Source organism: Aotus nancymaae, unplaced genomic scaffold, assembly GCF_030222135.1.
Source record: "Aotus nancymaae isolate 86718 unplaced genomic scaffold, 86718_ANA_hifiasm-v0.15.2.pri h1tg000028l, whole genome shotgun sequence".
In the NCBI taxonomy this organism is placed as follows: domain Eukaryota; kingdom Metazoa; phylum Chordata; class Mammalia; order Primates; family Aotidae; genus Aotus; species Aotus nancymaae.
Window position 1 is genome coordinate 2,230,457 of NW_026988441.1, and position 143,764 is coordinate 2,374,220.

At 46.0% G+C, this 143,764-nt stretch overlaps 4 protein-coding genes and 1 pseudogene across 6 annotated transcripts; 2 read left to right on the forward strand and 3 right to left on the reverse strand.

Annotated features, from left to right (window-relative positions):
• Window positions 1-13,198: 13,198 nt before the first annotated feature.
• LOC105734241 (cationic amino acid transporter 3-like) lies at window positions 13,199-34,630 on the forward strand. Its single transcript, XM_021669821.2, has 12 exons — window positions 13,199-13,574; window positions 15,311-15,466; window positions 17,240-17,417; window positions 18,615-18,727; window positions 18,895-19,117; window positions 19,274-19,413; window positions 21,570-21,672; window positions 22,501-22,703; window positions 23,585-23,751; window positions 24,388-24,496; window positions 25,097-25,748; window positions 34,567-34,630. Exons 1-11 carry the CDS (start codon window positions 13,199-13,201, stop codon window positions 25,210-25,212), a joined length of 1,884 nt encoding a protein of 627 aa, XP_021525496.2. The 3' UTR covers window positions 25,213-25,748; window positions 34,567-34,630.
• A 2,473-nt stretch (window positions 34,631-37,103) lies between these two features.
• On the reverse strand, window positions 37,104-99,980 carry ZNF331 (zinc finger protein 331). 3 transcript variants are annotated; one of them, XM_064380891.1, is made up of 9 exons: window positions 99,779-99,980; window positions 98,937-99,162; window positions 98,642-98,710; window positions 74,273-74,339; window positions 59,762-59,958; window positions 59,026-59,092; window positions 48,231-48,314; window positions 46,399-46,525; window positions 37,104-40,661 (listed from the first exon to the last, which is right to left on the reverse strand). In XM_064380891.1, exons 7-9 carry the CDS (start codon window positions 48,237-48,239, stop codon window positions 39,406-39,408), a joined length of 1,392 nt encoding a protein of 463 aa, XP_064236961.1. In that variant the 5' UTR covers window positions 48,240-48,314; window positions 59,026-59,092; window positions 59,762-59,958; window positions 74,273-74,339; window positions 98,642-98,710; window positions 98,937-99,162; window positions 99,779-99,980; the 3' UTR covers window positions 37,104-39,405. The 3 variants fall into 3 exon arrangements, with proteins under 3 accessions (XP_064236961.1, XP_064236960.1, XP_012332446.2); XM_064380890.1 differs by having other exon boundaries at window positions 59,026-59,309; XM_012477023.3 differs by lacking the exons at window positions 59,762-59,958; window positions 74,273-74,339; window positions 98,642-98,710; window positions 98,937-99,162; window positions 99,779-99,980 and adding an exon at window positions 59,171-59,493.
• Window positions 91,892-92,359, forward strand: LOC110568055 (large ribosomal subunit protein uL23-like; annotated as a pseudogene).
• Window positions 99,981-127,397: 27,417 nt separating the features above from the next.
• LOC110568683 (RNA-binding protein 38-like) lies at window positions 127,398-128,429 on the reverse strand. The gene is made up of 2 exons (XM_064380760.1): window positions 127,902-128,429; window positions 127,398-127,574 (listed from the first exon to the last, which is right to left on the reverse strand). The coding sequence occupies exons 1-2, from the start codon at window positions 128,379-128,381 to the stop codon at window positions 127,398-127,400; spliced, it is 657 nt and encodes a 218-aa protein (XP_064236830.1). The 5' UTR covers window positions 128,382-128,429.
• A 5,189-nt stretch (window positions 128,430-133,618) lies between these two features.
• Window positions 133,619-134,410, reverse strand: LOC105734239 (RNA-binding protein 38-like). The gene has a single exon (XM_064380666.1). It carries the CDS (start codon window positions 134,408-134,410, stop codon window positions 133,619-133,621), a length of 792 nt encoding a protein of 263 aa, XP_064236736.1.
• Window positions 134,411-143,764: the final 9,354 nt, after the last annotated feature.

The following is a 143,764-nucleotide window of genomic DNA, read 5'->3' on the forward strand; positions in this document are numbered from 1 at the left end:
ATCCACCTACCTCAGCCTCCCAAAGAGCTGGGATTACGGGCGTGAGCTGCTGAGCCTGACTTCTTGTAGAGGGCTTTTACCTCATTGGTAAAATTAGCTGTGCGTGGTGTGGGGCGCCTGTAATCCCAGCTACTTGGAGGCTGAGACAGGAGAATTGCTTGAACCCCAGAGGAGGAGATTGCAGTGAGCCGAGATTTTGCCACTGCACTCCATCCTGGGCGACAGAGCAAGACTACGTTTCAAAAAAAAAAAAGTAGGGGGCTGGGCGCGGTGGCTCACACCTGTAATCCCAGCACTTTAGGAGGCTGAGGCGGGTGGATCATGAGGTCAGGAGATCAAGACCATCTGATCAACATAGTGAAACACCATCTTTATTAAAAATACAAAAAAATTAGCCGGACGTGGTGGCGCACGCCTGTAGTCCCAGCTACTCCGGAGGCTGAGGCGGGAGAATTGCTTGAACACAAGAGGTGGAGATTGCAGTGAGCCAAGATCATGCCACTGCACTCCAGTCTGGGTGACAGAGCGAGACACCATTTCCTAACAAAGTACCGAGATTCTTCACGAAATAGAAAAAAAAAAAACTTAAAATTCATTTGGAAACAAAAAAGAGCCCAAATAGCCAAAGCAATCCTGAGCAAAGAGAATACAGCTGGAGACATCACGTTACCTGATTTCAAAACATATTAGAAGGCTATGGGAACCGCCGGGCGTGGTGGCTCACACCTGTAACCCCAGCACTTTGGGAGGCCGAGGTGGGCAGATCACCTGAGGTCGGGAGTTTGAGACCAGCTTGGCCAACATGGAGAAACCCCATCTCTACTAAAAATACAAAATTAGCTGGGCATGCTAGTGCATGCCTGTAGTCCCAGCTACTCGGGAGACTAAATGAGGCAGGAGTATCGCTTGAACCCAAGAGGCAGCGGTTGAGGTGAGCCAAGATCATGCCATTGCACTCCAGCCTGGGCAACAAGAGCAAAACTCTGTCTCAAAAAAAAGAAAAAAAAGGCCGGGCGCGGTGGCTCAAGTCTGTAATCCCAGCACTTTGGGAGGCCGAGGTGGGTGGATCACGAGGTCAAGAGATCGAGACCATCCCGGTCAACATGGTGAAACCCCGTCTCTACTAAAAATACAAAAAATTAGCTGGGCATGGTGGCGCGTGCCTGTAGTCCCAGCTACTCAGGAGGCTGAGGCAGGAGAATTGCCTGAACCCAGGAGGCAGAGGTTGCGGTGAGCCGAGATTGCGCCATTGCACTCCAGCCTGGGTAACAAGAGCGAAACTCCGTCTCTAAAAAAAAAAAAGGCTATAGTAACCAAAACAATATAGTATTGGTACAAAAACAGACATGACTGGCATGGCAGCTCACGCCTGTAATCCCAGCACTTTGGGAGGCCGAGGTGGACGGATTACAAAGTCAGGAGATGGAGACACCTATCAAAACCACATTAAGGTTTGAGGTGGAGTCCCAGCTTGTCCAACCCGAGGCTCACGGGCTACATGAAGCTCAGGATGCTTTTGTGTTTTTAGTAAAGACGGGGTTTCACCATGTTGGCCAGGATGGTCTCGATCTCTTGACCTCGTGATCCACCCGCCTCAGCCTCCCAAAGAGCTGGAATTACAGGCATTAACCACTACGCCCAGCTTCTTGTAGAGGTCTTTTACCTCCATGGTTACATTTTATTTCTAGGTATTTTATTGTTTGTAGTTCTGGTGGACGGGACTGCCTTTTTGACTTCTTTCTCCGTTAGCTCACTATTGCTGTATACAACGGCTACTACTTTTTACACATTGATTTTTGCATTCTCCAGCTTTGCTGAATTCATTCATCAGATCAAAGAGTTTCTTGGTAGTCTTTAGGTTTTTCTAGATGTAAAAGCCCCAGCAATCACCTGCAAAGAAGGAGAATTTGACTTTCTCTTTTCCACGTTGGATACCCTTTTCCTTCTCTGTCACGGCAGGTTGCTGTCTGGCTAGGACTTCCACTACTACGTTGTATAGGAGGGATAAAAGTAAGCATTTTTTTTCACAGGGTCTGGCTCTGTGGGCCAGGCTGGAGTGCAGTGGCGCAATCATGGCTCATTGCAGCCTGGACCACCTGAGGCCCAGGGGAACCTCCTGCCTCAGCTTACGAGTAGCTGGGACTACAGGTGTGCACCACCACACCTGGCTAATTTTTGTTTTTGTTTTTGTTTTTGAGGCAGAGTTTCACCTGTTGCCCAGGCTGGAATGCAGTGGCGCTATCTCGGCTCACTGCAGCCTCCAATTCAGGCTCAAGTGATTCTCCTGCCTTAAGAAAGTTTTAAGTTCTCCTTAGCCTCCTGAGTAGCTGGGACCACAGGTGTGAGCCACTACACCTGGCTAATTTTTTTTTTTTTTTTTTTGAGACGGAGTTTCGCTCTTTTTACCCAGGCTGGAGTGCAATGGCGCGATCTCGGCTCACCACAACCTCCGCCTCCTGGGTTCAAGCAATTCTCCTGCCTCAGCCTCCCGAGTAGCTGGGACTACAGGCACGTGCCACCATGCCCAGCTAATTTTTTTAGATTTTTAGTGGAGACGGGTTTCTACCTTGTTGACCAGGGTGGTCTTGATCTCTTGACATGGTGATCCACCTGCCTCGGCCTCCCAAAGTGCTGGGATTATAGGCATGAGCCACCACGCCCGGCCCAATTTTTTTTTTTTTGAGACAGAGCCTTGCTCTGTTGCCCAGGCTGGACTACAGTGGCACCATCTTGGCTCACCACAACCTCCACCTCCCAGGTTCAAGTGATTCTCCTGCCTCAGCCTCTAATTTTTGTGTTTTTAGTAGAGACAGGGTTTCACTATGTTGGCTAGGCTAGTCTTGAACTCCTGACCTCAGGTGATCTGCCCACCTCAGCCTCCCAAAGTGCTGGGATTACAGGGATGAGCCACTGCAACCAGCCCATCTGGCTAATTTTTGTATGTTTAGTAGAGATGGGGTTTCACCATGTTGGCCAGACTGGTCTTGAACTCCTGACCTCAGGTGATCTTCCTACCTCAGCCTCTCAAAGTGTTGGAATTACAGGCATAGGCCACAGTGCCTGGCCTTCTTATTTTTGTATTTTTTGTAGAGATGAGCTTCTCAGGAGGCTGAGGCAAGGGAATTGCTTGAATTTGGGAGATGGAGGTTGCAGTGAGCCGAGATGGTGCCACTGCACTCCAGCCTGGGCAACAAGAGTGAGACTCTGTCTCAAAAAAAAAAAAAAAAAGAGAAAGCGAGAGAGATTATTTCTATAAATTAACTAAATGTTACACAGAAATGTATCAGTTTTGTTGGCCAGGTGCTATGGCTCACGCCAGTAGTCCTACCACTTTGGGAGTCCAGGGTGGGCGGATCACCTGAGGACAGGAGTTCCAGACCGGCCTGGCCAACATGGTGAAACTCTGTTTCTACTAAACATACAAAAATTAGCCAGGCATGTAAAAAAATAGCACATGCCTGTAGTCCCAGCTACTCAGGTGGCTGAGGCAGGAGAATTGCTTGAACCTGGGAGGTGGAGGCTGCACTTTAGCTTGGGTGACAGTCTCAAAAACAAAAAAGTTTCTCTTTGTTGGGAACAGGGAAGTGAAGAAAATTGCCCATGGGTAAAAGAATGATATACATACACTGTATATATTGTTGGCATGTAGCATGTACTTTGTCATGACAACACCTAGAGACCATATACCTACAACTCCTGGAGGGTAGACTGCGTCGCCTGTGCAACTCCTGGAGGGTAGACTGTGTTGCCTGTGTAATTCCTGGGTTCTTTTTTCTTTTTTTCTGAGACAGAACCTCGCCCTGTTGCCCAGGCTGGAGTGCAGTGGCACGACCTCGGCTCAGTGCAACTTCCACCTCCCAGCAATTCTCCTGTCTCAGCCTCCTGAGTAGCTGGGATTACAGGTGCCAGCCACCACACCAGGCTAGTTTTTGTAGTTTTAGTACAGACAGGATTTCACCATGTTGGTCAGGCTGGTCTTGAACTGCTGACCTTGTGATCCGCCTGCCTCAGCCTCCCAAAGTGCTGGGATTACAGGCATGAGCCACCGCGCCTGGCCCTCGGTTCTTTGTTCTGTTTGGGAATCAGGTTCTCCTTCCTATTTCCATGCCTTGGCTTCTATCAACAGTAGTGCTTCTTACCTCATGTTGCGTCTCTCTGCCGGCATGCTTAGGTCTCCTGGCAAGCAGAGCTCCTTGTAGGATGGGACCGAGTTTCACTCACGTTTACCTTCCTTAGGTCCTTATGCACAGAGCTGCATGTGCCTAGGATGCTTATTAAATGTTTCTTTTTTTTTTTTTTTTCACCTTTGAGACGGAGTATTGCTCTGTTGCCCAGGCTGGAATGCAATGGTGAGATCTTGATTCATTGCAACCTCCGCCTCCCAGGTTCAAGCAATTCTCCTGCCTCAGTCAACAGCTGTGATTACAGGTGCCTGCCATCATGCCTGGCTAATTTTTTTTTTTAATAGAGACAGGGTTTCACCCTTCTGGCCAGGCTTGTCTCCAACGTCTGACCTCAACTGATCCCCCACCTCGGCTTCCCAAAGCGCTGGGATTATAGGCATAAGATGCCACGCCCGGCCTCTTAAATGTTTTTGTGTGAATTTACAAATAACAGCAATCTTTAGCTCCCCCTTTTTGAGTTTGTGACTAGCTTGGGTTGGGGGGTTGGGTTGTGACGCTTGAGTGTCTGGGTGGACTGTGGAAAGCTGCTGTGGGTAAGACTAAGAGGGAGTAGGCTTGTGAGTGGGATCCCTACTTCACAGGGTCCTTAGTGATCAATGGATTCAAACACTTAAAAAAGCTTAGAACTGGATGACACAGCAAAGCCACTTCTGGGTGTATACCTCCACCAATTGAAAGCAGGATATTAGGGCTGAGTGTGGTGGCTCATGCCTGTTATCCCAGCACTTTGGGAGGCCAAGGCGGGCAGATCACAAGGTCAGGAGTTCAAGACTAGCCTGGCCAACATGGTGAAACCCCGTCTCTACTAAAAATACAAAAATTAGCCTGGTGTGGTGGCAGGCACCTGTAGTCCCAGTTACTCGGGAGGCTGAGGCAGGAGAATCGCTTGAACCCGGGAGGCGGAGGTTGCAGTGAGCCGAGATCATGCCACTGCACTCCAGTCTGGGCGACAAGAGCAAAACTCCATCTCAAAAAAAAAAAAAAAAACTAAAGAAAGAAAGATACTTGGATACCCATGTTGATAGCAGCATTATTTAATAGCCCCAAAGTGAAGGCAACCCAGATATCCATCCATCTGATAAGGAAAATGTGGCATATACAGACAATGGAATAGAATTCAACCTTAAAAGGGAAGACATGGCCGGGCGCGGTGGCTCACGTCTATGATCCCAGCACTTTGGGAGGCCGAGGCAGGTGGATCACGAGGTCAAGAGATCGAGACCATCCTGGTCAACAAGGTGAAACCCCGTCTCTACTAAAAATACAAAAATTAGCCTGGTGTGGTGGTGGGCACCTGTGGTCCCAGCTACTCGGGAGGCTGAGGCAGGAGAATTGCTTGAACCCAGGAGGCGGAAGTTGTGGTGAGCCGAGATCGTGCCATTGCACTCCAGTCTGGGTAACAACAGCAAAACTCAGTCTCAAAAAGAAAAAAGAAAAAAAAAAGGGAAGACAATTCTGGCCCAGCGAGGTGCCTCATGCCTGTAATCCCAGTACTTTGGAAAGCCAAGGCAGGTGGATCAGTTGAGGTCAGGAGTTCAAGACCAGCCTGGTCAACATGGTGAAACCTTGTCTCTACTAAAAATACAAAAATTAGCCAGGCATGGGGCGCCTGTAATCCCAGCTACTGGGGAGGCTGAGGCAGGAAAATCACTTGACTCCGGGAGGTGGTAGTTGTAGTGAGCCAAGTTCATGCTACTGCGGTCCAGCCTGAGAGACAGAATGAGACCATTTCTCAGAAAACAAAAAAAGGGAAGGCAATTCTGACACATGCTATCACATGGACGAACTCTGAGGGAATCATGCTAAGTGAAATAAGCCAGTCACAAAGAGACAAATATCATATGACTCTACTTATATGAAGAACCTGGAGCTGTCAAGTTCATACGGACGGAAACTTGAATGGTGGTTGCCAGGGCTGCAGGGAGAGGATGAAGGGAGTCAGTGAGCAGAGTTTCAGTCTTGCAAGTCGAAACCAGCTTGGGAGGTGGCTGGTGGTGATGCTTGTACAACAATGTGAATGTACTTAATGTCACCAAATAGCGCAGTTAGAAATGGTTAAAATGGCCGGGCATGGTGGCTCACGCCTCTAATCCCAGCACTTTGGGAGGCTGAGGTGGGCAGATCACCTGAGGGGAGGAGTTTGAGACCAGCCTGATCAACATGGAGAAACCTCATCTCTACTAAAAATACAAAAATTAGCTGGGTGTAGTGGCGGGTACCTGTAATCCCAGCTACTCAGGAGGCTGAGGCAGGAGAACTGCTTGAGCCTGGGAAGCGGAGGTTGCAGTGAGCCAAGATCCAGCCACTGTACTCCAGCCTGGGCGACAGAACGAGACTCCATCTCAAAAAAAAAAAAAAAAGTTAAAATGGCTGGCACGGTGGCTCAAGCTTGTAATCCCAGCACTTGGGGAGGCCAAGGTGGGAGGGTCATTTGAGCCCAGGAGGTTGAGGCTACAGTGAGCTATGATCATGCTGCTGCCCTCCAGCCTGGGCAACGGAGTAAGATTCTGTCTCAAAACAACCACAATGACGCACGCATAACATAAAATTTACTCTCTTAACCTCTTCCTTTCTGGCCTGCTTTTTATTTTTATTTATTATTATTATTTGGATTTTTTTTCTTTTTTTTTAAGACGGGGTTTCACCCTGTTGGCCAGGATGGTCTCGATATCCTGACCTCACGATCCACCCACCTCGGCCTCCCAAAGTGCTGGGATTACAGGCGTGAGCCACCGCGCCTGGCCTATTATTATTAATTTTTGAGATGGAGTCTTGCTCTGTCACCCAGGGTGGAATGCAGTGGCATGATCTCCGTTCACTGCAACCTCTGCCTCCTGGGTTCAAACTGTTCTCCTGCCTCAGCTTCCTGAGCAACTGGGACTTCGAGTGCCTGCCACCACACCAGGCTAATTTTTGTATTTTTAGTAGAGACGGGGTTTCACTACCTTGGCCAGGATGGTCTCAATCTCTTGACCTTGTGATCTGCCTGCCTCAACTTCCCAAAGTGCTGGGATTACAGGGGTGAGCCACCGCACACGGCCTGTTTTTATATTTTTTAAAACATGATCTCTCTCTGTTGCCAAGGCTGGAGTGCAGTGGTGTAGACACGGTTCATTGCAGCCTCCGCCTTCTGGGCTCAAGTGATCCTCCCACCTCAGCGTCTGGAGTAGCTGGGACCACAGATGCACCACCACGTACAGCTAATTTTTTGACCTTTTGCAGAGATGGGGTCTTGATATGTTGCCCAGGCTGTTCTCAGACTTTCTGGCCACCAGCAACCCTCCCACCTCGGCCTTTGAAAATGCCAAGATTATAGGTGGGAGCCACTGTGCCCAGCTGACTTTGATATTTCTGTAGTTCCAGCATTTTGGGAGGCCAAGGTGGGAGGGTCATTTGAGCCCAGGAGGTTGAGGCTACAGTGAGCTATGATCATGCTGCTGCCCTCCAGCCTGGGCAACAGAGTAAGATTCTGTCTCAAAACAACCACAATGACACACGCATAACACAAAATTTACTCTCTTAACCTCTTCCTTTCTGGCCTGCTTTTTATTTTTAAATATTTTTTAATACGGTCTCTCTGCCACTGAGGCTGGGAGTGCAGTGGTGTAGACACGGTTCATTGCAGCCTCCACCTTTTGAGCTCAAGCAATCTTCCCACCTCAGCTTCTGGAGTAGCTGGGACCACAGGTGCACCACCATGCACAGCTAATTTTTTGACTTTTTGTAGAGATGGGGTCTTGATATGTTGCCCAGACTGGTCTCAAACTTTCTGGTCACCAGCAATCCTCCAGCCTCGGCCTCCCCAAATGCTGGCATTACGGGCATGAGCCACCGTGCCCAGCTGACTTTGATATGTCTGTAGTTCCTGGCAAGGGGTGATTCTAAGATTTATTATTTATTTATTTATTTTTGAGATGGAGTTTCGCTCTTGTTACCCAGGCTGGAGTGCAATGGCGTGATCTCGGCTCACCACAACCTCCGCCTCCTGGGTTCAGGCAATTCTCCTGCCTCAGCCTCCTGAGTAGCTGGGATTACAGGCACACGCCATCATGCCCAGCTAATTTTTTGTATTTTTAGTAGAGACGGGGTTTCACCATGTTGACCAGGATGGTCTCGATCTCTTGACCTCGTGATCCACCTGCCTTGGCCTCCCAAAGTGCTGGGATTATAGGCGTGAGCCACCGCGCCTGGCCTAAGATATATATTTTTTTTGAGACTGAGTCTCGCTCTGTCGTCCAGGCTAAGTGCAGTGGTGTGGTGCGATCTTCACTCACTCCAACTTCTGCTTCCTGGGTTCAGGCGACTCTTCTGCCTCAGCCTCCCAAGTAGGTGGGACTACAGGTGCGCGCCACCACCCCTGGCTAATGTTTTTTGTGTTTTTTAGTAGAGAGGGGGTTTCACCACCCTGGCCAGGCTGGTCTCAAACTCCTGACCTTGAGATCCGCCCTCCTCAGCCTCCCAAAGTGCTGGGATTACGGGTGTGAGCCACCACGCCCTTTAAGATTTTTTTTTTTTAATCTTTATGGCAGCGCCTTATCTACTGGTAAAGATGTTTTTAAAATTGTGATTAAAATACACATAACAGGCGTGGCGCTGTGGCTCAGCCTATAATCCGAGCACTTTGGGAGGCAGAGGCGGGAGGATTGCTGGTGGCCAGAAAGTTTGAGACCAGCCTGGGCAACATATCAAGACCCCCATCTCTACAAAAAGTAAGAAAATGAGCTGTGCCATGTGGTCCCAGCTACTCTAGAGGCTGAGGTGGGAGGATCTCTTGAGCCCAGAAGGTGGAGGCTGCAATGAACCGTATTTGCACTACTGCACCCCAGCCTGAGCAACGGGGAGAGACCCTACCTCCCCCACACCCAAAAAAGAAGGTCAACGCCTGATCGCATCACTGCAGATACGCCCACCAGGCAGGTCTAATCTGTCCCACCCTACAGGCGCGGGAGTCAATAGGGTCTCCGCGGTTCCTGCTGGTTTTTTAAAGATCCTGCAGCTCCAGCTCAGGTCGGTTTGCAGTGAGCTTCGCTGCCTGGGATCTTGGACTCCTCGGTCGTCGCAAGTCGTCTGGTAAAAGTCTTGGGTGCCCCCTCTTCTGTCGACGGCGGGGCGCACGGTTCGGGTCCCGGAAGGAGACCTCTGCATGTGCGCGCGCTGTTGCATCAGCCGGGCCCCCTGGGCTGGCTGCGGAGAGACCCGTTTTCGAATAAGGGTCCAAGGAGCTTGGAGCCGTGGACGTGGGCAGGGATTGCGGTGGGATTGGATGCGTGTCCAGAGAATCTGAGACTCATTCCCTGTGTTCAGCCTTACGCAGGGGCACCGCTTGATGCTGATTGCAGTCTTCCATCGGTGGTGATTTCTCTCTTCTCCCTCCCTCCCCTTTCTTCCTTTCCTTCTCTCTTTTTTCGTTCTTTTTCTTTCTCTCCTTCCTTCCTTTCCTCCCTTCCTCCCTCCTTTTTCTTTCCTTTTTTCTTTTTTCATTTTTTATCTTTCTTTCCTTCCTTCCTCTTTCTCCTTCCCTCCTTTTTTCTTTTTTATTCTTTTTTCTTTTCTTCCTTTCTCTCTTTCTCCTTTCCTCCCTCCCTCCTTTCCTCTCTTTCTCCCCTCCCTCCCTCCCTTCCTTTCTTCCGTCCTTCTCCTTTCCTTTCCTTTTCTTTCTTTTTGAACAGAGTCCCACTCTGTCACCCAGGCTGGAGTGCAGTGGTGCAATCTCGGCTCACTGCAACCTCTGCCTCCCAGGTTCAAGTGATTCTCCTGCCTCAGCCTCCTGAGCAGCTGAGATTATAGGTACCTGCACCATGCCCAGCTAATTTTTGTATTTTTAGTAGAGATGGGGTTTCACCATGTTGGCCAGGCTGGTCTCGAACTCCTGACCTCAGGTGATCTGCCCGCCTCGGCCTTCGGTGGTGACTTCTCTACTACCACTCAGAAATTCTATGAGGCTAGTTTTATTATTATTGAGAGCATTTAAAAAACTGTGGTAGAAAACATGTAATATAAAAATTCCTGGGAGGCTGAGAATTGCTTGAACCCAGGAGGCAGAGGTTGCAGTGAGGGAAGATTGTGTCACTGCACTCTCACTCTGGCCTGGGTGACAGAAGAGACTCTGTCTTAAAAAAAAATACCACCTTATCTTTTTTTTTTTTTTAAGAGAAGGTGTTGCCATGTTGCCTAAGCTGACCACAAACTCCCGGGCCGTATCCATCCTCCCGCCTCAGGCTCCTGAATGGCTGGGAGTGCAGGGGCATCACTGTGCCTGGGTTAGCCGTTTTGACTTTATATTTTATTTATTTATTTTTTGAGAGAAGGCCTTGCCCTGTTGCCTATGCTGGAGCGCAGTGGTGCTAACACTACTCAGTGCAGCCTCCACCTCCTGGGTTTGAGCAATCCTCTTGCCTCAGCCTCCCAAGTCGCTGGAACTACAGGCATGCACCGCCACACCTGGATCATTTTAAAAACATTTTTGTGTAGAGACAGGGTCCCACTACGTTGCTCAGGTTGGTATCAAACTCCTGATCTCAAGTGATCCACCCACCACAGCCTCTCAAAATGGTGGGTTTAGTGGCGTGAATCACTGCACCCCGCCTGCGACCACTGTTTTCAGAGCAGTTTTAAGTTTGCAGCAAAATCCAGAACTTTTTCATGTGGCAAAACTGAAAACTATGTCCATTAAACAATTATCTGTTCCATCTCTCTCCCCCAGCCCCTGACAGCCAGCTTCACTCCTCTACATACCTCATGAAAGAAGAATCAGTAATTTTTTTGTGTGACTTGTTTTTCTTCTTTTCCTTTCTCTTTCTCTCCTTTTTTTTTCTTTCTTTTTTTAAGACGGGGTTTCACCATGTTGGTCAGGCTGGTCTTGAACTCCCAACCTCAGGTGATCCGCCCGCCTTGGCCTCCTGAAGTGCTAGGATTACAGGTGTGAGCCACCACGCCCGGCCTTCTCTTTTCTCTTTCTTTCTTTCTTCTTTCTCTCTCTCTCTCCCTCCCCCTCTCTCCCTTTCTCTTTTTTCTTCCTTCCTTTCTTTCTTTTTTTTTTTAAAGATGGGGTTTCACCATCATGGCCAGGCTGGTCTTGAACTCCTGACCTCAGGTGATCCACCCACCTCGGTCTCCTGAAGTGCTAGGATTACAGGCGTGAACCACCACACCCGGCCTTTTTTTTTTTTTAAGACAGGGTTTCACCATGTTGGTCAGGCTGGTCTTGAACCCCCGACCTCAGGTGATCCGCCCGCCTTGGCCTCCAAAGTGCTTGGATTGCAGGCGTGAGCCACCGCGCCCGACCTCTCTTTTTTCTTTCTTTCCTTCCCTCCCTCCTTTTCTCTCTCTTCTTTTTCTTTCTCTCCTTCCTTTTTCTCCTTCCTTCCTTTCTCTTTCTCTTTCTTTCTTTTCTTTTCTTTTTTTTCCCCTTCCCCTTCCCTTCTCTTGACAGAGACTAGCTCTGCTGCCCAGGCTGGAGTGCACTGGTGAGATCAGAGCTCACTGTAGCCTTCAACTCTAGGGCTTAAGCGATCCTTCTACCTCAGCCTCCCCAGTAGTTAAGACTACAGGCATGCACTATAACCCTTGGCTAATTAAAAACATTTTTTTTGGCTGGGTGCAGTGGCTCATGCCTACAATCCCAGCAATTTGGGAGGCTGAGGTGGGAGGCTCAATTAAGGCTACAAGTTAGAGACCAGCCTGCGCAACATAGTGAGACCCCGTCTCTACAAAAAATTATAAAAGATAAGCCAGGTGTGGTGACACGCACCTGTAGTCCCACCTGCTTGGGTGGCTAAAGCGGGGAGATTGCTTGAGCCTGGGAGGTCGAGGTTGCAGTGAGCTATGATCACATCACTGCGCTCCAGCTTGGGCAACAGAGTAAGATCCTCTCTCTCAAAAAAAAAAAAAAAAAAGCATTCTAACTACTCAAATTATATCATTAACTCAAATTATTATTATTATTATTATTTTGAGACAGAGTTTCACTCTTGTTGTCCAGGCTGGAGTGCAATGGCGTGATCTCAGCTCACTGCAACCTCTGCCTCCCAGGTTCAGGCAATTCTGCTGCCTCAGCCTCCCAAGTAGCTGGGATTACAGGCGTGAGCCTCCACACCAAACAACAAATTTTGTATTTTTAGTAGAGACAGGGTTTCACCATGTTGGTCAGGCTGGTCTCAATCTCCTGACCTCAAGTGATCCATCCGCCTCGGCCTCCCAAAATGCTGGGATTACAGGTATTAGCCACAGCGCCCGGCCAATTAACTCCAATTACAGCAATTACACAGCCCCTATGTCCTACGTGCTGACACCGTACTGGAAGCTTTTGTTTGCATCTCTTTTTTTGAGATGGAATTTCTCTCTTGTTGCCCAGGCTGGAGTGCAATGGCGCGATTTTGGCTCACCACAACCACCTCCCAGGTTCAAGTGATTCTCCTGCCTCAGCCTCCTGAATAGCTGGGATTACAGGCATGCGCCACCACACCCGGCTAATTTTTGTATTCTTAGTAGAGACGGGGTTTCTCCATGTTGGTTAGGCTGGTCTCAAACTCCCAACCTCAGGTGATCCACCTGCCTCTGCCTCCCAAAGTGCTGGGATTATAGGCGTGAGCCACAGCTCCTGGCTGCATCTCTTTAAATAAGAAATCCTTCCAGTAACTTTTACTTCTTTTCCCCTTGAGGTGGGGGGTCTCACTGTGTTGCCCAGGCTGGTGTGTAACTCCTGAGCTCAAGCAATCCTCCCACCTCCCAAAATGCTGGGACTACAGGCATGATCCACCCCGCCTAGCCATGTAACTTTGGAAAGTATTAAAGTTCCCATTTACATTTGGAGGGCCCATGGCTGGGAGATGGATGATCTACCCAAAATGTTCTATCACTGCCTGCTTTTCCCAGAGAGCACTCTTCAGAGGAACTGGTTCTAAACCTGACTCCCAGGGCTGAGGCAGGACAAACAGTCTTCGTGGCTTTCTGTCTTAGGGGCCTTCTGTCTTGTTTCCTCGGCAGATCTTAGCACCTCCTCAACTCCATCTAAGATGCTCTGGCAGAATGTTCACCAATTTGGTCAGAAGCTGATGCGCAGGCGGCCCCTGCAGCTGGACCAGGGGGGCTCTGGGCATCGCTTGTCTCGCTGTCTGAACACCCTGGATCTGGTGGCCTTGGGTGTGGGCAGCACCCTGGGGGCGGGCGTGTACGTCCTGGCCGGAGAAGTGGCCAGGGAGGACGCTGGACCGGCCATCGTCATCTGCTTCTTGGTGGCTGCCCTGACTTCTATGTTGGCTGGACTCTGCTATGCAGAGTTCGGGGCCCGGGTGCCATGCTCTGGTTCTGCCTACCTCTACGCTTACGTGACGGTGGGTCAACTGCTGGCTTTCATCACGGGCTGGAACCTCTTACTCTCCTACGTCATAGGTGAGACGACGGGGCCTGGAGGGAGGTGTGGGAGAAACAAAGGAATTAGGGATTGGGGAGCTGGGGGAACCACAGTGGCCTTCAGACTCACTTTATTATCTACCTTGTGGGAGGGAGAGTGGGTGAGGGTGGCAGGAAAAGGCCCAGATGCCCTTTACTCAGATGCTTTCTGATTCCCTGCCAGGACTAAACAACAAGAAGAAATGGGAACTGTGGGATGTGTGGGGCAGAGTTCTTTTTTTTTTTAGACAGAATCTGACTCTGTTGTCCAGGCTGCAGTGCAGTGGCGCATTCTCAGCTCACTGCAACCTCTGCCTCCTAGGTTCAGGTTCAAGCAATTCTCTGCTACAGCCTCCCAAGTAACTGGGATTATAGGCGGTCACCACCATGCCCAGCTACGTTTTGTATTTTTAGTAGAGACGGGGTTTCACCATCTTGGCCAGACTGGTCTTGAACTCCTGACCTCATGATCCACCTGCCTTGGCCTCCCAAAGTGCTGGCATTACAGGCGTGAGCCATCGTGCCCAGCAGGGCAGAGTTCTTATAGATTTGGCGGAGATGTGTGCCACAAACTCATTCTCCCACCGTGATTTTGTTTTGTTTTGTTTTGTTTTTTTGAGATGGAGCCTTGCTCTGCCACCCAGGCTGGAGTGCAGTGGAGTGATCTCAGCTCACTGCAACCTCCACCTCCTAGGGTCAAGCAATTCTCGTGCCTCAGCTTCCCGAGTAGCTGGGATTACAGGCGCCTGACACCACATTCGGCTAAATTTTGTATTTTCAGTAGAGACAGGGTTTCGCCATGTTGGCCAGGCTGGTCTCCAACTCCTGACCTCAGGTGATCGCCTGCCTCAGCCTCCCAAAGTGCTGGGATTACAGGTGTGAGCCACCGCGTCTGGCTTATTTTATTATTCTTTTTCTTTTTCTACTGCTCCTCCCCATCCCATCAAAAGACATTTTTTGAGATTAGATATTTTTCTTTTCCCTTTTTCTTTTAGAAATGATTTGTGTGTTTTTTTTTTTTTTTTTTAGATGGAATTTCGCTCTTGTTACCCAGGCTGGAGTGCAATGGCGCAATCTTGGCTCACCGCAACCTCCGTCTCCTGGGTTAAGGCAATTCTCCTGCCTCAGCCTCCTGAGTAGCTGGGATTACAGGCATGCGCCACCATGCCCAGCTAATTGTTTGTATTTTTAGTAGAGACGGGGTTTCACCATGTTGACCAGGATGGTCTCGATCTCTTGACCTCGTGATCCACCCACCTCGGCCTCCCAAAGTGCTGGGATTACAGGCATGAGCCACCGCGCCCGGCCCTTAATTTTTTTTTTTAATAAAGAAGGGGTTTCACCATGTTGGTCAGGCTGGGCTTGAACTCCCGACCTCAGGTGATCCTCCCACCTTGGCCTCCAAAGTGCTTGGATTACCGGCGTGAGCCACCACGCCGGGCCTAGAAATGATTTCTCCCCAGCCAGGTGCAGTAGCTCACGCCTGTATTCCCAGCACTTTGGGAGGCCGAGGTGGGTGGATCACTTGAGGACAGGAGTTCAAGACCAGACTGGCCAACATGATGAAACTCCATCTCTACTAAAAATACAAAAATTACCTGGGCATGGAGGCTGGCACCTGTCATTCCAGCTGCTCAGGAGGCTGAGGCAGGAGGATTACTTGAAGCTGGAGGGTGGAGTTTGTGGTGAGCGGAGATCGCACATGCACGTGGTCACGGTTTCTCCTTCTGCTGCAGGTGCCGCCAGCGTGGCCAGGGCCTGGAGCTTTACGTTTGACAGCCTGATCGGGAACAGAATCTCCCATGCCCTGCAGGGCATTGCTCTGCATGTGCCTCAAGTCCTAGCCACGTATCCAGACTTTTTTGCGCTGGGCCTGGTGTTGGTCCTCACTGGTAAGGCGGGGGTCAGAGGTAAGATGGGGTGATTAGGGCACGGAGGAGGAAGTTGGGTGGGAAAGGCTTGGAGGAGGAGGTATTCTAATACCAACAGTACAGGTATTAGAAAATCAGAAGGGTGTGCCGGGCACGGTGGCTCATGCCTGCAATTCCAGCACTTTGGGAGGCTGAGGCAGGTGGATCACCTGAGGTCAGGAGTCCGAGACCAGCCTGGCCAACATGGTGAAACCCCATCTCTACTAAAAATACAAAAATTAGCCTGGTGTGGTAGTGCACACCTGTAATCCCAGCTACTGGGGAGGCTGAGGCAGGAGAATCGCTTGAACCCAGGAGGCCTGGTGATAGAGCGGGACTCTGTCTCAAAAAAAAAAAAAAAGAAAACTAGAAGGAAGGACTGATGATGGGAATCACAGGAGGGTAAGACTTGGAGCCCTGTTTCCACACTGTGACATTATAAACATCCTCAGGTGATTCTTTGTCCTGGGGGTCGCTCTGTACATTATAGGGCATTGAGCAGCACCCCTGGCCTCTACCCACTACATGCCAGTGGTCCTCACCCCCAAATTAGGATAATCAGAAGCTGAGAACCACTGACTTAGACAAGTTTCTTCCTTTCTACTTAGACCAGTTTTGTTTTTGTTTTTGTTAAGGCAGGGTCTCTCTCATTCTCAGGCTGGAGTACAGTGAAAATCATGGCTTAATGCAGCCTCAAACTCCTGGGATGAAGTGAGCTCAAGCAATCCTCCCACCTCAGCCTCCCAGGTAGCTAGGTCTTCACATAAATCAATCGTTCTTTTTTAAATTTTTTTTATTTGTCTGCACTCCCCCAAATCAATCATTTTCTTTCTTTCTTTCTTTCTTTTTTTTGAGACAGATTCTCACTATGTTGCCCAGGCTGGAGTGCTACGGCGTGATCGTGGCTCACTGCAGCCTATGCCTCCTGGGTTCAAGCGATTCTCCTGCCTCAGCCTCCTAAGTAGCTGGGACTACAGGCGCGCACCACCATGCCCGGCTAATTTTTGTATTTTTAGTAGAGATGGGGTTTCACCATGTTGGCCAGGATGGTCTCAGACTCCTGACCTCAAGTGATCCGCCCTCCTCAGCCTCTCATAGTGCTGGGATTATAGGCTTGAGCCACCGTGCCTGGCCTATTTCATTTTTTATTTTCAGTTATTTTGAGACAGGGTCTTGCTCTTTCACTTAGGCTGGAGTAGTGGCATGATCACAGCTGACTGCAGTCCTGACCACCTGGGCTGAAGCTATCCTCCTAACTCAGCCTCCCGAGTAGCTGGAAGACAGGCACACAACACCACTTCCAGCTGATTTTTGTATTTTTAGTAGAGACAGGGTTTCACCATGTTGGCTATGCTGGTCTCGAACTGCTGACCTCAAGTGATCCACCCACCTTGGCCTCCCAGAGTGCTGAGATTACAGGCGTGAGCCACCGTGCCCGGCCGAATTCCTGGTTTCTAGTGATCTTAGTGATTCTCCCATCGTGGCTTTCCAGAGCGCTTGGGATTGCAGCGTGGGGCCCCGCGCCCGGCCTGAAAAGAACCATTTTAAAGCACGCGGTTCAGTGGCATTTAGTACCTTCACAGTGTTGTGCAGCTGCCACCTCCATCTAGTTGGGAAATGTTTTCATCATCACCCCACGGGAGACCCTGCATCCTTCAGGCAGTGGTTCCCCATTGCCTTTGGCCCCTGGCAGCCACGGATCTGCCTTCTGTCTTTATGGGTTTATTTATTCTGGATATTCCGTGTTTCTCACAGGACTGCTGGCTCTGGGAGCTCGGGAGTCAGCCTGGGTTACCAAAGTCTTCACAGGTGTGAACCTTCTGGTTCTGAGCTGCGTCATTGTCTCTGGCTTCATCAAGGGAGATCTGCATAACTGGCAGCTCACAGATGCCGACTACAAACAGGCTGAGCTGGGCTCCAATGGCACCCACAGGTGACGGCACACCGGGTTTTTTTAAAATGTTTAAAAACGATTTATTTAGAGACAGAGTCTTGCTCTGTCATCCAGTGGCACAATCACGGCCCACCACAACCTCTGCCTCCTGGGTTCAAGCGATTCTCCTACCTCAGCCTTCTGAGTAGCTGGGATTACAGGTGCCCACCACCATGCCCAACTAATTTTTGTATTTTTAGTAGAGATGGGGATTCACCATGTTGGTCAGTCTGGTCTCGAACTTCTCACCTGATGATCTGCCCACCTCGGCCTACCAAAGTGCTGGGATTACAGGCGTGAGCCACCATGCCCGGCCTTATTTTATTTATTTGTTTTTTAAGATGGAGTCTAGCTCTGTCGCTCAGGCTGGAGTGCAGTAGCACCATCTCAGCTCACTGCGACCTCTGCCTCCCAGGTTCAAGTGATTCTCCTGCCTCAGCCTCCCAAGTAGCTGAGATTATAGGTACCTGCACCATGCCCAGCTAATTTCTGTATTTTTAGTAGAGTCAGGGTTTCACCATGTTGGCCAGGTTGGTCTCGAACTCCTGATCTCGGGTGATCTGCCCTCCTCAGCCTCCCAAAGTGCTGGGATTACAGGCATGAGCCACTGTTCCTGGCCTATTTATTTTTTGAGACGACTCTCGCTCTTGTCACCCAGGCTGAAGTGCAATAGTGCCATCTTGGCTCACTGCAAACTCCGCCTCCCAGGTTCAAGCAATTTCCCTGCCTTGGCCCCCGAGTAGCTGGGATTACAGGCATGTGCCACCACACCCAGCTAATTTTTTTTTTTCAGTAGAGACGGGGTTTCACCATTTTGGTCAGGCTGGTCTCGAACTCCTGACCTCAGGTGATCCACCTGCCTTGGCTTCCTAAAGTGGTGGGATTACAGGAGTGAGCCACCGCGCCTGTCCTCTAACTCTTGACCTCAAGTGAGCTGCCTGCCTCGGCCTCTCAAAGTGCTATGATTATAGGCATGAGCCATTGCAACTGGCCAGAGGTGCCCTCTTGGACACAGGTGTGGAGGCTGGGGTGCAGACCTGGGACTATTTCGGGAATAGGGGGAATCTGGGCTAATGGTGCCAGATCGTAGGGAGTGGGGATGGCAAAGGCAGCCCAGACCTTGCAGAATTAACTGTGTAATCCCAGAAAGATGGCTGCACAGCTTACCCATGTTTCTTGTTCCTTCTCCCCCTGTAGCTTGGGCTCCCTGGGCTCTGGAGGGTTTATGCCTTTCAGCTCTGAAGGGATCCTCCGTGGAGCCGCCACGTGTTTCTTTGCGTTTGTGGGTTTTGATGGCATCGCCACCACAGGTAACATGGTCATTCCGGCTAATGGAGGGTTTGGGCACAGTTGGGGCTGCTGCTGGGCACAGGTTTCGTTAAAGGCTACCCTGCTGTTAGATGGGTCAGAGGGCAGAGGGTTTTGCGCCCTTGCTTCTGTGCGTTTTCGTGACCCAGTGCACACACCCGTCCTGCAGGAGAAGAGGCTCTCCACCCCCAGCGCTCCATCCCCTGGGGCATCATGACCTCCATCTTCATCTGCTTCTTGGCCTATTTTGGTGTCTCGGCGGCACTCACCCTCATGGTGCCCTACTACCTGATACGTTCCGAGAACCCCTTGCCTGAGGCTTTTGTCCACATCGGATGGCCCGCCATCAGATACGCTGTGGCCGTCGGCACCCTTTGTGCCCTGTCCTCCAGGTCAGTGCTGGACACTCTCTCCCTGTCTGCTGTCGGGTTCTCGGGTGTCCTGGACCTTGGGTAAAGGGAGGAGATGCCGGAGGCGATGGAGCAGAGGCCCCGGTCCCTCCTGCTTCCTGAGTCCCCAGGCATGTTCCCGTTTTCTCCTGTATGCAGCCTCCTGGGTGCCATGTTCCCCATGCCTCGCGTGCTGTACTCCATGGCTGAGGATGGGCTCCTTTTCCGAGGACTTGCCCGGATCCACGCCCGCACCAGCACCCCCGTGGTGGCCACCGTCATTGCTGGGACTGTTGCAGGTGAAGGCCCAGAATCCAGGATGTCTTTCCTCCATTTTCTGCTAGTTACTTCCTCATCCTCCCACACTGCCCATCCATTGTTTTTAGGCTTTTATTATTATTCATTATTTTTATTTTTTGACATGGAGTCTCCCTCTGTAGCCCAGGCTGGAGTGCAGTGGCGCAATCTGGGCTCACTGCAACCTCCAATTCCTGGGTTCAAGCAATTCTCCTGCCTCAGCCTCCCGAGTAGCTGAGATTACAGGCGCCTGCCCCCATGGCTGGCTAATTTTTGTATTTTCAGTAGAGATGGGGTTTCACCATATTGTCCTGGATGGTTTTGTACTCCTGACCTTGTGATCCACCCGCCTTGGCCTCCCAAAGTGCTGGGATTATGGGCGTGAGCTACCACGCCCAGCCTATTCATTCATTAAAAAAAAAATGTGGCCAGGCATGGTGGATCAGGAGATCAAGACCATCCTGGCTAACAGAGTGAAACCCCATCTCTACTAAAAAAAAAATTAGCCAGGCCTGGTGGCACGAGCCTGTAGTCCCAGCTACTTGGGAGGCTGAGGCAGAAGAATCACTTTAACTCAGGAGGTGGAGGTTGCAGTGAGCCACGATCGTGCCACTGCACTCCAGCCTGGGTGTGACAGTGAGACTCTGTCTCAAAAACATAAAAAAAAAAATAAATAATTTAAAAAAAAGTTTGGCTATTACAAAAGTTGATTTAATAAAAATTTTAACAGGAAAATGGGACTGGGCTCAGCGGCTCATGCTTATAATCCCAGCACTTTGTGGGGCTGAGGTGGGAGGATCGCTTGAGCCCAGGAGTTTAAAACCTGGGCCACATAGGGAGACTTTCATCTCAACAACAAAAAATTAGCCGGGCATGCTGGCACGTGCCTGTAGTCCCAGCTACTGCAGAGGCTGGGGTGCAAGGAAGGCTTCAGCCCAGCAGGTTGAGGTTACAGTGAGCAGCAGTCCTGCCACTGCACTCCAGCCTGGGTCACAGAGCAAGACCCTGTCTCAAAATAAATTAAAATAAAAAATAAAAAATGGGGCAGGTGCAGTGGCTCATGCCTGTAATGCCTGCACTTTGGGAGGCCAAGGCAGGAGGATCGCTTGAGCCCAGAAGTTTGAGATCAGCCTGGGCAACATAGCCAGACTCTGAGACTATTTTTTTCCTCTGCAAAGAAATTTTAAATAATCAACTGGGTGTGGTGGTACACCTGTAATCCCAGCTACTTGGGAGCCGAGGTGGGAGGACAGCTGGAGCACAGCAGTTAGGGCTACAGTGAGGTATGATGATTCCCGTTTCTAAAAAAAAAAAATTTTAAGGAAAATGTATATAATCTGACTTTTGTTGTTGAGACAGGATCTCCCGGTCACCCATGCCAGATCACAGTGGCATCACACCCAGCTAATATTTAAATTTTGTAGAGGTGGGGTTCTTACTATGTTGCCCAGGCTGACATGGAACACATGGGCTCAAGAAATCTACCCGCCTCGGCCTCCCTAAGTGCTGAGATTACAGGCGTGAGCCCCCACACCTGGCTACATTCCTATTATTAAATTGTCCCACTAATTGTACATATTCATGGGGTACAGTGTGAGATTTCCATACGTGTATACGAGATGTAATGATCAAATCAAGGTAATACCATAACCACTTCAAACATTGGTCATTTCCTTGCATTGGGAACACTGAAAGCCTATTTATCCAGTTCTTTTTTTTTTTTACTTTTTGGAGACAGACTCATGCTCTGTGGCCCCTGCTGGAATGCAATGGCATGATCTCGGCTCACTGCAACCTCCATCTCCCAGATTCACGTGATTCTCCTGCCTAAGCCTCCCGAGTAGCTGGGACTACAGGCATGCACCACCATGCCCAGCAAATTTTTGTATTTTTCGTAGAAACAGGGGCTGGTCTCGAACTCCTGGCCTCAGGTGATCCGCCACCCCTCACCCCGGCCTTCCAAAGTGCTTTTCCAGGTCTTGTATTAGAAAATATACCACTGGGTGGGCACAGTGGCTCATGCCTGTAATCCCAGCACTCCATCTCAAAACAAAAGGAAAAAAAAAATCTAACATCAGTTGCTGATGACAGGCCCCCTCTAGTGCTGTGGAACCCCAGAACATGCTGGAACTTACCCTGTTTTGTTTCCTGACTGTAGCAATCATGGCTTTCCTGTTTGAACTCAGCGACCTCGTGAACCTCTCGTCCATCGGGACCCTGCTTGCTTACTCCTTGGTGGCCTTTTCTGTTCTTGTCCTCAGGTGAGACTGGGGTCCTGGGTGCATAAGGATTGATGGGGTTCCCAGCCCTCTTCTGCCTGCCTCCTGGCCCCTTGGTGCACTGCTACACATACAGGGGTGTGGGGAGTCTAGCCAGCAACCCCTGCTTATCCACGGGGGGCACGTTCCAAGACCCCCAGCACATGACCAAAACCGCGGATAGTACCAGTCCCTATGTATGATGATTTCCCCATCCAAAACTCAGATGCCTAAAGTGACTTAACGTGGCCGGTAGCATGCACAACATGGAGATACTGGACAAAGGGATGATTCACATCCTGGGGGTGGGGAGTGTGGAATACTGCTACTTGAAGCCGCACACAATTGAAAACTTATTAATTACGGCCGGGCACAGTGGCTCACACCTGTAATCCAGCGATCTGGGAGGCTGAGGAGCGTGGATCACTTCAGGTCAGGAGTTGGAGACCATCCTGGCCAACATGTGGTGAAAGCGTGTCTCTACTAAAAATACAAAAATTAGCTGGGCGTGGTGGCGTACGCCTGTAATCCCAGCTACTCGGGAGGCTGAGGCAGGAGATCGCTCCAACCTGGGAGGCGGAGATTTTGGTGAGCCAAGACTGTGCAACCGTACTCAGGCCTGGGTGACAAGAGAGACTCTGTCTCAAAAAAAAAAAAAAGAAAAGACAACTTATGAATTACTGCTGGGTACTGCTGGAGTTTTCCACTTACTGTTTTTGGAGTGTGGTTGACATGGGTAGATGAAACCTTGAATAAGTAGGAGCTACCGTGGGAGTATTAGGCTGATGGATGAACAGGGACCTGGGTTCATCTTTCCCTGCTCTAATTCAGGTACCAGCCAGACCAGGATTTCAGCAACAACGAGAAACCGAAGGTGGAATTAGTTGAGATTAGTCATGCACCCAAAGCAAAATCCCCAGAATGTATTTCTGAAGCAGGCATGCCCAGCACTCCGGCGAGTCTCTGGAGCCCTGCCAGCACCATCCCCACCCCAAGATCTGGCCGCATTGTCTATGGATGTGCCTTTCTGCTTGGTAAGCACTGGGGTTTCTCTGCAGGGTGTTCTGAACCCAAGAGCACGCGGCAGGGGGTCTGTGGCTTTAGTACTTGAGAGGAGTCTTGAGGATATAGTGGCCTTTCTTTGTAGAGGCAGTTTTGTGGCAGGGTGCAGTGGCTTATGCCTATAATCCCAGCACTTTGGTAGGCCAGGGTGGGAGGATCACGGGGTCAGGAGTTTGAGACCAGCCTGGCCAACATGGTGAAAGCTCGTCTCTACTAAAAAAAAAAAAAATTAGGCCAGGCATGGTGGTACATACCTGTAATCCCAGCACTTTGGGAAGCTGGTGGGGGGTGGGGGGGTCATGAGGTCAGGAGTTCGAAACCAGCCTGGCCAACATGGTGAAACCCTGTCTCTACTAAGAAAAAATTAGCCAGGCATGGTGACAGGCACCCCTAATCCCAGCTACTTGGGAGGCTGAGCCAGGAGAATGGCTTGAACCCAGGAGACGGAGTTTGCAGTGAGCTGAGATTGCACCACTGCATTTCAGCCTGGACAACAGAGCAAGACCATCTTGGGAGAAAAAATATATATATACAAAAAATTGCCAGGCGTGGTGGTGGCTGCCTGTAATCCCACCTACTCAGAAGGCTGAGGCAGGAGAATCTCTTGAACCCAGGAGGCGGAGGTTGCCGTGAGCCAAGATTGTGCCACTGCATTCCAGCCTGGGCAACAAAAGTTAAACTCTGTCTCAAAAAAAAAAATTATCTGGGTGTGCTGGCACATGCCTGTGGTCCCACCTAATGAGGAGGCTTGGACGTGTGTGTGTGTGGTTTTGGTGGTGGGCAATGGCCTGAGATCTTAACGTATTTAGCTTCTGGAGTTGAACCTGTTCTCCCCAACCTTGACCCTTTCCAGTCACCGTGCTGTCCATGCTGTGCCTGGTACTGGCCCAGTGGCCCAAACGCCTGTTCTCTGGGGAGCCGATCTACATCACGGCGGTGGTGCTGCTGCTGGTGCTCACTGTGGGACTCACTTTCACCATCTGGAGACAGCCCCAGAGCAACGCTCCTCTTTACTTCAAAGTAGGTGACCCTATGTCCCCATACCACCCACCTGAGTCAGTGGACTCTGCATGCCTCAAGCTCTAAACACTATGGGACCAGGGGAGAAAAGGGCAGTTGCTAAAACCAGTGGATTATTCATGGACACCCCCTTCCAACCCTCACATCTCAGTACTTCCCCAAACCTGTCTCTGTGGAACACCCAATGGGACACCCACTCAGAACAGGCATTGAACCAGGTGAGGTGGCTCACAGCTGTAATCCCAGCACTTTGGGAGGCTAAGTCGGGTAGATCACTTGAGGTCAGGAATTCAAGACCAGCCTGACCAACATGGTGAAACCTCTACTGAAAATACAAAAATTAGTCAGGTGTGGTGGTGCGTGCCTGTAATCCCAGCTACTCAGGAGGCTGAGGCAAGAGAATCGCTTGAACACAGGAAGGCGGAGGTTGTAGTGAGCTGAGGTTGTGGCACTCCAGCCTGGGTGACAGACGAAGACTCCATCTCAAAACAAAAAAAAAAATAGAAGGAACAACAGAATAGGCGTTGAACATGATTTGAACATGATGCAACTGGAACAGAGCTGTGGTGTTCCCACCCCTTGGGATAAGGGTCCCTTGCAGACGTTTGTGGTGTGTTGTGTTAACTCTGCCTGCAGGTCCCTCTGGTGCCTGTCCTCCCGCTGCTCAGCATCTCCGTGAATGTTTACCTCATGATGCAGCTGACCACTGAGACCTGGGCCCGATTTGGAGTCTGGATGTTGATTGGTGAGTGGCTTCCTGGAAAAAAAAGAGGCCTCTTGGTTGCCTGAGCCCAACACTTCCTGCCACCTTTCCCTACAACTATCTCAGGCTGGTGGTGTGGGGTGTGCCTGTAGTCCCAGCTACTTGGGAGATGAAGGCAGAAGCATCGCTTGAGACCAGGAGCTCCAGACCAGCCTGGCCAACATGGCAAGACTCCGTCTCTACCAAATGGCCGGGCACGGTGGCTCATGCCTGTAATCCCAGCACTTTGGGAGGCCAAGGCAGGTGGATCACCTGAGGTCAGGAGTTCAAGAACAGCCTGGCCAACATGGTGAAACCCTATCTCTACTAAAAACGCAAAAAAGTAGCTAGGTGTGGTGGCAGGCACCTGTAATCCCACCTACCCAGGAGGCTGAGGCATGAGAATCACCTGAACCTGGGAGGCATAGGTTGCAGTGAGCTGAGATTACACCACTGCACTCCAGCCTGGGCAATGGAGTGAAGCTCCATCTCTAAATAAAAGAAACAAGAAAACCTTCAAATAAACCACAGCAGAATCTCTAGTGGGCATTTATGACGGAAAGGGTGACTACATTTCCTCTCATTGTCTCATTTCCCTACTAGGATTTGCTATATACTTTGGTTATGGGATCCGACACAGCTTGGAGAATGATCAACAGCCACCAGCATCAAGCTCCCAAACTCCTCATGAAAATGTTCCTAGTCCCTGCCTGAATTAGTTTTACCACGGGAAACAGATGGTCCAGTCCACTGGAGGTGTCCTCTGGATGAAGGGAAAGTTTGAAGCTCTGTGGAGCGTGAAGGTGGGAGGCACTTAGAGCCCCATGTGCATTGCCAGCGAGCAAATGCTTTTCAAAAAATTTTATTTTGTTTTTTGTTTTTAGAGATGGGGACTTGCTCTGTTGCCCAGGTGGGACTTGAACTCCTGGGATCAAGTGGTCCTCCTGCCTCAGTCTTCCAAGGATCTGGGACTACAGGCACCCCATCATGCCCAGCTTAACAAAATAACTTTTTTTTTAATTTAAATTTTAATTTTTTGGTATGGAGTCTCGCTCTGTTGCCCAGGCTGGAGTGCAATGGTGTGATCTCAGATCACTGCAAACTCCGCCTCCCGGGTTCAAGCGATTCTCCTGCCTCAGCCTCCAGAGTAGCTGAGACTACAGACATATGCCACTGTGCCTGGTTAATTTTTGCTTATTAGTAGAGATGGGGTTTCACCATGTTGGCCAGGCTGGTCTTGAATGCCTGACCTCAAGTGATCCACCCGCCCTTGCCTCCCAAAGTGCTGGGATTCTAGGCGTGAGCCAGCACGCCTGGCCATCATGTTTACTTGAAACAGATTTTCTCTGGCATCTTCTTTGACACTGTATCTAATCTTTACTGTAAAGTCACATTCTCAGCAAGACTTAACCTGACACCCTGAGTAACGTCGCAGATTCCACAGATGGCCTCAGTCTTTCTTGTCCTCCGTTCCTCGTCTGTTTCCCGGCATTGCTTCAAGCACGAGGACGTTCCACCTCTTTACTCGGTGTGCGCCCTGTCATTAAAGGCCCTGCCTGCAGGGCAGTTGGCTTGATTTTTTTCCTGAGACTTTAGTCAAAATACTTACTCTCTCATTTTGTTTCCTTATTTAAAGTTTCAGTTGTCAGAGGTTCCCTCTCTCAGCTTTGGAGCCCCCCTCCCTTTATCTCTGTACAGAGGAGTTTCTTTTTTTCTTCCCCATTTTCGCCTATTAAACTCCCTGCTCCTTAAAAAAAAAAAGTTTCGGTTGGCTAGTTCACTCGCTACATTATAGCTGAATGACTATGAGTCGGAGTCCAGTCTGGCAAAAGAGAGAAGGTAGACTGTTCCTTCAATATCTTCATGAGTTTTGCCACATACTTACGCAGAAAGTCAGTGATCAATGTAATTTTTCCTAAGGAGATCCTGAGGATATAATGGAAAGTTCCTTGGGTAAATAACAATGTCCATGTATCTGTGTCATGGGAAAAAGTTCAATTAATGCTGTAAATAGGGTGTAATAAGTGGAAATGATGACTCAAAGGAATATGCATTAAGAGATTTTTGGCCTGGCAGGGTGGCTCACACCTGTAATCCCAATACTTTGGGAGGCTGAGGTCAGGAGTTTGAGACCAGCCTGGCCAACATGGCGAAATCTGCCTCTACTGAAAACACGAGAATTAATTGGGCGTGGTGGCATACTTCTATAATCCCAGCTACTCAGGAGGCTGAGGCAGGAGAATCGCTTGAACCCGGGAAGCAGAGGTTGCAGTGAGCCAAGACTGCACCACTGTACTCTAGCCTGGGTGACAGAGTGAGACTCTATCTCAAAAATAAAATATTTTGAAAAATGCTGCAACATTTTTGTCTAGAACTGATGTCCAGACAAATAAGATGAGAGCCAAGTATGTAATTTCTTTTTTTTTTTTTTTTTACTTTTTTGAGACAGTCTTGCTCTCACCCCAGCTGGAATGCAGTGGCACCATCTTGGCTCACTGCAACCTCTACCTCTCAGGCTCAAGTCTCCTGCCTTAGCCTCCTGAACAGCTGGAATTACAGGCTTGCACCACCACGCCCGGGTAATTTTTGTAATTTTTAGCAGAGACGTGGGTTTCACCATGATGGCCAGGCTGGTCTCAAACTCCTGACCTCAGGTGATCTGCCTGCCTCAGCCTCCCAAAGTGCTGGTGAGGAAGGAGACCCTTAATCTCCCTTAAGCATCTAAGATGACCTCCTCCTTGACTTCTACACTGCATTTCAACATAAGTAAAGGCTGGCAGACTGGGCGCCACCTTAATCGCCCTCCTATAGATCGCAGGCATGGTGCGGGAGAACCTTTCCAGAAGGCATTGGTTTTACTTAAACGAGTTCAAACCCCCACCTAAGCCACACACCCCATACCTACTCCATGGACCAAGACCCTTTCATATGTAATTTCCAGAGTTGTAAGCCTTTAAAAGGGCACGGATTTTCTTTGTTCAAGGCTCAGCTATTTGGGGCATCCAGAGCCTCCGCAGCTCCCAGCCGAATAAATCGCTTCCTTCCCAGTGCGGTGTTCAAGAGGTTTGTTTTTCAGCCTTTCTTGCTTTACTGGGATTACAGGCATGAGCCACTGAGCCCGGCCAAGTATGTAATTTCAGTATCTCTCGTAGCCACATTAAAGAAGCAAAAATAACATGAAATTCTAACCCAGGCCGGGCGCGGTGGCTCACGCCTGTAATCCCAGCACTTTGGGAGGCCAAGGTGGGTGAATCACGAGGTCAAGAGATCGAGACCATCCTGGCCAACATGGTGAAACCCCGTCTCTACTAAAAATACAAAAAAATTAGCTGAGCGTGGTGGCGCGTGCCTGTAATCCCAGCTACTCAGGAGGCTGAGGCAGGAGAATTGCTTGAACCCGGGAGGCGGAGGTTGCAGTGAGCCGAGGTTGCAGTGAGCCGAGGTTGCGCCACTGCACTCCAGCCTGACGCCTGGTGACGGAGTGAGACTCTATCTAAAAAAAAAAAAAAAAAAATTCTAACCCAAAACGCCCAAATTCTAATACCCAAAATATTAACATTAATCAGTATAAAACATTAACATATAATCAATATTTTAAAAAGTATTAATATAAAAACATACAAATTTGAAATAAAAGTATGATGTTTCACTACTAAAAGGTGTGATTGTGGGTTGCAGTTCACGATGGCTGACAGAAGCAGCTAGTGTGTGCTGCTGTCATGGAGAGGAAACAGTGTAACTGCTGGCTCTTCCACGGCATGCACTAGGATGCCATGCTGGGATTCACCAGGGCTGTGGTGGGACTTGGAGAATGGGAACAGCAAAGCTGTGGAGCTGCCCTCCTGGGATTGGAGTGGATCTGGGGGAAGCTCCCTGATGCAGAGAAAGGGTGAGTGAGATCCCCTTGGAGGGGTGGGTCCCACACTTCTTTTTTTTTTTTTCTTTTTTGAGACGGAGTCTCCCTCTTGTTGCAAGGCTGGAGTGCAGTGGTATGAACTCAGCTCACTGCAACCTCCCAGGTTCAAGCAACTCTCCTGCCTCAGCCTCTCAAGTAGCTGGGATTGCAGGTGCCTGCCACCATGCCTGGCTAATTTTTTTGTATTTTTAGTAGAGACAGGGTTTCGCCATGTTTGCCAGGCTGGTCTTGAACTCCTGACCTCAGGTGATCCACCCATCTTGGCCTCCCAAAGTGCTGGGATTACAGGTGTGAGCCACTGCACCCAGCCAGGGACCCACACTTCCGACACAATCCTGGGAAGGGAAGCCCCCCTGACCCCCTGAGCTTCCAAAGCGACATGGAGGCAGCCTGGAGTCTGCACCAGAGCACCCCTTAAGCCCATGTGAAGCCACACAGGCCTTGGATCCCTGGACACCCCATGAGTACCCTGGTATTAGCTACCACAGCCCCAGCAAGGAAGGCCAGGCTCTTTGTCCCACCCATAGTGAAGCTGCCTTTGCAAAAGATCTGTTGGTGAGAAAATTCGAACAGTAAGCTAAGATAACCCACCCTCCATCCTGCCTTCCCCTAATTAATCCTGAGTTGTTGAATTTAAAGTATGAAAATATTTTACTATTAAAAAAATGTGGCCAGGAAAGGTGGCTCACGTCTGTATCTCAACACTTTGGGAGGCTGAGGCGGGCGGATCACCAGAGGTTGGGTGTTTGAGACCAGCCTGACTAACATGGAGAAACCCCATCTCCACTAAAAATACAAAATTAGCCAGGTGTGGTGGTGCACACCTGTAATCCCACCTACACAGGAGGCTGAGGCAGGAGAATCGCTTGAACATGGAGGCGGAGGTTGCGGTGAGCCAGGATTGTGCCACTGCACTCCAGCCTGGGCAAGGAAGAGCAAAACTCCATCTCAAAAAAAGAAAAAAGTATGACTGTACATTGCAGTTCATGATGGCTGATAGAAGCAGCTAGTGTGTGCTGCTCTCATGGAAACAGGGTAACTGCCGGCTCTTCAAGGGTATCCACCAGGACACCATGCTGGGATTCACCAGGGCCAGAGTGCTCTGCCTGCCCCCGCTGGAGAGCCAAGCTCATTTTGGAAGACATTTAGGCTACGGTTTAAATGATAATAGGCCTTACCGCAAACTCAACTGCTTTTGTAAAGCTAACAGGAGGGAGGGAACCCGAATCCTGCTAAGGCGCTGACATTCTGGATGCTGTAAGATAAACAGCCTCCCCATTTGGCCTTTTGAGATCCCCTTCCAGGTATTTGCATGTCTGACACCCCTGGCTGGAGCTGGACCAACAACCTGGCTCCTGTGTCCCCACTGAGAAAAGATTCGGCTCCCAGGAGGCCTACGATTTCATCTCTGCCCCAACCAATCAGCAGCAAGCATCTGTAACCTGGGGACCCCCACCCCCTCCCCCAAGTTGCTTTGATTTTACTTCCTCCAAACTGCCTTTAAAAACTTGTGAGCCTTGGATGGTCCGAGTATGACCTCCATCTCCCACGTGGCATGGCCGGCTTCGTGTCTATCAAACTCTTTCTCTCCTGCCATGCCCTGGTCTGCCTTTATGCAGAGGGTGAGAAAAACCCCTGGCAAAGCAATACTAGAATCATGCTGAAGAGGGGATGGATGGCTGCAGGCCCTGCTTGCGCTCCTCCTGGCCAGGCCAGGCTGACCAGCGTGGGCCCCCAACACAGCTGTCCCACCCCGGCCTGAGCACCCTGGTCGGTGGCCTCTCCGAATTCCTCTGGCAGGGAACTCCCAGAGGTAAGTGACAGGACTTCCATGATGGCTGCCACTGGGGTCCTTCCCCTGCTGCCCTCAGGCTGGGGAGGGAACAAAGAACCCGAACTCTCCTGTGGCTCCAGACTGTCCACCATAGCCTCCCTGCCCAAAGCGGCTTGCCACTTTGTGGTCCTGGGAAAGAATACAGTGTGTTGGCCAGGAGCAGTGGCTCATGCCTGTAATCCCACGACTTTGGGAGGCTAAGGCGGGTGAATCACACTTGAGGTCAGGAGTTCGAGACCAGCTTTGCCAACATGTTGAAAACCCATCTCTACAAAAATACAAAAATTAGCCAGGTGTAGTGGCAGGCATCTGTAATTCCAGCTACTTGGGAAGCTAAGACAGGAGAATCACCGGGAGGGGGAGGTTGCAGTGAGCCAAGATCATGCCATTGCAGTCCAGCTTGGGTGACAGAGCCAGACTCCATCTCAAAAAAAAAAAAAAAAAAAGGCCATATTAGGATAAATGCTTGAGGTGATGAGTATTCCATTACCCTGATGTGATTATTATACATTGTGTGCCTGTTTCAAAATATTGCATGTGGCCAGGCACAGTAGCTCATGCCTGTAATCCCAGCAGTTTGGGAGGCCGGGGCGGGTATAGCACCTGAGGTCAGGAGTTCCAGACCAGCCTGACCAACATGGTGAAACTCTGTCTCTACTAAATGCAAAAAATTAGCTGGGCGTGGTAGTACATGCGTAATCCCAGCTACTTGGGAGGCCGAGGCAGGAGAATCGCTTGAAGTCGGAGGTTGTGGTCAGTGGAGATGACGCCATCATACTCCAGCCTGGGTAACAGGAGCAAAACTCTGTCTCAAAAAACAAACAAACAAACAAAATATATATATAGCATGTAACCCATAAATACATACACCTACTATGTACCCCCAATTTTAATAATTAAAATATATAGTTTTCTTTTTTTGGTAATAAAATAATTTTAAAATGGCCATATTACCTCAAAGCAATCTGGAATCATCAAACTACCAATATTATTTTCCAAAGAATTATAAAAAAACTATTGTAGACCAGGTGCGGTGGCTCAAGCCTGTAATTAGAGCACTTTGAGAGGCCGAAGCGGGCGGATGACTTGAGGTCAGGAGTTTGAGACCAGCCTGGCCAACGTGGTGAAACCCCATCTCTGCTAAAAGTACAAAATTAGCCAGGTGTGGCAGTGCATGCTTGTAATTCCAGCCATTCAGGACCCTGAGGCAGGAGACTTGCCTGAACTCGGGAGGCGGAGGGTGCCGTGAGCTGAGATTGCACCATTGCACTCCAGCCTGGGTGACAGAGTGAGACTCTGTCTCAAAAAAAAAAACTTATAAAATTCATACAGAGCCTCAAATAAGCCCAATAGCCAAAGCAATCTTTTTTTTCTTTTTTTTTTTTTGAGACAAAGTCTTGCTCTGTCGCCAGTTCGGAGTGCAGTGGCACAATCTCAGCTCACTGCAATCTCCGTCTGCTGGGTTCAAGCGATTCCCCTGCCTCAGCCTCCCAAGTAGCTGGGACTACAGGTGCCCTCCACCACGACCGGCTTTTTGTATTTTAGTAGAGATGGGGTTTCAACTATAGCCAGGATGGTCTCGATCTCCTGACCTCACGATCCAACCACCTCAGCCTCTCAAAGTGCTGATTACAGGCATAAGCCACCAGGCCTGGCAGCCAAAGCAATCTTAATTAAAAAGAACAAAGCTGGAGGCATGACATTCCAGACTGTACAAGGCTACAGTAACTGGGAGCTTCCTGACAGCTGAAGATTTGGAGGCTCCTGGAGGGAGGTGTGCTGAGGGAGGGCGTGGAAGCTCCTCACCCCTTCTCCCACACCTCGTCCTATGCATCTCTTTATTTGTGTCCTTTGTAATGTCCTTTATAATAAGCCAGTAAATGTAAAAGAAACAAAAAAAGTATATAGTAACCAAAACAGCATGTTATTGGTACAAAAAAAGACACATAGGCCAGGCGCAGTGGTTCATGCCTGTAGTCCCAGCACTTGGGGAGGCCGAGGCGGGCAGATCATTTGAGGTCAGGAGTTTGAGACCAGCCTGGCCAACATTGTGAAAACCCATCTCTACTAAAGGTACAAAAATTAGCCTGGCGTGGTGGTGGGTGCCTGTAATTCCAGTTACTCGGCAGGCTGAGGCAGAAGCATCACTTGAACTCGGAGGCAGAGGTTACAGTAAGCTGAGATTTCGCCACTGCACTCTTAGCCTGGGTGACAGAGCAAAATTCCATCTCAAAAAAAAAAAAAAAAAAAAAGAGACACAAAGAGTAATGGAACAGAATAGAGAACCCAGAAATAAAGCCACATACATATAAGCTTCTGATGATCAACAAAGCTGACAAACACGAGCAATGGGGAAAGGACCTCCAATTCAGTAAATGGTGCTGGAATAACTGGCTAGCCATATGCAGAAGACTGACACGGGGCAGGGTGTAGTGTGGCTCATGTCTGTAATCCCAGCACTTTGGGAGGGCAAGATGAGATAGCTTTGAGTCCAAGAGTTCAAAACCAACCTAGGCAACAACATGGCCAGACCCTGTCTCTGCAAAAATTAAAGGAAAATTAACTGAGAGTGGTGGTGTGTGTCTGCAGTCCCAGGTACTCGTGAGGCTGAGGTGGGAGGACCACTTGAGTCTGGAGGCAGAGGCTGCAGTGAGCCAGCATCAAGCCACTGCACTCCAGCCTGGATGACAGCATGAGACTGTCAGCACTCATAGTGCATATGAGTACACGCGTCTTTTTGGTAGAATAATTAATGAAATTTTCTTTTTTTTTTTTTTTTGAGACATGGTCTTGCTCTGTCACCAAGGTTGGAGTGCAGTGGCACAATCTCAGCTCACTGCAGCCTCTGCCTCCTAAATTCAAGCGAATCTCCTGCCTCAGCCTCCTGAGTAGCTGGGATTACAGGTGCCTGCCACCACAACTGGCTCTTCTTTTTTTTTTTTGAGACGGAGTTTCGCTCTTGTTACCCAGGCTGAAGTGCAATGGCGCGATCTCGGCTCACCGCAACCTCCGCCTCCTGGGTTCAGGCAATTCTCCTGCCTCAGCCTCCTGAGTAGCCGGGATTACAGGCACACGCCACCGTGCCCAGCTAATTTTTTGTATTTTTAGTAGAGATGGGGTTTCACCGTGTTGACCAGGATGGTCTCGATCTCTTGACCTCATGATCCACCCGCATCGGCCTCCCAAAGTGCTAGGATTACAGGCGTGAGCCACCGCACCCGGCCCTTTTTTTTTTTTTTTTTGAGACAGAGTTTTACTCCTGTCACCTAGACTGGAATACAATGGTGCAATTTTGGCTCACTGCAACCTCTGCTTCCCAGGTTCAAGCGATTCACCTGCCTCAGCCTCCCGAGTAGCTGTGATTACAGGCACCTGCCACCACACCCAGCTAATTTTTGTTTGTTTGTTTGTATTTTTAGTTGAGATGGGGTTTCACCAAGTTGCCAGGCTGGTCTTGAACTCCTGATCTCAGGTGATCCACCCACCGCGACCTCCAAAGTGCTGGGATTACAGGCATGAGCCACTGCACCTGGCCTGGGATTTTCTTAAAAAAAAAAAAAAAAAAGAATAAAACTGGGCTCCTACCTTAAAAATTAACTCAAGACAAATTAAAGATTTAAATATGAGCTGAGTGCAGTAGCTCACGCCTGTAATCCCAGCACTTTGGGAGGCTGAGGCAGGTGCATCACCTGAGGTCAGGAGTTCGAAATCAGCCTGGCTAACATGGTGAAACCCCATTTCTACTAAAAATACAAAAAATTAGACGGGCATGGTGGCGCACTTTTGTAGTCCCAACTACTCGGGAGGCTGAGGCAGAAGAATCGCTTGAACCTGGGAGGCAGAGGTTGCAGTGAGCCAAGATCACACCATTGCACTCCAGCTTGGGCAACAAGAGTGCAGCTTGAGCAACAAGAGTGTAAATCTGTCTCAAAAAAAAAAAAAAAGACTTGAATATGAGACATCAAACCATAAAAATCCTGGAGGGGGCTGGGCCTGGTGGCTCACGCCTGTAATCCAAGGGCTTTTGGAGGCTGAGGCAGGCAGGTCACCTGAGGTCAGGAAGCCAATGTGGGAGAATGCTTGAGCCCAAGAATCCAAGATCAGCCTGGGCAACATAGCAAGAACCCATCTTTTTTTTTTTTTTCCTTTTTATCTTGGTTCACTGCAACCTCCGCCTCTCAGGTTCAAAATATTTTCCTGCCTCAGCCTCCTGAGTAGCTGGGATTACAGGTGCCCACCACCACGATGGACTAATTTTTGTATTTTTAGTAGAGATGGGGTTTTGCCAGGTTGGTCAGGCTGGTCTCAAATTCCTGATCTCAGGTAATCCACCTGCCTAGGCCTCCCAAAGTGTTGGGATTACAGGCGTGAGCCACCGCGCCCAGCCCGGAGTCTTGCTATGTTGCCCAGGCTGGTCTCAAACTCCTGTCCTCTAGTGATTCTACTGCCTTGCCTTCTAAAGTGCTGGGTGTACAATTGTGCACCACTGTTCCAGGACCTCTTTTTGTACATTCTAGGGGTTAAGAGTGGTTTTCACATTTTTCTTTTTCTTTCTTTTTTTTTTTTTTTTGAGACAAGGTCTTGCTCTAACACCCAGGCTGGAATGCAGTTCTGCAGTCATGGCTTACTGCAGCCTTGACCTCTGAGGCTCAAGGGATGCTCCTACCTCAGCCTCTTGAGTAGCTGGGACTACAGGCGAGTACCACCATGCCCTTCTGAGTTTTTTATTTTTTGTAGAGACGAGGTCTCTTGATGCTGCCCAGGATAGTCTCTTGAGCTCAAGAGATTCTCCTGCCTTGGCCTCCCAAAATGCTGGGATTAAAAGTGTGAGTCACCAAGGCCTGCCTGCCAGTTTTCACATTTTTTAAAGCTTGTAAAAATTAAGAGGAGTACGTGACAAGAGAACAGATGTGCCCTGAAAAATATGTGTCTAGTAAAATACTGACTAACTGGCCTTTAACAGAGAGCTTGCTGAACCTTGGTGTGAAAACTTGTGAAATAAATGACTCCAGGTTTAGTAGAAACTCAGGTAAGGATGCCCCATACATTTTTCCAAAGACAGAGCAAGTGAAATGTGCTCAGTTATTCTGTTGGTCTTGCTGTGTGCATGCGTTCAGATGGGGTTTTGGTGATGAGTTTCACTCAGCCACAGGTGCCTAAAAGACCTTCTCCATTGCTCTTCGGCTTCTATAACTTTGTGTAATTACTGTCTCTCTAGACAATGATGTCTGCTCTGCAGTAAATAATTTCTCATGAATTCTTTTTCTTTTTTTTTTTGAGATGGAGTCTCACTGTTGTTGCCCTGGACTGGAGTGCGGTGGCATGATCGCAGCTCACTGCAACCTTCACCTCCCAGGTTCCAGCAATTCTCCTGCCTTGGCCTCCCGAGTAGCTGAGATTACAGGTGCCTGCCACCACGCCCAGCCAAGGTTGCAGCGAGCTGAGATTGTGCCATTGCACCACTCTCCCCCGTGCCTAAGGTTCTCCCGCGGGCTGTAGCGTCTGCCCTGGATCTCCATGGCTGCTCTCACGAGCACTCCAGTCCTCTCCCAGCCCTAAGCCCTCTCTCCTGAACTCTATCCCTTCTCTTCCAGAATTCACTCCTGAATTCTAGTTATCCTTTCCCATGAGCTAGGACCTCCCATGCCCATCAGTCACTCATCTGCCCCCTCAAACTCACTCCCATGCGGTCTAGAGTCCTCTCCCAACTATATTCTCCAGTTCCTACTGTGGGCTCTGGTCTTTTCCCTGAGATAATCCTATCCTCAGGCCAGAACCATCTTAAGACAACTCCGAGGTCTCTCCCCTGAGTCTGTGTCCTCAACTCCCCCAGAACTGTCAGAGGTGCTGGAACCAAAGCAACTCCATTTTGAGTGCAGCCTAGGAAAATGAGGCTGAGACTTGCTGGGCTGCATTCTGAGAAATTCAGGCATTCCTAGCCTCTGATGTTTACAGTTTCGGGAACAAGTTAATAATGGTTACTGAGAGCAGACCCAGACTTGGGAGTGTCCACATATCCTGATACCTGGAGAGCAAAGGCATTCCTAATTTTGCTTTAAAGATAGTATCAATTCTTGCAAAAACAGTAATTAAGAAAAGTAACCCTTTATCATAAACCCTTGTGGCAGAGCACATCTCCCCATACATATGCGGGTAGAGGTATTCCTCCTTGTACTTTCGGAAGCATCTTACTCTGTCTAGGGAGCAGCTGCCCTTTCACCACTTTTTCTGTTTTTGAGACGGAGTCTCCCTCTGTCGCTCAGGCTGGAGTGCAGCGGCTCCATCTCTGCTCACTGCAACTCTGCCTCCCGGGTTCAAGTGATTCTCCTGCCTCAGCCTCTGGACTAGCTGGGATTACAAGCATGTGCCACCATGCCTGGCTAATTTTGTTTTTATAGTAGAGATGGGGTTTTACCATGTTGGCCAGGCTAGTCTTGAACTGACCTCAGGTGACCCACCTGCCTCGGCCTCCCAAAGTGCTGGGATTACCAGTATGAGCCGCCGCACCCGGACCCACCAGTTTACTTTTTTTTTTTTTTTTAATGTATTTTTTAATTTTTTCCTGTAGTGATTTGTGAGACATTTTACTTTCTTAATAACCTTGTTTTCGCTTTGCACAGAGGACTTGTCCTAAAATCTTACCTGTGCGAGATCCAAGAACCCTCTCTTGGGGTCTGGATCGGCAACCCTTTCCTGTAACAACTCTCCTCCGGGTGCTGACCCCTTCCCCAGGACCAGTCCACTGCCTCCCTCCCGTCCTGTCCCTGCTCTGGGGCACCGCCAGGATTTGGCAGAGGTCCAGTCTGCTGGCGCTGTTCCTTGAAAAGGTTGTGTCTGACCATCCAACAAAGAGACCTGCGCATCTTTGATTTTATTTATTAATATTTTTGATTGACAAATAATTGGATTACACTGATTGAGTAGAACGTCATGTTCTGATGCATGTACACAATGTGGAATGATTAAATCAAGCTGATTAACACGTCCATCACCCTGCTTCCTTCTCCTTTTTCTCTGTAGGGAGACATCTGAAATTTACTTTGTTACTGTGACTAATTGAATCATTCTGGTCTCTGCCTAGAGGGTCAGCACGTTGTGGCTGTACTCTACATTTCCTTGAGGAGCAATGACATTGAAGACTTTTTCACTTGTTGACTGGCCATTTGCTGATCTTCTCTTGTGATGTGCTTAAGTTTTCTCCCCTTTAAATTGATTTGTTTTTTAAACGTGAGGGATTCTTTATATTTTCCACGGTTCCTTTGTCTGGTGTAGTAGATTAAACATCTTCTTCCAGTCCTGTTTCTTGTCTTTTCTCTATCTTAACCACATCATTTGATGAACAGAATTTTGTACTTTTGCTGATGAAGTCTAACAACTTTTTACGTCTGCTGTGTTTTGCCTACTAAGAAATCATTGCATAACTCAAGGTTGTGACAATAATCTCTTAATGGTTTCTTCTAGAAGATCAACAGTCTTTTCCAGACTCCCTGCACCCACACGGCATTTTCTTGAAAAAATAACTAATGGCAATACTAATGGTAGTAATGATCATAAAAACAACAATAGTTATTTATTGAACTTACAAAATATTCCAGTTACACTTTCAAAGACTTTACATGTACCAAACATTTAATTTCCAGTTTCCACAACAGCAGTCTCGGGTAGATGTGATTATCCTTATATACAAATAATGCACATGGTGTTCACATGGCAGACAATTCACAGGGGTAGAGAGCCTTTAGCCCATGTCTCACAGGGAAGAGGGTGGGGGATGTTGGGGATAACTGATAGAGTGGGTGCCATGACTAAAGGCTTTCTCACGTGTTACATTAGCAGAGTTATTCCACAGATGCCATGGAATAAAGACAGGATGGTATTGGTAGTCTTTATGTATTCATTAAACTAACCTACACAATAAAAACGTTTACACCAAGAACACAATCATTAAGAATTAAGAAAAAGTGATTTTTCCACTCTTCAAATTCGCCTCTAGAATGACTTCTGATATGCTGTAAGCACAAGAGTGAGCAGTGGGCTTGGCACGGTGGCTCAGGCCTGTAATCCCAGCACTTTGGGAGGCCAAGGCGGGAGGATCACCTGAGGTCAGGAGTTTGAGACCAGCCTGGGCAACATGGTGAAACATGTCTCTACTAAAAATAAAAAATTTGCCAGGCATGGTGGTGCCTGTAATTCCAGCTACTGGGGAGGCTGAAACAGGAGAACTGCTTGAACCTGGGAGGCAGAGGTTGCAGTGAGCCAAGATCGCACCACTGCACTCCAGTCTGGGCAAGAATGAGACTCTGTGTCAAAAAAAAAAAAAGATCAGTGAAGGCTTTCCTATGTTTGACAGTATCATGAATTTTTCTCATGTTGAGGAAGGCATGAATGTAGTCTAGAGGCCTTCATACGTTCTTTGTACAGAAGCCTCCTCTCACCTGAGGGGGCTACGTTCCAAGACACCCAGTGGGTACCTGAAACCATAGATAGTACTGACTGTGTTTCTTTCCTGTACATATATACAATACTATATACTACATTTTTTCCTGTACAAACATATCTAAAGTTTAATTTATAAATTAGGCACAGTAAGAGATTACCAACAATAACTAATAAAATAGAACAATTGTAACAATATGCTGTAATAAAATTATGTGAACATATCTCTCTCTCCCAAAATATCTTATTGTCATGTAGCTCTTAGCAACCTCGGTATACATTTTTTTCCCTTTTCCTTATTGAGAACTTTTACCTTTTCATTTAAAAGGAAGCACTTTGTGGCTTCTCTTTGGCATGTCCGAATAACCAGCATCACTACCCTTGCTCTTTGGGGCCACTGTTAAGTGAAGTAAAGATTACTTGAGCACAAGCACTGTGATGCCATGATAGTCGATCTGATCACCAAGGCGGCTACTAAGTGACTAGCAGGGTGGCAGCATATACAGCGCAGATGTGCTGGACCAAGGGGCGAGTCACATCCCTGGCTGCTTGCAGCAGGACAGCAAGAGATATCATCACGCTACTCAGAAGGGCACACCATTTGAGCCTTACAATTTATTTCTGGAATTTTCCATCTAGTATTTTTGAACTGCAGTTGACTGCGGGTAACAAAACGTGGAGAGCGAAACCAAGGATAACAGCGGGCGGCTGTGTTAAAAGGGCAATTCAACTGTTGTGGATCCTCTGATGTTCTCGGAGGAGGTTTAGCTGGTGACACGCCTTCCCACATTCCTTACATTCGTAGGATTTTGGCCCACTGTGTGTTTTCTGGTGCTGTGTAAGCTGATGGCCATGACTAAAGCTCTTCCCACATTCGGAACACCCGTAGGGCTTCACCCCGGTATGAATTCGCTCGTGTTTCACAAGGCTCGAGCCGTAAATGAAAGCCTTCCCACACTCCTTACATTTATATGGGGTTTCGCCCGTGTGGATTCTCTCGTGCTGAGTGAGATGATAGCCACAATTGAAGGCCTTCCCACATTCTGTGCATTTGTACGGCTTCTCGCCCGTGTGTATCCTCTCATGCTTCACAAGGCTGGAACCCCAGCGAAAGGCCTTCCCGCACTCCTTACACTCGTGGGGCTTCTCACCGGTATGGATCTTCTGATGCTGAGTAAGGTAATTTACTCGAGTGAAGGCCTTCCCACATTCTTGACATTCATAGGGTTTCTCACCTGTGTGAATTCTTTTATGCTGAATGAGGCTTGAGCCACAAATAAAGGCCTTCCCACAGTCTTTACATTCGTAAGGCTTCTCCCCACTGTGAATTCTCTTGTGCTGAATGAGTTTGTAGACGCGGCTAAAAGTCTTCCCACAGTCTTTGCACTCGTAGTCTTTCTCCCCAGTGTGGAACCTCTGGTGCTGGGTGAGCTCGTCGCCACGCCGGAAGGCCTTGCCACAGTCTTTGCATTCGTAGGGTTTCTCCCCAGTATGAATTCTTTTATGAATAACGAGGCTTGAGCCCCATCGAAAAGCCTTCCCACAGTCTTTACATTCGTACGGCTTCTCCCCGGTATGGATTTTCTGATGTTGGGTAAGCTGATTGCCCCATCGGAAGGCCTTCTTACATTCTTTACATTCATAAGGTTTCTCACCAGTATGGATTTTCTGATGTTGACTAAGTTGATAGCCACGGCTAAAGGCCTTCCCGCAATCCTTACATTCAAAGGAATTCTCCTTATGATGTCTCTGATGGGATCTGGGAGGGGTGCCTTCTCTAGTAGTGGGCCTTTTCACACAATTGATGACCATTCGATTGACATACCTGCCTCTTGAGCGCTGTGGTCTTTCAGGCGTACCTTCATATATCCAGCTATGGCCAAGGGACTTACTTCTTCTATCTGAATTCCTTCTGGAAACGCATATTTCATGAAGGCTTTTTTCTGTAGGTAAATTCTTAGTCTCATAGGCTGACTCCAAATCTGGAAAAAAAGAATATTTTGTTTCCTTTAGAGGGACACAAGCACAAATAAACCTAATCACAAGCCAAAAACTCTTCTAATAGAAAGAAAATTATCCAGTAGAATAAATGTGAATCACCCAGGGCTCTTATTCAATGTAGATTCTACTTCTGGCACCATGATACTTAATAAGAATTAATCAGAGACATTTGTTCTAAAGTGAAACATGAAAAAGGTCCCCCCGGGCGCGGTGGCTCACACCTGTAATCCTAGCACTTTCGGAGGCCGAGGTGGGTGGATCACCTGAGGTCAGGAGTTCAAGACCAGCCCAGCCATCACAATGAAACCCCATCTTAAAAAAAAGAAAAAAGAAAAAAGAAAAAGATCCCGACAGTCCCATGATTTCCTATATCTATTATTTCCTATTTTGATGATGAAAACATGTATTTGTAGATGATGTGATGATGTACTTGGAAAACAAAAGAAAACCAAACATAGAAGTAGTGTAACAAAACAATGTGCAGTTGGATAGCTGTGTGTAAAGCATTCTGAAACTGATACACACATATGTTGGCAATATTATTAAAAGTAACTGGGTAAAGGGCCGGGAGTGGTGGCTCATGCCTGTAATCCCAGCATTTTGGGAGGTCAAGGTGGGCAGATCACTTGAGGTCAGGAGTTTGAGACCAGCCTGGCCAACATGGCAAAACCTTGTGTCTACTAAAAGTACAAAAATTAGCCAGGCGTGGTGGTGTGTGCCTGTAATCCCAGCTATTCAGGAGTCTGAGGCAGGAAAATCGCTTGAACCAGGGAGGCGGAGTTTATGGTGAGCCGAAATTGTGCCACTGCACTCCAGCCTGGGTGATAGAATGAGACTCTGTCTCAAAAAAAAAGGTAACTGGGTAAAAGGATACAACATTCAAAAGCAAGAAAAAATATAATTTACAAGACTAAAAAAAAAATGTAAAAAAAAAATGATATGGAAAACTTTGGAATTTGAGCATCAATAAGGAAGCTAACAGCAAAGGACTGAGAAACATCTAACATTTAAATCTACGAGTTCATAATGATACTACAAAATGTTCAATGGCCAGCTTTGGAGCATGCTAGGAAACCAGTCCTTTATAATAAAAACTGACAACTGGCTAAGTGCAATGGCTCACACCAGTAATCCCAGCACTTTGGGAGACTGAGGTGGGTGGATTACTTGAGCTCAGGAGTTCAAAACCAGCCTGGGAAACAGTGAAACCCTATCTCTATTAAAAAAACACAAAAATTAGCCAGGCATTGCACCTATTGTCTCAGCTACTCAGGAAGCTGAGGTGGGAGGATGGCTTGAGTCCAGGAAGTCAAGGCTGCATGAAGCCCAGACTGCATTACTGCACTCCAGCCTTGGTGGCAGAGTGAGACCCTGTTTCAAAAATAAATAAATAAATAAAAAGAGAGAGAGAAAGAATACAGTATAAAAACTGACAAAGAAAAAGAACAAAGTTTTATCCTTCTTATCCAATATGAGCAGTGCCACTGCAGAAGCAATTAGCAGATGGAACAAACTTTCTCTTTAAATTATGACAGCTAATAAATGAAGGAGCAGTGATAAGCGAGCAGCAATTGAACCCACAGTGTAATGAATTGTAAGCACTGTCAATGACTAACTGCCAACAGCAAAGAGCTATAATCAGGTATTAGGTGCTTTATGGTGGAGGAACATTAACAGCACCCAGAAAGCAGGACTGCCAACACCTACATATAAGAAAAGGCAAACAGGCACTTAAAGCGAGGCTAACCAACTTTCAGGAATGATAAAGAACAGAGGATGGCCGGGCGCAGTGACTCATGCCTGTAATTTCAGCACTTTGGGAGGCTGAGGTGGGTGGATCACGAGGTCAGGAGTTCGAGACCAGCCTGGCCAACATGGTGAAATTCCGTCTCTACTAAAAATACAAAAATTAGCTGGGCACGGTAGCACGTGCCTGTAATCCCAGCTACTCAGGAGGCTGAGGCAGGAGAATCACTTGAACCCGGAAAGCGGAGGTTGCAGTGAGCCAAGAATGCGCCATTACACTGTAGCCTGGGTGACAGAGTAAGACTCTGTCTCAAAAAAAAAAAAATGAACAAAGAATGATGTCATCTATACCCTTGCTACTAAAGGTGTGGCCCACAGACCAGCAGCACCAGCAACACATGAGATGGGGTTAAATAAGAAAGGAAAAACAAGGTGACAGGGACACGGGGTGAAGATCTTTCTTTCCCAGTGGCTTTGGGCTTAAACCTTTGTAGAGAGCTTCTCCGACACCTCAGGGTACCCCTGCTCCCTGCCCAGCGGGGACGCTCTTTGTAAGGATGGCTGACGGGCTCTCACTTTCCTTTGTATGGTGGTCTTGTCTTTTCCCTCACAACATCAAGTTTCATTCCCTTAATTCTATAAGACGGTGCAGCTGGCTTAGAAATGATATGCTCTGCTTTAAAAAAGACAAAAAAATGCCAGAGGATGTAGACCTTAAGGAAGAATTTCAAGCTCAAAAATTAAAAGAAGAAATTATTTTTATTTTCTTGATACAGTGTCTTGCTCTGTCGCCCACGCTGGAGTGCAGAGGCACAATGTCAGCTCACTGCAGTCTCTGCCTCCTGGGTTCCAGTGATTCTCCTGCCTCAGCCTCCTAAGTAGCTGGGATAACAGACACAAGCCACTGTGCCTGGCTTAATTTTTTCTATTTTTCTGTAGAGACAGGGTTTCATCACGCTGCCCAGGCTGATATTGAACTCCTGACTTCAGGTGATCTGCCCACCTCAGCCTCCCAAAGTGCTGGGATTACAGGCGTGAGCCACTGCGCCTGGCCTCAAAATCTTTTGATTGAGCATTAATCAAATTTATTAACAACCAGAAATCAAAATGCTATTGAACTGGGTGTGGTGGCTCACGCCTATAATCTAAGCTCCTTGGTAGGCCGAGGTGGGTGGATTGCTTGAGCCCAGGAGTTGGCAACGTGGTGAAACCCCATCTCTACCAAAAAAAAAAAACCCCAAAAATTAGCTGGGTTTGTAGTGTGCGCCTGTGGTCCCGGCTACTCAGGGAGGATTGCTTGAGCCCAGGAGGTTGAGGCTAGAGTGAGCCATGATCACACCAATGCACTCCAGCCCGTGTGACAGAGTGAAAAACAAAAACTTATTAAAAAAAAAAAAAGAAATGTTATTGATAAAGGTTTCATAAAGAGAAAGGAATAAAAAACAGGAAACCAGAGAGGTAGGGAAAAGATCTTATTTTTTTATGTATGAATGTATCTTTTTTATTTTATTTTATTTATTTATGTATTTTATTTTATTTTTTTTGAGATGGAGTCTCGCTCTTGTTACCCAGGCTGGAGTGCAATGGCGTGATCTTGGCTCACCGCAACCTCTGTCTCCTGGGTTCAAGCAATTCTCCTGCCTCAGCTTTCCGAGTAGCTGGGACTACAGGTGTGTGCCACCATGCCCAGCTAATTTTTGTATTTTTAGTAGAGACGGGGGTTTCACCATGTTGACCAGGATGGTCTCGATGTCTTGACCTCGTGATCCACCCGTCTTGGTCTCCCAAAGTGCTGGGATTATAGGCGTGAGCCCCCATGCCTGGCCTTTTTTATTTTATTTTATATATATTTTTTGGTTATCATAGACATCTGAGCTCCAATCACAATGAATGTATGTATGTATATATGTATGTATTTATTTTTCTGAGATGGAGTCTTGCTCTGTTGCCCAGGCTGGAATGCAATGCCACCATCTGAGCTCACCGCAACCTCTACCTCCTGGGTTCAAGCAATTCTCCTGCCTCAGCCTCCCAAGTAGCTGGAATTACAAGCGTGCACCACCATACCTGGCAAATTTTTGTATTTTCAGTAGAGACAAGGTTTCACCATGTTGGCCAGGCTGGTCTTAAACTCCTGACCTCATGATCTGCCCATCTTGGCCTCCTAAAGCATTGGGATTACAGGCGTGAGCCACTGTACCGGCTTTATTTTTTATTATTTTTGAGACAGAGTCTTGCTCTGTCACCTAGGTTGGAGTGCACTGGCATGATCTCGGCTCACTGCAATCTCCGCTTCCCGGGTCCAAACAATTCTCCTGTGCCAGCCTCCAAAGTAGCTGGGATCACAGGCGGGCACCACCATGGCTGGCTAATTTTTAATTTTTTAATTTTTTTTTTTTTGTAGAGATGGGGTTTCTCCATGTTGGTCAGGCTGGTCTTGAACTCCTGACCTCAGGTGATCTGCCTGCCTCAGCCTCCCAAAGTGCTGAGATTATAGGCATGAGCCACTGCACCCGGTCCCAGCTAATTTTTTATATTTTTAGTAGAGATAGGGACGAGCCACTGCACCCGGCCGAGAAAAGGTCCTATTTTAAGTTTCTGTAGGCATTATGCCTGCAGGCAAGTGGAATATGACAGCTGGCAGCATGGAATCTGGGGCCCAGAACTGTTAGATTCAATTCTAGCTTCTGCTCCGTCTGACCACCCCACTTTGTGCCTCAGTATCCTCATCTCCAAAATAGACAACGATTGCGCCGATGTCATCTGCTTGTGAGAATGAACTGGTATGCACTCACACACACAGTGCTTAGAACACTGCATGGCACAGAGCAAGCAATACATATATATAGCTTACATGTATTTATATATATATTTCTTACGTGTGTGTTTAAATAAATATATATATATACATATATTTAGTGATGGGGGTCTTGATCTGTTGCCCAGCCTGGAGTACAGTGCGATCATAGTGAACTGCAGCCTTAAACTCCTAGACTGAAGTGATCCTCCTGCCTCAGTCTTCCGAGTAGCTGGGATTACAGGCAGTGTCACCATAGATGGTTTAGCTATTAATATCGTTGTTATTTTGCTAGAAGAAAAATAAGTTTCCAGAGATGTTTACAAGATACTGTCATTCAATGTTTAACTCAAAGTTCAGGGACTGTAACTTTCAACCTCACTTCAGGTATGACATATAAGAAATGAAATATGGCTGGGCACGGTGGCTCACGCCTGTGATCCCAGCACTTTGGGAGGCCGAGGTGGCTGGATCACAGGGTCAGTAGTTCGAGACCAGCCTGGCCAACACAGTGAAACCCCGTCTCTACTGAAAATACAAAAACATGGCAGGCACCTGTAATCCCAGCTACTCGAGAGACTGAGACAGGAGAATCACTTGAACCCGTGAGGTGAAGGTTGCAGAGAGCCAAGACCGCCTCACTGCACTCCAACCTGGGCAACAGAGTGAGACTCTGCCTCAGAAAAAAAACAAAAAAGAAATGAAATATGCTCACTCTGGTTTTACACAAATTCTGTTTGTCTAATCTACTCTATTTCAAGCACATAGGCTGGCTCACTGGAACAAGTCGGGGCACTGTGTCCACATGTTTTCCCTAGAGGTAGGTCCCTAGAGTACCACAGATCACCAACCGTAATTTGGGTATAAACATAATATTATAGGACAAACTGGTTCCTTTGAAGATGGTCATGAAATAAATATCCCAGAATTCCAACTCACTCCATGGACATTAGGAAGAGAGCTGATTACAGGGGAGCCCGACAAAGGTGGGAAGATAACTGATGGATGTGAGAGGAAGGTGTGTGATGCTCATGGCCACACCAGTAAGACTCAACACACTCCTTGGGAACAGGAAGAAGAAATTCAACTAGTTTCTTGAGAGATGGTCCTGACATTCACAGTGGAGAGCTGATATTCCAGGAAGCAGTCTAGGTTATATGGGGTGTGCAACTCACCCAGTGAGACCACGTTACTGTAGTTCTCCAGCATCACATCCCAGTACAGGTCCCTCTGAGCAGAGTTCAGACAGGCCCACTCCTCCTGAGAAAAGTCTATGGCTACGTCGGCGAATGTCACCAAACCCTGAAACAGAAACCCACATATGCGGGATGACGTGAAAGGAAACAGCTTCCAGCTGAAGGAGACGAGAGGCCACCCTTATGCTAAATATCCTGCTAGTAAAAAAGAAAAAAAAAAAAAGAGGCCACTCTCTGGGTAGGCTGAGCACCGTGAGTAGACTGAACGCTTGTGGCACAGGCAGGGGGTGGTGAGGACATCAGCGTAACTGTGATGGAAGCAGAATACCTGCATGTCGCTCAAAAGCCCTGCCACTGCAGAGAAAATGACGTGTACTATGCATAATCCTCCGTTAGTCAAACCAAACCTGCCAGGAAGTGGATCAAACAATCAAGTTTTCTTCCTGTTTACAAGCAGTGTCGGCCGTGCATGGTGGCTCACGCCTGTAATCCTAGCACTTTGGGAGGCCGAGGTGGGCGGATCACCTGAGGTCAGGAGTTCAAAACCAGCCTGGCCAACATGGAGAAACCCCATCTCTATTTATTTTTAAAAATAAAAAAAATAAAAAATAAATAAAAAAACAAGCAGTGTCTGCTACGTGCCTGTCATAAAGTTCTCAACAAGTGTGGGTTCCTACAGCATCTTTTTTTTTTAAGGGGGGAAAAATCAAGATTTTTTAGTTCAGAAATGCATGTTTAAATGTTTTCAAGCCTCAAGTTCATCATGCCAAACTACATTTTAAGCAGCCTTCCTTTTAAGCATTAAAAAAATTCCCACACAGGTAAGCCAGACTGTTTATTATAGTTATCCACTTAAATTGACCAAAATACCTAAGGCTTTCTCCAATTCTGGAGTATGTGATCATCTCCTACTTCCATACTAGAAGATCTTCACATTTGTTACCATCTACCAACCCCGATTTTTTTCTTTTTTTGACAAAGAGTCTTGCTCTATTGCCCAGACTTGGCTCACTGCAACGTCCATCTCCTGGGTTCAAGTAATTCTGCCTCAGCATCCCAAGTAGCTGGAATTACAGACACATGCCACCATACCCTGCTAATTTTGGTATTTTTAGTACAGATGAGGTTTTACCAGGTTGGCCAGGCTGGTCTGGAACACTTGACCACAAGCAGTCTGCCCACCTGGGGATCCCAAAGTGCTGGGATTACAGGTGTGAGCGACCGTACCTGGCCCTGTGTTCCTGATTTAGAGGATAAGAACGTCAGATTATTTGGAATCATCTTGCAGTCTGACAGGTCCATTCAATAATAAAATTTATCTTCCAGTTACCCCGGCAAGAACATGAGCTCTGTTCAAAGGTCCTAATCATAGCCCTATCTACTTCCAAAAGTCCCATGAAGCTTGGGATCTCAACACACACTAAGACTGACGCCAGCGAAGGAGCATCCCCTCCTATCTACGCAGAAAACAGATCAGTGGAGGATTTGTTTCTCATGTGGTCAAATGGGACCAACATATCTAACTAATCAAGCCATGGACTTCAGTATTTTCCTCAAAGGACTTTGTTACTTCACTGCTCTGACATTACTCTTGCTAAAAAAGTGAGTAATAGGACATACTAAGGTGCTCACTCATTTCCCAAAAAGGCAGATACGGAGCTACATGGCATTATCATTCACTAGAATAGAAAGAATCAGGAAATAGGTAATTATCAAGAGTTTGACCAGATAAAAGGCTTCAGATAAATCACAAGCATATGCACAAAACCCAAATATCATAGTTTAAGAAGGAAACAGAAATACACACTTACCTGGGCCATTGTTTTAGAATTGAACAACTGATCAGTCTTCTTGGGGTTTCCTCTGCAGAAGACACAAATTCCGAGAGGCTAGAGCTAGGGTGGAAAAAGAGACATTAAAACTAGGGACAGCCAGGCATGGTGGCTCACGCCTGTAATCCCAGCACTCTGGGAGGCCAAAGTGGGCGGATTACCTAAGGTCAAGAGTTCAAGACCAGCCTGATCAGCATGGAGAAACCCTGTCTCTACTAAAAATACAAAATTAGCCGGGCGTAGTGGCACATGCCTGTAATCCCAGCTACTTTGGAGGCTGAGGCAGAAGAATCACTTGAACTTGAACAAGAATCACTTGAACTGAGATCGCACCACTGCACTCCAGCCTGGGCAACAAGAGTGAAACTCCATCTCAAAACAAAAACAAAAACAGGTGCACCCTGGGTCCCCAAAGTGATATAATACGACCTTTTGGCTCCTCTGTCTTGGCTTCCCAAAACAAACGCATAACTGTGACATATCTGGGAAAAATTAAAGAGTATTATGGATCAAACCTAAATCAAGCTCTCAATGAAGCCTCAGGAAACCTAGCTGCACAAAGCAGAGGATGCTTTACTTTTTTTTTTTTTTTTTTTGTCTCAAAGACAGGCCCAGACAATTTAACAGAAGGATTTCGTTTCTGGCCAGCCCCCTATCGGGGACTGACAGGTGGGATGTAATAATGTATGTGGTCTTGCCCAAAAAGAAGTCTGGCCTTTGCCCTCTGCTTCTGAAAGGTAATCTGTATTATATCTACTAGAAATGTCTTTGTTTCTGATGGGGGCATCCATTTATCCCAACAAAGAGTCAGTATATTCAGAATTATCTGGTCATGAACCTGACATTAGTAGCTGTCCTCAGGATGATGTTCCATTCCTGGCACCTTTCTGAGTGTGTGACCTGGAATTCTCCACAGGCCTTGACCACAGGCTGCCTTGCACTTCTTCTGTTTAGTTTCCCTTGGTGGATTATAGACACTGTACAGGCAGCAGCTGAGTCCACTGAATCAGAATCTCATTCCAAGTACTAATAGCCACAGCATCTGGCATATTGTAGGCACTGAACAAATGTCTAATTTTGACTCAAAATTCCACATTCTGGAATTTATGACAAGGAAATAGCTACAGTAGTCTACAAATGCATGCCTAAGAATGTTAAAAAAAAAAAAAATAGGGCCGGGCGTGGTGGCTCACGCCTATAATTCCAGCACTTTGGGATTATAGGCACAAAGAGGGCAGATCATAAGGTCAGGAGTTCGAGACCAGCCTGGCCAATAGGGGAAACCCCATCTCTACTAAAAATACAAAAAAATTAGCCAGGTGTGGTGGTACATGCCTGTAATCCCAGCTACTTGGGAGGCTGAAGCAGGAGAACTGCTTGAACCCAGGAGGCAGAGGTTGCAGTGAGCTGAGATTGAGTCCTTACACTCCAGCCTGGGCAACACAGCAAGACTCCTTCTAGGGGTGGTAAAGAAAAAAAAAATGCCGGGTGCGGTGGCTCACGCCTGTAATCCCAGCACTTTGGGAGGCCAAGGCGGGTGGATCACAAGGTCAAGAGATCGAGACCATCCTGGTCAACATGGTGAAACCCCGTCTCTACTAAAAAATACAAAAAATTAGCTGGGCATGATAGCACGTGCCTGCAATCCCAGCTACTCAGGAGGCTGAGGCAGGAGAATTGCCTGAACCCAGGAGGCGGAGGTTGCGGTGAGCCGAGATCGCGCCATTGCACTCCAGCCTGGGTAATAAGAGCGAAACTCCGTCTCAAAAAAAAAAAAAAAAGCAACAATGAAAAAAATCCACCTTACAGAACCTATTCTGAGAAGATGCCAACTTGAAAACATTAGTAAGAGGGTGAATCTTTTTTTTTTTTTTGAGACAGTTTTGCTCTGTTGCCCAGGCTGGAGTGCAGTGGTGCAATCTTGGCTCACTGCAGCCTCTGTGATTCTCCTGCCTCAGCTTCCTGAGCAGCTGAGACTATAGGTGTACACCACCACACCCAACTAATTTTTGTATTTTTAGTAGAGATGGAGTTTCACCATGTTGGCCAAGATGGTCTCGATCTCCTGACCTCAATCAAGATCTGCCTGCCTTGGCATCCCAAAGTGCTGGGATTGCAGGCATGAGCCACCGTGCTTGGCGTGAATCTTGTGTTCTATGTGAAATGAAAGATACATGTGAACATTTTTAACTATGGTCATCTTATTCATTTATCTTGCAAATGTTACTTATACAGTCCATATTTGTTACTTGTATCTGTAACCTTGCTAATGCTATCCGGAAAGCCCATATTTGTAAGACAACCAATGATTAATTCGCTTTTACCAGTGATTACTGTGATGTTCTGGGAAAGAAACATGAAAATTCTAGAATCTCAAGTTTTTTGGTTTTTTATTATTTTTATTTATTTATTTATTTTATAGCTGCCCATCACTGATTTTTTTTTTTTTTTTTTTGAGATGGTCTCACTCTTTTTTTTTTTTTTTTTTTTGAGACAGAGTTTTCACTCATTACCCAGGCTGGAGTGCAATGGCGCGATCTCGGCTCACCGCAACCTCCGCCTCCTGGGTTCAGGCAATTCTCCTGCCTCAGCCTCCTGAGTAGCTGGGATTACAGGTACGCACCACCGTGCCCAGCTAATTTTTTGTATTTTTAGTAGAGACAGGGTTTCACCATGTTGACCAGGATGGTCTCGATCTCTTGACCTCGTGATCCGCCCACCTCGGCCTCCCAAAGTCCTGGGATTACAGGCGTGAGCCACAGCGCCCGGCCCAAGAAGGTCTCACTCTTTTACCCAGGCTGGATGGCAGTAAGTAGCCTTAACTCACTGCAGCTTTAACCTCCTGGACTGTAAAGAATCCTCCCACTTCAGCTTCCTAAGTAGCTGGGACCATAGGCACACACCATTCACACCTGGCTAATTTTTAAATTTTTTGGAGAGATGGGGGTCTCACTATATTGCTCAGGCTGGTCTCAAACTCCTGGCCTCAAGCAATCCTTCCACCTTAGAATCTCTAATTTTAAAGGCTGTCTTTCTTGATAATTTGCTGCCATGGATTAGATTCAAAACTAGATTTAAAGATCTCTGGTGTATTTACATGATTAATTAGCAAGATTCCATGCTCCAGAAAGAAAATACATACATGGGTAAAGGCAAAAAGGAGGACTAGAAACATTAATTACAAAAACAAGGACGAGAAACAGTAATTACCTCTGGATTGTAATTATGGGTAATTTAGAGACTTTTCTCTAAGAGCTCCTTAGGGACTAATTTTTTTCCCCCAAGCAGGCCTGCATTAATTCCATTATAAGAAATTTAACAAGATAGTCTCAAATTAAAAAAAAAAAAAGCAAACGCAAACCTAAGTATAGGGGAGAAGGCACACTGTAGTCGTTAAGGAAACTCTGCACAGATAGGCCTGCCTCTCAAATGTGTGTATGTGTGTGGTGTGTGTACATATATTTTGAGACAGGGTCTCACTCTGTCGCCACTGGAGTGCAATGGCATGAACATAGGTTAGAGCAGCTTCAATCTCCTTGGTTCAAGTGATCCTCCCACCTCAGCCTCCCTAGTAGCTGGGACCACAGGTGCACATGCCTGGCTAACTTCTGTATTTTTGTAGAGATGGAATCTTGTCATTTTGCCCACCTCTCAATATGTCTCTTTGGTAATTCCAGTACTTTCAAATGTGTTACCTTGCATGGCAAAGGAAAATTAAGGTTGCAGATGGACTTAAAATTGCTAATCAGCTGACTCTTAAGATAGGGAAGATTATCTTTATTTTTTTACTTTTTATTTTATTTTTATAATAGAGACAAGGTTTCTCCATGTTGATCAGGCTGGTCTCAAACTCCCGACCTCAGGTGATTCAAGTTGGTCTTGAACTCCGGACCTCAGGTGATCCACCCACCTCAGCCTCCCAAAGTGATGGGATTACAGGTGTGAGCCACCACGCCCAGCCGGGAAGATTATTATTATTATTATTTATTTATTTATTTATTTTGAGACAGAGTCTCACTCTGTCACCCAGGCTGGAGTGCAATGGCACGATCTCGGTTCACCGCAAACTCCGCCTCCTGGTTTCAGGCAATTCTCCTGCCTCAGCCTCCTGAGTAGCTGGGATTACAGGCACGCACCACTGTGCCCAGCTAATTTTTTGTATTTTTAGTAGAGACGGGGTTTCACCATGTTGACCAGGATGGTCTCAATCTCTTGAACTCATGATCCACCCGCCTCAGCCTCCCAAAGTGCTGGGATTACAGGTGTGAGCCACCGCGCCCGGCCCCGAAGATTATCTTAAAGTTATCCCAGAAGGCACAATGTAATGACCAGAGTCCTTAAAATTAGAAGAGGAGGTGGGCCAGGCACAGTGGCTCATGCCTGTAATCACAGCACTGAGGTTGGGAGTTTGAGACCAGCCTGTCCAACATGGAGAAATCCTGTCTACTAAAAATACAAAATTAGCCAGGCGTGGTGGCGCATGTCTGCAATCCTGGCTACTCAGGAGACTGAGACAGGAGAATTGCTTGAACCTGGGAGGCGGAGGCTGCAGCGAGCCAAGATCGCGCCATTGCACTCTAGCCTGGGCTTTTTGCTCTTTTTGAGCAAAACTCCAACTTAAAAAAAAAAAGAAAGAAAAGAAAAGCCAGGTATGGTGGCTCATGCCTGTAATTCCAGCACTTTAGGAGGCTGAGGTGGGCAGATCATGAGGTCAGGAGTTCAAGACCAGCCTGGCCAATATCATGAAATACCACCTCTACTAAAAATACAAAAATTAGCTGGGCGTGGTGGTGGGCACCTGTAGTCCCAGCTACTTGGGAGACTGAGGCAGAAGAACTGCTTGAACCCAGGAGGCGGAGGTTACCATGAGCCAAGATCGTACCATTGCACTCCAGCCTGGGCCACAGAGTGAGACTCTTTCTCAAAAGAGGGGTAAAAAAAAGAAGAGGAGGGTCAGGGGAAGAGATGTGAAGATGCAAGTAGGGTCAGAGTGATGTGATGGAAAAAGGACCAGGCTTTGGTGATGGAAGAAGGGGTCATGAATTAAGGAGCATGGGCAAAATCTAGAAGCCAGCAAAAGCAAGGACGCAGAATACCTCCTGGAGCCTCCAAGCACAAGCACCTCCTAGAGCCTTGCCAACACCCTGGTTTTAGCCTAGTGAGTCTCACTTCAGACTTCTGACCTCCATGATAGTAAGATAATATATCTGTGTTGTATTAAGCTAATAATCTATAGTAATTTGTTAAAGCAGCAAAAATAAACTGATGTAAGGCCTAATATTGAAAAAAATAGTGTCGGCTGGGTGTGGTGGCTCATGCCTATAATCCTAGTACTTTGGGAGACTGAGGTGGGTGGATCACCTGAGGTCAGGAGTTCAAGACCAACTTGGTCAACATGATGAAACCCCATCTCTACTAAAAATACTAAAGATTAGCTGGGCATGGTGCTGGGCACCTGTACTCCCAGCTACTCAAGAGGCCTCAGGCAGGAGAATCACCTGAAACTAGGAGACAGAGGTTGTAGTGAGTTGAGATTGCACCACTGTACTCTAGCCTGGCCAAGAAGAGCAAAACTCTGTCTCACAAAAAGAAAACACAGTATCTCTGAAACAGGCATAATCTTCCTGTTCTGGAACCTCCTTTCACTGTGTCTTGGTAATACAATCAGATCCTGTGATATAATTGTGTGTATGTATATGTGTGTATATATGTGGGTGTGTATATATGTGTGTATCTATATGGTGTATGTATATATGTGTGTGTATGGTGTATATGTGTATATATGTGTAGATGTGTATATATATGTAGGTGTGTATATACATGTAGGTGTATATATAGTGTATGCATATATGTGGTGTGTGTGTATGCGCATGTATATGTGTGTGAATATGCATGTATATATGTGCGTATATATGTAGGTGTGTATATATGGGGTGTATGTGTATGGCATGTATATATGTGTGTATATGTAGGTGTGTATATTGAGATGTGTGTACATGTGCATATAGTGTGTATATATGTCTGTGTATATGTGTGTATATATGGGGTATGTGTGTGTATATATGGGGTGTATGTGTCTGGCATGTATATGTGTGTGTATATGTAGGCATGTATATTATGAGGTGTGTGTATATGTGCATATGGTGTGTATATATGTGTGTATATGTATGCATATATGGGGTGTGTGTGTGTATATATGTAGGTGTGTGTATATGGGGTATGTGTGTATATATGGTGTGTGTATATGTCTGTGTATATATGTAGGTGTGTATACGTGTGTATATATGGGTGTATGTGTGTGTGTACATGTGTGTATATGTATATACGGGGTTTGTGTTTGTGTGTGTATGTTCTCGTCCATGGTTCCTGGCTCATAATTTCACATCCCTTGTTACAATCTTAATGTTAGGGCACTTTCGGCCTCAGAAGCAGGCCTCAGGAATGGAATCTGTCTCTCTGATCTTCTCTTGCCCTCCTTTCACCTGCCCAAAACATGACTCTAATATGACTGTGGGTCATAAGACCCTCACTCTAGAGAGGGTCCTGCCCCATACCTGTAGGAAGGAACACTGTACTGAGAAGCCAAAAAGAATCTAAACAGACGGGCCTTGCTGAGTTTCCCCACTCAGTCTATTAGCATTAGATCAACTCTATTTGTCCAAACACATTCTGACACAGTCATGCATGCTTCAGTCACACCTATCCAATGAAGTCTCCATAAAAGGCCTAACAAGACAGGGTGAGGAGAGCTTCTGGACAGTTGAACAAGAGGCAGCTGATAGGAAGGTACACAAGAACTCATCTATGTGCTGAAAAGGTGGCGCACCCTAGTCCCACGGGGACAGAAGCTCCTGTGCTTGGGACCCTTCCAACCCTAGCCTTACGTATCTCTTCATCAGGCTGTTGTCCATCAGTATCCTTTAAAATATCCTGTGTAATAAATGGCATACGTGTTTCCCTGAACTGAGTCAATCAAATAAATTAATAGAAGCCAAAAAGAATGTTATAAGAACCCAACCTGCAGATGGTAAACAAAATGTTCCAGAGGCCTGGTCTTGTGGCTGGTGGGGCGGAGTGGGGTAGTCTTGCCCACAACCTGTGGAATCTGATGCTATCTCCAGGTAGTCGGTGTCAGAACTGAACTGCAGGACACCCAGCTGGTGTCCACTACAGCTTACTTCTCCCACACATTTAGTCACAAAGCTTTTTTTTTTGAGACAGAGTCTTGCTCTATTGCCCAGGTTGGAGCGCAGTGGCATGACCTCGGCTCATCGCAACCTCCACCTCCCAGGTTCAAGTGATTCTCCTGCCTCAACCTCCTGAGTAGCTGGGATTACAGGTGTATGCCACCACACACAGCTAATTTTTGTATTTTCAGTAGAGACAGGGTTATCCCATATTGGCCAGGCTGGTTTCAAACTCCTGGCCTCAAGTGATCTACCCACCTCGACCTTCCAAAGTGCTGGGATTACAGGTGTGAAACACCATACCTGGCCAAGTCTCAAAGTTTTCTGTGTTGACTACCGTTGTGGTGTGAGAGAAGAAAAATGAGTTGGTTTCGTACACACTGACCCTGAGCACAATACCATGCCTAAATAGCCTCTGAAGACACTCAATAAACTAAGTATTTTATTCCTAAGTTCCTATATTGAAATTCTGTTCCCTAGTGTGATGGCATTAGGATATGGGCCTTTGGAAGGTGATTAGGATATGAGGGTGGAGTGCTCGGGAATAGGATTAGTGCCTTATAAAAAGGATCCCAGAGAGCAATCAGCTCCCTTTCTACCACATATGGACATGGCATGAGGGCGGCTGCCTGCAGCCTGGAAGAGGGCCTCACCAGAGCCTTCTTGTACTGGCACCCTGCTCTCAGACTTCCAGCCTCCAGAACTGTGAGAAATAAATGCTTGCTGTGGCCAGACACAGTGGCTCACGCCTGTAATCCCAGCACTCTGGGAGGCAGAAGTGGGAGGACTGCCTGAGCTCAGGAGTTTGAGACCAGCCTGGGCAACATGGCAAGACCTTGTCTCTACAAAATATTTAAAAATTGGCTGGGTGTGACACCTCACACCTATAAGCAGATTGCTTCAACTCAGGAGTTCAAGACCAGTCTGGGCAAATGGTGAAATACCGTCTCTACCAAAAAAAAAAAAAAAAAAAGAGCCAGGTGTGGTGGCTCACACCTGTAGGTAGTCCCAGCTACTCAGAAGTCTGAGGTGGGAGGAGGGAGGATGGCTTGAGCCCAGAAGGCAGAGGTTGAAGTGAGCTGAGATCATGTTACCTGCACTCCAACCTGGATGAGGAAGCCAGACTCCATCTCAAAATAAAAATAAAAACACACAGCCACCTGTGGTGGCACATATCAGTAGCCCCAGCTACTTGGGAGGCTGAGGTTGGAAGAATGCTTGAGCCCAGAAGGCTGAGGTTGCAGTCAGCTATGATCACGCCACCGCACTCCAGCCTGGATGACAGAGTGAGACCTTATCTCAAAAACAAAACAAAAACAACAAAAAAGGCCCAATGCAGTGGCTTACAGGCCAAGGTGGCAGGATAGCTTGAGCTCATGAGATCAAGACCAGCCTGGGCAATGCAGGGAGACCCTGTCTCTTAAAAATAAATAAATAAATAAATAAATAAAGCTTGCCCTTTTACCCACACAGTCTATGGTATTTTGTTATAACAGACTGAATCAACTAACACAAGAATTAAGAAGAGTGTAAAATAGAAGACAGGCTGGATGCAGTGGCTCACGCTTATAATCCCAGCACTTTGGGAGGCTGAGGCGGGTGAATCATCTGAGGTAAGGAGTTTGAGACCAGCTGGGGCAACATGGTGAAACCCAGCCTCTACTAAAAATATGAAAATTAGCCGGATGTGGTGGTACATGTCTGTAATCTCAGCTACTGGGAGTCTGAGGCAGGAGAATTGCTTGAACCCGGGAGGCAGAGGTTGCAGTGAACTGACACCACACCACTGCACGCCAGCATGGGCAACAGAGTGAGATTCCGTCTCAAAAAAACAAAAAACAAAGAGAGAAGACAGTTTAGTACAGGAAATGTGCTTAATAAATGTGACCAGGCTGGGGCAGCAGCAGAGATGCTAGGGCTACAGGTTGCGCCGTCACACACACCTCTCTTCCTTCACTGAATACAACTGTCATGTTTGATAGGATAGTTACAAAATGTCTTATTCAATAGAATTTCTAGGTACTTTTGACACGTTCTGTTGTTTATAACTATTAGCAGTGCTTAATATTATGCCATATGCATTTTTCTTTCTTACGGCTATCTCTAAATTTACTTCTTGGTAGCTGCAGTGTATTCTATGAAATAAATATGGTATAATTACTTAACCATTTCAATCATCCTGAACAGTAATTGTGGTCAAGGTAACACAGTCCTTGATTCTCTATCAATGGTCTAAATGTCGTTGAGAAAGGTAAAAATTCTAAATGTCTTTCACGGCCTTCTTAATGCCATGGAATTACAGAATATCTCCTCGGGGAAAAAAAAGACACTGATAAACATACACGGTAAGTGTACATACAGTGATCCTTGGAAAGTTATAAATGGAGTTAAAAATCAGCTGGACCTGCCCAGGCATGGTGGCTCACACCTGTAATCCAGCACTTCGGGAGGCTCAGGTGGGTGGATCAACTGAGGCCAGGAGTTTGAGACCAGCCTGGCCAACATAGAGAAACCATGTGTCTACTAAAAACACAAAAATTAGCTGGGCGTGGTGGTAGAGGCCTTTAATTCCAGCTACTTGGGAGGCTGAGAGGGGAGAATCGCTTGAACCCAGGAGGCAGAGGTTGCAGTGAGAACAGACTGTGCCACTGCACTGTCTGGGCAAGAAGAACGAAATGTTGTCTCAAAAAAAAAAAAAAATCAGCTGGACCTGTAAGCACATGTCTATAGTCGCAGCTACTCAGGTGGGAAAGGAGAAAAAAATCCCTTGAGCCCAGGGGTTCAAGGTTACAGTGAGCTGTGATCACACCACTGTACTCCAGCCTGGGGAACAAAGGGAGACCTCATCTCTTTTCTTAAAAAAAAAACACAGAACAGCTTGTGCATGGTGGCTGATGCCTGTAATCCCAGAACTTTGGGAAGCTGCAGCGGGCAGATTGCTTGAGCTCAGGAGTTCGAGATGAGCCTTGGCAACATAGTGAAACCTGTCTCTACAAAAAACACAAAAATTGGTCCCAGCTACTCGGGAAGCTAAGGTAGGAGGATCACTTGAGGCCAGGAGGTTAAGACTGCAGTGAACTGTGATTGCACCACTGCACTCCAGCCTGGGAGACAGAGTGAGACCCTGTCTCAAACAAACAATCCCACAAAACAAAATGAAAACAAACAACACAAAAAATAGGACTTCAGGTTAAGGATTCCAGTTCTAGATCATTTAAAGCTGTGGTTCATTCTGTGGAAGGCCCTCAGGTTAAAGATAACAGTTTTAGACCATTTGAGGCTGTGGTTCATTTTGTGAACTTGTGAACACCCATCCCAGTTACCTTCCTATGTACGTTGCTCCTGATGTACAGACATCCAGACTTAGCACATAACAGCAGCACTCACTGCACACTTACACTCCGGGGTGCTGGTCTGTGGGTTTTATGCACGTCCATGCATTTCACCCTCCTCATAAGCCTATCTTCAGAAGGCTCAAAAAGCTAAGAGGCAGAAACAGGACTCAAATCTTGGTCACCTACATTTAATGTTTGGTCTTGTCTAATAAACACATATCATTTAATTTAAAAAAAAGAAAGGAAACTCACCTGAAAATTTAAGATGTTTAACGATTCGTCTTCCTCTTTGGGGATGCTTTTTCTGAAGGATGCTGGCCTAGGGGAAACAAAACCAGAAGGGTAAGTCATTACATCTTTCGGAAGGACAAGCAACATTAGAAAACACCTGGCATACCTAATGAAACCAATGAGAAATACGAGGCCCCGAGATGGGGTTTCTGAGATTCCTGAAGAGCACGCTGAGGTTACAGAGATGATGAAGCGCGGAACCGCCTCTCTTCTCTCCCCGTCTCCCACACCAGGGACCTGTCCGTCTACAAGAGAAACAATACTCCTGAGGCCACCATCTCCTGTCACTCAGGCGGCCTGCATGGAGAGCACGTCTGGCTCTGAAAGTGTCATCTCATGGCTGTTTCTCCCTTCTTGTTGGTGAATTTCCCGGCGGGGCTCAGGTGCTCTCCTCTCTCTGCAGCCCTTTTTCTCAGGCAGGTAGCGCTTGGTTAGAGGGTAGGCAGGGGCTGCAACAGCAACGCTGGAGCAACAGGTCGCGCTGTCACACACTCCTGCGCCACCCAGAAGGCCTGATCGCCCTTACCCAGTACAAGCCTGCACGGCTCAGCCTCACCACAGCACACGCTGTCCCGAGACACATGTGCGTCCCTCACGCCCACTAACGCCCAGCACGGCCATGCTGCCGGCCCCGCCACCCGACACCGTGCAAAGGCGCATCGGTGGGCCACTGCCCCCACAGAGCCTCCAAACTTACCTGGCAGAGCAGAGTCCCGGGGACGCACCAACGAGGTTCACAGGCGCGCCCTAAAGCCTCTGGAGCACCCCCGGGCGCCAGTTATGGGGAGAATCCGGCTGCGTTATCCCCAAACTCTCTCCAGCAAGTGCGTCACCGTCAGAAGCCAGGTGCCCGTCTCTCCTGGGAGCCACGCGCGCCAATCTCACCTGTGCGGACTGGCGGAGAGGCAGCAGCTGCGTCACCAGTGCAGACGCGCACCCGGCACGGCCCCCACGGCCCCCAATGACGCTCACGCGCACCCGTGTCACAGTTACGCGGACAGAGCCACCGCGTCAGCCTCGCACTCCCACGCAAGTGCGTCACACACTAGGTCCCACCACCTCTGGAGGCCAGTGCGCATGCGCATGCGCACCCCGGACCCGGGAAGAGCCTCGCGCACCCAGCGGTCAGAGCGCGCAGGCAGCAGCAGAGCCCGACACGCATGTGCACACAGATCCTGACACACATGGACACAGACTCCGACACGCATGTATGCATGCAATCGTGTGCGGTCACTTAGACCTTGACATGCATGTGCGGCCACACAGACCCCTACACGCATGTGCGCGTGCACCTTTCCTACCCCTTCCTTCCTTGGCCTCTCCCGAAGCCACAGGCACACACTGCGGTCCCCCAACCCTCATGCTCACGGCACCCCTGGATTCCTCCTGGGAAGGGAATGCCCCACTCAGGCCGAACCACACCGGGGCCTCCGGAAGGGGTAAGAGGCTTGAGGAGGACTCCGGACCGCGTCCAGGGAAACCAGAACCCCAAACCCCGTGTCCCAGCATGCAGCGCCTTAAACTCCTGGGAGAGGTGGGGCGGCCTCTGGGAAACGAAGTCCGGCATGGTCCCAGGCAGGGGTGGAGAGTGGCCGTGTCACCTCAGCTGGTACGTGTCTGGTGTCTGAGGGGGGCGATGCCGGGGAGCCATGGCTGTCCTCAGAAGGGTATCCTCTCCTAGCCCCTCTGGGGCATCACCTGGATTTCTCTGCAGGCCGCCAGCACAGGTTGCCCTGAGCTGCTATTCAGTGTCCCTTGCTTATTGGACTGTAAACAATATGCAGGCAGCAGTTATGCCTGGTTAGTCACACTCTCGGTCTAAATACTGTCACAGGGTCTACAAAATGTTGTGGGTACTTAACGAGTCTCATTTTGACTCAAAATTCCACTTTTTGGAATTTATGCCATGAAAATAGCTATAGTAGTACACAAATGTATGCTCAATTCGTTCAGAGATTATCTTGTGTGTGTGTGAAAGCTTTTTTCTTTTTTTTAAATTGATACAACTGTAGGTTCTTAGATAGTTGTACATGTAAAACTGAGAGAGCCTATGTATCTTTCACCTGGTTACCCCAGCTGGTGATTGTAGTGTGCAGTATAATATCACTGCCAGGACATCATCCATTGATGTTATCCAAATTTCAAGACAGTATTTTTATTTATTTATTTTTTTTTTTGAGATGGAGTTTTGCTCTTGTTGCCCGGACTGGAGTGCAATGGCATGATCTCAGCTCATGGCAACCTCCACCTCCCAGGTTCAAGCGATTTTCCTGCCTCAGATTCCTGAATAGGTGGGATTACAGGCATGTGCCACCATGCCCGGCTAATTTTGTATTTTTAGTAGAGATGGTGTTTCTCCATGTTGGGTCAGGCTGGTCTCGAACTCCTAACCTCAAGTGATCTGTCCGTCTCAACCTCCCAAAGTGCTGGGATTACAGGCGTGAGCCACCGTGCTTGGCCAAGACAGTAATTTTTAAAAGTTTGTAATCTTGCAGAAGATAGAGGAAAATGTCACAGTAGAGGACAGAATAAATTACAGTCTGCTACATAATGGCATAAAATACATTTACTAATAGTGATACTGATTCACGTAAATTGAAACAGTGTATCATGAACAACTAAGACAGGAAGGTAGGTTTGCAAAGGTATGTATAATTTGGGAGGAGATATTTTGATGAGATTAAGAACACAGGCTCTGAGCTCTAACAGTTATTAACTGCTGGTTTCCTCACTAGTAAAACCAGAATAATACTATAAGGTATGACTGTCTCAACTATTTAGTATCAGAGTATCTAATACATACAGTAATATGTAAAGATTTTTTGTTTGTGGTTACTGTTGAAGATCAGTAACATTACATTATCCTGAATCCAGTTTTAAAAAATAAACTCATCTGCTGTTTTTAATTTTTTTGAAACAGGGTCTTGCTTTGTCATCCAGGCTGGAGAGCAGTGGTGTGACCTCAACCTCTGTCTCCTAGGCTCAAGTCATCTTCCCACCTTAGTCTCTCAAGAGCTGGAATTGCAGGTGCACACCACCACGTCTGACTAGTTTCTGTATTTTAAAATTTTTATTTTATAGAGACGGGGTCTTGATACATTGCCCAGGCTGGCCTTGAACTCCTGAGCACAAGCAATCTGCCTCCTTGGCCTCCCAAAGTGCTGGCATTACAGGTGAGGGGCACTGCACCCAGCCTGTTGTTTTTTTCTTATGCTAAAATATGTACTTGTCAAACCAGCTGTCTATATAGTGTATGCTAACTAAAAAGAACTTTCAGAGCCTGATGTTAATAATGAAATTTGTTTTGGTTAAGTATGCTAGGTAAAAAGATTCTAAGACACATAAAGAGGAAATGTTCCCTCTCACAAGCAAGTAGGGGAAAAGAGAGATGATTCTGCATCAAAAACTGTGCTCAAATAATATAATCTTAGAAGATGTCAAACTGAGAACATTAGAAAGAGGATGAATCATGTGTTCTATGTGTTCTAGGACATTTATGCAAACCATTTCAATTGCCACTGTACTCAATTTCACTTATCTTGGATTTGTTATTTGTACAGTGGTTGTTTTTTATTTGTACATGTAATCATAGAAATGTTACTTGTACAAGCATATCTGTGAGGCAACAGGTGTCAGTGATTACCGTCATGGTCTTTGAAAGGACCATTAAAATCACAGAAAATCTAATTCTGAAAGGCTGTAGAGCCATCCCTCAGTATCCAGATTTGTTGCAGAACCCGCCTGGATATCAAAATCCTTGAATGCTTAAGACTCTTATACAAAGTGGTGTAGTATTGGCTCATAACCTATGCACATCCTCCTGTACACTTTAGATCATCTGTAGATTCTTCAGAAATATTTAATATATGTGCTATGATAATAATTTTCATACTGTATTGTTTAGAATAATGAGAAGAAAAAAAGTCTACATATGTTCAGTACAGATGCAAACATCCTATTTTTTTCCTAAAAATATTTCTGATCTGTGGTTGAATCCACAGATGCAGAACTAATTCCAAGGGTGCACTCTATTTTTTTTATAATTTATTGCCATAGGATTAGTTTCAGATGATGTGTCTCTAATCCTATAAGGTGTAAATATATGAGAGGTTTCCCAAAACAAGACAAAAATCACTGGCCCACCCCTCCCATCCCCATATGCTCACAGGTAAAATATGATCCGTGGCTGGGCTGGATGCCTTTTACAGATGACCATTTGGAAAGTCTTTGGTTCATTTACTTTATCAATTACAAGGATGTACTGCTCCAGAAACAAAAACACATACATGTTTAGAGGGGAAGTGGAGGACTATAAACATATACATCAAAATATTATTAACAGTAATTATCTCTAGATGGGATTATGGGTAATTAATTTTAAGATTCTTCTTCATGAACTCCTTAGAGGACTGCATTTTTTTGCAGTTGGCCTGCATTAATCCCATTATAAGAAATTTAAGTGGGGGCTGGGCGCAGTGGCTCACGCCTATAATCCCAGCACTTTGGGAGGCCAAGGCGGGGTGTTCACGAGGTCAAGAGATCGAGACCATCCTGGTCAACATGGTGAAACCCCGTCTCTACTAAAAAATACAAAAATTAGCTGGGCATGGTGGCACACGCCTGTAGTCCCAGCTACTCGGGAGGCTGAGGCAGGAGAATTGCTTGAACCCAGGAGGCTGCGGTGAGCCGAGATCGTGCCATTGCACTCCAGCCTGGGTAACAAGAGCGAAACTCCGTCTCAAAAAAAAAAAAAAAAAAAAACAAGCAATCTGAAAGGAGAGCTAGATTTTAATACAATGATAAGAGGAATTCAAATCCTACTTTTAACAAAGGAAAAATGAACAAGGAAACATTGGACTTGAATTACAGTTTAGACCAAATGAACCTCATGGGTGTATTCTGCACCATCTGTCTAATAGCAGCAGCCTGTACATTCTTCTCAAGTACACATGAGACATTCTCCAGGACAGATCATGCTAGGTCATGATAAAAATCTTAAGAAATTTATGATGACTGAAATCATATGAACCATCTTTTCCAACCACAAGGACATGAAGCTAAAATCAGTAATAGGAGAAATGTAGGTATATTTAAAAATATGTGGCTATTAAGCAACATGATACTAAACAACCAATGGGCCAGGGAAGAAACTGTAAAACTATTTTGAGACACAACATCTCAGATCTTAAAGGATGCAAGAGAGGCAGTTCTAAGCCGGAAGTTTATAGCAATAAAAAGCTATATCAAGAAAGAAGGAACATCTCAAGCAAACTAACATTTCACCTCAAGGAGCCAGAAAACAAACAAATGGAGTCCAAAGATAAGAAGAAAGGAAATAATAAAGATTACAGCAAAAAATAAGTAAAATACATGCTAGAAAACAATATGAAAAATATTTTTTAAAGGGTGTTTTTTTTTTTTTTTTTTTGAGACAGAGTCCCCACTGTTCCCATAGATAGGATTTCTGAGGTTAGAATCATGAGACTTTTAAGAATTACATAAGATATTTCTCAGGTCCCAAATTCCAGTGAAACAGATGACGCCAAGCAGTGTGAAGATATCCACAGAGGGACGGAATCAGCATGAGAACAGTTTCTTCATCTTCCTGTCCCATGACTCTACCCTGCACTCTTCAACCAGGGATTTCCACACTGTGGCCTACTCCAAAACCCTTAGCAACCCTAGCTCCAAACTCCTTAGGAAGACAGATTTGATTTTCATCCCATCTCTTTGTCCTGCAGCCTTACAGTAAAGCTGCTTTCTTTGCTGCAACCTGTTGTGTACTGTTGTGCAGTGCTCAAGGGGCAATGGACTATTAGGGATATAATACTGGCATGAAAACATACACAATGGAAGAATAGAGCCCAGAATCAAACCTAAATTCATGGTCAACTGATCTTTGACAAAGGTGCCAAAATCACACAATGGGGAAAGGGTGATCTCTTCAATAAATGGTGTTGGGAAAACTGGATATTTGCATGCAGAAGAATGCAATTGGACCCTTATTTTACTCCATATAGAAAATGAGGCCAGGCATGGTAGCTCACACCTATATCCCAGCACTTTGGGAGGCCAAGGTGGGTGGATCACTTGAGGTCAGGAGTTCAAGACCCGCCTGGCCAACATGGTGAAACTCTATCTCTACTAAAAATACAAAAATTAACTGGGCGTGGTGCCAGGAGCCTGTAATCCCAGCTACTCAGGAGGCTGAGGCAGCTGAGGCAGGAAAATCACTTGAACCTGGAAGGTGGAGGTTGCAGTGAGCAGGGATCATGCCACTGCACTCTAGCCTGGGTGACAGAGTGAGACTCAGTCTCAAAAAAAAAAAAGAAGTCAAAATGGATTAAAGACATAAAATTAAGACCAGAAACTGTAAAATTACTAGGAGAATACAAAGGGAAAATTTTCCTTCACATCGCCCTTGGCAATGAGTTTTTGGCTATCACTCTAGATCATCCTACAAAAGCAAAAATAAGTAAATGGGACTATGTCAAACTAAAAATCTTCCGCACAGCAAAGTGAAAAGGTAGCCTACAGACTGGGAGAGAATATCTGCCAACTATATATCTGATAAGGGGTTAATATCCAAAATAGGGCCAGGCATGGGGGTCATGCCTGTAATCCCAGAACTTTGGAAGGCTGAGGTGGGAGGATAGCTTGAGCCCAAGAGTTTAAGACCAGCCTGGGCAATATGGTGAGACTCCCATCTCTACAAAAAACTGAAAAATTAGCCAGGCATGATGGCATGTGCCTGTAGCCCCAGCTACTGGGGAGGCTGAGAGAGGCAGGAGGATTGCCTGGGTCCAGGAGGTGAAGGCTTCAGTGAGCTATGATTGCTCCATGGCACCCTAGCCTGGATGACAGAGCAAGACCCTGTCTAAATAACAAAAATAAACAAAAACAACAAAATACATAAGGAACTCAAACAACTCAACAGCAAAAAACAAATAACCCTGATGATAAATGGGCAGACAACTTGAATAGCCATTTCTTGACAGAACACATACAAATTGCCACAGGCTTGTGAAAAATTGCTCAAGATCACTGGTATTATTCAGGGAAACACAAAGTTAAACCACAATGAGATACCACCTCATCCATGTAAGAATGGCTTTTACTATAAAATAATAATAATAAAAAAAAGATAACATGTTGGCAAGGATGTGGGGAAAAGAGGACCCTTGTACACTGCTGGTCAGAATGTAAATTAGTACAGCCATTATGGAAAACACTATGGAGATTCCTCAAAAAACCAAAAACTATCATATGACTCAGCAATCCCACTCTGGGTATATATCTGAAGAAAATGTAATTAGTATGTCAGAGCGACACCTGTGCTCCCATGTCCACTGAGCAGCATTATTCACAGTAGCCAAGATAAGGAATCAAGCTACATACTCATCAGGAATGGATAAAGCAAGTGTATAGATACACAATGCACAATGCAATGCCATTTAGCCTTTAAAAAGAAGGAAATCCTGTTATGGTAACAACATAAACTAGACACAGACAAATCCTGCATGATGTCATTTACATGTGGAGTGTAAAAAAAATCAAACTCGCAGAAAAAGAGAGGAGGTTTCCAGGGGCTGGGAGGGTGATGGGGAATGAGAAGATTAAAAGAGATCAAATGGGAATGATTTCTGGAGATTTATTGTCTAGCATGGTGACTAAATATAACGAATAATATTGTAGACTTTAAATATGCCAAGAGAGTAGATTTAAATGTTCTCATTGCAAATATGATTATCAGTGAGTTGAGGGATATGTTAGTCAGCTTGATTTGTCATTCCATAGTGCATACACAGATCAAAACCTCTGTACACCATACACATATATAAATTGTCACTTAAATCAAAATGAAAAATTAACATTACATATATAATAATCTAAAATAAGTAAAAGGAAAAAAATTGTATATGGAACCATAAGTGGCCTACAGAGCATCAAATCTTCACTACCTAATTTTTTACAGAAGACATCTGCCAACCTCTGCCCTAGATCTGTAACTCATACTCAACATTAAACCATATGGTTTCTCACAGTTCACACAAAGGGAGAACTGAAGAAAATCAGAAGCTGTCAGCTCAAAGAAGTCCAAGTTAACAGAATAAATTTTGATTTACTGCATACTGAAAAACATCCCTGCCTTTGATGACACAGAAATTTGTTCAAACTCCACTCTTTTTTTTTTTTTTTAAGAGATGGGGTTTCACCATGTTGGCCAGGCTGGTCTCGAACTCCTGACCTCAGGTGATCTACCCACCTCGGCCTACCAAAGTGCTGGGATTACAGGTGTGAGCCATGGCATCCAGCCCAAACTCCACTCTTAAAAGCCTCACAAAGCTGACAATTTTGCCAGGTGCTGACTAACAAGCTAATTTTCTCTTTTCTTGTGCTCTAAACATCAGTCCCATGGAAAATACTAAAGACATCTGTGTTTGACTCCACCTAAAAACGAATCCCTTTCTTACAAATGCACACTGTAAAATAAAGCGCTAACATCAACCTCTAGGAGGTATTTTTCTATACCATCAGATCTTAGAAAACCACAGCACACAGCAGGACGTCAACAATCTGACAAATGGGTTTGTGAATACTCAGAGGAGAGTGCTGGTCATCCAGGGGTACAGAGAGGAATATACTTGCATGGCCCTTGCCACACCCGCTGGGGAGGAATTACTGGGAGATTGCTATTAGTGGGTATATTTGGGGCCATAAAGAGTAAACAGTCCTAAGTCATATAAACACAAATCACTTAATGAACAAAAAAGGTAACTCATGTGGAGAGTGGACTTTAGGACACATACTATTAAGTCAGTGCAAAAGCAATTGCCATTAAAGGTAATGGCAAAAACCGCAATTACTTAATTATTTAGGTTGGTGCAAAAGTAATTATGATTTTTGCCATTACCTTTAATGACAATTACTTTTGCACCAACCTAAATAATTCTTTTTCCCTTTCAGGATGCTTTTTCTGAAGGATGCTACCCTAAGGGAAAAGGAAGAATGAGACCCTAGGGTCTTTCTGGAGCACAGGCTGTATTAGCAAATACCCTCCAGGGCATACCTGCCTCCAGGGCATACCTGCCCCCAGGCCATAGCCAAAACCAATCCGAATTAAGAGGACACTGGCATTTGTGAGTTTCAGAGTTCTTGGGGACTATCCTGTATTTACTGGGGTTCTAGAACACATGGTGCCCTGACACCCACCTACCAAGTTAGTCATCTCTCCCCTCCATGAGGACTTGCACTCCAGAGGCTTTCTGTCACTGCCACACAGGAGCCTGTATGGAAAACACTTCTGGCTTGAACACTGTTACCTATGGCTACGGCTGTGCCTTTTTTGTAGGTTAAGTTAATGACCGGGTCCTGGCTCTCACATCCCCCACTAGGAGCCCCTGCTTTCAGGCAGGTACCACATGGTTGGAAGGTGAAGGCAGAGGAAGCAGCAGAGACGATGGAAATACAGATGGCAGACTGTGGATCAGTGACTGGTCTAGGACTGTGTGTGGGTGACTGGGGGCGTGGCCTACTGAGTGTCCATGGGGGGATGTTAGAGGGGCCATGTCACCCCAGCTGGGACGCTGTCTGGCCTTTGAGTGGGGTGATGCCGGGTGAGCCATAGCTGTCCCCTCCTAGCCCCTCTGGCCATCACCTGGAATTCTCTGCAGGCCACCAGCACAGGCTGCCCCAAGCTGCTATTCGATATTCCTTCCTGGCTGGGCTGTAAACAATGTGCAGGCAGCAGTTGTGCCCCGTTCATCACACTCTCATTCCCAGTACAAATGTCACAGGGTGTGGCAAAGTGCAGGCTCTTAACGAACGTCTAATTTTTTTTTCCTTTCTATTTTTCAGAATGAGGATCACAGGAAAACAAACATCTAATTTTGACGCAAAATTCCACATTTGGAATTTATTCCAAGAAAACAGAGTACACAAATGTATGTGAAAGGGTGATCAAGGAAAATTTCTTTACTAGGAAAGTAATTTCTTTTTCTAAAAAACTGAGATAACTGTAGGTTTACATGCAGTTGTAAATAATAATACAGAGAGATCTGGTGTACCCTTAACCTGACTTACACCAGTAGTGATACCTTATAAAACTACAGTACAGTATATCAGAGCCAGGACACTGACATAGACTCCATCCCTGATCTTATCTACAATTTCCAGATAATTAATACTGTTTTAACAATGAAAAAATAGAATGTCTCACAGGAGATGATAGATTAAATAAATTATGGTCTGCTATATGATGGCATGGAACACTAATAATATTCTTACTGAGAATTGAGAAAATCTTCTTACTGAGAAAATTTTTATGATGAATTACCAAGTGAAGAATGTAAATTAAAAAGGTGTATATAATTTGGGCAGAGATGTTTTGATGAAATTAAGAACACAGGCCATGTGCTCTGACTTTCAAGATGTGAATCTGCACTCTGGGAGTTAACCTCATAGTGCCTGTTTCATCACTGATAAAATGGAATAAAAATACTACAGGGCAAGATTGTTACAACTGGGAAGTAAGACAATCTATGTAAAACACTCGATAGTAGTTTATTATGATAATAAACATATTAATATGGTAGTATGGTATTACCATTAATATGGTAATATGGTACTGACCATGGGGTACCTGCCTGAGAGCAGCGGCCCCTAGTGGGACGTGAGAGCCAGGACCCTGTCATTAACTTAACCAACGAAAAGGGTACAGCCATGGCCATAGATAACAGTGTTCAATACCATGGTAATATGGTATCACAATTAATATGGCATTACCATTAATATGGCAATATGTATTAATAAATATATTAATATAGTAATATGGTTATTACTGAAGATCAACTCATGTCAGCCAATCTTCCTTTTCTTCTTTTTAAAAAATTTTTCTGTTATTTTTAATTTAAAAAATTCATAATAAAGGCCAGGCGCCGTGGCTCACACCTGTAACCCCAGCACTTTGGGAGGCCAAGGCGGGCAGATCATGAGGTCAGGAGTTCAAGATCAGCCTGGCCAACATGATGACACCCCATCTCTACTAAAGATATAAAAAATTAGCTGGGCATGGGGGTGCATGCCTGTAGTCCCAGCTACTTGGGAGGCTGAGGTAGGAGAATCACTTGAACCCAGGAGGTAGAGGTTGCAGTGAGCCGAGATCGAACCATCGCACTCCAGCCTGGGTGACAGGACGAGACTAGAGACAAGGTCTCACCACATTGCCCAGGCTGATCTTGAACTTCTGGGCTCAAGCGATCCTCCTGCCTCACAGCCTCCCACAGTGCTTTGGATTACAGGTGTGAGTTACTGCACACGGCCCCTCCTTTTTTTTCCTAATGGTAAAATGTGCCTTCCTTGAACCCGCTGTTCATGTAATCAATATTAGCCAAAAATAGCATTCGGAGTCTGATGTTAAGAATGAAATAATTTTGTTTAGCAAAATGAATACATTAGCAAAAGAGGTTCTAAGAAATATAGAGGAAATGTTCTGTTCCATCAGCAACTAGGGGGACAGAGACATTGTTCTGCATAAGAAAATCGAATTTAACGACTCTAATCTGAGAAGATGACAATTTTGAGAACATTAGCAAGAGGCTGAATCTTGTGTTCCATGGGATAAGGGAGATACACAGGAGATACGGTCATCTAATTCTTTTTCTATCTTGGAAATGTTACTAATACAGTCCGTATTTGTTACTTGCACAAATAATCTTGCTAATGTTACATGGAAAGTCTGTATCTGCAAGGCACCCAGTGATTAATGTTCATCAGTCATTACTGTGATGTCCTGGGAAAGAAACATTACAATTCTATAACCTAGTTTTAAAGGGCTATCTTTCTTGAAAATTGGTTGCCATAGGTTAGATTCAGATGATGTATTTCTAATCCTATAAGGTAGAAATATGTGAGGAATATTTCAAAGCAAGGCAAAGATCACTGGCATAACCCTTTGCTTCCCAACCCTAACCCTCATTACACAGGTGTAATGAGACTCATGGCTGGGTTAGATTCCTTTTATAAATTAACATTTGGAGTCTTTGGCTCATTTACGATTAATTAGCAAGATTCAATACTCCAAAAACAAAACATGCACATGCTTAAAGGCAAAGAAGAAGACTGGAAACATAAATACCATTTCAAATTTTTTTTTTTTTTTTTTTAGACACTGTCTCCCTTTGTTACCCAGGCTTACAGTGCAGTGGTGTAATCATGGCTCACTGTACCCTGGAACTCCTAAACTCAAGTGATCAGACCACCTCAGCCTTTTGAGTAGTTGAAACTCTAAATATGCACCACCATGCCTGGCTAATTTTTTTTTTTTTTTTGAGACAGCCTCCCTTTGTGGCCAGGCTGGAGTGCAGTGGCTTGATCTCAGCTCACTGTAACCTCCGCCTCCCGGGTTCAAGCGATTCTTCTGCCTCAGCCTCCTGAGTAGCTGGGACTACAGGAATGTGCCACCATGCCCAGCTAAATTTTGCATTTTTAATAGAGATGGAGTTTCACCATGTTGGTCAGGATGGTCTTGATCTCTTGACCTCATGTACCGCCTGCCTCAGCTTCCCAAAGTGCTGGGACAACAGGCGTGAGCCCTTCAATTTTTTATTTTTGTAGAGACAGAGTCTCACTGTTGCCCAGGCTGGTCTCAAAACACCTGGCCTCAAGTGATCCTCCCACTCTGGCCTCCCAAAGTGCCACCCGTTTAAAATGTTAATCAGTGATTATCTCTGGATGGTACAATTATGGGTAAATTGGAGAGTCTTCTTTAAGGCCTTCTTAGGAACTGTGTTTTTTCCCCCTCATCAGGCCTGCATTAATCCTATTCAAAGAAATGTAACAAGATAGGAGCAGGGTACAGTGGCTTGTGCCTGTAATCCCAGGAAGTACTTGAGAGGCTGAGGTGGGAAGATCACTTTAGCCCAGGAGATTGAAACTGCAGTGAATTATTATCAAGCCACTGCACTCAAGCATGAGCAACAGAACACAACCTTGTCTGTAAGAAAAAAAATCACGTAAAAAAAGAAACATGACTGTATAACATTAAAAAAAAAAAAAAAAAAAGGACCATAGGCCGGGTGCGGTGGCTCACGCCTGTAATCCCAGTACTTTGGGAGGCTGAGGTGGGCAGATCATGAGGTCAAGAGATCGAGACCATCCTGGCCAACATGGTGAAACCCTGTCTCTACTAAAAATACAAAAATTAACCAGGCGTGGTGGCACGCGCCTGTGGTCCCAGCTACTTGGGAGTCTGAGGCAGAAGAATCCCTTGAACCCAGGAGACAGAGCTTGCAGTGAGGATAGAGTGCGCCACTGCACTCCAGCCTGGCGACAGAGCAAGACTCCATTTCAGAAACAAACAAACAAACAAACAAAATAAAACCATAGTTATGGGGGAGCTAGTACATTGTTATCATGAAGGAAACTCTGAATGGATTGGCCTGGCCTTTGTGAGGCCAAATCATTACCTCTGAAATATCTCAGTATGGTAATGCTGGCACCTAACATGGCCAAGGGGAATGAAGGTTGCAGAAGGACTAAAATTGCTAATCGGCTGACACTGAGATAGGGGAGATTATCCTGAGTTACCTCAGTGGGCCTTCAAAATTAGAAGATGAACAGAAACGTGAAGAGAAAAGTAGGGTCAGAGTGATGTGATGGAAAAAGGACTTGACCTGTCTTTGTAGGCTTTGATGATGGAAGAAGGGGTCATAAACCAAGGAATGTGGGCAGCATCTAGCAGTCAGCAAAAGCAAGGACACAGAATACCTCCCACAGGATGGGCGCAGTAGCTCACACCTATAATCCCAGCACTTTGGAAGGCCGAAGCCAGCTAATTAATCACCTGAGGTCAGGAGTTTGAGACCAGCCTGGACAACATGGCAAAACTCCGTCTCTGTTAAAAATATAAAAATTAGCCAGGCGTAGTGGTGCACATCTGTAATCCCAGCTATTCAGGAGGCTGAGGCAGGAGAATCGCATGAACCCCGGAGGCGGAGGTTGCAGTGAGCTGAGATCACGCCATTGCACTCCAGCCTGAGCAAACCTCTGTCCAAAAAAAAAAGGACCTGAGAGAGCTCTCACTTTCTTTCCTCCATGGGAGGACACAGCAAGATGATAGTCTCCAATCTGGCAGAGGGCCCGCATCAGAACTTTACTATGCTGGCACCCTCTTCTTGGACTTCCAGAACTGTGAGCAATAAATGTTTGTTGTTTCAGCCACCAGTCTACAGTTCTTCATTACAGTAGACAGAACAGACTAAGGTAAGAATAAATGAAGGAGTCTGTGCAAAACAGAAGAAAGTAGGTACAAAATGTGCTCAATAAATGTGGCCAGGCTACTCTCTTCCAAAGGATTCATGAATAATCCTAAATAATAAATTAAAATGTCATGTTGGATATGGCATTTACAAAAGTCTTATTCAGTGGAATTTCTAGGCAATTTAAGCATTTCCTTCATTTACAGTTGTTAATAACTATTAGCAGAATTTAATATCATGTCAGGTGCACTTTTCTTTCTTGTGGCTATCATTAAACTTACTTCTTTGCAGCTGCAGAGTGCTCCATGAAATGAATGTGGCATAATTACTTAATCATTTTCATCATCCTGAACAGTAATTGTGGTCAAGGTAACACAGTTTTTGATTCTAGACCAATGGGTCCAAATGGTTTTGGGGCATGTACACCCTTCTTAGTGCCATGAAATTATACAGTACCTCCTTAGGGTGGTGGTGGTGAACCAATACACTAACACTGATGATATACAGAATGTCCCTTGGAAAGTTTTAAGCGGAGTAAAGGAAGGCCCTCAGGTTAAGGATAACAGTTCTAGACCATTTAAGGCTGTGGTTCATTCTGTGGAAGGCCCTCAGGTTAAAGATAACAGTTTTAGACCATTTGAGGCTGTGGTTCATTTTGTGAACTTGTGAACACCCATCCCAGTTACCTTCCTATGTACGTTGCTCCTGATGTACAGACATCCAGACTTAGCACATAACAGCAGCACTCACTGCACACTTACACTCCGGGGTGCTGGTCTGTGGGTTTTATGCACGTCCATGCATTTCACCCTCCTCATAAGCCTATCTTCAGAAGGCTCAAAAAGCTAAGAGGCAGAAACAGGACTCAAATCTTGGTCACCTACATTTAATGTTTGGTCTTGTCTAATAAACACATATCATTTAATTTAAAAAAAAGAAAGGAAACTCACCTGAAAATTTAAGATGTTTAACGATTCGTCTTCCTCTTTGGGGATGCTTTTTCTGAAGGATGCTGGCCTAGGGGAAACAAAACCAGAAGGGTAAGTCATTACATCTTTCGGAAGGACAAGCAACATTAGAAAACACCTGGCATACCTAATGAAACCAATGAGAAATACGAGGCCCCGAGATGGGGTTTCTGAGATTCCTGAAGAGCACGCTGAGGTTACAGAGATGATGACGCGCGGAACCGCCTCTCTTCTCTCCCCGTCTCCCACACCAGGGACCTGTCCGTCTACAAGAGAAACAATACTCCTGAGGCCACCATCTCCTGTCACTCAGGCGGCCTGCATGGAGAGCACGTCTGGCTCTGAAAGTGTCATCTCATGGCTGTTTCTCCCTTCTTGTTGGTGAATTTCCCAGCGGGGCTCAGGTGCTCTCCTCTCTCTGCAGCTCTTGTTCTCAGGCAGGTAGCGCTTGGTTAGAGGGTGAAGGCAGGGGCTGCAACAGCAACGCTGGAGCAACAGGTCGCGCTGTCACACACTCCTGCGCCACCCAGAAGGCCTGATCGCCCTTACCCAGTACAAGCCTGCACGGCTCAGCCTCACCACAGCACACGCTGTCCCGAGACACATCTGTGTTCGTCACACCCACCAACGCCCAGCACGGCCATGCTGCCGGCCCCGCCACCCGACACCATGCAAAGGCACATCCGTGGGCCACGGAGACCCGTTCCGGCTACCGCCCTCACAGAGCACCCAGAGTTCACCTCGCAGAGTCCGGGGGACACGCCAACGAGGTTTGCGTTGTCCCAAGGCCTCTGAAGCACCCCCAGGCCCCAGTTATGGGAAGAACCTGGCTGTGTTACCCCAAACTCTCTCTCCAGCAAGTGCGTCACCGTAAGAAGCCAGGTGCCGGTCTCCCTTGCAGCCACGCGCGCCAATCTCACCTGCGCAGGCTGGCGAAGAGGCAACGGCTGCGTCACCAGTGCAGACGCGCACCCAGCACGGCCCCCATGACTCCCAATGACGCTCGCGCGCACCCGTGTCACAGTTAAGGGGACAGAGCCGCCGCGTCAGCCTCGCACTCCCACGCAAGTACGTCACACACTTGGTCCTGCCACCAACCCCCACCGGAGGCCAGTGCGCATGCGCATCCCGGACCCGGGCGGGGCCTCGCGCACCCGGGTGCCTGAGCGCACAGGCAGCAGCAGAGCCCGGCACGCATGTGCAGAGCCCGGCACGTATGTGCACGTACAGAGACCCCGACACATAGCGTGCTGAGACGCTGACGTACATGTGTGGGCACACAGACCCTGACAGGCGTGTGCGTACGCACAGACACCGACACGCATGTGTGCATGGGGCCCGACACGCATAGGCAGGCACAACAGAGCCCGACACGCATGTGCGCATGCACAGATGCTGACACACTGACACGTGTGCGTGTACCCCACCCACTTCTTTCCCTCCTCCGCCGCTCCTGAAGCCGCAGACGCACCCGGTGGTCCCCCGATGGTATCCCTGGGTTCCTCCTGGGAAGCGAATGCCCGGCTCAGGCCCGACCAAGCCGGGGCCTCGGGAGAGGGTGAGAAGCTTGAGGACGCAGGACTATGTCCGGGGAAAACAGAGCCCCAAGCCCCATGTCCCAGCATGCAGCGCGGCGTACTCCTGAATGGTCTCTGGGAAACGTAGTCCAGTTTGTTCCCAGGCAGGGGCCTCAGGGTTGTTCCCAGACCAATGCCGGCACAGGCGGCCCCATGCTAAGGCCTTCCTGCCGTCGACAGACGTCCCTTCCTGGCCCCTGCAAACGCACCTTCCTGGGTGAAGAGGGGCTGTGTCACCCCAGCTGGGACCTCCTCTGGTCTCTGAGCGGCGTGATGCCAGGCAAGCCATGGCTGTTCTCAGAAGGGTGTCCTCTCCTAGCCCCTCTGGGGTGTCACCTGGATTTCTCTGCAGGCCGCTGGCTGCCCCGAGCTGCTATTCGGTGTCCCTTGCTAGACTGTAAACAATGTGCAGGCAGCAGTTATGCCCCGTTAGTCACTCTCTCATTCCAAGTACGAATGTCACAGGGTCTATAGGATGTTGCAGGTACTTGACCACAGTCTCAGTTCGACTCAAAATTCCATGTTTTGGTATTTATGCCAAGGAAGTAGCTATAGATGTACACAAATGTATGTTGAAGTATGTTCACGAAATACTTTTTTCCTGTAAATGTTTTTCTCTTTTAATTAGACTGTAGATTCATATGTATTTACAAGAAATAAAATGGAGAGATCTTGTGTACATTTCACCTGGTTACCCCAGCTGGTGACTGTAGTATATAATACCACAACCGGAACATTAACACTGATGTAATCCACTGACATTACCCAGAATTTCCAGAGAATAATTTTTACAAGTGAAAATCTTGCAGTGGGAGATAAAGGAAAATCAGATTAAATCATAGTGTGTGATACAATGACATAGAGTACATTTGCTACTAATACTGACTCATTGAGAAAGAAATTCTGATGAAACGGTAAGTGAAAAAGATACATATAATTTCAGCAGAGATGTTTTAGTGAAATTAACACAAGCTCTGTGGTCTGATTTGAGACTGTTAATCTGAGTTCTGATAGTTATTAACTTCACAGTGTGGTAAAATTTCCTCACTGGTAAAACTGCAAGAAAAACAGAACAATGTATGACTATCTCAACAGGATCATCTACATGAAACACACAGTAATATAATAATTAAGATAAACTAGCTGTTATTATTAAAAATCAGTAACATCTCAATCCATTTTCATAAAAGTAACAAGTTTGCTATTTCCTTTTAACTAGGGAGACAGAGACATGATAGTTCCTAAAAAATTTAGTTTAAAGAATCTTATCAGCCTGGCACAGTGGCTCACGCCTGTAATTCCAGCACTTTGGGAGGCCGAGGTGGGCAGATCACTTGAGGTCGGGAGTTCAGACCAGCCTGGCCTACATGGCGAAACCCTGTCTCTACTAAAGATACAAAAATAAGCTGGGCATAGCGGTGGGCAGCTAGAATCCCAGCTACTCAGGAGGCTGAGTCAGGAGAATCGCTTGAACCTGGGAGGCAGAGGCTGCAGTGGGCCAAGACTGCACCACTGCACTCCAGCCTGGGTGACAGAGTAAAACTCCGTCTCAAAAAAAAACAAAAAAAAAAACAAGTGAACATTTTAAACTAGTGCTATCTCATTCTATTTCATATACCTTTGGAATGTTATGGTCAATATTTGCTACTTTCACATACAACCTTGGGGATGTTTCCAAAGTCCATATTTGTAGGTTACCCAGTGACTATTTTCAATATTCATCAATGATTAATTTTCTAAGCAAGGAAACATGACTGGCATCCCTCCTCTCCCCACATGAACACAGATATGTGACCCATGGTTGGGCTGGATTCCTTTTACAAACTATGATTTGGAGACTTTTTGCCTCATTTACATGATTAATAGGATCCAGTGATCGAGAAACACATACATGCTTAGAGGTGGAGAGGAAGACAGTAAACATACATACTAAATGTTAACAGTAATTATCTTTGGATGGTATAAATATGGGTAATTATGGCCGGTTGCAGGGGCTCATGCCTGTAATCCCAGCACTTTGAGAGGCAGAGGTGGTCAGATGATCACTTGAGGCCAGGAGTTCAAGACCAGCCTTGGCCAACATGGCAAAACCCCAACTCTACTAAAAAGACAAAAATTAGCTGAGTGTGGTAGTGGGCACCTGTAATCTCAACTACTCAGGAGGCTGAGGCAGGAGATCGCTTGTAGCTGGGAGGTGGAGGTTGGAGTGAGCTGAGATTGCGCCACTGCACCCCAGCTTGGGCGACAAGAGCAGGACTCTGTCTAAATAAATAAATAAGGGTAATTTTTAGTTTCTTCTTTGTGTGCTGCTTTTTTTTTTTTTTTTTTTTAGAGACGGGGTTTCACCATGTTGATCAGGCTGGTCTTGAACTCCTAATCTTGTGATCTGCCCACCTCAGCCTCCCGAAGTGTTGGGATTACAGGCATGAGCCACCGTGCCCGGCCTCGTTGTGTGCTTCTTTTAGGGGATAAATTTTCTTTTTTTGGTCACAGGCCTTCAATAATCCTATTATAAAATATATAATCTTAGGGAGTTCCAAAGAAGAGAAGGATGTGATGACAGAAACAGGTACGGAATGAGGTGATACAAGAACAATTTGACTTGTCTTTTCTGGGTTTAAAGATGTAGGATATGGCTGGGCACAGTGGCTCATGCCTGTAATCCCAGCATTTTGGGAGGCTGAGGCAGGCAGATCACTTGACATCAAGAGTTAGAGACCACCCTGGCCAACGTGGTGAAACCCCATCTCTTCTAAAAATACAAAAATTGGCCAGGCATGGTAGCAAGTGCCTGTAATCGTAGCTACTCTGAAGGCTGAGGCAGGAGAATCTCTTGAACCTAGGAGACAGAGGTTGCAGTGAGCCAAGATGGCGCCATTGCGGTACAACCTGGAGGACAGAGTGAGACTTCATCTCAAAAAAAAAAAAAAAAAAGTAGATGAGGGAGTTCTGAAGAGAAAGCTGTGATGACAGAAACAGGTATGGAATGAGGTGATACAGGAACAACTTGATTTGTCTTTTCCGGGTATAAAGATGTAGGATGGGGCCGAATACAGTGGGTCATGCCTGTAATCCCAACATTTTAGGAGGCTGAGGCAGGAGGATCACTTGAAGTCAAGAGTTCAAGACCAGCCTGGCCAACATGGTGAAACCCCATCCCTACTAAAAAAATATAAAAATTAGCCAAGCATGGTGGCCCATGCCTGTAATCCCAGCTACTCAGGATGCTGAGGCAGGAGAATCACTTGAATCTGGGAGGTGGAGGTTGCAGTGAGCTGAGATGGTGTCAATGCACTGCAGCCCGGGTGACAGAATGAGAATCCATGTCAAAACAAAAAAGATGTAGGATGGGGTCATGAGCTAAGGAGTCTGGGCAGCCTCTAGAAGTTGGGAAAGGCCATGAAAGAGAATGCCTCCTAGAGCCTCCAAAAAGCAACACAGTCTTTAATATATTGGTTTTAGCCCAGTGAGACCCACTTCACACTTCTGACTTTTAGGACTTAAGATGTCACCCCCAATCTCAAATCACCTTTCACTGCGTCTCAGCAATACAGTCAGATCATGAGCTCAATAATGCAGCTAAGTTACCTGTGTAGACTGAATCACGAGTGTGTAATGCAGACAGAAGAATGTTTGACATATTGTATATGTTATTTATCAAGTGTCTAATTAAAGATAATTTTTAGATAATTTAAAATTTCCATGTATATTTTTGTTTATTAACAATTAGTATTACTTAATATAATGCCATATGCATTTCTCCTGTCTAAAGACTATCTTAATGTATTTCTTGACTACTAAACAGTTGTCTTAGTCCATTTGGGCTGCTACAACAAAATATCTTAGACTGAGTAATTTGTACACAATAGAAATTTATTGCTCACTGTTTTAGAGGCTGAGAAGTTCAAGGTGCCTGCAGATTTGGTGTCTGATGAGGGCCTGTCCTCCTAATGGAGCCTTCTTCCTGTGTCCTGACATGGTGGAAGGGATGGAAACTGTGCCCTCAAATGGCAGAATGGGCAAAAATGTACCCCCTTCAGACTTTTTTTTTTTTTTTTGAGATGGAGTTTCACTCTTGGTGCCCAAGCTGGAGTGCAATGGCATGGTCTCGGCTCGCTGCAACCTCCCTCTCCCAGGTTTAAGCAATTCTCCTGCCTCAGCCTCCCGAGTAGCTGGGATTACAGGTGTACCACCATGCCTGGTGACTTTTTGTATTTTTTTTTTTTTTTTTGAGGCGGAGTGTTGCTCGTTACCCAGGCTGGAGTGCAATGGCGCGATCTCAGCTCACCGCAACCTCCGCCTCCTGGGTTCAAGCAATTCTCCTGCCTCAGCCTCCCAAGTAGCTGGGACTACAGGCATGCGCCACCATGCCCAGCTAATTTTTGTATTTTTTAGTAGAGACGGGGTTTCACCTTGTTGACCAGGATGGTCTTGATCTCTTGACCTCGTGATCCACCCTCCTCGGCCTCCCAAAGTGCTGGGATTATAGGCGTGAGCCACCACGCCTGGCCCTACTTTTTGTATTTTTAGTAGAGACGGGGTTTCACCATGTTGGTCAGGCTAGTCTTGAACTCCTGACCTCAAGTGATCCACCTGCCTTGGCCTCTGAAAGTACTGGGATTACAGACATGAGTCACCACCATTCCTGGCCAACAGGTTTCATGCTTATTACAACCCTAACTTCATAAAGCTCTAAGACCCAGGAAGAGGCAAAGGCAGAAATGAAACCCTGATACTCTACATCAGGCTCAGGAAACTACAGCCCATAGGACAAACCCGGCCCACACCCTATTCTGTATCAAAGAGCTAAGAATGGTTTCCACATTTTAAAGAGTGGTAAAAACAACAGAGAAGGAAGAGGCAGCATAACTTCCCACTCCTTAACTATAAGGTACATGTAGTGATGTCCTTCCTAAGTGTACAATATGGAGGGGAGAAGAAAATAACTTTACAATGTAGAAAACTGGAAACACCAAGGGTGGTGGGGAGGGCACAAAACAACAACAGAAAACTGAGAAACACCATCTCAGCTGGGTGATCGAGGTCAACTTCAACAGTCACTGGTTATGTTGATAGGATGCACTCTTCCTATGACGTGAAAAAGTAGCATTTACCTCTGTGGTCATCCTTTCCTGACTTCTCCTGACTCCGTAACTCCAGTCTAATCAAGACAAGAAACACCAGAGCAGCTGGGCACAGTGGCTCACACCTGTAATCCCAGCACTTTGGGAGCCTAAGGCAGGCGGAGCATGAGGTCAGGAGTTCGAGACCAGCCTGGTCAACATAGGGAAATCCCGTCTCTACTAAAAATACAAAAATTAGCCAGGTGTGGTGGCACACGCCTGTAGTCCCAGCTACTTGGGAGACTGAGGCAGGAGAATCACTTGAACCCAGAGGCGGAAGTTGCAGAGAGCCGAGATCGCGCCATTGCATTCCAGTCTGGGTGACAGAGTGAGACTCTGTCTCAAAAAAAAAGAAAGAAACATCAGAGTAATTCCAACACAGGGGCATCCTATGAAACATATGTAACCTCTCAAAATTGTCAATGTCATGAAATACAAGGAAAGCTTGAGAAACTGTTATAGCCGAGAGGAGTCACAATCTCGGGTCACTGCAACCTCTTCCTCCTGGGTTCAAGTGATTCTCCTGCCTCAGCCTCCTGAGTAGCTGGGATTACAGGTGCATGCCTTAGTAGAGATGGGGTTTCACCATGTTGATCAGGCTGGTCTCGAACTCCTGACCTCGTGATCTGCCCACCTCAGCCTCCCAAAGTGCTGGGATTGCAAGTGTGAGCCACCACGCCTGGCCTTTGAATACTTTAAGTTCTGAGATAAATGTGCAGAATGTGCCGGCTTGTTACATAGGTATACACATGCCGTGGTGGTCTGCTGCACCCATCAACCCGTCACTCTGACATTAGGTATTTCTCTTAACGGTATCCTTCCCTTAACCCCCCACTCTCCAACAGGCCCCCGTGTGTGATGTTCCCCTCCCTGTCCATGTGTTCTCATTGTTCAACTCCCATGATGAGTCAGAACATGTGGCGTTTGGTTTTCTGTCGCTGTGTTAGTTTACTGACAATGATGGTTTCCAGCTTCATCCATGTCCCTGCAAAGGACATGAACTCATCCCTTTTTAGGCTGCCAGACAAGTGTTTCGTGGGAGCCTAGGAATTTAGTTAAGAGTTTGTGAAACTATGGTGGAACCTAAGACCTGGGAAGGTTGTTTTGAGAGGGCTGATCCGCACTCAGATGGCAGAACTAAGGATCACTGTCTCAGCTGCAGACCCAGAAACAGCCCCATTACCCTGTGGACTCACAACAGCACAGTTTGGCCTTGTTCCTTCTTGAAAGCCACCTGCAAAGAACTCAGAAAAAGTCACACAATCTAGCATTTCAGTCTCTATTACGGACCTTGAAATTACTCAGTAACTCAGAACCACCTGCCTCAACTTTGGTCCCAGACCAGCTCTGCCTGCAAGAGTACCCAAAGGGAGGTATGCCTGACCAAGTCCCAGAAGTAGGCTCCCTCCACAGCCTCAGTCCCACAACAAAGCCTGAAGTTGTCCTGTATCTAGGACCAAGCCCTCCTATGGTTGCTCTCCTGGGGCAGCTTTGCCCGCCATGGGACCTTCAGGGAGAAGGCCCATCTGAGTAACCATGACAGGCTTGCCAAAGTCAATATCCTTGCAGATCCTAAAATTTCCTTGAAGCAAAAACAAAACAAAACAAAACAAAACAAATTTCCTTGAAGCTGTGTCCCAGTCCCAATCAGTTGCAGTCTGGGAGCAATTCTGTCTGTACAGAGAACTAGACAATAGTAAGCCTGTTAGTTCCCTGTAGGCTGACCTGCTGAACCTGGTCCCACTGTGGTACTTGAATCAGCAATGGAAATCGGCTCTGGCCATTCTCAACTGTGCTGTGAAAGTAGGGTTTCCAGCCCAGGAATCCATCAAGAGACATACATGCCTATCTGTTCCCCAGGGACAAGCTTGAATACTTTGGTCTCTGCTGTGGACCATGAAGCAGCCATATAACTTGGTTCCAGTCTGTTTCAGCTGCAGAGTGTGGCAGTACTGCTTGTCCAGTGATCCAATGGGAGCCCACTTAGAGATACAAAGAAGCCATGCCATTCTGCATATCTGGTAACAGATGCCACTTATGCACCCTGAAGTGGACCTTCATCCCAGCACCAGTCCTAGGACCAAGTTTATGAACCCTCTGGAGTCAACTCATAAATGATAGAAGATTCATATTCTGGAGAGTCCTGGTAGCAAGGCTGTCAACCATGAAACCCACTGTGGACCCAATAGCAGCCATGTGACCCAGCTCCAATCTGACTCAGTTGCAATCTGGGAGGCAACCCCATCAGCCTGGGTACCTAAAGGGAGTAGGCATTAACATGCTGATGTAGTCTGTAAGGACTGGAAGAGAAGTTTGCTACATCAAATGCACAGACACCAAATGCAAGGCTACACAGGTAACAAAGAATGAGGCAAACATGACACCACTGCAACTGCTCTCAAGCAAATGGGCATCTATGAAATAATAATAGAAACCGTAAAGAAGAGGCAAACGGAAATCCTAGAGCTGATGAATACAATGACAAACTCAAAAATTCAAAAGAGCATTAATAGCAGAGTCAATCACACAAAAGAAACAATTAGTGAACTCGAAGACAGGTCATATGAAATTAGCCAATTAGAAGAACAAAAAGAAAAAAGGTCAAAAAGAGTGAAGAAATCATAGGGGACCTATGGAATACTATCAAATGTATGAATATATGAATTATGGGAGTGAAAGAGTGAGAAGAGAGAGACAGAAAGATGCAGAAAGATAAAGAAACACTGGGTAAAAAATTGCCAAATCGGGCCGGGCGCAGTGGCTCACGCCTGTAATCCCAGCGCTTTGGGAGGCCGAGGCGGGTGGATCACAAGGTCAAGAGATCGAGACCATCCTGGTCAACATGGTGAAACCCTGTCTCTACTAAAAATACAAAAAATTAGCTGGGCATGGTGGCACATGCCTGTAATCCCAGCTACTCAGGAGGCTGAGGCAGGAGAATTGCCTGAACCCAGGAGGCGGAGATTGCGGTGAGCCGAGATCGCGCCATTGCACTCCAGCCTGGGTAACAAGAGCAAAACTCCGTCTCAAAAAAAAAAAAAATTTGCCAAATCTTGGCAGAGATTTGGACATCCAGTCCACGAAACTGAAAGGACTTCAAGGAAGATCAAATAAGGAAAGAATATTCTGAGACACATTATCAGAAGTTGTCAAAGAGAGAATCTTGAAGGCAGCAATAGTAAGAGACTTGTTACATATAAGAAAATTTCCATAAGGCTCTCAGACTTCTCAACAGAAACCTTTTTAGCCAAGAGGGAGTGGCATAATATATTCAAAATGGTGAAAAAAGGCCAGGCATGGTGGCTTATGCCTGTAATTCCAGCACTTTGGGAGGCTGAGGTGGGTGGATCAGCTGAGGTCAGGAGTTTGAGACCAGCCTGGTCAACATGGTGAAACCCCACCTCTGCTAAAAATACAAAAATTAGCTGGGCGTTGTGGTGCGCACCTGTAATCCTCAGTCTACTTGGGAGACTGAGGCAGGAGGATCACTTGAACCCAGGAGGCGGAGGTTGCAGTGAGCAGAGACCATGCCATTGCACTGCAGCCTGGATGACAGAGCGAGACTCCAACTCAAAAAAAAAAAAAAAAAAAGAAGAAGAAGAAGAAATGAAGGAGAGAGAGATATTCCAAGACAAAGTTGAGAGAGTTCATTACCACATGATCCACATTACCAAAAATACTAAAGTTCTTCAAGTTGAAAGGAAAAAGCATCAAATAACATAAAATTGTAGGAGTCTAAAACTCATCAGGAAAGGTAAATACACCGTCATATTCACAACACTCTAATAAGGAAATGGTGGTATGTTAATCACCTTAAACTCTAGTAAGAAAGTTAAATGGCAAAGTTTTCAAAGTCAAAATCAGTCTAAATTAGATAAGATGTTTTATATAGGTTCCATAACAGTTATAAAGAAAAACATCTAGTAGATACATAAAAAATAAAGGCTCAAAACATACCACTACAAAAATTCAATAGATCATAGGGTATATCAACAAGAATTGGAAGAAAGGATTAAGAGACATATAAAACAGTAAGTAAGGAATGAACAAAATGGCCAAAGTCAATCCTAATCTACCAATAATTAATTATTTTAAATGTAAATGGTAAAACCTCCAATCAAAAGACCAATAACCTCCAATAATCAAAACCTCCAATAACCTCCAATTATTCAGTAGCTGAATAAATAAAAACACAAGATCCAACAGTATGACACCTACAAGAGACCCACTTTGGCCTTAAGAATGCATGTAGACGAATGGGAGTGGTGGCTCACACCTATAATTCCAGCACTTTGGGAAGCCAAATTGGGAGGATCACTTGAGCCCAGATGTTTGAGACTAGCCTGGGCAACACAGGGAGACCCAGTCTCTAGAAAAAATAAAAAGAAAATTAGCTGGGTGTGGTGACAAATGCCTGTGGTCTCAGCTACTCAGGAGGCTGAGGTGGGAGGATCACTTGAGTCCAGGAGGTCAAGAGGCTACAGTGGGCTCTGATCGTGCCACTGCACTCCAGCCTTGGCTACAGAGTGAGACCCTGTCTCAAAATACAAAACAAAAAAGAAAAACACACACATACACACAGACATAGACAAAAATAAGGGAATGGAAGAAGATATTCCCCACAAATGGAAACAAAAGAGAGCAGGGGTAACTATATAGTCAACCACTGATCAACATGGGTTTGAACCAAGTACATGGGTCCATCTAGAAATATCAAAAAGTTAGGTTATGTCATGAACACACAATGTTAGATACAAGTCTATTTTTTCATCTGCTACCATAAAATATACACAAATTATACTTAAAATTTATCAAAACATAGGCACGCAAACTGTACATGACACTATTCATAGTAGACAGAAATGTAAACAAATGAAAGACGCAATATTAAATTGTAACTGCATAAAACTCACTATAATAATTTCATAGTCACCTCGTGTTGCTATTGCAGTGAGCTCAAGTAGTGTGAATATGTGCTTAAAACGCTGTGAGCAGTTCATCTTCCCAGTAAATTGTGTATTGCAGGAAAAAGTGATCTCTCATAGTTCTTGTGTTATTTATTTATTTACTTTTGTGAGACAGTCTTGCTCTGTCGCCCAGGCTGGAGTGCAGTGGTGTGATCTCAGCCCACTGCAACCTCTGCCTCCCAGGTTGAAGCAATTCTCCTGCCTCAGCCACCGGGATAATTGGGATTACAGGTGCGTGCCACCACAGTCAGCTAATTTTTGTATTTTTAAGTAGAGACAGGGTTTCACCAGGTTAGCCAGGCTGGTCTCGAACTCCTGACCTTGTAATCCGCCCACCTCAGCCTCCCAAAGTGCTGGAATTACAGGCGTGAGCCACTGTGCCAGGCCTCTTGCGTATTGTGATTGCAATACTGTAAACCTTGAATAACACCATGGGACCCGTATGAAGTGCCACTAGTGATGCTGGAAGTGCTCCAAAGAAGCAAAAAATAGTTATGACATTACAAGATAAAGTTGAATCGCTTGATATGTGCTGTAGATTGACTGCAGCTGTGGTTGTGTGTCATTTTAGACAGACAATTCATGTTGCAAACGGACTATGTAAATGCATGGTATTGATAAATACAGTACTGTAACTGTATTTTCTTTCTTTCTTTTTTTTTTTGAGATGGAGTCTCACTCTGTCACCCTGGGTAGAGTGCAGTGGTGCAATCTTGGCTCACTGCAACCTCCACCTACTGGATTCAAGCAATTCTCCTGCTTCAGCCTCCCGAGCAGCTGGGATTACAGGTGCCTGCCACAATGCCCACCTGATTTTTGAATTTTTAGTGGAGACAGTGTTTTACCATGTTGGCTAGGCTGGTCTCAAACTCCTGACCTCAAGTGATCCACCCACCTCAGCCTCCCAAAGTGCTGAGACTACAGGCATAAGCCTCCATGATCGGTGTATTCTCCTTACGATTTTCTTAGTAACATCATTTTCTTTTCTCTAGTTTACTTTATTGTAGGAGTATTGCATATAACACATATACCATTCAATATATGTGTTAATTGACCTTATGTAATTAATAAGGCTTCCATTCAACAATAGTCTATTAAATTTTTAGGGAGTCAAAAGTCATATGGTGGAGTTTTGACTACACGGTGAGTTGTCACCCCAGCCCCCATGTTGTTCAAGGGTCAATTGTACTTTTATCAGACAAAACAGAATCTAGGTCAAAAAGTATAAGAGCCAAAAGAAGTCATTACAGAATTATAAAGGGATCAATTTATGAAGGAGATGTATCAGTTGTAAATATGTATGTACCCAACATTGGATCATATAAATATATAAAGCACGCATTAAGAGATCTGAAGGGTCAAACAGACTGCAATACAATAATAGAAGGGAACTTCAAATCCTACTTTCAACAAAGGAAAGCTTATTCAGCAGAAAATCAATAAGAAAACACTAGACAGAGCATCCCATCCAACAATGGCAGAATACATATTCTTCTCAAGCATATATAAAACATTCCCCAGGACAGATAAACATATTAGGCCAAAGAACAAGTCTTAAGAAATGTAAGGCAACTGAAATCCTATCAAGCACCTTTTTCAACCACAGTGGTATTAAGCTAGAAATCAACAACAAGAGGAAGTTAGGTAAATTCACAAATATATGAAAATTAAACAACATGAAACTAAGTAACCAATAGGTCAAGGAAGAAATTAGAAGTTTAATTAAAAAATATTTTGAAATAAATGTAAAAGGAAACAATATACCAAACCTTAAGGAATGCAGGGAAAGCAGTTCCAGGAGGGAAGTTTCTAGGAATAAATGTTTTCATTAAGAAAGGAGAAAGAGCTCAAACAAACATTACTTCTCAAGGATCTCGAAAAAGAACAAATGAACCTCAGTTAACGAAAGGAAATAATAAAGATCAGAGTAAAAATAGAGAGCAGAGAAACAATATGGGAAGATTAACAAAACTAAGAGTTGATTTTTTGAAAAGATAAACAAGACTGAAAAACCATGAGACTGACAAAGACAGGGGAAGGGACGGCTGAAAAAAAAAAAAAGAACAAAAGACAAAAAGAGGAAAGACTCAAAAATCAATGAAGTCAGAAATGAAAATGGAGACCTTACAACTCATGCCACAGAAATACAAAGGATCACGAGATACTACAATGAACAATTAGATTCCAAAAAAATTAGATAGCCCAAAAGATTAATTCCTAGAAACACACAACCTACCAAGACCGAATCATGAAGAAACAGAAAAATCCAAACACATCAGTAATGAGTAAAAAGACAGAATAAAGAATACAAAAACTCTGATCAAAGAACAGCCCAGGACTTGATGACAGCTTCATTGCTGTATTCTACCAAATATTCACAAAATACCATTTCTGAAACTCTTCCAAAAAGTTATAGAGGAAGGAATACTTCCAAGTTACTGCAGTATCACTCACAATACCCAAGTGTTAACCAGCAGAGGAATGGATAAAGAAAATGTGGTATGTATCACAATGAAATACTACTCAGCCTTAAAAAAGAAAATCCAGTCATTTGTGATAACATGGGTGAACCTAGAGGATAATAAGTGAAATAAGCCAGGCATAGAAAGGCGAACTTGCATTATCTCAACTATTTGTGGAGTGTCAAAAAGCTGAAGTAATAGAAGCAAAGAGTGTAATGCTGGTTACCAGAGGCTGGGACAGGAGTGGGAACAGGGACATGAACGGCTATAAAGGTTTAGTTGGAATGGAGGAATAAATTCTCTTCTCTATATCTGTTTTACAACCTGGTGACTATAATGAATAACAATGTATATTTGAAAATTGCTAAGAGAGTATATGTTAAATGTTCTGATCACAAAAATAATAGCTAGTAAGGTGAAGGATATATTATTTACTTTGATTTCATCACTCCACAAGGCATACATGAATCAAAACATAACGTGGTACATGATAAGCACATAATTTGTTATCTGTCAAATAAAAATAAAAAATAAAGGATGTCATTTTAATAAATAAAACCAACAATCCAAATAAATAAATTAATAAAAAGAAGAAAAATACCGAACTATATGTAGCCTATAAAGCACAATATTTACAGAACCTTTTACGGAAAAAATTTGCCAACCTCTGTCCTAGATCCAGAACTTCATTCAAAATCAAACCACATTGCTTCTCACAGAGCACACAAAGCAAGTGGAAAAACAAACCCTAAAGCTGTCAGCTTCAAAGAAAACATAGCAAACAGAACAGATTTCAATTTATTGATTACTTGGAAAACATTTACACTTTTGATGACACAGAAGTTTGCTCAAACTCCACTCCTGAAAGCCTCACAAAGCTGACAACCTTGTCACGTCGTCAAGCCATATACTTTCTTGCTGTGATATGAAAATCAGGCCTAGGGAAAAGACTAAAGACCGGTGGTGTTGGGTTCCACTTAAAAACAAATCCTTTCCTCACCAAACCACACTCTAATATAAAGCACTAATGTGAAGCCCCAGGAGGTATTTTTCTTTTTTGAGATGGAGTTTCACTCTTGTTGCCCAGGCTGGAGTGCAATGGTGCGATCTTGGTTCACCGCAACCTCTGCCTCCTGGTTTCAAGTGATTCTCCTGCCTCAGCCTCCTGAGTAGCTGGGATTACAGTCGTGCACCACCGCACCTGGCTAATTTTGTATTTTTAGTAGAGATAGGGTTTCTCCATGTTGGTCAGGCTGGTCTTGAACTCCTGACCTCAGGTGATCCGTCTACCTCGGCCTCCCAAAGTGCTGGGATTACAGGTGTGAGCTACCATGCCTGGCCTCCAGGAGGTATTTTTCTATACCATCAGATTCTTAGAAGAGCAGAGCACACAGAAAGAGCTACACAATTTGCCAAACAGGTACATGAATAACATTCAGAAGAGAAGACTTGGGAAATGGGGAGTACACTGAGGGATATACCTGTATGCACCCTCTCGTACCTCCTTGGAAAGAATGACTGGGATAAGTTGTTATAGTGAGAATATTTTGGAGCAAGGAAAGTAAACTGTCCTGTCTTATAAATGCTAATCATTTAATGAATAAAAGGTAACTCACTTGAACCTTAATTTTAAGATGGGTAAATGATTCTTCCTCTCAAGGGATGCGTTTTCAGAAGGATGTTGGTTTAGGGGAAAAAGGAGGATAAGAATGAGAAGCTAGGGTCTTTCCAGGTGCACAGCCTACATTAGAAAATACCTCATAAGGCACATCTGCCCTCAGGCCATTTCTATAACAATCAGAAATAAGAGGGCACTGGGATCAGAGTGTTTCAGAAATTCCTGGGGTCTACAGTGTATTAACTGGGGTTGTAGACTGCGTAGGTGTCCTCCCTCTATATGGATGGTCACCCTGCATGGGCCCCATTGCCCCCAGGATAATTACACACCTGTCACAATTATGGGGACAGAGCCAGCACATGAACCCCACGCAAATGCGTCCTCTATTCACACGCGAGGCCCCGGTTACCCCTGCTGATTCCAATGTACACGCACACACAGACACGTATTTCCAAGTGTGTCAGAGCACCGACTGGCAAAAATGACTGAAACGCCAAGCGAGGCCCTGTAAATACTAAGAGTTGTCTTGAGGCTGCTTCCTTTTATGCCTTGACAGGATTGTGAATTTTACTTCTGATCTTGTCCTTCAAGCCATGATGGCCCAGCAAGCAAGTGTTAATTCACCTTACCCTGCTGGTCTTTCCTTTGCATCAAACATTATTAGAAAAATAGAAGTTATAAAACAAATTCCATTTGTCTACACGTGGAGCCTGTGAATTCAGAATTCTTTGGTATAACTCAGTGTTAATAGGAGATATGGCTTGGATATTTGACCCATCTAAATCTCAAGTTGAATTGTCCTCCCTAGTACTGGAGGTGAGGCCTAGTGGGAAGTGTTTGGGTCACGGAGGCGGATCCCTCATGGCTTGGTGCTGTCTTGGCCATGGTAAGTGAATTCTTGCAGAATCTGGTCGTTTGAAAGTACATGGCATTCCCCCAACCACCACTGTGTCCCAACCTTACCCCTCCTTCTGCCATGTGGTGCCTTCTCCCCCTTCACCTTCCAAGTAAAGTGGAGTAAAAGCTCGAGGCCTCCCTAGAAGCCAAGTGGATGTCAGATGTCGATGCCATGCTTCCTTCTCAGCCTTCAGAACCACGAGCCAATAAACAAACACCTTTATAAATGACCCAGTCTCAGGTATTTCTTTATAACAATGCAAGAATGACCTAACACAGTGGGTGCTGTCAGAATGATGTTCCTTCCTAACACCTCTTAGGGGACATCACCTGGAATTCTCGACAGTCCTTAATCACAGGCTACCCTGAGCTGCTTCTATTCAGTTTGCTCTCCTTGTCGGGTTATAAACAATGTATAGGTAGCAGCTGTGTCCTTTTAGTTATTATCTCATTCTTAGTGCTAACATCACAGAGTTTGGTGTACTGCAGACACTTAAGTCTGATTTTGACTCAAAATTCTGGTTTTCAAAATTTATCCAAAGTACACAGCTATAGTCATACACAAATGTTCGTGCAAGAATATTCAGGGAATTTTTTTCTCTGCGAATTTTCTTTAGAATGGAGATAAAGATTCATATGCAGCTGTAAGAAACAATACAGTGAGAGAGATCCTGTTTACCTTTTACCTAATTTACACCAATGATGGTTGAACCACAGTGTAATATCACAACTAGAACACTGTCGTCAATGCAATCAATTGATATTATTCTACTTCTCCAGAGAATACTTTTTAAAAAATCAAAAAGAGGCCAGGCGCAGTGGTTCACACCTGTAATCCCAGCACTTTGGGAGGCCGAGGCAGGCGGATCTCGAGGTCAAGAGATTGAGACCATCCTGGCCAACATGGTGAAACCCTGTCTCTACTAAAAAATACAAAAATTAGACCCTTTTCACAAGATGGCGCCGTAAGTGAAGAAGGAAGCTCCTGCCCCTCCTAAAGCCGAAGCCAAAGCGAAGGCTTTAAAGGCCAAGAAGGCAGTGTTGAAAGGTGTCCACAGCCACAAAAAAAAGAAGATCCGCACGTCACCCACCTTCCGGCGGCCCAAGACACTGCAACTCCGGAGGCAGCCCAAATATCCTTGGAAGAGCGCCCCCAGGAGAAACAAACTTGACCACTGTGCTATCATCAAGTTTCTGCTGACCACTGAGTCTGCCATGAAGAAGACAGAAGACAACAACACACTTGTGTTCACTGTGGATGTTAAAGCCAACAAGCACCAGATCAAACAGGCTGTGAAGAAGCTCTATGACATTGATGTGGCCAAGGTCAACACCCTGATTCGGCCTGATGGAGAGAAGGCATATGTTCGACTGGCTCCTGATTACGATGCTTTGGATATTGCCAACAAAATTGGGATCATCTAAACTGAGTCCAGCTGGCTAATTCTAAATATATGTATATCTTTTCACCATAAAAAAAAAAATACAAAAATTAGCTAGGGGTGGTGGCGTGCGCCTGTAGTCCCAGCTACTTGGGAGGCTGAGGCAGGAGCATTGCTTGAACCCAGGAGGCAGAGGTTGCAGTGAGCCAAGCTCGCGCCATTGCACTCCAGCCTGGCACCTGGCAACAGAGTGACACTGTCTCAAAAAAAAAAAAAGAAAAATCAGACCGGGCGCGGTGGCTCACGTCTGTAATCCAAGCACTTTGGAGGCCAAGGCAGGTGGATCACCTGAGGTCGGGAGTTCAAGACCACCCTGACCAACATGGTGAAACCCTGTCTTTATAAAAAAAATAAAAATAAAAATAAAAAAAATAAAAAATAAATAAATCAATCAAAAAGATAGGCTGGGCATGGTGGGTCATGCCTGTAATCCCAGCATTTTGGGAGGCCAAGGCAGGCAGATCACCTGAGGTCAGGAGTTTGAGACCAGCCTGGCCAACATGGTGAAACTCCGTCTCTACTAAAAATACAAAAAAATCATCCAGGCGTGGTGGCAGGCGCCTGTAGTCCCAGCTACTTGGGAGGCTAAGGCAGGAGAATCACTCAAACCCAGGAGACAGAGGCTGCAGTGGGCCGAGATTGTGCCACTGCATTCCAGCCTGGGCGACAGAGCAAGACTCTGTCTCAAAAAAAAAAAAACCCTCACAGTAGAGGACAGATTAAATAAATAAATAATGATGTGCTATATCATGACATAAAATACATTTACTAATGATACTGATCCATATAATTCAGAAAGCATTTATGATGAATTACCAAGTGAAGAAGGTAGGTTTAAAAAGGTACGTATGGCCGGGTACGGTGGCTCACGCCTATAATCCCAGCTCTTTGGGAGGCCGAGGCGGGTGGATCATGAGGCCAAGAGATTGAGACCATCCTGGTTAACATGGTGAAACCCCGTCTCTACTAAAAATACAAAAAAAAAAAAAATTAGCTGGGCATGGTGGTGTGCGCCTGTAGTCCCAGCTACTCGGGAGGCTGAGGCAAGAGAATTGCTTGAACCCAGGAGGCCGAGGTTGCGGTGAGCCGAGATCATGCCATTGCACTCCAGCCTGGGTAACAAGAGCGAAACTCCGACTCAAAAATATGAAAAACAAAAATAAATAAAAAGGTATGTATAATTTGGGCAGAGGTACTTTGGTGAAATTAAGAACACAGACTCTGTGGTACAACTTTCAGGGTGTGAATCTAAACTCTGACAGTTACTAACCTGACAGTGGAATTCAGATTCCACTGGTGAAACCGGAATACAAATACTACAAGAAGCAGCTATCTCAATTATCAAGTAAGATAATCTACATAAAAGATAATGATACATAGCAATTGCTTTATCTGCTAGCTGTTATTATTAAAGATCAATGACATTACATGCCGATTAATCCATTTTTAGAAAAGAAACACAAGGCTGTTGTTTTTTTCTTATGCTAAAATATGTGCTTCTCAGTCAGCTATCAATATCATGAATGCCAACTAAACATAGCTTTCCAACCCTGATGTTAAGCATGAATTTATTTTAATCAGCAAAATTACCAAAAACGATTCTAAGACACATAAGAAAATGTTCCCTCTCTACCAGCAACCAGGGAAATAGAGGCATGATTCTGCATCAGAAATCAAGTTTAAAGACTAATCTAAAAAGAGATACCAAACTGAGAATATTAGCAAGAGAATGAATCATGTGTTCTATGTGATACGGGAGATTTATGTAATTATTTCAAATTATTGCCATGTTAGTCATTTCATATATTTGGATTTCATATCTTGGATTTGTTACTTATACATGTAATCATGGAAATGTTACTTGTATAGTATATATTTGTAAGGCATCAGACATCACTGATTATCATTTTCTGTCAAAGAAACATTAAGATCATAGAAAATCTAATTCTGAAAGCCTCTCTTTCTTGATCATTTGCAGTCATTAGTTTGAAATGGCATATCTCTAATCCTATAAGATGTAAACACATGAGGTTTTTCAAAGCAGGAGAAAGATAACTGGCATGCCTCTCTCCCCTCCACATGTGCACAAATGTAATGTGACCCATGGCTAGGTTGGATTTCTTTTACAAACTATGACTCAAAGAGTCTTTAACTCTTACTTGGTATATTCTCAGGAGTTTTGGGTAAAATAAAAAAAATAAATAAATAAAAATAAAGAGTCTTTAACTCATTTACATGGTCAATTACCAGGATTTAATGCTCCAGAAACAAACACACACACATGTTTAGTCAGGAGTGGGAGACAGGACACATAGATAGAAAATGTTAACAGTAAGTATCTCTGGATGGTACAATTGGGAGTAATTTTGAGTTTCTTCTTTATGAGCTCTTATGGGAACTAATTTTTTTTATAGCAGGCCTGCATAAATTGCATTATAAGAAATATAAAAAACAGGGATCTGGGGAAAAAAAAAAAAGAAAAACAAACAAACAAACAAATAAATAAATAAAAGAAATATAACTTAAGGAAGTCCTAAATGTAAAAAAATGATTACTTGGGCTGGGTACAGTGGCTTATGCCTGTAATCCCAGCACTTTGGGAGGCCAAGGTGAATGGATCGCCTGAGGTCAGGAGATTGAGACCAGCCTGACCTATATGGTGAAAATCCATCTCTACTAAAAATACAAAAATTAGCCGGCCACAGTGGCATGCACCTGAAGTTCCAGCTACTCGGGAGGCTGAGGCAGGAAATGACTTGAACCTAGGAGGCGGAGGTTGCAGTGAGCCAAGATGGTGCCACTGCACTGCAGTCTGGGCAACAGTGACACTTCAGCTCCAAAAAAATAAAAATAAAAATAAATTTAAAAACAATTACTCAAGGTAAAAGAAATCAGAGTTATGAAGGTGCTGGTACCCTGTAGTTATTAACAAATGTTTGAATGGATAGGCTTGTGGAAAGCAAAATAAGTGTATCTCAAAAATGTCCATACCCTAATGCATGAATGCAGGCATATGTGGTGTTGCATGGCAAGGGAAGTTTCAGTTGTAGATGGACTTAAGCTGCTAATCAGCTACCCTTAAGATGGGGAGATTATCCTGAATTGTGCCAGTGTGCACACTGTAATCACAGAGTCATTAGAAGTAGATGAGGGGGGTCAGAAGAAGAGAAATAGGTAATGACAAGGGCAGAGATGAAGAAAGGTGATGTGAGAATGACTTGTCTGTGCTGGCTTTGATGACACAGAGTTGGGGGACCCAAGGAATGCCAGCCTCTAGAAGCCAGTAAAGGAAGGAAACAGAAAGGCTCCTAAAGTCTGCAGAAAGGAACAGACTCTTTACATCTCAGTTTTAGCCCTATGAGACCTACTTGACTTCTGATGGCTTAAGATAAATTTTGTTGTTTTAAACTACTAAATCTGATGGTTTGTTACAGCGCAGAAAGAAACTGACACTAAGCCTAATATTGGAAAAACAGAGCGACTGAAGCAAATGTCACCTCCCTAATTGTGAAGATCCTTTCACTATGTCTTGGCAATACTTATGAACTGCAAAAGCAGTTCTAATAGGGAAGTTTAAAGCAGTAAACATCTACCTTAAAAAAGAAAGCCCTCAAACAACCTAACATCACACCAAAAGGAACTAACAAAAGAATAAACTAAGCCTAAAGTAGTAGAACGAAGTTAATAATTAAGGTAAAAGCAGAAATAAATAAAAGAGAACAACAATAGGAAAACATCAAAGCAACTAGGAGTTTGTTTTTTTTAAATATAAACAATTCACAAATGTTTAACTAGACTAACAATGAAAGAATGAGAGAATATTCAAACTAAAAAATCGGAAATAAGAGACATTACAATTCATACTACAGTAAAACAGAGGACCACAAGTGACTACTATGAAAACTTATATACCAAAAAAATTGAATAAGGTAGAAGAATTGAACAAATTCCTAGTAATATACAATCTACCAAGACTGAATCACGATGAAATACAAAATCTGAACACACCCACAACAGGTAAGGAGGTTGAACAAGCAAATCTCTCCCATGAAAGACCAGGACCTGATGCCCTCACTGCTGAATTCTACCAAACATTCAAAAACCTAATACAACGCTTCTCAAACGCTTCCAGAAAATTCAAGATAAGGGACTATCTCCAACCTCATTTTATAAGACCAGCATGACCAAACCCAACAAGGACACTGGAAGACAAGAAAAATTAGCGGCCAATACCTTTGATGGACATAAAAGCAACAATCCTCCTCAGCAAAACACTAGCAAAATGAACTCGGCAGCATATAAAAAGGATCATTCACCATGATCAAGTGAGATTTATCCCAGGAATGCGAGTATAGTTCAACATATACAAATCTATAAATGTGATATAGCACATTAACAGAATGAATAGTAAAATCCACATGATCATCACAAAAGATGCAGAAAAAGCATCTGATAAACTCCAAAAGTATTTCCTAATATAAACTCTCAACAGATTAGGTATAGAGAAATGTACCTCAATATAATAAAGGTGATATAACACAAGCACTTAACTAACATCATAATCAATGGTGGAAAGTTGAAAGATCAGGAACAAGACCAGGATTCCCACTCTTACCACATCTAATCAATATAGTACTAGAAGCCTTAGGCAGAGCAATTAGGCAAGAAAAGAAATAAAATCAGCTGGGTGCAGTGACTCACGCCTGTAATCCCAGCACTTTGGGAGGCTGAGACAGGTGGATTACTTAAGGTTTGAGACCAGCCTGGCCAACATGGCGAAACCCCATCTCTACTAAAAATACAAAAATTAGCTGGGTATAGCAGTGTGTGCCATAATCCCAGCTACTTCGGAGGCTGAGGCAGAAGAATTGCTTGAACCCAGGAGGCGGAGGTTGCAGTAAGCTGAGATTGCACCCCACTGCACTCCAGCCTGGGTGACAGAGCAAGACTCCGTCTCAAAAAAAATAATAATAAGAAGAAAACAAATAAAAGCCAATCAAATAGGAAGGGAAGAAGTTAAACTGTTCCTGTTTGCAGATGACATGATCTTATACATATAGAACCTTAAAAACTCCATCAAAAAATGATTAGAAATAATAAAGGAATTCAGTAAAGTTATAGTAGCAACATCAACATTAAAAAATCAATAGTATCCCTATACACTAACAATTATTTGAAAAAGATATCAAGGCTGGGCATGGTGGCTAATAGGCAAATGAACTGCATCCAATTAAAAAACTTCTGCACAGCAGAACAATCAGCAGAGTGAAGAGAGAACCTATGTATTTGAAGGAAATATGTGCAAATCATACATCTGATAAGCAGTTAATATTCACAATATATAAGAAACTCACACAACTCGAGTGTGAAAAAAATGATTAAAAATTAGGCCAAAGGCAGGGCACGGTGGCTCACATTTGTAATACTAGCACTTTGGGAGGCCAAGGTGAGCAGATCACTTGAGGTCAGGAGTTCGAGACCAGCCTGGTCAACATGGTGAAACCCCATCTCTACTAAAAATACAAATATTAGTCAGGCACGGTGGTATGCACCTGTAATCCCAGCTACTCAGGAGGCTGAGGCAGAAGAATCACTGGAACCCAGGGGGCGGAGGTTACAGTGAGCCAAGATTGTGCCATTGCGCTTCAGCCTGGGTAAACAAGAGTAAAACTCCGTCTCAAAATAATAATAATAAATAATAATAATATGTATATGTAGTATATTTGAAAATTGCTAAGAGAGTATCATTTAAATGTTCTCATGACAAAATAATTAATGAGGTGGTGGATATGTTCATCAGCTTGATTTAATCATCTTATAATGTATACATATATCTAAACACATACACAATAAATCAATTTGTCATTTGCCAATTATTTAAAAATTTTTTAAAATTAACCATGTTAAAAAAGTAAATAACGACTACCATAATAAAAAAAAAACAAAAGACCAAAGATATCTGGTGTTTCCTTCCACCCAAAACCAAATCCCTTCCTTACCAAGCCACACTGTAATATAAAGTGCTAGAATTAATCTCTTCTATACCATTAGACTTGTAGACACGAGTACATAGGACTTGAACCATTTGACAAACAGGTAGGTGACTACTTAGAGAAGAGCGTGGGTCAATGGAGACTACGGGGCCCTGTCATATCCAGGGAAGAATTAGGATAAATGCCTATTTGGAAGGATATGTGCCACAGGAAAGTAAATAGTCCTAAGTTGTATAAACACAAATCACTAAATGAACAAAAAGGTAACTCACTGCAACTTGGCTTTAGGACGTATAACAGTTCTTCCTCCTCTGGGATGCTTTTCTCGATGACCAGATGGCCTGGGGAGGGAAAGGAAGATCAGAATGAGGCACCAGGACCTTTCTGGATCACAAGTTATGTTAGAAAATAGTGCACACCCACCCCCAGGTCACAGTTAAAATCCATCAGAAATAAGAGGGCACAGGGATCTGAGTTTTTGAGAGAAATGCTGGGAGACTGGGCCTTTCTAGGAACCACGGTTCTGAAACATGGAGCTGCCCCTCTCACCACCTCCCATGCAGGTACCTCTTTCTTCCCCAAAACGAATTCTATTCCTGAGGTTACTTCCTCCTGTTTCTGCATGGAGAGCTCTTCTGGCTCCAAAATTGCCATCTCGTGGCTACTTGTGAACTCTTCTTCCTTCCTGGTCATTTTCACAACAGCGTCGGGGCTCTCACGTCACTTTGGGACCACTGCTCTCTAGCAAGCACCACACGGTTGGAAGGCGAAGGCACAGCAAGCAGCGGAGACACTAGAAATACAGATGACACAGTCGCACACACCGGTGCCCACTCAAAGTCCAAGCACACAGGCCCGATCCCGACCTGTCACAGCCGCACACCCGCTGGCCCTTTCACACCCACAAACGCCCATGCCAGACAGACACTGCCTGTCCCTGTTAACCCCACAGAAGTGCAGAAGCACATTTCAGAGACACGGAGGCCCGTCGTGGCCATGCCACCCTCGCAGAGCCCACCGGCATTGACCTCACACGGACTGGAGGTGCAGAGAGACCCAGTCTGGCTGCGTCACCCCTACGGGTGCCCTTACAGCCCGGCCCTAAGGCCCTCATAGACGTCCAGACACATTGTGTCACAGTTTATGGGTACAGAGCCCGGCCGTGTTAACCCGGCATGCATCACAGCGATGGGAACGGGGGCTTGTTCACATTACCCCAGAGACGCTCACATTCACTTAAGTCAGTCACTGGGCCACGGAGGGGGGAACCACCAGGCAACACACACACGCACACACACACACACACACACACATACACACAGTCTCGCACTTCCCTGCCCGCCCCTTCCGAAGCCTCAGGCCGAAGCTTCTTCATTTTAGGGCCTCGTCGTCCCAAGTGGCTCCCTCACCGCCATTCCCCGCGGACCCGCCCTGGCTTTCTCCTGAGAGGCAAATAGCTCCCGGCTCGGGGCCTAACCACACCCAGGACACGAGGAGATGAAACAGGGCCTCAGGCGCAGTCGTGACAAGGTTCGGGGGCAACCATTTTTAAAAATTCCGCGAGGATGAAGCACGCCCCTCAGCCGGCGATCTGGCTTGCTCTTCATTGGACTGTGCCCCAAAGGCCTCTGGGAAATGAAGTCCGTAACCCGGGAATCCACAGAGTTGGAAGCGGCCGTCAGGGTTTCCCAGCATGCAACTCAACACGGTCTTAATGACGCCATGCCTTGAGGGCTTCTGGGAAATGTAGTCCATAACCCGGGAAACGACGTAGCGAGAAGGGCGCCCATCAGTGTTTCGCAGCATCTAAGTGGACAGGGCCCTAATGGAGCCGTGCCCCAGAGACCTCTGGGAAATGCTCACTGCGCGGGAATCCTCAGCGTTAGAAGCGCGGCTCTCAGAAAGCTCTTCGTCGGTGTCTCTTCCCACTGTTAGAGCAGCTGCGCCTCATAGACTTCAGGGGAAGCGTATTTCAGATTGGGAGAATCCTCAAATGCTGGAATCCCTCGGCTTTCTCCCGTCCTGAAACTTCTACTCCTAAAGAGCAGCACAAAAAACTCCTGGGAAAAGTGGTTAAGGCCTGGGAGACTACAGTTTTAATTGCTCCCAACTTGCATTTGGGATCCGTCTGTAGGGGAGGCATGACCCGGCGGCCTTCCGGGAAATGTAGTCTGCAACGCCCAGAAATCACACCTGTAATCCCAGCACTTTGGGAGACCAAGGCGGGTGTATCACCAGAGGTCAGGAGTTCGAGACCCTGCTGGCCAACATGGTGAAATCCCCGTCGCTACTAAAAATGCAAAAATTAGCCGGGCGTGGTGGCAGGCGCCTGTAATCCCAGCTACTTGGGAGACTGAGGGAGAGAATCGCTTGAACCTGGGAGGCAGAGGTTGCAGTCAGCCGAAATTGCGCCACTGCACTCCAGCCTGGGCAACAAGAGCGAAACTCCACCTGAATAATAATAATAATACGCCCAGAAAGCTTAGAAGTTCTGATTTGGGAAAAGTTCAAAAATTTCCCAGCAGCTGTGCCTCCTCCAGACAGTTCTTGGAAATACAGCCTCGAGCTGGAAATGCCTCTAGAAAGTGTTAGGTAGGATGTTCACACGTGAGATTTTGGGGGCATTTCAGTACTGCCCGTTCCCCCACCCCTACAGTAGATTGGGGGGGTGTCCAGACATGTGTGTACGGATCTTGAGTAGGTTCCATGGGAGTGACCCGGTCCTGACATCGTCTGTGCCAAGGCTCTCTGTACGGGTGGGACTTTGTGTTTTGTTCCCTGATGCTGTCCCTGTCTTGAGAGCACTGCCTGACTCTTCGAATGTCTCTGTGAGTGTTATCTTGAGACTGCCCCTGTGATCGTAACCTGGCCTTTGGTCGTTTCTGTTGGTGATGTGTTTCCTGGGTGTTAGGTTTTCAAGGAAAAGCAAGGGTTAAAGACACACACACACACACACACACACACACACACACACAAACACACACACACGCAATGGCTGGACAGCAACACAGGCATATTGCAGACACTTCAGAAGTGGGGGACCAGCCTGATACCAGAGTCTGCTCTGGCTTACAGGCTAGTGTAGGTATGGGCAGGAGGGGCCTGAGCAGTATGGCTTGCTGCTGGGCAGGATATTGACAAGATGTTTTTATGATCAGGCGGTGTGGCCCTTTTTCCGCTGGGATGTCATCAGGGTGTTCCTTGAACCTTTGTCCAGCAAGATATTATAGGGATTTTTTTTTTTTAAGTTGGGCTTTGCCTGGTAGGGTATGATGAGAATGTTTCTTTTATTGGGTCGTTTTCTGCCTTGTGGTCAGCTGGTGGGGCAGGATGTTTCTCACGGCCCCAACCCCCATGGAATGTTTCACTTTGACCAAGTCTGCAAAATCACAGGGGGCTTACAAAAGGGTGCAATTTAGACTAGCACTGGGGTGTGAGATGCTTTGTCCCAAAAAATATATGCAGTTGTTGGAATAGAACCCACTGGTGGCTGTGACTGATTTGGATTGTGTGGGCTTATCAGGGAGCCTCCTGGAGTTGAGGCAAGGGAGGGTGCCTGTGAGGTTTTTGGTCTTGATTATGCCATGGATGAGATTGTATGTTTTTATGAACATGTGGCTAAGACTACTGTATAAAGCACCCTTGACATACATAACTCCACCTTAGAAAAAAACTCTGTCTTGCATTCCACAGGACACTTTCCAACAGGGACAAGATGTTTTGCTTAATAAACAAATAATAAAGACTGCATCCAACCAGACAAGGACATAAACAAGCACATTCTTCTACTATCAGTCCCTCCCAGAGGACTCTTCCCATAAAAACAGCAGGGCTTCAGCAGCTCGAAATGACCATCTTCACTGAGAACTGTCCCGCTGTCATTGGCGATAAGAACTTGGCATCTGCTGCTAAAGCCTCTGCCCACATCAAAGACTTCTCTTTGCGAGACCGAGACCGGATAGGCCTGCCCAGCCCTGACCAGGAGATTCTTTTTTTCTTTGTTGCTCTCCCTAGATTGAGTTATTAACCCTTTCTCCTATGTCTTTTCTCTTGATGTTAAACATTACTTTGTTTATTATGAAATGTTTAATCTATAACATTTATATATATTGATTAAGTACACTACTATGTGTGGTTTGCAATTTTTTTTTTTTTCGAAGACGGGGTTTCACCATGTTGGTCAGGCTGGTCTTGAACTCCCGACCTCAGGTGATCCGCCCGCCTTGGCCTCCAAAGTGCTTGGATTACAGGCGTGAGCCACAATGCCCGGCCGGGTTTGCAGTATTGACTGACCTGTGAAGTGGCTTGAGCCTGTGTGCCTGTGGTCTCACTATGAAGTGAAAGGGCAGTACTGAAGAGAATTGCCTTATAGGAGTCAGCGTTCTCCAGAGGGACAGAACTAATAGGATATATGTACATATATAAAAGGGAGTTTGTTGGGGAGAGTTGGCTTACACGGTCACAAGGCGAAGTCCCATGCTAGGCCATCTGCAAGCTGAGGAAGAAAGAAGCCGCTAGTGGCTACGTCCAATTCCAAAACCTCAGAAGCAGGGAAGCCAGGCATGCAGCGTTCGGCCTGTGGCCAAAGGCCCGAGAGCTCCCAGCAAACCAGCAGTGTAAAGTCTGAGTCCAAAGGCCTAAGAACCTGGAATCTGATGTCCAAGGGCAGGAGGAGCCTAAGGAAGCATCCAGCACAGGAGAAAGATGAAAGCCAGAACACTCAGCAAGCAAACGTATCCCACCTTCTTCTGCCTACTGTGTTCTAGCTGAGCTGGTGGCCAGTTGGATAATGTCCACCAGCACTGAGTATGGGTCTTCCTCTCTCCATCCACTGACTCAAATGTCAGTCTCCTCTGGCGACACCCTCATAGATGCCCCAGAAACGATCTTTTGCCAGCTACCTAGGCTTCCTTCAATCCAATCAAGTTGATACCTAATGTTAACCATCACATGCCTCTTTGAGAACTCCATGCAGCTCATGGCTTTTGTGATTGAAACAGCATCAATAAAAGCCTGCCATTGTGGAAAGATACAAAGTATGTGGACCTAGTTATCTCTGACTTTAAGCCACTCTTGGGAATGGTGTGATCAGCAGATTTGAAACTGCATGGGGAGAGTGATGAAGACATAAAGAGTCTCCTGGTCCGGGCAAGTCTGTTGGTCCTGCAAGAAAGAATCTTTGATGTGGGTAGAAACTTTGGCAGCAGATGTCACAAGTGCTTATCACAAATGACAGCGGGATGATGGTCAGTTAAGACAGTCATTTAGAGCTGCTGAAGCCCTGGTCGTTTTATGGCCAGAGTCCTCTGGGGAGGACTGATAGTGGAAGAATGTGCTTGTTTATGTCCTTATCTGGTGGGATGCAGTCTTTATTAGTTATTTACCAAGCGAAACATCTTGTCTCTGTTGCCAAAGTGCCCTATGAAATGTAAGATGGAGTCTTTTTCTAAGAGTTACATATGTCAAGGGTGCTCTGTACAACCACTAACAACTATACAACTACTATACAATTCTATACAACGGCTGTTTTCATTTTTTTGGTTGTGCAGTTGTGTGCATTTCCTAGTGGGTATACAAGCTCTGTTGGGGGATTTGTCAAATGGCGTCGCAAATCCCTACTGTCTGTAGCTGGGGATGAGTGGTTGTGATGACCTTAACCTACTCTACCAGGTGTGTCTGTCAAATTATGTCTCTGTGAGTGTGTATCGTGAACATGAGCCCAGCCTCATCTGAAACAAAGGGAATGATGCTGTTTCTTTTGAGAACATTAAACTTGTTAAAAGTATAGACATGAAATTCTCAATTTATCTGGCCCTAATGTAGACATTTTATATTGAATCAATATATTTTATGGAGATTAGTGTTGTAAGCCAATGCAACCTGTTTTTTAATTTTTAAACAAGAAAGAATAAAAAATGATGACAGTTTAATCAATCCAAAGTAAGCAATGAAACAGCAGCAGCTGCTCTGTCCCCTTTACAAGCCGTGAAGAGTTCGCTTCCGTTTTCTTGTGCTGTTTCGGGGCCTGGGTAACTATGTTTAAAAACCTCTGGACTACAGATGTAACTTTCCACTTGGACATAGGTTTAGAGCCGAGAGTCAGGAAGTCAGGGACCCTCCTGGATGTTGGGTGAGGCATCTTTAGCTTTTAATTCTCTGAACAAGAAAGTCGACTCAGAAAACACAAGTACTCTGTTTAAGTAAGAGTCTCCAGTTTATCCTTCAGGAACTATTTGCATTTTTTAAAACCATAGGCAATAAATACTATTTTTTTTTTTCGAGATGGAGTCTCCCTCTGTCACCCAAGCTGGGGTGCAATGGTGCAATCTCAGCTCACTGCAACCTCTGCCTCCTGGGTTCAAGCCTCCCAAGTAGCTGGGATCACAGGCACCTGCCACCATGCCCAGCTAATTTTTGTATTTTTAGTAGAGACAGGGTTTCACCATGTTAGGCAGGCTGGTCTCGAACTCCTGACCTCAGGTGATCCACCCTCCTCAGACTCCTGAAATGCTGGGTGTGAGCCACCACGCCCGGCCATAAATACATAATTTTATGAGCAGTCTAAAATGCAAAACTAGCCTGCCACATCTTAGTAAGGACCTGGTTTCCATGTTGCAATTTGTTCCCTTTGAATATTCAAATACTGTCTGTTTAATCTAACAGAATTTCTTTTTACTCTAGGATCTGGTAGTTAGCCAATGATGAGCAGTAGGTGGATGTGGGAGTTAAGAATTTCTTTTCTACCTTAGTTCTAAGAAATATATCAAATGTCCATAAGGAGGATTTTTTTCTAATGATTGTTTTGTTCTTTTTTTCTGTAAGATGCCCTCTCTGATGCCACTATAAGTGTTTTCTGTTTGTTTTTTCTTTTTGAGGTGGTCTCACTCTGTCACCCAGGCTGCAGGCTGAAGTGCAATGGCGCGATCTCAGCTCACTGCAACCTCTACCTTCTGGGTTCAAGTGATTCTCCTGCCTCAGCCTCGCAAGTAGCTGGAATTATAGGCACCTGCCACCACATTTAGCTAATTTTTGTATTTTTAGTTAGAGACAGGATTTCACTACATCACCCAGACTGGTCTCGAACTCCTGACCTCAGGTGATCTGCACGCCTTGGCCTCCCAAAGTGCTGGGATTACAGGCGTGAGCCACCTCGCCCGGCCTAAGTGGCTTCTTTATAGCTAATGCTACTCAAAACTTCTCATTGGTCATCATCATATTCAATAACATTGCTTTTATCAATATCACGGAAACCATTATTCTCACTGGGAATAGTCTGTGGTCAACCCTCATAAATGCACCTGGAAGCCCTCAGGCTGGACTTGGCCTTACTCTAGAATCACCTGGGGACAAGGTAGTTAATTGAAACTGCATCGATGTCCGCTCCCCCGCCAGACCAATAGAGAGAATCTATGGGGAGGGCACAGGTGATGGTAATAATTGAACACAACCATTTGCTCTTAATTGGAAGCCTGGGCCGAGAGTCCTTTAGCTAAGCACTCACTCTCAAGCTTTAAGGTGAATATAAGTCATCTGGCATTCCACAGCCCACTGTAATAACGTTTGATTCTGCAGGTTTGAGGTAGCGTTTCGTTTATAAACTGGCATCTTTAACAAGTTCCCTGTTAATGCTAATGTTGCTCCCCTCGGGGCCCATTGTCAGTAGCACTGAGCTACCGAAGGCATCCCCAGAATGCCAGAGCTCCTTACACCCAAATATCTGATCTCAGCACAGACGCTGTTGGTTCCCAGGGGAGACCATAAACCACAGTCTTGAAAATTCACATTCTTTGCTGGCCCTTTAATGATTACAGAAGGTTCAAAAACGCAGTAAGAGGCCGGGCGTGGTGGCTCACGCCTGTAATCCAAGCACTTTGGAGGCCAAGGCAGGCGGATCACCTGAGGTCGGGAGTTCAAGACCAGCCTGATCAACATGGTGAAATCCCGTCTTAAAAAAAAAAAATTAAAAAAAAAACCAAAAAACGCAATAAGTTTGTATTTTTAAAATAACATGTATAGCTGTGTGCAGTGGCTCTGTAATCCCAGCACTTTGGGTGGCCAAGGCAGGCGGATCACATGAGGTCAGGAGTTCGAGGCCAGCCTGGCCAACATGGTAAAATCCCCCATCTCTACTAAAAATACAAGAATCAGCCGGGCGTGGTGGCAGGCACGTGTAATCTCAGCTACTCAGGAGGCTGAGGCAGGAGAATCACTTGAACCTGGGAGGCGGAGGTTGCAGTGAGCTGAGATTCTGCCACTGCACTCCAGCCTAGGAACTGAGCAAAACTCCATCTCAAAAAAAAGAAAAGAAAAAAACAATTATGCCTGGGGTGGAGCTGGGGTGGAAATAAGTTGATGGACGTGGTACAACATTAAAGGCCTGGTTATGTGGTTTTATGCCATGTGCCAAGAGAAAAAAGTTATTTAAAATATATTCGTTATTGGGGAATATCAGCATGTAAAATAATTGCTCTGCCAATTGACTGTCCCAACAACAGTGTACAAGGGTTTTTCTTCCTCCACATCCTCACCAACACTTGTTATCATCTTTTGTCTTTTTTTTTTTTTTAAGACGGAGTTTCGCTCTTGTTACCAAGCTGGAGTGCAGTGGCGCGATCTCGGCTCACCGCAACCTCCGCCTCCTGGGTTCAGGCAATTCTCCTGCCTCAGCCTCCTGAGTAGCTGGGATTACAGGCACGCGCCACCACGCCCACCTAATTTTTTGTATTTTTAGTAGAGACGGGGTTTCACCATGTTGACCAGGATGGTCTCGATCTCTTGACCTTGTGATCCACCCGCCTCGGCCTCCCAAAGTGCTGGGATTACAGGCATGAGCCACCGTGCCCGGCCCTATCTTTTGTCTTTTTAATCATAGCAGTTGTAAGACATGTGAAGTGATACCGCACTGTGATTTTGATTCCCATTTTCCTGATGGTTAGTGAAGTTCAACACCGCTTCGCACGCCTCTTAGTCATTTCATTGTCCTCTTTGGAAAATCTGTTTTCAGGCAAAAATCACAATAATCTAGATACAGACACATGGAAATATGTTAGGAAATTTTTTAAGGTATTCAAGAGGGAGCTGTGAAATATAGCTTAGTGATATTGGGGCATGATAATGGGAGAAAATATTTTAAGCCATATATACCCTACCTGTGATAAGGAGTTTATATCCAAAATATATAAGGAACTCCCACAACTCAAAAGCAAATATGGTAATAGTAATAACCCTATTAAAAATGAGCAAAGGGGCTGGGCGAGGGGAATCATGCCTATAATTCCAGCACTTTGGGAGGCTGAGGCAGGTGGATCACCTGAGGTCAGGAGTTTGAGACCAGCCTGGCCAACATGGTGAGACCCCATCTCTACTAAAAACACAAAAATTAGCTGGGTGTGGTGGCTCACGCCTGTAATCACAGCTACTCAAGAGGCTGAGGCAGGAGAATTGCTTGAACCCAGGAGGCAGAGGTTGCCGTGAGCTGAGATTGCGCCACTGCACTTCAGCCTGGGCGACACAGTAAGACCCTGTCTCAAAAAAAAAAGTGAGCAAAGGGCCTGAATAGACATTTTTCCAAAGAGGACGATGAATTGACTAAGAGGCGTGCGAAGCGGTGTTGAACATCACTAACCATCAGGAAAATGGGAATCAAAATCACAATGAGGTATCACTTCAAGTCTTATGAGTGCTGTGATTAAAAAGACGAAAGATAACAAGCGTTGTGAGGATGTGGAGGAAGAAAAACCCTTGTACACTGTTGTTGGGACAGCCAGTTGGCAGAGCAATTATTTTTTTAAACATTATAAAAAACATGGAGTTTCCTTAAAAGTTAAAATTAAATTTTACTCAAAACAATCTGAAAATTAAAATTATTTTTAATTTTAAAAATCAAAATTAGCATGCAGTCCAGCAACCCTGCCTCTGAGTATGTGTCTGAAGGACATGAGTGTTTCCGAGAGCTATCTGCACCACCATGCTTGCGACGGCATTACTCGTCTTAGCCAAGGCACGTCAGCAGTATGAGTGTCCTTCGTGGATGCATGGATAGACAGATGGACAGATTTCCCAGCGGCCGAGAGGGTTTTAGAGGTCCTGACACCCAGAGGAATTGGGGTCTGAGGAGGATGCCGTCTCATTTCATCACCAAAGCTGAGGAGGTCTGGAAGGAAGAGGCCAGTGGGGCTCACCTGCAGGCGCCTGGTGAGTTTCCGGAGCAGGGTCCGTGGGAACCACTCTGGTGGGTCTCTGAACCACGTGCTTCCTTAGCAGAGAGCTGTCTAGATTAGCAGTTCCCAGCGTCCTCGGCACCAGGGACTGGTTTCACGGAAGGCCATTTTTCCACAGACAGGAGTGGGGGCGGGGAGGGGGACGGTTTCAGGATGAAACTGTTCCGCTTCAGATCATCAGGCATTAGTTAGAGTCTCATAAAGAGCTTGCAACCCAGACCCCTTGCATGCACAGTTCACAGTAGGGCTCACACTCCCCTGAGATCCACGGCCGCTCCCGATGTCACAGGAGGCAGAGCCCAGGTGGTCATGCTCACTCACCCACTGCTCACCTCCCGCTATGCGGTCCAGTTCCTCACAGGCCGCCAATGGGGACCGGTTCACAGCCCAGGGGTTGGGGATCCCTGGTCTAGATTAGTGCAGCTTGACTTTGAAAAAGAAACAAAAACCCTGTGATGTGCGCACAGCAGCCAAATCAAGCAGACCCATGATGCCCACCTTAAGAAGCCCCCATAGGCCCTAACTGGGTAAGGGCAGTAAGCAGCCCAGGTCCTGCTCCCCAGGGGACCACCTGCCACCACTTCAGAAAAGCCTGGGCATCTCCCTGCACTCTATGTCTGAGGCCATTTGTGAAGACGTAGTTCAGGCGCAGATTCAGCAGGCACGTTCCCCCGCTGACCCTGGGGCAGCTTTCTCACCCAGCTCGGGGACCTCTGTGGCCCTGGAGCAGACCTTCCAGGCCTTGGCTACCCAGGCACCTGTGTCTTCCCTGCTGAGGGCTGCTCCTCCCAGCCCCTCCCAGGGGCCCGTCCCTGGATGAAGAAGCTCAGAGCTCCCCGCAGGACAGAGAGAGGCCCAGCTGTTCCCCGCACACTCCTCACTAGAATCTCACGCCTGCATCACAGACGGAGGGAACAGTCCCAAAGGATTCTTCAGGGTGACGTGGAGACCAAACGCACAGGAACTCACAGCACCTGCCGTGCCATCTGGCTGAACTGACACCGACACATCGTGGCCCAACGTGACTTCCAGCAAGACTGTTCTCTGGGACTCACAGAGGTGATGATGAGAGACAAAAGACGATTACTGTCCCCGCATTCCTCAGAGCTCCTAGGACCTATCGATTGCTCTCCAGGTTTCAGGTGGTCACTCTCCGCCCACAGGACCAGTCAGTCCCATCCCGGCACCTGTAGTTACACCTTTAGTCTCATCATCCCCTGATGTCTCCAAGACATTTGTCCATGAGAGCAAGGTGAAACAGGGATAAAGACTTCTGTGTAAACCTGAATTGTAACTAACTTCGAGTCCCATAAACTCGCTGTTAGCTAGGCTGCCACTCAGATCGTGGGCAAAGTAGGCTGGCCTGGGGTTGCTGTTCAGAGAAAGAATGGCATACTGTGCCCAGGAATGGTCAGAGGGAGACATCTCACATTTTGGAAACAGATTCCCAGCCCCCAGTGATTTCATCCTGATCCTGGAGGCTGTCAAGAAGAGAACATTTCTTTTGGAGACGGCCACATGCAGTCAACAAATTGCCTAAACAACACTTAGGGATCAAGCGGGGAGAAAAGGAAGTCAAATCGGACAGTTGGCCCATTTTTAGTAGATTTAGTGATTAAAGACTCAGTATGTCAGAGTGCAAACGGTCCCAAAAGTCTAAAAGGTGGCATGAATGAGTTTCAAGGGACACGTGGTGTGGCTGGAGTCAGTTGGCGTGATGCTGAAGGTGGCAGCCGTGGTGAGGCAGGCTGGATACCTCCAGAAGTGGGTCAAAAGTCCAATGCTCTCATTCTGCCAGGAATGGTCTGGGGACTCCCCGGCCATGACTATAAACAGATCAACTTTCACCAAGAACCACAAGCCTGGCCTGCAGTGACAGGCTCTGCAGGAGACAGATTCAGGCTCTGTTCAGAGCTTGATGACGGTCAGATGCTTCAGTCCCTCACCATGGACTCCTAAATGAGGGCTGCCACGGTCAGATCGGCAAGCAGACATTGTTTCCAGTTGTAGCGTCCAAGAGGGTGTGCTCCATCAGTCTCTAGTTTTGAACGCGGATGAACAGCTGCTAGAACCTGGGCCGTGGCCCAAAACCCTGAATTTTGACGTGTCTTTTTTTTGTAACCTCCTTGTTCAAACGGTTCTCGTGCCTCAGCTTCCAAAGCAGCTGGGATTACAGGCACCTGCCACCACGTCCAGCTAATTTTTTGTATTTTTAGTACAGATGGCGTTTTGCTGTGTTGGCCAGGCTGGTCTCAAACTCTCGGCCTGAAGTGATCCACCCACCTCAGCCTCCCAAACTGCTGGAATTACAGGCTGGAGCCCCCGCTGCCTGGCCCTGAGTTCTGACCATGGAGTGGAGCGACCACCCCTGCTGCAGGCTCCACGTGGCTGGCCCTGAGCCTAAACAGCCACAGCGGTGGCCCAGTGGGCACTATGAGGAATCTGCTTCCCTGACCCATCAGCGAACCAGGGCCAGGCATTTAGGGGATGCGTCCTAAACTGGGGACCCCATAATGCCAGCAGCTTTGCTTCAGACAGCGGAGAAGGGCATACAGTTTTCACCAACGATGGATCTTGATTTTTTTCTTTAGAACTGAGATGTTCCTGTGCCAGTCCATTTTCCTTCCGGAATAAATCATTTCTGTGCAATAAGCAAGGCTTTCAGGGGCTTTTATAGATTTCAGACTAACCCATCTCAAAATGGGAATATCAAGCTGGGGAGCCCCAAGCTGTCTGTGGGTCCAGATTTGCTTATGATAAGAGCTCAGTAGCAAGCTAACAGATGATGTTCAAAATCAGTGTGACCACTATTGTGTCAGGGCAACGAGGACCCCCAGGACACCTCTGTGTGGAGGCTGCCTTCCTTTTCCAGAGGCTCAGATGACAAAATCATCAGCCACAACTTTTGTCAACCACTGGAATCATTAAGCAATATAAATCTGCTCACGTAATTTCAATGAAACTTCCCTGGAAAGCTGCATTTTTTTTTTTTTTTTTTTTTTTTGAGACGGAGTTTCGCTCTTGTTACCCAGGCTGGAGTGCAATGGCGCGATCTCGGCTCACCGCAACCTCCGCCTCCTGGGTTCAGGCAATTCTCCTGCCTCAGCCTCCTGAGTAGCTGGGATTACAGGCAGGCGCCACCGTGCCCAGCTAATTTTTTGTATTTTTAGTAGAGACAGGGTTTCACCATGTTGACCAGGATGGTCTCGATCTCTTGACCTCGTGATCCACCCGCCTTGGCCTCCCAAAGTGCTGGGATTACAGGCATGAGCCACCACGCCCGGCCCTTTTTTTTTTTTTTTTTGCAGACAGAATGTGTCTTTCTTTCTTTTCTTTTTTTCTTTCTTTCCTTCTTTCTTTCTCTTTCTTTCCTTCCTTCTTTCTTTCTTTTCTTCCCTCTCTCCCTCCCTCCTTCCTTACTTCCTTCTTTCCTTCTTTCTGTCTTTCTTTTTGTTTTTTTTTTGTTTTTGAGTCGGAGTCTCACTCTGTCACCCAGGCTGGAGTGCAGTGGCTCACTACAACCTCCGCCTCCTGGGTTCAAGCGATTCTCCTGCCTCAGCCTCCTGAGTAGCTGGGACTACAGGCGTCTGCCACCACACCCAGCTAATTTTTGTATTTTTAATAGAGACGGAGTTTCACCTTATTGGCCAGGCTGGCCTCGTGATCCGCCCGCCTCAGCCTCCCAAAGTGTTGGGATTATGGGCGTGAGCCATTGCGCCCAGCAGAAGCCCGCATTTACCTCTACTGGCAGAGAGGGGATCACACCCTACAACGGAAGATTGGGAGCAACTCCTCGGACCTGCTGAGACACAGAATGTCGTCTGTAGAGCGAGGACTGGGGACATCAGAGGGTAGAGGCACTCATCAGAATGCAATGACCCACCCCCAATGGGTGGCAAATGGCAGGAGAGTTTGTCTCAGAGGTCCCTACCTGCACCACACCCAGATTGGAATAATTCCATGGTACAGAGGGACAGGAAGCACAAAACCACGCAACACATCAATTCCTACTTCCATTTTGACGCAGAAACAGAACAGGACATTGAATTAGCACAAAAGAGCCTCTTCCCGCCCTCGCTGGGAACACCGCCCAAACCTCATCTGTTGAGTTTTGGTGTTTGTTTCTTGTTTTTGTTTTTTGTATTTTTCTCTATGTAAACAAACTAATAAGTGTACACTATCCCATGGCATGGGTAAGGGACTGCAAGGGACCAGCGGAGGCTAGGATAAGGGTGTGCATGTGTGTGTTTGTGGTATTGGCCAGGAAAATAGGAGGTGTGATTCTGTGTGTGTGAATGTGTGTGTGTGTGTGTGTATGCAGAGTAGGGGCCAGGACAATGGGGAAGTGTGATTCTGTATGTGTGAATGTGTGTGTGTGTGTGTATACAGAGTAGGGGCCAGGACAATGGGGAGGTGTGATTCTCTGTGTGTGTGAGTGTGTGTGTGTGTGTGTGCACGTGGGGTAGGGGCCAGGACAATGGGGAGGTGTGATTCTGTGTGTATGTGTGTGTGTGTATGCAGAGTAGGGGCCAGGACAATGGGGAGGTGTGATTCTCTGTGTGTGTGTTTGAGTGTGTGTGTGTGAGTGTGTGTGTGCACGTGGGGTAGGGGCCAGGACAATGAGGAGGTGTGATTCTGTGTGTGTGTGTGTGTGTATGCAGAGTAGGGGCCAGGACAATGAGGAGCTGTGATTCTGTGTGTGTGTGTGTGTGTGTGTGAGTGTGTGTATGCAGGGTAGGGGCCAGGACAATGGGGAGCTGTGATTCTGTATGTGTGAATGTGTGTGTGAGTGTGTGTGTGTGTGTATGCAGGGTAGGGGCCAGGACAATGGGGAGCTGTGATTCTGTGTGTGTGCATGTGTGTGTGTGTGTGCGTGCATGCGCACGCACGGGGTAGGGGCCAGGACAATGGGGAGGTGTGATTCTCTGTGTGTGTTTGAGTGTGTGTGTGAGTGTGTGTGTGTGCACATGGGGTAGGGGCCAGGACAATGGGGAGGTGTGATTCTCTGTGTGTGTGTTTGTGTGTGTGTGCACGTGGGGTAGGGGCCAGGACAATGGGGAGGTGTGATTCTCTGTGTGTGTGTTTGTGTGTGTGTGCACGTGGGGTAGGGGCCAGGACAATGGGGAGGTGTGATTCTATGTGTGTGTGTGTGTGTGTGTGTGTGAGTGTGTGTATGCAGGGTAGGGGCCAGGACAATGGGGAGCTGTGATTCTGTGTGTGTGAATGTGTGTGTGTGTGTGTGTGCGCGCGGGCGCACACGGGGGAGGGGCCAGGACAATGGGGAGCTGTGATTCTGTGTGTGTGAATGTGTGTGTGTGTGTGTGTGCGCGCGCACGCACACGGGGTAGGGGCCAGGACAATGGGGAGCTGTGATTCTGTATGTGTGAATGTGTGTGTGTGTGTGCGCGCGCGGGCGCACACGGGGGAGGGGCCAGGACAATGGGGAGGTGTGATTCTTTTTTAGCTCTTCACACCATAGTCCGTGCTGCATTCTTAACATGGCACCATCCAGCATTTGGTGAGTGTTCAGGGTCAGAAGCTTGTCTCTTTCTGCCTATCTGCAGCCACACTTCACCCAGCATCCTTGGCACTTTCAGCCACTCCTGCACCTACTGCCCCTTCTTCCCGGAAACCACGGAGGCTGGTGACTTACATCCTTGCACGCAACAGGACTAACAGTTTCAGGCCAAACACGGTGGCTCACGTCTGTAACCGCAGCACTTTGGGAGGCCCAAGCGGGCAGATCACTTGAGCCCAGTAGTTTGAGACCAGCCTGGGAAACATGGCAAGATCTTGCCTCTACAAATACAAAAAAATAAAAATAATAAAAAAGCCCAAGGTGGTGGGGCACACCTGTACTCCCAGCTATTTCCAAGGCTGAGATAGGAGGATTGCTGGAGCCCGGGTTGCAAGGTTGCAGTGAGCCAGGATGGCACCATTGCACTCCAGCCTGGCCGACAGAGTGAGATTTCATCTCAAAAAAAAAAAAAAGGAGTTTACGTCTTCTTCCCAAATCCCTCTAAGCTGATTCCACTTTTTCCGGAGGGTGGAGGAGGGGATCAGGAGGTGCAGAAGGAAAGAGTGACCCCTGCTGGCAAGCACAGCACTGACAAGTCTAATTTCCTTAGGGTTCAGGACAGCCCATTGGCTGCTGGCAGCTCAACCCCTGAACTCAGTATCGGCTTCGGGGACTCCTTGTCCTTTCCTGTTGCTGCCAGGAGGAGAATGAGCAACAGATAAAGCACATTCCGACAGTTCGTTTCAATCCTCCCTCTCACACAACAGCCTCATTCAAGGATTAGGAGCGATCTTATGCTCATGTCACTCCAGTTTGGGTGAGAGAATGTGCTGCTTGTTCCCGAGAGCCGTTTTCTGTCTAACCACACCTGTGCAGAATCTTTCTACCTTCCTCTTACACAAAGTCACGTCTGTCGCAGCATCACCAAAACTATCAAGAAATTGCAAACGGTTTTAGATTTTTACCTTCCTTGAAAGCCAACAAGTTAAGATTGTCAGTTTTATGGATGTTGGCTAAAGGCACGAGATTTCTGGATCTGAGAAAATGCGTATTTTGTTACTCATCACATAAATGACAGTAAGAATGCCACATCTGCACATCTGCACGCATTCCCCCCTTGCTCCAAGGGACACAGGGATGAGGCATGTGTGTTTGTACACCGTCACTTTCTTATAACGTGACTATTTCATAACAGTGTTTATGGGTCTATAGGGATAAATGAACAAATACAAACATTGCACAAACATATACAATTCACATATTTCTGATAAGATGAGGGGGTTCTGTGTTACTTACCCAAGCAGAGCAAAGCTTGGGTACACTGGAGTCTCCACTCATGAGAATAAAGGAGCTGACAGTTGGAAAACCTGCCTGGATGATTGCAGCCATGATCACCAACAACTGACTGGCATGATTCAAAAGAATCAAACGAACTTGCAAGCTTAAGGAGAAAGTGTAAAGGTACACAAAGGTGCTCACCAGGAGAAGGATGGTTTTGGCAGCTCTGGTGTCAGGGGAGACGCCGCTCCTGTGAACGTGCAGGATGCAAAGCATGGAGCTGCTGGCCCAGAGCATGAGCCCCACACAGATCACATCGGGGAAGGACAGCAGGGCAGCATTCAGTGACACTCTGGTGTCCCGGTGACGAACAGCAGAACAGTATCCCAGATCTTTTGTCTTTGTAGTGTTTTTGTTACTCCACTTGCCAGTGACGTGGGTGAGAACAATGATATTCACCAGCACGTGGAGGATCCAGCTGAGGAATAGGCAGCAGTCAGCGTGCTTGAGGGCTTTCCCTTTAGGCTCTGCCCACCTGGAGCTCCTGGGGCTGATGGTGATGGCCTGGAAGACACTCAGGAGGCAGGTGCTGCCAATGGCCACTCCCCTGCCCACTCTGTAGATGTAAAAAAGAAATTTGCATCCAGAATCATGAAGGAAATGTCTAAATACTAAAGCTGCCACTGTCTGTGGGACATTCCTCCGTAGAGGAGGAATAAGGTGTTGGCTACAGTGAGGTGTTTGATAATCAAATCTATGGAGCTTAACCTGCACCCAGTGATGTAAAAGAAGAGATAATGGTAAATAAGAGAGAAATTACGCAGGATTCCAAGTACGGTCTGCGATAAGAAGATCATTCCCATAGCCACATCCCCAGCAACCATTCTGTCAGTTCCCACAGGCTGCTGCTTATCTTCAGAGACATAGGATCCTCCAGGGAATGTGATGCATAAGGGATATTTGGAAGGCAGCTGGTACTTGGCGGGGGCTGAGACGGGAGGATCCCTTGAGCCCAAGCGGTTGAGGCTGCAGTGAACAGAGATCACGCCATGGCACACCAGCCTGGGTGACAAAGTGAGACCCTGTCTCAATAAAAATAAAAAATAAAGTCAGCTGAAATCCAATAGAAATAGTTAATAAAATTACTTTCTATTATGAAGGGTTTGCCATATTTGGATGTGAACCATTATAAGTGTATTTGCAATGAACTGCTCTCTGCTATGAAGAACAGACATGGGAGGCTGGGCACGGTGGCTCAAGCCTGTAATCCCAGCACTTTGGGAGGCCGAGGCGGGTGGATCATGAGGTCAAGAGATCGAGACCATCCTGGCCAACATGGTGAAAACCCGTCTCTACTAAAAATACAAAAAATTAGCTGGGCATGGTGGCGCGTGCCTGTAATCCCAGCTACTCAGGAGGCTGAGGCAGGAGAATTGCCTGAACCCAGGAGGCGGAGGTTGCAGTGAGCCGAGATCGTGCCATTGCACTCCAGCCTGGGTAACAAGAGTGAAACTCGGTCTCAAAAAAAAAAAAAAAAAAAAAGAACAGACATGTAATCACCTTTAGATTCTTCATAATCTATGAGCCAGGCACCACCATTATAAAGACAGAGGACTCAAGCACAGAGAGATTACGTGATCTGTGTAAATTCACATCCTGTTTGGGGTAGAATGGGGACTTGACCTTGTCTGGGCTGATTTGAGTGCATTTAACCACCATGCTGTACTATCAAAGCTACAGGAAGTCAGGAAGTTCTTCCAGTAATTCAGATACATATTCAATTTTTATTTTATACCTTGTCTTTATATTCTACACAGGTGACATTTAATTTTATAATTTTTTTTGACCGGTTTCCATTGATGTGTAAAATATTACCCCATAGACTGAGAGCAATGATGAATAAATCTTTAAATACTTTCATAAAATGTAGATGCACTGATTGGAGTATAACATTACAGGAATCTGTCTCGTGACTAAATTAGATTTAAAAGATTGACCCATATCAGGATAGCCACAGAGAGACTCACTTCTTTTTATGCCAGAAAAGGAAGTACAGTGGGGTCTATCACAGGAATTTCTAAACAATCTGATATTCTGTCCTAACTACATGACGTGAAACACTAGAGTAGCATAAAATAGAGCAGGGTAGAAATTAAATTATCGCCATTTTCGGTTTATATACTCATCAATTAATGGATACATAAATTAAGTAAAACAGTAAGTGTTGAGGTGAGATTCGTGAAAGGTATTAATATAGAACATATATGGAAAATTAAATCTGTAAGGCATGGGATCTTGTACATTTTAGAAATTGAAATGGTAGATTTAGAGATTAAGATTACACATTTATTTATTTATTTATTTATTTATTCCTTCATTCAGATGGAGTCTCGCTGTGTTGCCCAGGCTGGAGTGTAGTGGCACGATCTCACTGCATGCAACCTCCGCCTCCTGGGTTCAAGCAATTCTCCTGCCTCAGCCTCCTGAGTAGCTGGAATTACAAGCACTTGCCACCACACCTGGCTAATTTTCGTATTTCTTTTTTTTTTTTTTTTAGTAGAGACAGGGTTTCACCATGCTGGTCCCGCTGATCTTGAACTGACATGGTGATCCACCCACCTTGGCCTCCCAAAGTGCTGGGAATTGTACAGGTGTGAGCCACTGCGCCCAGCCTACATTTGTTTATTTTTAACTGGCCAATAGTAATTGTGTCTGTTTAGGGGATATACTGTGATGTTTTGATCTATGTATACATTGTAGAAAGATTCAATCAAGCTAATGAACATACGCCATCACCTCACTAACTTATCATATTGTTGTGATGAGAACTGGGTGTCAGACTTCTTTTAAGCCGGACAACAATGTTACAAGATAATTTAAGACTCACAACTGCTATCTAAAACTTTTTTTTTTTTGAGATGGACTTTTCCTTTGGTTGCCCAGGCTGGTGTGACGTGGTGCGATCTCGGCTGACTGCAATCTCTGCCTCCCGGGTTCAAGAGATTCTCCTGCCTCAGCCTCCTGAGTAGCTGGAATTACAAGCGCTCGTGCCACCACGCCCAACTAATTTTTTCTATTTTTAGTAGAGATGGGGGTTTCACCATGTTAGCCAGGCTGGTCTTGAACTCCTGACCTCAGGTTATCCGCTGTCCTCAGCCTCCCAAAGTGCTGGGATAATAGGCGTGAGCCTCCGCGCTCGGCCAAAACTGATTCTTATAAACTTTCCTCTTCCCTAAATGTTGCCTTCCTAACTTCAAGACTAAAAACAGCCTCACCATAATCGACAGACTCCTTATGTTTTCAGTAGAGACACAGTGACGGTCTCCATTTAGCACTTTATAGCGGAGACTTTGAGAAGACATTTCTATTCCAGCAACTGCCACTTGGAGGCGCAGATTCTGCACATGATTAGATAATTCCTGTAGATTTATCCCACTCATTTCCAGCATGAGGGTAATAAGGGCATTCTTCTAGTTATCCTTAAAATTCTTTCTATGGGCCAGGCGCGGTGGCTCACACCTGTAATCCCAGCACTTTGGGAGGCCAAGGCAGGAGGATCACCTGAGTTTGGGAGTTCAAGACCAGCCTGACCAACTTGGAAAAACCCCATCTCTACCAAAAATACAAAATTAGCCGGGCATGGTCGCAGGTGCCTTTAATCCCAGCTACTCGGGAGGCTGAGGCAGGAGAATCGCTTGAACCTGGGAGGCAGAGGTTGTGGTGAGCGGAGATAGCGCCATTGTACTCCAGCCTGGGCAACAAGAGCAAAACTCAAGTCTCAAAAAAAAAAAAAAAAAAATCTTTCTATGATTTGTGTAAAGTAGCCTGAACCACAAATAGATTTTAGAATTGCAGTCTTCAATCACCTTAAAACCCACGTTTGATTATCATGTGGATTAAACATTAAAAATCATTATTATTGAAGGATTACACTCAACTACGTTAGGAGCTATCAGGGACTGGCAGAGGGTCTCCCATCCCCGACTCTCCCGGCTCAGCTCATGCCTCAGGAATTATTCCTCCTTCCTGTGTGGCTTTGACACTAGACTAGTTTCAAACCCCTGAGATTTCCTTTTCTTGATGTGATCACTTATCTGGACTTATTATATAACTTCTTCTATTGCAGACTCTACCTCTCAAGCTGAAATATAAAAACTCACCTGACCAACCTTCTGTCTGGATGGTGAGCTCTGCGTGCTGGTCACGCCAGTCAGTGTTATAGGAGAGGACAGCAGCCAGACTGCTAGACACAGCCTTGTGATTCTGTGACCTCACCTGCTCCCACAACTGCAGTTATCATTTTACCTGTCACAGCTATGACGGTGCAGTCCTAGGAAGTCATTATATTTTTAAAACTTTTTTTCCCTGTTGTAATTACCAAGAAAACATTTATTAGCTTCTAAGTAGCATCTCCAAAGACACTTTGGAGTGTCTGGGAGGGTATTTCTTTTTGATCCCTGGAGGCAGAGAGGGTCCCACAAGGAGGAACAGGAAATACTGAGGTCTGATATGTCAGAGACTGAACGCACACCACGGATGTCTCAGTGGATTCTCTGCATGCCAAAGAAGAAGTCTTTCTACCTAAAGTACATTTCCTTATAATATTCAGACCTTTGATCGCTTAAGTTATACACAGATAAATGGAATCAGGCAAAGTACCTAAGAAGGAATTTGAAAGAGGTCAAAGGAAGAACATGAAGCCACTAGTTCACATTAGAAATTTCTGAACTGGCCACTCTGTTTTCTACAAAATAGACCTAAAGACAGTAATGTACATTGTTGTGTTATAAAGACACATGCGCGTGTATGTTCGTGCAGCACTGTTCACAACAGCAAACATGAAATCAACCAGAATGCCCATCACTGCTGGACTGGATAAAGAAAATGTGGTACATATACACCATGGAATACTGTGCAGCCATAAAAAAGAATGAGATCGTGTCCTTTGCCGGGACATGGATGGAACTGGAGACCATTTTCCTTGGGAAGTTAACACAGGAACGGAAACCCAAATGCCACATGTTCTCACGTATAAGTGGGAGGTAAATGATGAGAAGACGTAGATACACAGAGGGGAACAGCACGCACTGGGGCCTATTGGAGGGTGCAGGGTGGAAGAAGGGAGAGGATCAGGAAATATGATTAGTGGATGCTAGACTTAATACCTGGTTATGAAATAATCCGTACAACAAACTCCTATGACACATGTCTACCTATGTGACAAACCTGCACCTGTACCCCTGAACTTAAAATAAAAGTCTTTTAAAAATGAAAGAAATCTGGCCAGGCGCAATGGCTCACGCCTGTAATCCTAGCACTTTGAGAAACAGAGGCAGACAGATGACTTGAGGTCAAGAGTTCAAGATCAGCCTGGCCAACACGGTGAAACCCTGTCTCTATTAAAAATACAAAAATTAGCCAGGTGTGGTGGCAGTTGCCTGTAATCCCAGCTACTCGGGAAGCTGAGGCAGGAGAATCACTTGAACCTGGGAGGCAGAGGTTGCAGTGAGCAGAGATCAAGTCATTGCACTCCAACCTGGGCGACAGAGCAAGACTTGGTCTCAGAAAAAGAAAAGAAAAGAAATCAATGGACTCATGAGCACAACTGAATATCAAATAATATAGAAAGTTCATAGAAACACATAGTTTACCAATATTTAAATATCTACTACTATATAATTATATTGATGTCTAGTTTTATAAATATGTAAAATATAGTATTAGCAATATAGTTTAGAAATATGTAGTGTACCAATTTCTCTTAACAGAAATATCCCAAATGGTAATAATTTTCTAGCTAGATTGAAAAATTATTTTCTCAGTGAAAAGAGTTTACTTGTCCTGTGGGTGCGGTGGCTTACGCCTGTAATCCCAGCACTTTGGGAGGCGGAGGCGCGTGGACCACCTGAGATCAGGAGTTCAAACCAGCCTGTCCAAGACAGTGAAACCCCGTTTCTACTAAAAATACAAAAAAAATTACCCAGTCCTGGTGGCCTGTACCTGTAATCCCAGCTATTCGGGGAGCTGAGGCAGAGAACTGCTTGAATCCGGGAGGCAAAGGCTGCAGTGAGCTGAGGTCGTGCCACTGCACTCCACCCTGGAAGCCAGAGTGAGGCTCCGTCTCGGCAAAAAAAATAAATAAATAAAAATAAAAAATAAAAAAAATAAAGTTTACCGGTCCTATAATGTTGTAGGCAGGTCTCGGGGTTATTCCTGGGTTCCTGTTATGTTACCTGCCAAAAGGAATTTGGCTGGTAATTTACTGATCAATGAAGGTTACTATTCATTTGACTTTTTTTTTTAAGTTTGAGTCTCGCTCTGTCCAACAGGCTGGAGTGCACTGGCGCGATCACGGCTCACTGCAGCCCCCACCTGGTCGACAGAGCGAGACTCGGTCTCAAAAAAAAAAAAAAAAAAAAAGGAAAAAGAAAAAGAAAAGAAAGTTATTCTGGATTATCTGGGTGAGTCCTATGTGTCCTTGAAGCAGAAATATAAGTCAGAGAGCTGCAGTAGCAGAGGAAGTTGGAAGTCAGGAGCACGAGGGTGGGTTCACATGCTGTAGCTTTGAATATATGGGGACCATGCGAAAGAAATGAATTCTGACAATTTGAACGAGCTTAGAAGTAAATTCTACCCCCAAAGCCTCAGAATAGAGCCCATGGCTCTGACCTTGATTTTGCCTTGTGAGACCAGAATACCCGGAAAAACCTGACACAGTTCTCATCCATGAACTCTGAGAAAATAAATCAGTGCTGTAGTAAACTGCTGGCTAAACTGTGATAATTCCTAAACAGAAAATTAACACACACCTGAACAAATGGAAAGATAAAATATTTAAACACTAAAGTAAAAAGCAGCCATTTATATCCAGGCATCATAATTTTCATCATTTTGAGGTGTATCCTTCTGCATATACAATTTCATAAATATCTAAAATTGCATCTGAAATCACATACAAAATACATATTATATACACACCATTCAGATATCCTGTTCATCAGTCAAAATTTAAATATATATTTGCTGGGTTAGATTTCTGTCTAATTCAATAGCTTTCGTCCATCAGTGATGTTTTTACACCACTTGAAATAGATCTATGCAGTTTTTAAAAATGCCACATCAGATTCCACGGCGATCGTGAATAAACCATGTCATTGCCACACTCCCTGTTTGCACATTGACAGAGCTGATTGTGTCTGTCTGTGCCCTGCTACAGCACACATCATAGCATGTGGATCACACTGATTGAGCACATCTGGTTACCTGTGTGGTGCTCAGATACAGGATTATTGCACCATGGTGACTGCACATTCTCTGCAAAGACCCCTGATAACAGATCTTGCAAATAGCCTTAAAATGTTACATCCAGCAAGTGCACACGCAGGGAACTCCACCTAGTACCACCTTCTCTACGCCCCTGGCATCTTGTAGAAGGCCAGAAAACAATGTGATTTGCAGGAAAATCTAAGGTGGTTTTCACTGGGAGCCACAGTTTGTGGAGGGAAATGGGAACTGCTTTATGCGGGCTTTTCGAGGGGGTCAGTCCATCCCATATCCCCAGTGCTGTATGAAGATTTGGAGGCATTTCTGGGAAGGCACCTGAAGACAGGGTAGAAATTCACATTTTGTTCTCCATGTAGGAACTTATCGTACCCAATTCTCTCCTGTGGCAAAGGATTATATCATATGATGTTTGCTGGAAGATTTTTTTATTTCTTCTTTTTTCTTTTTCTTTCTTTTATTGCAACAAGAAGTTCAGGCAAGTTTGCTGGAAGCCTCTTTTTTTGTTTGTTTGTTTGTTTTGGAAGTTTCTTACACAAAAAGGATTTGTCCCTATTTGACATGATGATGGTGATTAATTTTTCTCCCATCCACATTATTATAATCACATTATTTTTCTCTTTATATTTTAATATATTTCGATATAATATATAATAATTAACAATCCTGGAATAAATTTTATTCAGAAATTTTGTGTGATTTACCATCACTACCTGAAAAGTGCTGATATTTTATTATGATTATTGCCAAGGATGCTTGATGGAAGTTGGAGATTAAGTTTTTTCTATATTTTGTTTTTTCTTGTGTTTAAAAAAATCAGTGTTATACAAGTCTGACAAAATTAGAGATGAAACTTATTCTTTATTTATATTTTATTTTTCCATGAGTTATTGGTGTACAGGTGGTATTTGGTTACATAAGGTCTTTAGTGGTGATCTGTGAGATTCTGGTGCACCCATCACCCGAGCAGTATACACTGCACCATATTTGTAGTCTTTTATCCCTCACTCCCCTCCCACTCTTCCCCCTCAAGACAGCCCCCAAAGTCCATTGTATCATTCTTGTGCCTTTGGGTCCTCATAGCTTAGCTCCCCACATATCAGTGAGAACATATGATGAGAAACTTATTCTTTAAAATGCAGTCGTACATATGAAAGAGATTGTAGAACATGGGAGAAACATGTTACCTGAAGTTTTCATAAAACCTGCCCTTCAAACAAATCAGATTTTATTCAACTTGAGGGGTATATTGCTTAACTCTCATAATTTGCATGGAAAATGTATTAATCAATTGAGGGAATAAATGTGTTAATGAGGTTTTCTCTTTCTTATTGAGTGACTATTAATAACATTTTTCTATACAATAAGCAGCTATTCCAGAGAAATATTTGGTACTAATAAAGCTTGCCACTTTTGGTTGGGCGTGGTGGCTCACGCCTGTAATCCCAGCACTTTGGGAGGCAGAGGCAGGCAGATCACCTGAGGTCAGGAGTTCGAGACCAGCCTGGCCAACATGGTGAAACCCCATCTATACTAAAAATACAAAAAATTAGCCTGGTGTGGTGGCACGCACCTGTAGTCCCAGCTACTTGGGAGGCTGAGGTAGGAGAATCGCTTGAACCCAGGAGGCAGAGGTGCAGTGAGACGAGATGGTGCCACTGCACTCCAGTCTGGGCGACAGAACGAGACTCCATCTAAGAAAAAAAAAAAAAAAGATATACCACTTGACCCAGCAATTCCATTACTGGATATATACCTAAAGGAATCTAAATTGTTGTATTATAAAGACATATGCGCGTGTATGTTCCTGCAGCACTATTCACAACAGCAAACATGAAATCAACCAGAATGCCCATCACTGCTGGACTGGATAAAGAAAATGTGGTACATATACACCATGGAATACTGTGCAGCCATAAAAAAGAATGAGATCGTGTCCTTTGCTGGGACATGGATGGAGCTGGAGGCCATTTTCCTTGGGAAGTTAACACAGGAACGGAAACCCAAATGCCACATGTTCTCACGTATAAGTGGGAGGTAAATGATGAGAAGACGTAGATACACAGAGGGGAACAGCACGCACTGGGGCCTATTGGAGGGTGCAGGGTGGAAGAAGGGAGAGGATCAGGAAATGTGATTAGTGGATGCTAGACTTAATACCTGGTTATGAAATAATCCGTACAACAAACTCCTATGACATATGTCTACCTATGTGACAAACCTGCACCTGTACCCCTGAACTTAAAATAAAAGTCTTTTAAAAATGAAAGAAATCCGACCAAGTACAATGGCTCACACCTGTAATCCTAGCACTTTGAGAAACAGAGGCACACAGATGACTTGAGGTCAGGAGTTCAAGATGAGCCTGGTCAACATGGTGATACCCCATCTCTACTAAAAATACAAAAATTAGCCAGGCGTGGTGGCAGGTGCCCATAATCCCAGCTACTTGGGAGGCTGAGGCAGGAGTATCACTTGAACCTGGGAGGCAGAGGTTGCAGTGAGCAGAGATCAAGTCATTGCACTCCAACCTGGGCGACAGAGCAAGACTTGGTCTCAGAAAAACGAAAAGAAATCAATGGACTCGTGAGCACAACTGAATACCAGATAATATAGAAATTTCATTGAAACATATAGTTAACCAATATTTAATATATATTACTATATAATTGATTTCTAGTTTTATAAATATGTAAAATACAATACTACCAACATAGTTTAGCAAAATATAGTGTACCAATTTCTCTTAACAGAAATATCCCAAATAGTAATAATTTTCTAGCTAGATTGAGAAATTGTTTTCTCAGTGCAAAAAAGTTTACTGGTCCTGCCAGGCGCGGTGGTTCATGCCTGTAATCCCAGCACTTTGGGAGGCCGAGGCGGGTGGATCATGAGGTCAGGAGTTCAAAACCAGCCTGGCCAAGATGGTGAAACCCCATTTCTACTAAAAATACACACACGCACACAAATTAGCCAGGTGTGGTGGTGGGCACCTGTAATCTCAGCTACTGGGGAGCTGAGGTAGAGAATTGCTTGAACCCTGGAGGCGGAGGTTGCAGTTAGCTGAGATCATGCCACTGCACTCCAGCCTGGGAGACAGAGCAAGACTCCGTCTCAGAAACACCACCACCACCACAAAACAGTTTACTGGTTCTGTAATTCGGTAGGCAGGTCTCCAACTCCTGGTGCTACTCCTATGTTTATGTTATCTGACCTGCGAAAAGGAATTTGGCTGGTAATTTATTGATTAATGAAGCTTACTAGTCATTTGACTTTTTTTTCTTTAAAGAAAACAAGTTTCCCTTTTATCATCAGAACATTCTAATAAAAATATTATTATGAGATTAGCTACCTTTATTCTCTGGGACCTGGAGCGCCTGCACGCTCAGTTCCTTGAGGTAGGTCGGGATGGAGACCCCTCCCCGCCCCCCGCCCTCGGCCAGCATACCTCTCACCTCGAGCCCCCTCCTCCGGACCCCCACAGCCCGGATGCCCCATAGCAGCCCTTCCACGACTGGCAGAACGGCCTCCTCCGTCCACCAACCCCCAAGACAGGCAGGAACCATCTAGGGCTGGCACACAGCAGGTGGTGCGGGGGGAGAGGGAAGATGAGCCCCCTCCTGCCCACAACCGCCGCGGGGGGCAGAGCGGAGCCCCTACGCCAAGGGTGGCACCACCCCAGTCTAGACCCCGAGTGCCCTGAACGCTGTGGGTCACTCCCTTCTCCCCTTCTACAGTGGCTGGGGAGTTGGGTGGCGGGGAGGGAAGGGAGAGGAGCATTAGCGTCGGGTCCTGAGACAACTCACTGTGCCCCTCAGCAGGCGGCATCAGACAGTGGCCCGGGAGGACCTCCGGGGCCTCCCGTCTGCGGTGCCCATCCCACGGAGAGGCTCCTGGCCCGTGAGCCGGCAGACACTGTCACACAGAAACACTGTCGTCGTCGCCGTGGGCGGAACCAACCAGAGCAAGTCTCTCCAAGTCAAAGTCAGGGTTTGGATTCTTGGTGGCGGCAGGATCCGCTGCAAAAATAGACTGAGCTTCTGACATTCTCTTAGTAGCAAAACAGTTACAAGAAAAAAGTTGCAACTTGAGTACTTTGACTGAAAGGGGCCCTTGGCCGGCTGGCCCTGTTACCGGCTGCCCCTGGAGGCTCCGCGCCCAGTGCACCTGAGCACCTGGGAGATCCTCGGGCCTGGAGAAGTGGCCCACGCGCCCTGATGGAGAAAATGGGTCTCCAGCTGTGTCCCCAACTTGGGACTGCGCTCACAGCTTGTGAGAATCGAGTTACAATCCACAGTCCATTCAACATCTTGCTCTCGGGGTTCCCTGGAGGCAGGCGTCTCTGCAGGGTCCAGGGCGGCCAGGGGCTGCAGAGGGTCTGTGACATCCCGCCCGGATACCGCGGTGGGGATACAAGCCTGAGGGTACCTGGAGTGTGGAGAAGCAGGAGAGGCTGCGGTGATGTGCGAGGAACGGGGTTGCATTTGCACCTTTAAAGAGCTGTCGGTCATTCTTCAAGTCCTCCCTCAAGACACCATGGACCTAGATTCAAAGAGAAGCCGTCTCTCCGCGGTCCCAGGGCGCAGGCGGAGTTCCGGAGAGGTCTTCGGAGGCCCGGGAGCTGGCAGCGCCTCACTGAAGCTCAGCCAGGCTCCCGCCGGCCCCTCGTGCCCCGCAGCTCTGTCTGCTGTGAAGGTGGCAATGCCACAGTCCTCGGGGCAGGAACGCCCCTCAATGCATCCTGTCGAGCTGCAGCTGCGGCACCAAGTACTGCACGAAGATGGTGCCTCCGGGGGTTGCGGCTGAGAGGACCTGGGGCACGGCGGCCGGGTAGCTGTAGCCCGCAAAGCTGGCAGCCGCAGCAGGTTGGGCGGCGTATGGGTGCTGGGCGTAGGTGGCCAGTGGGTACTGGGCGTAGGTGGCCGGTGGGTGCTGGGCGTAGGTTGCTGGTGGGTGCTGGGTGTAGGTGGCCGGTGGGTGCTGGGCGTAGGTGGTCGGTGGATGCTGGGCGTAGGTTGCTGGTGGGTGCTGGGCGTAGGTGGCCGGTGGGTGCTGGGTGTAGGTGGCCGGTGCGTTCTGGGTGCACGTGGCCAGTGGGTGCTGGTCATAGGTGACCAGTGGGTGCTGGGTATAGGTGGCCAGTGGGTGCTGGGCGTAGGTGGCCTGTGGGTGCTGGGTGTAGGTGGCCAGTGGGTGCTGGTCGTAGGTGGACAGTGGGTACTGGGTGTAGATGGCCGGTGGGTACTGGGCGTAGGCCCGGCTAGCCGGCGTGTACTCCATGTAGGGCGGGGACAGCGATGGGACCGGGGCGGCCAGGATCACCGCGCTGGGCTGCACGGTGACTGGCAGGTGGATGTCCTGCGGGGTCAGCCCGTAAGTCCGCTGGATCGAGGCGGGGTGCAGCTGCGGCACCCCAATGGCAAAGCCCGTTTGGAGGCTCGGCGGCTTGGCGCCCAGGTAAGCCAGGTTCACGTTGGTCTTGCGGCCGTCGATGACGGGGTGGGGGTCTTCACAAGCCCTCTGGGCTGCCGCCGGGTTGGCCATGGTCACGAAGCCGTAGCCGCGGGACCTGCCCGTCTGGGGGTCGAAGATGACCACGGCCTCCTTGATGTCGCCGAAGTCCTCGAAGTACTTCCTGAGCGAGGCGTCGGTGGTGCGGTACCGCAGGCTGCCCACGAAGATCCTGGTGAACTTGGTGTTGTGCGAGCGGTGCATGGCGCCGGGGGCGGCCGGGGGTGGCGGGATGCCCGCGCTCGGGGCGCGCGGCGCGGCTGCAGCAGCACTGGGGGCGGCGAGAGGCGCGGGTCCAATAGTCGGGCACCACCGCTCGCGCGCGGCTCCTGCAGTGCGCTCGGAGCTGCGCCGCGCTCCTTTTGACTTTTTTTTTTTTTTTTTAAGAGTGAGTCTCGCTCTGTCGACCAGGCTGAAGTGCAGTGTCGCGATCTCGGCTCACTGCAGCCCCCACATGGTCGACAGAGCGAGACTCAGTCTCAAAAAAAAAAAAGGGGTGGGGGGAAGGAAAATGTTATCCTGGATTATCTGGGTGGGTCCTATGTGTCTTTGAAGCAGAAGTATACGTCAGAGAGATGCAAAAACAGAGGAAGTTAGAACTCAGGAGCAAGAGGGTGATTTCACGTGCTGTAGCTTTGAATATATGGGGGCCATGATAAAGAAATGAATTCTGACAACAATCTGAACGAGCTTAGAAGTAAATTCCACCCCAGAGCCTCAACAATAGAGCCCAGGGCTCTGACCTTGATTTTGCCTTGTGAGACCAAACAGAAAAACCTGACACATTTCTCATCTCTGAACTGTGAGAAAATAAATGAGTGCTGTAGTAAACTGTTGTCTAAACTGTGGTCATTCATGAAGAGAAAATTAATACACACTTGAACAAATGGAAAGATAAAATAAACACAAAATAAAAAGCAGCCATTTAGATCCAGACATAATTTTCTTTTTCTTTTTCTTTTTTTTTTTTTTTTTTTTTTTGGAGACGGAGTTTCGCTCTTGTTACCCAGGCTGGAGTGCAATGGCGCGATCTCGGCTCACTGCAACCTCCGCCTCCTGGGTTCAGACAATTCTCCTGCCTCAGCCTCCCGAGTAGCTGGGATTACAGACACGCGCCACCATGCCCAGCTAATTTTTTTGTATTTTTAGTAGAGACGGGGTATCACCATGTTGACCAGGATGGTCTCGATCTCTTGACCTCGTGATCCACCTGCCTCGGCCTCCCAAAGTGCTGGGATTACAGGCGTGAGCCACCGCGCCCGGCCCAGACATAATTTTCATCAATTTGAGGTGTATTTTCCTGCATATACAATTTCATAAATATCTAAAATTGCATCTGAAATTACATACAAAATACATATGTATATACACACCATTCCGATATCCTGTTCATTAGTCAAAATTTAAATATATATTTGCAGGGTTAGATTTCTGTCTAACTCAATAGCTTTCACCAATCAGTGACGTTTTTATACCAGTTGAAATAGATCTATGCATTTTTTTAAATGCCACATCAGATTCCATGGTGATTGTGAATAACCGTGTCATTGCCACACTCACTGCACACAGGCAGAGCTGAATGTGTGTCTGTGCCCTGCTAGAGCACACATCATAGCATGTGGATCACACTGATTGAGCACATCTGGTTACCTGTGTGGTGCTCAGATACAGGATTATTGCATCATGGTGACTGCACATTCTCTGCAAAGACCACTGATAACAGGTCTTGCAAATAGGCATCAAATGTCACATCCCAACAAGTGCACACCCAGGTAACTCCACCTAGTACCGCCTTCTGTAGGTCTCTGTCATCTTGTAGAAGGCCAGAAAACAATGTGATTTGCAGAAAAATCATATGTGGTTTTCACTGGGAGCCACAGTTTGTGTAGGGAAATGGGAACTGCTTTATACAGGCTTTTTGCTGGGGTCAGTCCATCCCATATTCCCACCACTGTAGGAAAACCTGGGGGCATCTCTGTGAAGTCACATGAAGACAGAGTAGAAATTCACATTTTGTTCTCCATGTAGGAACTCATCATTCCTGATTCTCTCCTGTGGCAAAGGATTATATCATATGATGTTTGCTGGAAGTTTCTTAGACAAAAAGCATTTGTCCCTATTTGACATGACGATGGTGATTAATTTTTCTCCCATACACATTCTTATGATCACATTCATTTTCTCTTTGTATTTTAATATATTCCAATATAATATGTAATACTGAACATTGCTGGAATAAATTTTATTCAGAAATTTTGTGTAATTTGCTATCACTAGATGAAAAGTGCTGATGTTTTATTTTTGTTATTTCCGAGGATGCTTGATGGAAGTTGGAGATTAAGTTTTTTCTTAATGTCATTTTTTTCTTGCATTTAAAAAAGTCACTGTTATAAGAGTCTGACAAAATTAGAGATGAAACTTATTCTTTATTTATATTTTATTTTCCCATGAGCTATTGGTGTACAGGTGGTATTTGGTTACATAAGGTCTTCAGTGGTGATCTGTGAGATTCTGGTGCACCCATCACCCGAGCAGTATACACTGCACCATATTTGTAGTCTCTTATCCCTCACCCCCTTCACACTCTTCCGCATAAGCCCCCAAAGTCCACAGTATCATTCTTGTGCATTTGCATCCTCCTAGCTTAGCTCCCACATATCAGTGAGAACATATGATGAGAAACTTATTCTTTAAAATGCAGTCGTACATATGAAAGAGATTGTAGAACATGGGAGAAACATGTTACCTGAAGTTTTCATAAAACCTGCCCTTCAAACAAATCAGATTTTATTCAACTTGAGGGATATATTGCTTACCTCCATCATAATTTGCATTATTATGTATTAATCAATTGAGGGGATAAATGTACTAATTAGGTTTTCTCTTTCTCATTGAGTTACTATTAATAACATTTTTCTACAAAATAACCAGCTATTCTACAGAAATATTTGGTGCTAATGAAGTTTACCACTCTTTGGCCAGGCATGGTGGCTCATGCCTGTAATCCCAGCAGTTTAGGAGCCTGAGGTGGACAGGTCACCTGAGGTCAGGAGTTGGAGACCAGTCTGGCCAACATGGTGAAACCCCGTCTCTACTAAATATACAAAAATTAGCCAGGCGTATTGGCAGGCACCCATAATCCCAGCTACTCGGGAGGTTGAGGCAGGAGAATTGCTTGAACCAGGGAAGTGGTGGTTGCACTGAACCAAGATCACGCCATTGCACTCCAGCCTGGGTTATAAGCAAGACTTGGTGTCAGGAAAAAAAAAAAAAAAGCGGAAAGAAAGAAATCAACAGACTCGTGAGCACAACTGAATACTAAGTAATATAGAAACATATAGTTTTCCAATATTTAAATATATATTGCTATATAATTATATGGATGTCTAGTTATAGAAATATGTAAAATATAGTTATCACCAACATAGTTTAGCAGTATATAGTATACCAACTTCTCTTAACAGAAAATTCCATATGGTAGTAATTTTCTAGCTAGATTGACGAATTATTTTCTCCGTGCAAAAATGTTTATTGGCCCTGGCAGGTGCGGTGGCTCATGCCTGTAATCCTGGCACTTTGGAAGGCCAGGAAGGGTGGATAATCTGAGGTCAGGAGTTCAAAACCAGCCTGGCCAAGATGCTGAGACCCTGTTTCTACTAAAAATAAAATTTAAAAAAAAATTTAGCCAGGCATAGTGGTGGGTGCCTGTAATCCCAATTATTTGAGGCAGAGAATTGCTTGAACCCTGGAGGCGGAGGTTGCAGTTAGCTGAGATCATGCCACTGCACTCTAGCCTGGGAGACAGAGCAAGACTCCGTCTCAGAAACAACACCACCACCACAAAACAGTTTACTGGTTCTGTAATTCGGTAGGCAGGTCTCCAACTCCTGGTGCTACTCCTATGTTTATGTTATCTGACCTGTCAAAAGGAATTTGGCTGGTAATTTACTGATTAATGAAGCTTACTAGTCATTTGACTTTTTTTCTTTAAAGAAAACAAGTTTCCTTTTTATCATCAGAACATTCTAATAAAAATATTATTATGAGATTAGCTATCTTTATTCTCTGGGACCTGGAGCGCCTGCACGCTCAGCTCCTTGAGGTAGGTCGGGATGGAGACCCCTCCCCGCCCCCCGCCCTCGGCCAGCATACCTCGAGCCCCCTCCTCCGGACCCCTACAGCCCTGGATGCCCCATAGCAGCCCTTCCATGGCTGGCAGAATGGCCTCCTCCCTCCACCAACCCCCAAGACAGGCAGGAACCATCTAGGGCTGGCATACAGCAGGTGGTGCGCGGGGAGAGGGAAGACGCGCCCCCTCCTGCTCACAACCGCCCCGGGGGGCAGAGCGGAGCCCCTGCGCCAAGGGTGACACCACCCCAGTCTAGACCCCGAGTGCCCTGAACGCTGTGGGTCACTCCCTTCTCCCCTTCTACAGTGGCTGGGGAGTTGGGTGGCGGGGAGGGAAGGGAGAGGAGCATCAGTGTCGGGTCCTGAGACAACTCACTGTGCCCCTCAGCAGGCGGCATCAGACAGTGGCCCGGGAGTACCTCCGGGGCCTCCCGTCTGCGGTGCCCATCCCACGGAGAGGCTCCTGGCCCGTGAGCCGGCAGACACTGTCACACAGAAACACTGTCGTCGTCGCCGTGGGCGGAACCAACCAGAGCAAGTCTCTCCAAGTCAAAGTCAGGGTTTGGATTCTTGGTGGCGGCAGGATCCGCTGCAAAAATAGACTGAGCTTCTGACATTCTCTTAGTAGCAAAACAGTTACAAGAAAAAAGTTGCAACTTGAGTGCTTTGACTGAAAGGGGCCCTTGGCCGGCTGGCCCTGTTACCGGCTGCCCCTGGAGGCTCCGCGCCCAGTGCACCTGAGCACTTGGGAGATCCTCGGGCCTGGAGAAGTGGCCCACGCGCCCTGATGGAGAAAATGGGTCTCCAGCTGTGTCCCCAACTTGGGACTGCGCTCACAGCTTGTGAGAATCGAGTTACAATCCACAGTCCATTCAACATCTTGCTCTCGGGGTTCCCTGGAGGCAGGCGTCTCTGCAGGGTCCAGGGCGGCCAGGGGCTGCAGAGGGTCTGTGACATCCCGCCCGGATACCGCGGTGGGGATACAAGCCTGAGGGTACCTGGAGTGTGGAGAAGCAGGAGAGGTGCAAGGAGAGGCTGCGGTGATGTGCGAGGAACGGGGTTGCATTTGCACCTTTAAAGAGCTGTCGGTCATTCTTCAAGTCCTCCCTCAAGACACCATGGACCTAGATTCAAAGAGAAGCCGTCTCTCCGCGGTCCCAGGGCGCAGGCGGAGTTCCGGAGAGGTCTTCGGAGGCCCGGGAGCTGGCAGCGCCTCACTGAAGCTCAGCCAGGCTCCCGCCGGCCCCTCGTGCCCCGCAGCTCTGTCTGCTGTGAAGGTGGCAATGCCACAGTCCTCGGGGCAGGAACGCCCCTCACTGCATCCTGTCGAGCTGCAGCTGCGGCGCGGGGTGCTGCATGAAGGTGGTGCCTGCGGGGCCTGCGGCTGAGCGTACCTGGGGCACGGCGGCCGGGTAGCTGTAGCCCGCAAAGCCGGCAGCTGTAGCAGGTGGGGCTGCGTATGGGTGCTGGGCATAGGTGGCCAGTGGGTGCTGGGCGTAGGTGCCCGGTGGGTACTGGGCGTAGGTGCCCGGTGGGTGCTCGTCGTAGGTGGCCGGTGGGTACTGGGCGTAGGCCAGGCTGGCCCGCGTGTACTCCATGTAGGGCGGGGACAGCGATGGGACCGGGGCGGCCAGGAACACCGCGCTGGGCTGCACGGTCGCTGGCGGATGGATGTCGTCCGGGGTCGGCGGGTAAGTCCGCTGGATCGAAGCGGGGCGCAGCTTCCGCACCCTAGTTGCAAAGCCCGTCGGGAGGCTCCGCCGCTTGGCGCCCAGGTAAGCCAGGTTCACGTTGGTCTTGCGGCCGTCGATGACGGGGTGGGGGTCTTCACAGGCCCTCTGGGCTGCCGCCGGGTTGGCCATGGTCACGAAGCCGTAGCGGCGGGACCTGCCCGTCTCGGGGTCGGTGATGACCACGGCCTCCTCGATGTCGCCGAAGTCCCCGAAGTACTTCCTGAGCGAGGCGTCGGTGGTGCGGTACCGCAGGCTGCCCACGAAGATCTTGGTGAACTTGGTGTTCTTCTGCCAGCGGTGCATGGCGCCGGGGGCGGCCGGGGACCGCGGGGTGCCAGCGCTCGGGGCGGGCGGAGCGAGCTGCCGCAGCATTGGGGGCTCCGCTGCCTATTGTCCCGGACCGCGCGGGGCTGCGCTCACGGTGGGCGGCTGGGAGCGCGCGGGGCGGCGAGAGGCGCGGGTGGGTCCAGCGGCCAGGCACCAGCACTTGCGCGGCGTTCCGACAGTGAGCGCAGAGCTGCGCCGCGCTCCTTTTTGCTTTTTTTTTTTTTGAGACTGAGTCTCGCTCTGTCGACCAGGCTGGAGTGCAGTGTCGCGATCCCGGCTCACTGCAGCCCCCGCATGGTCCACAGAGCGAGACTCAGTCTCAAAAAGAAAAAAAAAAAAAAGAAAAGAAAGTTATCCGTCATTATCTGAGTGAGTCCTATGTGTCCTTGAGGCGGAAATAAACGTCAGAGAGATGCAATAACAGAGGAAGTTAGAACTCAGGAGCACGAGAGTGGTTTCACTTGTTGTAGCTTTGAATATATGGGGACCATGAGAAAGAAATGAATTCTGACAACAGTCTGAACGAGATTAGAAGTAAATTCCGCCCCCAGAGCCTCAAGAATATAGCCCATGGCTCTGACCTTGATTTGGGCCTGGGGAGACCAAACAGAGTACCCAGAAAAACCTGACACATTTCTCATCTATGAACTGTGAGAAAATAAATCAGCGCTGTAGTAAATTGCTAGCTAAACTGTGGTCATTCGTAAACAGAAAATTAATACAGACGTGAACAAACGAACCATAAAATATTTAAACACTGACATAAAAAACAGCCATTTATATCCAGACATCATAATTTTCATCAGTTTGAGGTGTATTCTTCATATACAATTTCATAAATATCTAAAATTGCATCTGAAATCACATACAAAATATGTATGTATATACACACCATTCAGATATCCTGTTCATTATTCAATATTTAAATATATCTTTACAGAGTTAGATTTCTGGCTAATTCAATAGCTTTCACCCATCAGTGATGTTTTTACACCACTTGAAATAGATCTATGCATGTTTTAAAACTGCCACATCAGATTCCACGGCGATCGTGAATAAACCATGTCATTGCCACACTCCCTGTTTGCACATTGACAGAGCTGATTGTGTCTATCTGTGCCCTGCTACAGCACACATCATAGCATGTGGATCACACTGATTGAGCACATCTGGTTACCTGTGTGGTGCTCAGATACAGGATTATTGCACCATGGTGACTGCACATTCTCTGCAAAGACCCCTGATAACAGATCTTGCAAATAGCCTTAAAATGTTACATCCAGCAAGTGCACACGCAGGGAACTCCACCTAGTACCACCTTCTCTACGCCCCTGGCATCTTGTAGAAGGCCAGAAAACAACGTGATTTGCAGGAAAATCTAAGGTGGTTTTCACTGGGAGCCACAGTTTGTGGAGGGAAATGGGAACTGCTTTATGCGGGCTTTTCGAGGGGGTCAGTCCATCCCATATCCCCAGTGCTGTATGAAGATTTGGAGGCATTTCTGGGAAGGCACCTGAAGACAGGGTAGAAATTCACATTTTGTTCTCCATGTAGGAACTTATACCTGATTCTCTCCTGTGGCAAAGGATTATATCATATATGTTTGCTGGAAGTTTCTTAGACAAAAAGCATTTGTCCCTATTTGACATGACGATGGTGATTAATTTTTCTACCATACACATTCTTATGATCATATTATTTTTCTCTACATTTGAATATATTTGAATATGTAATACTGATCATTGCTGGGTTAAATTTTATTCAGAAATTTTGTGTGATTTGCCATCACTACATGAAAAGTGCCGACGTTTTATTTTTAGTACTGCCAAGGATGCTTGATGGAAGTTGGAGATTACGTTTTTTCTATATTTTCCTTTTTCTTGCAATTAAAAAAATTCATGTTATACAAGTCCGACAAAATCAGAGATGAATCTTATTTATTCTTTTTTATTTTTTCATAAGTTATTGGGGTGCAGGTCGTATTTGGTTCCATGAGTAAGTTTTTCAGTGGTGATCTGTGAGATTCTGGTGCACCCATCACCCGAGCAGTATACACTGCACCATATTTGTAGTCTTTTATCCCTCACCCCCCTCCCACTCTTCCCTGGAAGGTCCCTAAGTCCACTGTATCATTCTTATGCCTTCTCATCCTCATAGCTTAGCTCCCCCAAATCAGTGAGAACATACAATGAGAAACTTACTTTTCTTTAAAATGCAGTCGTAGATATGAGATTGTAGAACATGGGAGAAACATGTTACCTGAAGTTTTCCTAAAACCTGCCCTTTCTACAATCTAAGAAAAAAAAAAATTCAAAGGTAACCTGTCTACAATCTAAGAAAAAAAAAAAACCTGCCCTTCAAACAAATCATATTTTATTCAACTTGAGGGATATATTGCTTACCTGCCCCATAATTTGCATGGAAAACGTATTAATTAGAGGATAAATGTATTCATTAGGCGTTCTCTTTCTTATTGAGTTACTATTAATAACATTTTTCTACAAAATAAGGATCTATTCTAGAGAAATATTTGGTGCTAAAAAAGCTTACCACTTTTTGGCAGGGCACGGTGTCTCACATCTGTAATCCCAGCATTTTGGGAGGTAGAGGTGGGCAGACCACCTGAGGTCAGGAGTTCAACACCAGCCTGGGCATCATGGTGAAACCCCTTCTCTACTAAAAATACAAAAATTAGCCAGGCGTGGTGGCCGGCGCCTGCAGTCCCAGCTACTTGGGAGGCTGAGGCAGTAGATTCAGTCGAACTCAGGAGATGGAGGTAGCAGTGAGCGGAGATCTCGCCATTGCACTCCAGCCTGGGATATAGAGAAAGACTTGGTCTCAGAAAAAAAAAAAAGAAAGAAAGAAATCAATGGACTGGTAAGCACAACTGAATGCCAAATAATACAGGAATTTCATAGAAATATTTAAATATTTAAACATATTTAATATATGTATACATTTATATTACATTTAATACTTACCAATATTTAAATACCTATTACTATATAATTATATTAATTTATAGTTTTATAAATATGTAAAATATATATTACCAATATAGTTTAGCAAAATATAGTACACCAATGTCTCTTAACAGAAATATCCCAAACGTTAAGAAGTTTCTAGCTAGATTGACAAATTATTTTCTCAGTGCAAAAAGTTTACTTGCCCTGCTAAGTGCAGTGGCTCACGCCTGTAATCCCAGCACTCTGATTCAAAACCAGTCTGGCCAAGATGACAAAACCCCGTTTCTACTAAAAATAAAATTTTTAAAAATTACCCATGCCTGGTGGCAGCCGCCTGTAATCCCAGCTACTCGGCAGCCTGAGGCAGAGAATTGCTTAAACCTGGGAGGCGGAGATTGCAGTGAGCTGAGATTGTGCCACTGCACTCCAGCCTGGGCTACAGAGCGAAACTCCCTCTCAGAAAAAAAAAAAAAAAGTTTACTGGTTCTGTAATGTTTTAGGCAGGTCTCCAACTCCTGGTGCTACTCCTGTGTTTCTGTTATATTACCTGCCAAAAGGAATTTGGCTGGTAATTTATTGATCAATGAGAGTTACTAGTCATTTGACTTTTTTTTTTTTTTTTGAGACTGAGTCTCGCTCTGTGGACAGGCTGAAGTGCAGTGCCGCGATCACGGCTCACTGCAGCCCCCGCCTGGTCGACAGAGCGAGACTCAGTCTCAAAAGAAAAAAAAACAAAAACCAAAAAACAAAAAGAAAGTTATCTTGGATTATCTGCGTGGGTCCTGTGTGTCCTTGAAGCAGAAATATATGTCAGAGAGCTGCAGTAGCAGAGGTAGTCGGAACTCAGGAGCACGATGGTGAATTCTGACAATCTGAATGAGCTTAGAAGTAAATTCTGCCTCCAGAGCCTCAACAATAGAGCCCATGGCTGTGACCTTGATTTTGGCCTCGGGAGACCAGAGTACCCAGAAAAACCTGACACATTTCTCATCTATGAACTGGATAGAAAATAAATCAGCGCTGTTGTAAACTGCTGGCTAAACTGTGGTCAATTGTAAATAGAAAATTAATACACACCTGAACAAATGTAAAGATAAAATATTTAAACACTAAAATAAAAAGCAGCCATTTATATCCAGACATTATAATTTTCATCAGTTCGAGGTGTATCCTTCTGCATATACAATCTCATAGAATACCTAAAATCGCATCTGAAATCATATATAAAATATATATTATATACACACCATCCAGATATCCTGTTCATTATTCAATATTTAAATATATATTTGCAGGGTTAGATTTCTGGCTAATTCAGTAGCTTTCATCCATCAGTGATGTTTTTACACCCCTTGATATGGATCTATAGTTTTTTAAATGCCACATCAGATTCCATGGCAGTTGTGAATATCATTGCAACACTCCCTGTTTGCACATTGACAGAGCTGATTGTGTCTGTCTGTGCCCTGCTACAGCACACATCATAGCATGTGGATCACACTGATTGAGCACATCTGGTTACCTGTGTGGTGCTCAGATACAGGATTATTGCATCACGGTGACTGCACATTCTCTGCAAAGACCACTGATAACAGATCTTGCAAATAGGCATCAAATGTCACATCCCAACAAGCGTGCACCAGGTAACTCCACCTAGTACCACCTTCTCTAGGCCCCTGTCATCTTGTAGAAGGCCAGAAAACAATGTGATGTGCAGGAAAATCTAAGGTGGTTTTCACTGGAAGTCAGTTTGTGGAGGGAAATGGGAACTGCTTTATATGGGCTTTTTGCTGGGAAAATGTGGGGGCTTCTCTGGGAAGGCACCTGAAGACAGGGTAGAAATTCACATTTTGTTCTCCTCATCATACCTGATTCTCTCCTGTGGCAAAGGATTATATCATATATGTTTGTCGGAAGTTTCTTACACAAAAAGCATTTGTCCCTATTTGACATGACGATGGTGATTAATTTTTCTCCCGTACACATTGTTATGATCACATTATTTTTCTCTTTATCTTTTTTTAAAAAAATTTTTCTCTTTTTCAGGGTAACTAGGTTCTAAACCTGGTCTATCTCTTTATATTTTAATATATTTCAATATAATTCAACTGGAATACATTATTCAGAACTTTTGTGTAATTTACTATCACTACATGAAAAGTGCTGATGTTTTATTTTTATTATTGTGACGTATGCTTGATGGAAGTTGGAGATTGAGTTTTTTCTATATTTCATTTTTTTCTTGCATAAAAAAATCAGTGTTATACAAGTCTGACAAAATTAGAGATGAAACTTTTTTATTTAATTTTTTATTATTTTTCCATAAGTTATTGGGGTGCAGGTAGTATTTGGTTACATGAGTAAGTTCTTTTTTTGTTATTTTTTTTTTTTTTTTTTTTTTTGAGGCGGAGTTACGCTGTTGTTACCCAGGCTGGAGTGCAATGGCGCAATCTCGGCTCACCGCAACCTCCGCCTCCTGGGTTCAAGCAATTCTCCTGCCTCAGCCTCCTGAGTAGCTGGGATTACAGGCACGAACCACCATGCCCAGCTAATTTTTGTATTTTTAGTAGAGACGGGGTTTCACCTTGTTGACCAGGATGGTCTCGATCTCTTGACCTCGTGATCCACCCGCCTCGGTCTCCCAAAGTGCTGGGATTATAGGCGTGAGCCACCGCGCCCGGCTGTTGTTTTTTGAGATGGGGTCTCGCTCTGTCTTTCAGGCTGTAGTGCAGTGGCACAATCTTGGCTCACTACAACCTCTGCCTTTTGGGTTCAAGCGATTCTCCTGCCTCAGCCTACTGAGTAGCTGGGACTACAGGTGCATGCCATCACGCCTGGCTAAGTTTTGTATTTTCAGTGGAGATGGGTTTCACCACATTGGCCAGGCTGGTCTCAAACTTCTGACCTTGTGATCCTCCCACCTCAGCCTCCCAAAGTTCTGGGATTACAGGCGTGAGCCACTAGCATGCACATATCGTTTTGGTAGAATGATTTCTATTCCTTTCGGTATATACTCAATAATGGGATTGCTGGTTGAAATGATAATTCTGTTTAAACTTCTTTGAGAAATTGCCAAACTGTTTTCCACAACAGCTGAACTCACCTACATTCCTAGCAGCATTGTGTCCCCTTTTCTTCACAGCAATGCAAGCAGCTGTTATTTTTTGACTTTTTAATAGCCATCCGAACTAGCGTGACATGCTATCTTATTGTGGGTTTGATGTGCGTTTCTCTAATGACCAGTGATGTTGAGCATTTTCTCTTTTTTTTTTTTTTTTTTTTTTTTTTTTAATACGGAGTTTTGCTCTTGTTACCCAGGCTGGAGTGCCATGGCGCAATCTCGGCTCACCGCAACCTCCGCCTCCTGAGTTCAGGCAATTCTCCTGCCTCAGCCTCCTGAGTAGCTGGGATTACAGGCATGTGCCACCATGCCCAGCTAATTTTTTGTATTAGTAGAGATGGGGTTTCACCATGTTGACCAGGATGGTCTCGATCTCTTGACCTCGTGATCCACCCGCCTCAGCCTCCCAAAGTGCTGGGATTACAGGCATGAGCCACCGCGCCCGGCTGAGCATTTTCTCATATGCTTGTTGGACATGAGTATGTCTTCTTCTTCTTTCTTCTTCTTCTTCTTCCTTCTTTCTTCTTTCTTCTTCTTCTTCTTTTCTTTTCTTTTTTTTTTTTTTTTGAGACAGAGACTTGCTCTGTCAACCAAGTTGGAGTGCAGTGCTCACTGCAACCTCCGCCTCCTGGGTTCAAGTAATTTTCCTGCCTCAGCCTCCTGGCCCAAAGTTTTCAAGTTAGAATTCAGCAGCTTTCTTTGCCTCATGTTTCATGTCTCTGTGCTCTGGTTATTAGCAGGTGTTGTCATTATTCATCCAACTCCAACATGAAGCCCATGCAGGAGCATTTTACTGACAGCTTCAGCGGAGACTCCGCCGGGACATGAACACAGTTCCTAGGGACATAGTCATACCCTCCTACAGGGCTATGATACTGAAAACCAGAGGAGTTTCTGGCTGAGAATATCTGAGGTGCTGGGGAGGATAAGGGAGGGGCAGGGGTTCATTTCAGCCAAGTCAGGAAGAGGCGACTTTGAGGAGCAGGGCAGAGCTAAGTATGCATCCTCTGCATCATCAGGGAATATGGCACAGGCTGACTGCATGGACTGAACTCAGTCATAAACAGAAACGAATGTTTTAGGCCTGGCACAGTGACTCACACCTGTAATCCCAGCACTTTGGGAGGCCAAGGAAGGTGGATCACTTGAGGTCAAGAGATCGAGATCGTCCTGACCAACACAGTGAAACCCTGTCTCTACTAAAAATACAAAATTAGCCAGGTGTGGTGGTGTGTGCCTGTAGTCCTAGCTGCTCGGGAGGCTGAGGCAGGAGAATTGCTTGAACCTGGGAGGCAGAGGTTGCAGTGAGCCAAGATCGCACCCATTGCACTCCAGCCTGGGTAACAAGAATAAAACTCTGTCTCAAAAAAGTAAAAGAAAGAAAGAAATAACATGCATGTTTTTGATGATGAGATTGGGTGACTGTGGGATCCATGCACCATGAAAACACAGTAGGTTCTGGAGACACTGTTCATGGCTCATGAGCACAAAGGGGCAGACAATTGGGAACCATGCATTGATTAAGGCAGAGACAGTCAGCAGCAACCAGCTTGAATGATGAAAAAAAACCAAAACACCCTTGCAAGATGCAGGAAAGAGTGTAGAGAAATACAAAGGCGCCCACCAGGAGAAGGACACTGCGGGTTGCTCTGGTCTCAGGGGAGGCTCTCAGGAAGAGACTGCCCCTGTGAATGTGCTGGAGCCACTGCTTGTGACTGCACAGGACAAAAACCATGGAGCAGCTGGCCCAGAGCATGAGCCTCAGACACACACATCAGGCATGGAGATCACTGCAGCGGTATCTGTGTAAGACTTTCTCATGAAGCGGAAAAGAACAGTATGCAAAATATCTTACTTTGTGATGTTTGTGTTTTTCCATTTGCCAGTCACCTTCGCAAGAAAAAAGAGATTGACCATCAAGTTCAGGACCCAGCAGAGAATCCTGGAGGTGCCCACGTGTCTAGGAGCTTTTGCTTTGAGCTCTGCCCAGCTGGAGTTCCAGGAGCTGACGGTGATGGCCTGGAAGAGGCTCAGCAGGCAGGTGCTGCCAAAGGACGCCCCCTTACCCACCCTGTGCACAGAGTAAAGAAGTTTGCATCCGAAATCGCTGAGAAGGTATTCCAACCCAAAAGCTGCCATGGTCTCCAGGATTCCTTTGGAGAGAATGACCAAGGAGTTGGCTACAGTCAGGAGCCTGAGTCACATCTATGGTTCTTGACCTGCATCCACTGTAGTAAAGGCAGATATAATAATCCAAGAGGGAGACATTCCCCACGATTCCAATGACAATCTGCAAAAGGAAGATGATTCCAATTTTCAAATCCCCGGAGGCCATTCTGTTACTCTCTGGGCACAATAGTTACATTCTTAAACAGAGGATTCTGCATGAAAATATAGGTTGTAGATTTTTTTTTTAACTAAGAATTTTATATGCAAAATTATCCATGCATCATTACTTTTTTTTTTTTTTTTTTGAGACAGAGTCTCGATTTTTTTTTTTTTCTTTTTTCTAGACTGCTCAGCAGGAGAGTCTCGCTTTATCACCAGGCTGGAGTGCAATGGTGTGATCTCAGTTCACTGCAACCTCTGCCTGCCGAGTTCAAGTTATTCTTCTGCCTCAGCCTCCTGAGTAGCTGGGACTACAGATGCGTGCCATCACGCCCAGCTATTATTTTTTTTTGGTATTTTTAGTAGAGACGGGGTTTCACCATGTTGGCCAGGATGGTCTCGATCTCTTGACCTCATGATTTGCCCACCTCGGCCTCCCAAAGTGCTGGGATTACAGGCTTGAGCCACTGGGCTGGGCCGGATCATTACTCTTATCTAAGAATTTCTTTCTAAAACATTTTCTCTTGTTAATATATTTCCCACAGTTTTTTGCACTTCTTGCTATAACACTTGCAACGTGAGTATACGGTTATTAATGCTTTATATACTCTGACTAACACAACAGTATGACTTAAACAGTACCACTATTCTTTTCCTACATTCCGGGAGAATTTAGCCACTGGGAGATGAATAACTCACTTAAATATTGGTGGAGTATGGCTTTTAACTGATGTAGTGTAGTTGCAATGACAACATTTGTGTTATCACTGTACAATATTATCCTACTTCCCTGGTTTTCTTTAAATAATCCAATACACACACACACACACACACACACACACACACACACACACACACCTTGGCACACTTTAAATGTATTTTACTCTATAAGCTTGACCACAATAATTTCCCACTGTTGTCTAAGTTTTATTATATAGACAATATCACTGATGTATGAAAATTCAGATGTCTTAATAAAATGCT

Coding starts and splice junctions, on each gene's coding strand:
- LOC110568683 (XM_064380760.1), bottom strand. CDS start 128,381: ATGCACCGCTCGCACAACACCAAGTTCACCAGGATCTTCGTGGGCAGC. Junction 127,575..127,901: donor CCTACGCCCAGTACCCACCG/GCCATCTACACC, acceptor ACCTACGCCCAG/TACCCACTGGCCACCTACGC.
- ZNF331 (XM_064380891.1), bottom strand. Junction 40,662..46,398: donor CAGTAACGTGGTCTCACTGG/GTGAGTTGCACA, acceptor CTTTTTTTCCAG/ATTTGGAGTCAGCCTATGAG.
- LOC105734239 (XM_064380666.1), bottom strand. CDS start 134,410: ATGCTGCGGCAGCTCGCTCCGCCCGCCCCGAGCGCTGGCACCCCGCGG.
- LOC105734241 (XM_021669821.2), top strand. CDS start 13,199: ATGCTCTGGCAGAATGTTCACCAATTTGGTCAGAAGCTGATGCGCAGG. Junction 17,418..18,614: donor GGCTCCAATGGCACCCACAG/GTGACGGCACAC, acceptor CTCCCCCTGTAG/CTTGGGCTCCCTGGGCTCTG. Junction 23,752..24,387: donor ACGCTCCTCTTTACTTCAAA/GTAGGTGACCCT, acceptor CTCTGCCTGCAG/GTCCCTCTGGTGCCTGTCCT.